The sequence below is a fragment of the Colossoma macropomum genome, unplaced genomic scaffold, assembly GCF_904425465.1.
Source record: "Colossoma macropomum unplaced genomic scaffold, Colossoma_macropomum, whole genome shotgun sequence".
NCBI lineage: Eukaryota > Metazoa > Chordata > Actinopteri > Characiformes > Serrasalmidae > Colossoma > Colossoma macropomum.
Genome location: NW_023495727.1, coordinates 1 through 107,391, shown reverse-complemented (window position 1 = coordinate 107,391; position 107,391 = coordinate 1). Strand labels below are relative to the sequence as shown.

Here is a 107,391-nt window from a genome sequence, read left to right as displayed (position 1 = left end):
CACTTAGAGACACATTCATGTCCAAACGACCATTCAGTTACAACATAGTACTGCAAGACGTGTTGAGTACCTGCTTTAGGTTTAAGCTTTAATTGTTTAGCTAAACATCTTCGTGGAGTTGTATTGAAAGCATTGAGGGACAGTGCAGTAGTGATAGATGGAAAAACTACAGTACAGATGAAAATAGAATAGATTAAAATGTGGTGACAAAGAAAACACAATTTTTTACAGAGTGTTTTAAACTGTAATTTTGTATCAGAATTGTGTATCATGTGAAGATTTGTTTATGATGTTCTAACATTATGTACCTTTCTGTTATTTTAGGAAAGGGTAAGTTCAAAAATATATTCAATCCTTCTACTGATGAATGGTTGTTTTTATGTACTTGTTAAATATAAATGTATCCCTATAAAGCAACCAATTACATAAAACTGGAGTTTCTTGTAATATTCACACAATAAGCAAAGTCTCCCTTCCCACAATGCTCCTGTGCATAATCCCACTGCACTGCAGAAATGTAGAGACAGTGAAGTTCACTGATGAGAAAAAGACACAACAAATAAAAGCAGTCTGGCTCTGTTGGGAGTGATGTCACTGTTCTTATGTGATGATGGAATATTTGAGTCGTTCATCATCAGTACATCATTATCATTAGAGTGTCTCTCATTACTGTAGTTTTCCTCTCCTCCATGACTGAAAATAGCCCAGAACACACACAGCAGGAGCTTCTGACACACACTCACACACACTATCTGCCTGTTTGATGAGTCTCTATATCAGTGACTCACAACAAGCAGCAAATAATGAAGAGTCAGCAGCTCTGAAAGACTTGATTACTGAGATCCTCTCATCTCCTTCACTTCCATTTCACTTCATTTAAGAATGATCAGCTTCTCTTATTCAGTCTGCAGAGTCTCTCAGCAGAGATTTACTAGATGATCAGGAAAGAGTTAAACTGATGTCAAAGAACCTGAAGATGAGATTTGGGAGAAGTTGTTATTTTTAGTTTTTTATGCGTAACTCGTGGCTTCAAGCATGAAATCTTCAGGATGTTTTATTCACTTCTACAGTCTGTAATAAGGCAGATAAGATATGAGAGATTGAAGAGGGAGGAGTGAAAGACAGACTGATATAGAGATGACTAATATTTTTTGTAAATTGATTCTATATAAATTAATTTCATCAAAGTTATTACATGAATTTTAGACTTTCTCCCAATTTCCCTCAATCACACAGTGTACTACACGTGTTTCCCCAGCTGTGATTATTCATCTCCAGATATTCACAAAAACCTTATACAAACAGTATTTTAACCATTTAATTTTAGTAAACAGGGATGGATTCCTTAACATTTTTAGTTGGATCACAGAGACAAACTTCTGCCCTCATTACTGTTTTCTGCTCAAATTGTTTGTTTTACAAAAGCTAATTTATTTACAATATGTGCGTCAAAAATAAGCCAGTTAATCTCAGTAGGAAATAACAGAATCTCAGGTGTAAAACAGAAGGCTCTTTACAAACGACAGTGACTTCTTTTAAAGACCCCTAAAGACACATTCATATACATATCGTCAATTAATTATAATACAGCCTTGCAGGAAGCTAGGGAGAGAGAGAGAGAGGTGGACAGACAGAGAGAGAGGTAGGCAGATCACAGACAAAAATTACAGTAGCAAATGTAATACTGAAACAAAAATCAAACCATAAGTCTGCATGAGATAGTCATAAAGAAAAGAAACCCTAAACAACAGTGCAACATCATCCACATTCACTCTTCTTCCATTTTCAGTTTCTTATATTTAAATGTAATAATTCACTTATGATTCCATACATGAAATCTTCACATTATATTATTCACTTCACAGCTGCATTCAATGAGTGAAGACCTGAATGGTGAGTATAAGTCAGTGTGTAATGCTTTTATTTTGATTTTATTTTGAATCTTAACTGCTACATGTTTAGTTTCTCAGTTTCGTTTACATACAAAAGTTATAGCTGTCCTGTACTTTGGTTTTTAGAAATACCTCAGCCAGATGGCATATCATCTTTAGATGTCAACTGGCTAGCTAGCTTACTGCTAACTTCTGACTCTCCACAGCTTCGTAAATCCTCTTTTTCATGGATCTCTGGACTCGACACTTGAATATACCACCTCTTTAGACCTTTTGAAACCTCAGTGGTGCCTCATTAAAGAAGGAAGTCACAGGTTCAACCATTGTTGTTTGTTGATCTGAAGAAGGATTTTGACCTAAAAATGACTGTTACATTACACGTGGCACCATATTTAACAAGTGGATTATCAGTAATGAATAATGTGTTGTGCTTCATTACTGATGAACAAACATGAGAAGAAATTGTTTTTATTCCTGCAGCAGTTAAAATCAGATACAGTACATTTACAGAATGAACAGACAGATTAACTAATATAATAACTAAGATTAACTGATATATGAACTAAAAGATGAACTGATATAATTACTATTATTAACTAATATAGTGTCAATCAGGAACAGATCATGAAGGAACATAGTAAATAAATCATTAAGAAATGGTAAATATAAGAAAATAAGTTTTGTGTTCTGAAGCTTCATGAATGAATGAGGATCATGAGCTGAAGGAAAACTAATGAATAAACTGAATGAAAGACTAAAAGATGAATCTCTATTGTAACAGTCAGGAGGCGGAGCTTCAGGAGAGCCTAATACTCAAACACCATCAACACGTTTTCAGGTTTATGTGGAGAACTGAGAGCTGAAAACAGCCCAAATCAGAGCCGTCAAGCAGCAGGTCAGGCTTTTTTACTGTGCTGATCATTCTGGGTTCGTTTCCCAAAATCACTTCATTAACATCTTTAAGTAAGTTTGTTAAATAACAAGATATTTCTGGAAATCTTCACTAAGGAACCACGCAAACACTAACTAAACGACCAACAGACCCATCGGTTACTCACACAGAAAAAATGAAAAAAATAAAGCTTACAAGAGTAAAGATATAAGATACTAATACTTAATGGAGTTCTCCTCTTCCTCTGATGTTTTTACTTTGTACTGTAGAGCACTTTGAGCTGAATTTATGTACGTGAAGTGCTGTATAAATAAAGGTTATTGAAAGCATTGAGTGACAGTTCAGTAGTGAAGGATGAAGAACTACAGTACGGATGAGAAAAGGAGATTCTGATAAGGAGATAAAGAGTTAAAAAGACTGAAATATTTTCATTGTAAAGTGTTTCTCATGGAGATTTGACTAACTTTGTGTTTTCTTCTGTTTTTATTCCACAGTATCAGCGGTAAGTAAATAACTTTCCTTCTTTCTCTGCTGGTAGTGACTGATTTTACTCTTATCACATGAACTACATTCAATACAGACATCAAGCAGCTACATAATATTGAGTTTCAGGTAAATTTCACATGATGAACAAAGTCTCTGATCTCAGAATGAAAGCTTTTGACTTCATCTCCCTCCTTCCTTCCCACAATTCTCCTGTGCATAATCCCACTGCACTGCAGAAATGTAGAGACAGTGAAGTTCACTGATGAGAAAAAGACACAACAAATAAAAGCAGTCTGGCTCTGTTGGGAGTGATGTCACTGTTCTTATGTGATGATGGAATATTTGAGTCATTCATCATCAGTACATCATTATCATTAGAGTGTCTCATTACTGAAAAAATAGTGCTGTCTTCAAATGTGTCAGTTGTTTGCAAATGAATAAAATGATACATCAACACGTTGCTGTCCTTCAGTTTACTTCTTGAGGCAAAAATTGTGTTGATGTAAATTTATCTATTCTTGTGAAACTGATTGACACATTTAAAGTACATTCAGTGATTGTCCTTATTTGTGTATTTAAACAGCAGCACTCAAGTCAATAAATATCTGTATAATCTGGCATTAGGTGAATGTATTTACCAGATAAATACAGACTATTATAGTCTTTCATTTCCATCTGTAGGATGTCTTTATGATTTTGTCAGTGAAGTTGCTATTTTTAGTTTTCATATGTAATTCATAACTTCAAGCATGAAATCTTAAGCCTGTTTTTTCAGATTCACTGTTGTTAAATTTCCAGCCTTCCTAATATTTTAAAGTTATATTTTACTGATAATTTTATGCATGAAATCTTCACATTATATTATTCACTTCATAGGATTTTTTCTTGAGAAGTGAGCTGAGAAGTGAGTATAATTCAGTGTGTAGTGCTTTTATTGTGATGTACTGATTGTTGATGAAGAATGTTTGTGTTGTAAAGACAATGTATATCTGTACTATGTGTTGAGTGTTCAGCTGAACATCAGCAGAGAGAGTTTACAGAGCTCACTCTCTCTCTCTCTCTCTCTCTCTCTCACACACACACACACACACACACACACACACCCTGATATTGACGTTACATAGAAGTGATTCAGACTGATCATCATTAATATAAACAAATTTGTGCTCTGAACATGAACATTTTTTAAAAAGTGCTTAAATATCTTGATGGTAGTCAGTGGAGTTAGATATATTTAGAGATATTACACAGCAGATTGAGTTCTTTTCAGCTGCTATAGAACATCAGTGTCTTACTATAGAAAATACAGGTGTAACTTTGTCTCATGTACTTTCAGTGTTTTAAACGTTCTTACTTTCTCTCTAATCAGAGTCTTCTCGAGTTAATAGAGTCTTAGTTTATCAGGTGAGCACAACATTCTAAGTAGACCACATTTCATTAATAAACTGTCATTGTGTGGTTTCTTTTTTTTATGGAAAACTATGGATATAAATATTTGAATAGAAATGGTGTCGAATTTAGTCATTGTAGTGCTGATACAGATCAGTGTTCTGTATTCAGAGTTGAGTTATGAGAGTGTAGAGAGAAGATAATACTGATGATAATTTTGTGTGTGCAGGGTGGAGTTAATAAGAGGAATCAGTTCTGTCAGGCTGTTTCTCTTGCACGATGTCCGCTCCTACCAGGAATTTATTAAGTTCAGCATCCCTGTTGGACCATTTGGTGTTACCACAATATTTGAAACTGAAATGTTATTTAGTGATGTAAAACACAACAAAAAACTCAAAGCCAATTTTAATCGTAAATATCATAGGGCAAATATAATGACATTAAGATATTCTTGTTACTTGAAGTAAAACATTGAATATAATATAATAATAGCAATGGAAATAATAATAATAATGTGATGATAATTATATTATTATTATTATGCAGCATTTTTCTTTTAGTTTGGCTCATTTTATGTACTTTACTGGCCCTACAAATGGAAATTTGTCATTTTGCTGCCTAACTATGCCCAATCTGGGAGCAGGACAGTGTCGCCAGCAGTGCAGCACAGTAGTGGGGTAAAGTGCCTTGCTTAAGGGCACAACCAGGTATACCTAGTAAGTCGTGGGATTTGGACCTGCAACCTTCCAGTTGATAGCTCACTTGTCCTGCCACTAGCCCTAATACAATTAGCCGATTAAAACACATAAGGAAATTAAGAGATAAAATATATAAACAGATAACTAAAGTAAAAAGCCCATTTTGAAAATGTAGTGTGTGTAAAGTACAGATTTCTCTTTTAAAATGTAGTGAGTAAAAGCAAAGTGTTCAGTGACAGAAATACTCTTCAGATGCTTAAAAATATTACTGAAGTACCGTAACAAAGTACCTGTATTTCATTACTTAACACAGAAAAATAGTTATTGATCATATACAGTATGACATCATGCATGAAATCTTCACAGTTTTATTCACAACTATAGAGAGACAGAAAATGGACAAAAGAAGAAAGACTGAAAATGAAGGAATCTGTTCTGCTGATTGGTGAGTAATCAGAAAGTCAGAAAATAACACTTTTCTGCACATTTATCTCAGTAATCTTAGATGTGACTGAAGTTTTTAGTCATGTTTGTGATGCTGTGTGTGGGTGAGTGAGAGTGTGAAACTGTGTTCTCTCCTTCTTCTTTTGTGAGCTTTGTGTTCTCTGACTTCTGTCACTTTCCTGCTTGGACTACATTGCGAAACGTCCACATGTGACTTCTGAACTGTTACCAGAGAGTCACGGTCATGCAGTCTCCTGTCTTGTGCTGCACACTTCCATTGGATGCAGCTGAAAATGTTCCTTTGTTTAAGCCATTTATATTCCAGTCTTTTCTGAGGGTTTCCATTGTTATATTGTTGTCACTGTTTGCATCTAGTAACATATTCAGAATTATATGTGAGCTATGTGTACTTCCTTGCTATGTAATTGGCTATGAAATAGTTATTAGAACTGATGAGCATATTGGATACATTTGAAGGTTTGAAGTAGCTGCTTAGCAAAGTGTATACGAACAGAAAAAAAAATGCTAAAAATGAAGAACAGACTTTGATGAAAAAGACAGAGTCCTTGGACACTGACAGAAAATTACTACACATGTAATCATTTATTTCTCAGCACTAACAGTATGCTATACTGGAACCCTATACATCATATAATAAATACTTTTGTTGTTGTTGTTTAACAGAGAAGTCACTTTCTGTGAGTTCTTGTCATTCCCTGGTTGAAGGTTCTAGCTCAGCATCTGTACAGACCTCTTATGATGAACATGTGAGTGAACTGGTGCCAATTCCATAGTCCAGAGGGGTCAGTTGGCAAATGGCAATATAAAATGTATTATCATGATAATTACCAAAACTTACAGTTTATATCACAATATTGTAGTTAAAAAACATGATGTGTATAGGATGAAGATACATGTTGAGTTATGAACATTATACATTTTGGGGACCTGGTTAAACCATGGTTTCACTTTGTACAAAGCTTTTTTTTTTCTGCATTTAACACGTCTTTTTTCTCGATTATAATCATGAACATGTATCACACATGCATATTGTTATAACTGTAGATAATTTGTTTTAGTAGCCTCTGCTTAGCTAAATAGCACCACTATGTTAATGCTAATTTCCATTGTTAGCCCTATGAGATTTGCAGTGTTTGTGGCAGTGGTGGTGTACATTCACCTTCAGTGAACAGTGGTGTACATTCAATTTAATACTGCTTTTTGTGGCTCTACCTGAAACCCAGATGTTTAAACGTTAGACAATTATGTAACATATTTGTTTACTTTACATACAGTTTTACGGAAAATCCTTCAGAAAATATTTTCAGTGAAAGGCTAACTCTGAGTGTTAATGGATTAGCCTGTTAGCCTGTTAGCCAAGCTGTTTGTAACACAAAAAACATTTTTAACACATGGTATGTTTAATATGATGAATCCTGCATGTAAAATGTTATCAGAACATCACTATTTAACTAAGTTAAACTGGAGCTCCTCAGCATTTCTAAAAATCTTGAAAAACTTCCTCAGTTTTGCTAAGTAAAATACATGCTTAATTGGATTGAGGTCAGATGATTATAAATCCAAAAAGTTGGGACAGTAGGTGAAATGCAAATAACAGAAAGCAGAGATTTATACATTTTTGACCTGTGTTTCAACAAAAAAACATTACAAAGACAAGATATGTAATGCTGCAACTTATCAACTTCATTGCTTTAGGTAAATATACATTTATTCTGAAACTGATGCCTGAAGCATAAAAAGAATTATTAAAGAAAAAAAAAAAAGAAAAAAAAACAAAAAACATCTTAAACAGATGATGCAATTATGCTAAGTTGTAAAGGAAGCAGGACATGTTATTCTTTCTCAGAAAATCAAACAAAGAAGATGCCAAAAATGGCATAACACAAAGGATAAATCCAAGAAACCGAATAAGTGACCAAACCAGAACACCTCTCAAAGGAAAGATGGGGAGCTGACTATATTTCATATAGTTATTTCTATATTTATATTTCTTTTCTATTCTTTCTCTTGTTTTAAATCAACACAATGTTTTTTTTCTCCTTTCATTTTTCTCTTTTGTTCTCTGTCAACTGGCCTAGAACAGTGCTCTGTTTTCTCCTCTTTGTTTGTTTGTTTGTTTTCTCTTTTTTACACTTTTCTTCTCTTTCTTTTTGTTGCAATACCCACCTGGGCTAAGTACCATACCGGTTACCCCTTTACAAAGGTGTGACAAGGATGTGCTCTCTGCCACAGCCTTAAATGCCGGCACCAACAGGTGCGCCTGGTTGGGACTGATTACCCTTTGGTATTCTGGGATTTTGAGTCTTCTGTAGTGACTCACCTCTGTTGCCCTCTGCTGGCACCCGGCAAAAAATTCATTAAAATTGTATAAACCTTGTGGTTAAAATATTAAAAATTAAAAATTCTGTTCTCATTTCTTGAAAGCAGACACTTCAGTGCAGCTTTATCAGTCCTACAGGAAACAAAGTTTGGTTTATGAAGCTGAGCACTAGAGTGTCACCAATAGCACGACTAGATAGTTTGCTCCCCTCCCCACTGTGTTTGTTAAACAACAGCATGCTGGCTAGCAAGAAAGACACTTTTTAGAACTACACTGGCTGATAAAGCTGAGTGTGTTCTTTTAAAGTGTTTTTTGAAACCTGGACATACAGAATCTGAAACATGGTCACTTGTTTGTTCTGACAGGAGTTAACTAAAAAGCTGTTTTCAGTTTTCAAGACAACATGGTTAAATTAGGTGCTGTTTTCCAGATTAGGCAAGACCCCCTTTGGAATGACATTTTAATAATTGTTTAGCTGTTATGTTTTCCCTTTCTAGTGGGTATTATAATAAAATATGAATGTAATTTGTTTGTAGGAACTAAGCGATTTACCCATTTACAGTTTGATGATTGACGTGTAGATTTAATTTTAAATAGTCAGTGCTTTATCATTAATGACGAGCAGAGACACTGATTAATAGTTAAACAAAGAGATCTGAAGAATGATGAATACACAGTGCTACATTATATTACATATAATTACATTTGTTTCCTGTTCTTTTATCATTTGCAGTGGCTAAACATGAGCAAACAGATCCTCATGGCTTCACTATAAAACCAAGGAAGCAAACTTGGAAAGATGTCTTGGCTGTTCTACAACGTTTTGGGTAAAGGGGGAAATAGTGTAAACCTGATTTTTCTGTGAACCATTTCTTTAAGAGAGACACTAAAAAAAAGAGCTTTAACCACATTTCCATAATATCAGTGCTGAATTCCACATAATACAAACATTATCTTCTTTCATTGGTGCCGCATTGTTTTGTAAATTTTGATTTTTGGTGAATAATTTTTTGATGGGTTAAATTAATTACAAATGGATGATCAGACCTAACATGTTCAGTATTTCTTGTTTGTTGTCTATGATGTTGTCTTCATTCACGTGAAGTAGGTCTAGTTTATGAACACATTTATTTAGCGAACTCAAGTCATTTAATTTGATTTATGTAGTATTTTTTCTGGCTTTTCAAACAGTCCCCTATGTAATGCTCTGGAATTATTTCAAATGTACCATTACAGCAGAAAATGATCCACGGTATTAATTTAGGATACTGAAAGGCTGATCTATACACCAGTGTCACTTGTGTAAGAAGCACAAATAGGAGAATTGAAAACATACATGTAACCAAACTGCACTATTCCATATGACTGTATTAAGCCATATCATGTTTGGGATAAAATGTCTACCAAATGCTGTAAACGTAAACAATTTCTGTCAAATTATAGCATGAGAGATCAGCTCCTACTTGCCGTTCACATGACCTGAAAGGAGCTCAGCTTGATTCAACCCTGAAAATGACACACTTTGTGTCACACATTACGGAGACAATGCCAAAATGTCAGGCAGATATCATATCACGAGTTATCCTGACAGTGTCCACTAATACAACAGTGTCATGACATTTACAGGTAATGGTAACATAACAGATGATGTCATGACTGCTAATTAGGATGCACTTAGCAAAAATGATCATGTGATATAAACTGGTATACAAATAAAACAGAATTTAAAAATCATTCCAGATCTGCAATCACAGGAGGCTCAAAGATGCCCACAAGTGAACATAAGAACTACTCAGGTGAGTTATCACGAGATAACATTCACTCTTACAGTTACTTTAATTAATAGCATTGTTTTGCAAAACTATCCTGCTCGCCTGGACAGGCATGGTTATGCATATGATGGTACTGAATTAAGTAATGTCACAATCTGTAACAAATTACCTTTATTTACAGTGGATCAGTTTGACTACAAATATAGAAAGTAGGTTTGGTGTAAAACATCATTATTCAGTGGCATATTCTAGAGAAATCAGTGTTTTTCGCAATGGTGTGAGGGAACCAGATGTCCAAAGCATTAAGGCCTCTAAAAGCTACAGCCCCTGCAACAGTCAAAGGCCACTTTTCAATTATTTAATTTTTAATCAAAGCCATTGTGTTATTCATGGTTTTGTTGTAGTGTTGTATATTTGTGTTGTAGAGACATTGCGAACCCTGTGAAAGAAATCAGAGTCAGTCAGTAAGTTTATCTGCAATGCACCTTTTTACATCAAAACACTTTGAATGGCTTTCCTTACAGTTGTCAGTGGAAATTTAGCTAATACATTAGGGGCTCATAAAGCAGCAACATCCACGTTTATTAAGTCAAGGGGGGCCCTGCTGGAATTATGGTAGACAGGACTGGAGCAGATTACTTTGCAATGTACTCAGTTAATGAAAAGAAAGTACATGACATTGAATCAACACAGTAAGCAATGTTAATAAAAACTGTTAGATTATTTTAGTTTTATTTATTTATCTAGTGATTCTATAATATTCAACTTCAGTGTCGAAGTGATCACCCTGGATTTCATGGATTTTACCGATCATACTAACAATGATGTAATCACTGTAAGATTACTAGACTTTTGCTGCAAACTACAGTTAGGCACCACAGGTTTAAAGATATGGTTATCAGAAAGCTCAACAAACTGTCAGGTGCTCCTTCAAATTATGTCAAGTTTCTTTATGTGCTTCTTTGAATTTGATTCTCCATCCTTGGACACTGACAACAAATTACTATACATGTAATTAATTGTTTTTCAGCTCTGACAGTACACTGTACTCTAACCCTATGTCATACAAAAAATACACTTATTTGTGCTTATGCTTGTTTGTTTTTACAGAAAAGGCACTTTCTGGTGTCGGTGTGATCTCCTCTGATTCCCTAGTAGAAGATTCTAGCTCAGCATCTGCACAGCACCCTTACGATGAAGATGTAAGTGCACAGGTGCCAATTCCATATGAAATATGCAAATATTTATAAATATGCAAATATAATTCAATTAGTGTTATGAATTTTATACATTTTAGGAACTTTGTGTGTTTGTTGTTGAAAGAAACTTCAGTGGTGCCACTTGTTCAGTGGTGTACATGTCACTGTACAAATCCAAAGCAATCTTTATTTATAACTGAAGTTTTTTTCTCTCTTAATGTGCATCGTGTCTTTGTTTTCTCTTACATTATAATCATGACTGTGCTTCAGCCACACACATTGTTATATAACCATAGGAAGTTTTATTTATAAGTATTTTTATCCTAATACCAAAACTATGCTCTTTTGGTGGCCCTATAGGATTTGCAATGTTTGTGCCAGTGGTGGTGTATATTCACTTTCAGTGAACAGTTTTGTACATTAAATTTAATAGCCTGTTATCTGTCTGTCAAACTGTTTGTTAAACAAAACTTCATAAACATTGTATGTGATCCTGCATGTAAAACGTGATCTGAATGTGACCACTTAGTGGAAAAATATTTTGGCATCCCACTTTAGGCTTGTTCAGACATGGGCTCACAGAGTAGTGCTGCAGATGGAGTAAGAGAGACTTTATTTATAAATAGTTGTACTGTATGCATGTTATAGTGCATGCCCATGTTTATTTGTGCTATGTTGTGCTGTTCTGTTCTGGGCTGGGGAGCAGTGGTGCAGTGCATTGTGTGGTTGAAAGGGACTTGCTTGCTCTTCTTCTTCGCTGATACCACTATATACATATATCATTGCTGTCCAAAGAAAAATCTCCAAGTATCTCCAAAATAGCAACTTTACAGTAAAGGCCAAAAACATTCTTTGCTTTCAATGTAAGTTAATGGAAAGAGTTTTTATTCTAAGCAATTGAGAAGCATTTCTATTGGTGCATTCATCATGAGGTCAAAAGAATGGTTTATTTTCTCAAGATTTTGACTGATTATGTAGAAAAAATTGATTTTGTCTGATTATGTCAACATGTCTTTTTCTTGAAATGTTGACCAATTATGTAAAAAATTGGTTTGTTTTCTTTAGTTTTTGACTGATTATGTTGAAATGTCTTCTTGAGATTTTGACACTTGTTATAAACACACAATCTTATAAACAATAAATGTAGCACTGGTCTTATTACAGCCTTTACACCCCTATATCATTAAACACACAAATGTACAAGTGATTATAGCTGACTAATGTTTGATAACCCATAGTGTCCCCCCATACCTCAATAAAAAAACAAAACACCCAATCCCCCGCTTTCACTCAATCAGTATAATACACTATATGGCCAATAGTATGTGGATACCTGACCTCTGTGCCTATATGATGACCTATAAATCATATAGCTTGTTGAACATCTCATTCCAAACCAGGCTCTGTGCATGCCGCTCGAGGTCCTTGACAACAGCTTTGTCAAACCATGTCTTTATGGACCTTGCTTGTGCACCAGGGCACAGTCATGCTGGAACAGTAAAAGGATATACCCCAGACTGTTGCCATAAAATTGGATGTATATAATTGTCCAAAATGTCTTTACATGCTGTAGCATTCACATTTTCAGCAGGGCATGTAGTCTGATAGGTAGGGGTCCCATGGCAATCCAGATTCTATCACACTGCCATTTAGTGAAGTATGATTCCTGACTCCAGATAACTCATTTCTGCTGCTCCAGGGTCCAGTGGTGGCACACTTTCTACCATTCTTGCTGATGCTTGGCATTGTGCATAATGATCTTAGACTTGTCTGCAGCTGTTTGACCATTGAAGAAAATCGCTTCTTAAAGCTCCAGATGCACAGTTCTTGTGCTGATGTTGCTTCCAGAGCCAGTTTGGAACTCTGTAGTGATTGATGCAACAGAGTATAGATGATTTTTACATGCTTCAGCACTCGGCAGCTTTGCTCTGTGACTTTGCGTGGTCTACTGCTTTGTCGCTGAGCTGTTGTTGCTACTAGACCCTTCCATTTCACAGTAATAGCACTTACAGTTGGTCAGTGCAGATCTAGCAGAGCAGAAACTTCACAAAAGTGACATCCTATGAAAGTGTCATGTTTAAAGTCACTGAGTTCTTCAGTACAATCCATTTTACTGTCAGTCTTTGTCTATGGATATTAATAGGAGTTTGTATGTACTAGAATGACCTAACAATTACTGTCTTTCAAGATATGTTGGTGTGGTTTCCAATGAGTTCTGAACTGTTCTGTCTTGTTCTGCACTTCCACAGTTGTTCAAGACTGCTGAAGGATTCGTTCCTGAAATGGCTGAATACAGTTCAGAGACTGAGAATAGTAACATGTACAGGTACCATGCATTTTCAATTTATGACATTATTCAAACAAAAAACGCACAGTCAGGTTGAGAAAGATGCATTTGTATGTTTTTTGTCTCAATATGTCCCCTCTTGATTTTAGGTTTCTGTGCCCTCATTCTGGTCAGTTTCAGTGCAGCGAGACCAACCTTGTGTTTGAGATGGAGTGGAAAGGGGAGGTGCTGTATAAAATAGAGTCCTGGGACCCCCGTTTCTTGGATGGTCTAGGTCAGATGCAGCCTGCTGGACCCCTATACAGTGTAGACTGCTTTGAAGGTTCACTGAGTCATCTGCACCTCCCACACTGTGAGATACAATATGGTAAATTTCACTTTGACCAATGCTGATTTTTACAGACATTGTAGTTAAACACAGTTACAATTATTACATCAGTGATTATCAATTATTGCTTATCGCTACTGTCGGAACAAAACTTTGTATCTCTGAATGAATAACTTTACAAGAGACAGAAAAAATGCTTTACTTTTAATGTAAGCCAATGGAACCAGACTTTTTCCTGAGTAATTTTGGGCCGTTTCTTTTGGTCCATTCATCCTGAAATTTACACACGATATAAAGGACAACAGGCGTTTTCAAATAATGAAAAAGTTTTTGTTCTGACAGCTGCGTTATGTTGCTCCAGTGCTTTAATAATTTCTATGTCGTTTCCCATTTGTCTATGTATGTGATGTAATTCTGCCTCCCGATGAAAGCAGCCTGATTCTTTAGATCAAGATTAAGAAAAACTTCATCATCTCAACCATATACAATTGAACCATGTACAGTGGAACAAAATAACGTTCCTCCGAGGCATTAGTGCAACATATACAAAAGGCCTTTGTTTACAGAACCACATAGAAAAACGTAGACTACATATGGTGCGATTAGACAAGACATTGTGGTACAATACTGGTAACTTGGCTTAAGGCCCTGTAAAAAATACAACACTATAATCCATTTGTAGAACAAGAAAGTATGATGCAGACCGTAAACTATATAGAAGGTTATTGGTGCACAGATTGCAGTCATTTAATACTTCGTCAGTAATTCAACTGCATAAATTGTATGTAACTGAAGGTTTGACACTCTTGGTCAAATGACACATTTTACAAGTAAAAAAGAAGTGAACACCACCTCTGATGGAACAAACTTAAATAATTTCTGGAAATTCTTAATTGCGCCCTGCGGTGGACTGGCGACCTGTCCAGGGTATTTCCTGCCTTCTGCCCAGTGAACGCTGGGATAGGCTCCAGCACCCTCCACAATCAAGAAGGATAAGCGGCTTAGAAGATGGATGGATGGATTACTCAATTGCCAAATTTAAGTTATTGGAAAAAAAGCATAAAGTATAGTGTATGCCTAATTTTGAGTGTATTTAATCTAATGGTCTCATGAATTATTTGACTTATTAGGCTTTAATCCAAGTCTGGCGTGAACATTTCCAAAAGAGTGTTCAGAGTGTTGTGCTTACACTCAACAGGCAAGAGCTCACTGATCAGCTGACTGATCTAAAACTAAAGATAATTCATTCTTACAAACCTAGAGAAGACCATAAAAAATATCTAAACACTTCCTGCTTACAGTTTCCACTGTTTGAAATGTCATTAAGAAATTGAAATTAAGGAGAACTGTTGAAGTCAAGACAAGATCTGGAAGACAAAGAAAATTATCTGACAGAACTGCTGTAGGTTGGTTAGGTATGCAAAGCAAAACCCCCACATCACTGCCAATGACCTACAGGATGATTTGGGTTGCATTGGAATAGTGATACACCTGTCACTTCATCATCTGTACTAAATAGTCATCAGAAGGAAATCCTAACTGTAATCTTATCACAAACGTCAATGTCTGAAGTAATCAAAACAACATGCGTATATGCCAAGATATTTAGAATCAAATTATGTGCAATGATGAAACAAAAATCAAACTCTGGCTACAATAACCAATAATATGTTTGAAGAAAAAGAAGAAGCTAATCAAGACACCTTACCAACTGCTAAGCATGAGGGGGATCTATTGTGCTTCGTGATTGTGTGGCAACCAGTGACACAAGAAATGTTGTGGAGAAAGAGGGAAGAGCAAATCCTTTAAGTTAATATCTTACAAACAGTGAAGAAACTGAAGATGAAAAGAACTCGGATAAGACAGTGATCCAAAGCACTCATCAAAATCAGCCTTGAACTACTTTAATAAACGTTTGGAATGGCCTTTAATAAAGGTTTGGAATGGCCTTTACCAATTCCTGACTTGATATTTTTGAAATTCTGTGGTTAGGTTTAAAAAATAATGTGTATGCAAGATGACTGAAATTCAGCAAAACATTGTCCATTAGAGTCTGTAGAAATACATTGGCATACAAAGGTATGGGCTCCCCGGTCAAAATTTCTGTTACTGTGAATAGTTAAGTGAGTAGAAGATACACTGATCTCCGAAAGGTACAAATTAAAGAAGCAGCATTCCTTTCCAACATTTTAAGCAAGATTAGTGTATTATTCTCATTTTTATACAATTTTAGAGTGAAAAAAGGAGCAACATGCAACTTTTGCCAAGATTTCAGACATTAATTAGCTGTGTAGAGCTATGGTTTGTTTACAGTCATTGTTAGGAAAGATGAGGTGATGCAAATTTCAAAACTTTATAAATACTCTGACTCCTCAAACCTCGTCCCAACAATCAGCAGTCATGGGCTCCTCAAAGCAGCTCCCTAGCACTCTGAAAATGAAACAACTGATGACCACAAAACATAAGAAGGCTTTAAGAAGATAGCAAAGTGTTTTCAGGTCGCTGTTTCCTCAGTTCGTAATGTCATTAAGCAATGGCACTTAACAGGAACGGTAGACGTCATGTTGCCCCCCTCCACTTTTCATTGAATATAAAAAGAGGATGGCTTTTACAAAAGGATGATGATCCTAAATACACCTCAAAATTCACAGTTGACTACCTCCAGAGGTGCAAGCTGAAGGTTTTGCTATAGGCTTTGCAGTCCCCTGACATAAACATCATTGAATATCTGTGGATAGACCTCAAAGGGCAGTGCATGCAATATGGCCCAAGAATGTCACAAAGCTAGAAGCCTTTTAAAAGAAAGACTGGGCAAAAATCCCCTAAATAAGAAAGACTCTTAGCTGGCTACAAAAGCATTTACAAGCTATGATACGTGCCATAGGGGTTGTTACTAAGTACTGACCATGCAGGATGCCCAAACTTTTGCTTTGAGTCTTTTTCCTTTTTCATTTTGAAACAGTAAACAATGGAAATAAAAAAAGTAATCTTGCTTAAAATATTATATAAATGTGTCATCTTTGTCTTTTGGAGATCAGGTCATCTTTTACTTGCTTAGCTATTCAAATTTACAAGAAGTTTCACCAGAGATGCTGAAATTTTGCATGCCACTGTATGTCAAATTTAGTTTGTTCAGAGTTGGTGTTAAGTTCTTTTCACCTGAAAAACTGTTGAAATGTAAACCAGACCATCATTTGTATTTGTACCATGTACATTTCTCCAAGCACAAATTTTAGTGAGGTGCTAAGAGAACTATATGAGGCCCCTAGTACACTATAAACCATGCAAACCTTAAATCAGTTCTCCATTAATTTTATGAGCACGCTAGACTGTTTGTTGTTTGTGAATGAACTATAATATATTTTTCTTTTTTTTACAGAGGAAAACCAGCTTGTGGTGGCACATTTTACTGGTGAAAATACAGAGATCATACAGCCACTAAACGTGACGAAAACACATGTTATTATTAACATCCAAGACCTTTCCCTCTTCGGCCTTCTAAAGAAAATGATTTTATATCCCAGTCCCATAAACGCCCAAGTCCTGCTCTTCTATAAAGAAACGATGGACGAGCAAAAGAGGAAAAAACTACACATTCATTTACTGCCAGAGAATGTTCCGGTTAAAGAGGTAAGGTGTTAGTGTCACTTTGTTCTAACGTTGTCTTCATGAAGACCACAGCATTACCCAGCAGCCCTCTTTAAAACTAGGAGCAGATTTACTAAAACAGTCTTTAATTACCAATAATTGCTAGTGGTCTACAGACCAGTTTGCACTCGCGAGAGAGGTCAACTTAGTGGGTGACCAACTCAGCATTTGCAAGCAAATGAACAAGAGCAACCTCATAACATATTCATAACCAGTGTAATATAAGCCCATTTTGCTCATATAATTTTTGAATGGAAGCTCCTTTATGCTGGGTAGGAGAAAAAAAAAGTGTGTTTGTTTGACCATATTTTGACTTGTTATATTAAAACCTTCACTTTTAGTTTCAAAATAATGATTTTTTTTTACGAAAGTTTGATTTAGTTTATGTCGCAAGACCAGTTATTGCTCTTCAAGAAAGTATATTTCTAGTGGACAAGTTCAAATATTGTGTGCTTTGAGAGGAAAAGTCTCATAAATGCATTTGCAATGAGGCAAAAGTGCAAAATAGCAATGGCTGCGCTTTGATCTTTTTATTGATGAGTTTCATAACTGGCTCATATAATCACACATCTCTTACTTTTCTTTCCTGTGACCAAAGGTGGAGGGAAAGCATATGGGTAGCAGATACTTTGAGACCAGCTCCACATGTGAACTCCTCCCTGGAAGAAGATACAGACCACTCTGTGACCCCTATGTTTCTGAACCAAAGGTAAAGTACAGCCTGTGTGATCACCCTGAAAGTAGAAAAATCTATAATGTTTACATTTTACGGACATTTTATCTTGCTGTTTTTCTAGGTTGCCAAATTTAAGTGTGACTGTGGCCCAAACTATCACCCCACGTTTGTGGTGTTCCTTCAGGCTGAGGAGGTTACAGTGAGTCTTTTAGATGAAGATGACATGGAGGTGTGGGAACCTCATCAGATCCTTCTAACAACTAAAAAACCTGGTGAGCTAAAGCAGAGCAACCATGACCAGCTACACAGACGGGCGTCAAGCATATATTTATAGTGTTTAGTAAAGCAACAAGCTTTTAATGCTTAATAAATGTCTTATTGACAATTTCTGGCTATTTTCTGTCTGGTATTTGAAAGAAGGGAGGATTTCTCACTCTATGGCTATGTTTCATGCAGTCAAAGTTGGAGGGACCTTCCTTGCACTGGTATTGGAAGGCACCTCCTCTGTGTTTACTCACACACATTTGAGACAATCTGAACAGGCTGAAACCTCACAGCTTACTAACGTAAACGATGCAACAAATTTAAATCCTTTGTTAAAAACATTAAATTAAAATTTAAACTTCATTACATTTCATTACAAACTTCTGTGCTGCAGCATCTCGTCACTTGCTATGCGTAAAGGACTGTAGGACACTGAAGATCTTCAAGGATACACCATCCTTCAATTTCCAGCCAGGAGGGTGACTCTGCCTCATTCTAGGGTGGTACTGGCCCCCTCTGGCCACCCCTTGGCAATGCCTTTAGTACTCGGTCTCTTGCTGCATGTACAACAGATAAAACAGCGTTTGGAGGTGTTCATGTACAGTTCTTTGAAGTCATAGTATCTCAGGTGTTCACCAGGGGTTTGTTTCTGTCTTGATATTTCAGGTAATACTACAAAGACAAGCCCTCTTACAACGGAAGCAGGTATGATGTTCCTATTTAATGCACGACTGTGAAGTTGCCCATCTGAATCAAGACTTAAACTTGTAATAAATAAGGACGGCTCATGGGGTGGTTGCTTGTGCAATGACAGGTTTTTGTTGTGCTAATCTAAAAAAATTCAAACTGTTGTGGTTATGAATCCCTGCTTTGAGTCACTCAGTCTATGATTAAATCTTAAAATTACAAAATGAAAGTCATGTCGCCATGTAATTCTAATGGCTAAAATTTTGCGTATAACAGTCCAATCAGTAAGACTGGGGCTCATGTTTTCTCAGTTAGGAATATTCAGTGCAACTTTTCATTAACAGTTCTAAGTTAAATATCCTTCGTATATTGTTTTAACATATTTGAATAGCAGAATACACTGTATTTGTTCTTTTGCAGGACAGTGTTATGGTGATATAATTGTTTTTATGCTAAAGCTCTGTGGTAGACACTTTAAATTGAACACTGGTTTCCTTTAAAAATAACGCTTTAGTGATAATTTTAATATTACTTTAATCTTTATTACAGGAGCTGCATTTGTGGATGAACACAGAATAGAGCTCATTCAGAGAGTTTCCTCAGTGATGGAGATCGTGGACTATTTGCACAGTAAAAACATGATCACTGCTGAAATGTACAGCAACATACAAACTGCAACACCATCTCAGAAACAAATGAGGATCTTGTACAGAGTTCTTGACTCAGGAGGAAAAGCTGTAAAAGAAGAATTCTATGAAGTTCTTAAAAAGAAACAGTGTTTCTTAGTGGACGAACTGGAGGCTGGACCCAGCAGGGCTTAGTGGACCTTCAGATGACCAAAGACAAAGTGAGAAATCACAACACAGACACACTAAAGAGTAATGTAGAAAGTAAGAGAGTCAGTAAATCATTTCAGTGTCTCATTACAAATTTAAGTACGGTGTTTGCACAAATGTGCCTCAACCGTATATGTTTGAACCTGAATATACACAGAATATTACAGCAGCACCATTTAAGGTAGAACGGAAACTTTGAATAAGAAGCTGGGATGGTTGTAAAAATACTAACATCACGTATTAATAGATGATTTTATGGCAAAGATGTTTAACTGATTTCTTGTGTTTAATGAGAAACTGCTACCACCCTGAAGAATAGGAAGCCAACTTCAGCCAACTTTAGATACAAATGGCATGACAATGAGCACAAAGAAGATGGAAAAAAAGAACAGTACTTACCTTGCACTGCAAATCTTTATTTTTCTTTTTAGTCAATTCAAATGATCTCTGTTGGCATATAATTCTTGTAAGAAATTTTGTAAGAAAAACATTTGAAACACGCAACATTATCTGTCAATATAGTGAAATAACTTGACTTAATAAAATCACTAAAACTAGTTAAAAATATCTAGAAATAAGTTAAATAATCTTACATTAAGTTTACAACAATCCCATAATGAGAAATTATCTATATTGACTAGCTTCAAGATAAATACACCTGCTAAGATATTTTTTGCAGTGTGGATTCACTTCTTTGAGTTATCATCCATAAAATGTTGCTGGTGCTGTTGTAGATTTTTGAATATCCCACTGGAGACTTTACCACCCCCACACACTGAGATATTACACAGTGACTTTACTGAACATCTCTCTTGCTAGTTTGTGGATCCGTTTGTTTGTGTCTACATAAGTAAGACAATTGGTGGTAATGTCCCAGACCACCAGCCTAGATTTCTTTGTTCTGTTTTGGCAAAATGGAACTTCTAATTTTGGTAGTTTTTTTTTGTTATTCGATATGCAACTTCTAGCTCTTTGGCTGTAAGCAACGCTTAGATATTCCCGTGCTATCATTTTACAGCACGGCCCTGCACTCTAACCTCTCCGAGCTTGAAGGTGCAGTAGTATGGAAAGCAGGACGCTATGCAGATGATGGTTGGTGTAGTGTAGTGAGTAACACCTCAGTGGGGTTCAATCGCCTGCCGACCCAACAGCTCACTCTATAGCAATAAGAGTCGTTGGTAAAGACATCTAACATGCCTTCCTCTGTGAAATGATCAAAAAGTCGCTCTGACTAAGACGCTACTGAATGCTATAAGTGTAGCTCCGCTTTTAGCTTAAATGTGTAAATAAGGTGTGTTGATGACACTTTACCGTTTTTTTTTTCCCTAAATGGATTTAGGATCTTATTGATGTGATTTGAAGCGAGTGTATGAAGATTTTTGCTTGTATTTGTGGAAACAGATTATTACGGTGATTATACAGTATACTTTCAGTGTTAGCACTGTTAGCCTAGCAGCTGAAATTCTAAACTAAAGCAAAACTTGGCAACCAAATGTCACTTGGCTGAGTGACTGCATTTGGGGTTTGTAGAAAATCGTAGAAATTTGATTTTTTGCCAAACTTTTCCTTGAGCCACAGATGCATAACATATTTACCTGTTACTCAAAACGATCAGCGAACACACAAACACTGCTGAAGCCAGTAACTCTTTTTACCTCTAGATCTACTAACTAGTAAGAGTTGCTGTGTTGTATTGAACATTACAGCCTCAAGGATAAAAATAAAAATGCAGTTAGCACAGCTAGTACATTCGTATAATGTGATCAGAGCTAAAATGTTCTGTTTTGTGTTCAGTTGTCATGATCATGAACATTGTTTACATGTCTTCAGTGTATAGCAGTAAGACAGAAACCAACTGCAGTCATGGGAATTTTATGCAGTTTGTTTATTATGAAGTTTGTTCTTACAGAAATGCTCAGTTGTAGCTGTGGGCTGTGAGACAGGGTGTCTGGAATTGTATTTCAGTGAAATGTAAGTTAATGTAAATGCAAGAAATATATGTCTGACAGTAACTGTCACAAAAGCAGTGAACTTTTTGTATGATCATTTTCCAACCTCTTGTTATCTCTTAGAAGTTTTTATGTTACTGATATATGTAAGTGTTTTGATTGGCTGCCCTGTAGTGTGTCTTATTCAGAAAGCAATCTGGGCTGGAATGTTGACGAATCTGTTAAATTTGGACTGAAATCCACAGGCAGTCTGGGAAAAATCTTCATCCACTCCTTTAAGATGTGTGGACCCTTTTGAAGGCTAATATAATCCACAGTGAGGAACAGCACAATGTTGAACTGTTTTAACTCTAATAAGTTGCTACAGACTCTGCAGTAACAACACTACACATCACTTCAGTGTAAATGAACAGGAATGAATGGAGGCTCAGTGGGTGCTGGGGGTGGTGCTAAACTGATAAAGGCTGAATGGGTGATTTTTTTGTAAATGTTAAATAAACTATTATAAATTTTCAAAATTAGTTTTTTGGAGCTTCTTCATGGACTGTATAAACTGTGGAGTGGACACTACATTTTGAAACTATTGAAAGAGTGTTTGACCCCCTGAATGTCTCAAAATTAAAATTATTATGACATTAAGCTGTCATCGTTTAGCCTGCTTCACCCACAGGGTGTAGAATCAGCAGGGTGTAGTAGAAGTTAGTATTTCTTACAGTGTGGTAGAAGTCAGTAGAGTGTGGTAGTAACTGGTAGAGTGTGGTAGTAGTCAACAAAGTGTAGTAGAGGTTAGTAGGGTGTGGTAATAGTCACCCAGCTAGAATTTTTTTGTTCTAAAAATGTTCTGAGGATATTACACACATGATCTTTTCATGTTTTCAGCAGGAAGTTTTTGTTTTTGTTCCCAGAATGATGTTCTGGGAAAATTATTTAAAATACATCTTCATAAGATAAGTTAAAATAAGATAATCCTTCATTAGTCCCACAACAGGGAAATTCACCATGCTACAGCAGCAAAGGGATAGCAAGGCACCCAAGAAAAGAAGGAACAAGAAGAGAGTAAACAAGCAAGTAATTAACCTTGTTAATTACTTAACAAGGTTTACAGTTTGTGACTCGATACTATATAGACAATATATAATACTTAAGGTAAAAAAGTAAGATAAAAAATATAAACTATCCTTCACAAAAATAACAATATAAACAATTATAAATAAAAAAAAACAAAAAAATCTTGTAAGAATATTTTACCCCAATTTCACATGGAGTATTGCACATGAGGTACTGATTCATATTATACATGGGAATGGTGAGGAATTAACAATATGAACATATTGTCACGGTCTCCTCTGTCCCTGTCTCCCTGTTTTCTTGTATTGTGGCCATGTGCTCTTTAGCCATGTGCTTGTGTTTTTGTTTTGGTTCTTGTGGGTTGGGTAAAGTGTGGTAGCAGGCAGTATAGTGTGGTAGTACTCAGTAGAGTGTAGTAGTAGTCAGTATAGTGTGGTAGTAGTGAGTAGAGTGCAGTGGAAGTCAGTACAGTGAGGTAGCAGTCAGTAGAATATCACTATCTAAGCCACTTATTCTCCTGGGCCACGGGGGATGCTGGACCCTATCCCAGCGGTCACTGGGCAGAAGGCAGGAAAAACCCTAGACAGGTTGCTAGTCCATCGCAGGACACATCTGTGTACCCTTGATGCTCAAAATGTATTAATTTAAGGTGATACTGGTTTTATGTAAGAAAATACTCTGTGGGAAAAATGACTGAAAAATGCTGTTTTCATAAGTATTCATCCCCTGTGCTGTGGAAGTTTACAGAGATGAAAGATACTGATCTCATGAAGACAGTTGGTCTTTACCTGTGAATTATTACAAGATTTCACCTTTTCTGGATAAAAGACCCCCTTAATTCAAGAATGACTATGAATCTGAAGGACAATGGTACAAATGAGGACCAAAGCACACTGTAAGAAAATTAGAGACAAAGTTATAGTCATGCATGAAAAAAAAATCAGAAAAAAAATGACAACATAGTATCCAGCTGATTGGAAAGTGCATTTCACAAACATTCCTTCGACATGAGAAGTGATGAGATTATTGAAAATGTTTGAGTGTGTTGCTCTCAGTAGAGTGAGATATTCTATAATGTTTAGCAGCCGATGATGAATCTCTGAACTGAGACTCTTCAGTGCAGTCTTTAAGGTGGTCACTGCAGTCCAGCAGCAGAAATGCAGAAGGAGACTCAGAGCTCAGTCTGTTGTTGGTATGTTAGTTTAATTCTCACTGAATCAGCACTTCTCTTTCACTGCTGCATCCAGATTGACACTATTCTGTTTTATACAAATCAATAACAGTGTATACAGTATTCTGCTTTGTGCACATCAGTCTGTTATTGTGTCTGTCTGCATTTCTCTACAGCACAAAGTACTAAAGGTGTTCTGTTTGTAATTGAGGTTTGTACTAAAGAGAAAAAGTGAACAGAAATGAAAAAGAAGAAAAAACATCCATTAAAGCCATAAAAGCTCTCAGTTTAAGAGGAGTAAAGGAATGAAAGCAGGTTCATTCCAATGAGATGCGGCTGCCCTCTTGTGGTCAGAGAACAGATTGAGGGGAAACTGAAAGTATTTGTGGTTTCCGCTCTGGACGCTGAAGTGGAGAGTCGTGTGTGAGATTAGTGGAGAGTTTAAACTTGGTCTTATTATTCTGCTGTTATAGACAAAAACCTGATATGAACTGATTTAAAATGTGGACATATTTCACCACCAGCAGCGATATGACTGTATGAAGAACAGCGAAGGTGAGAGCAGTTATTCATCTCTCTCTCTCTATCTCTGAATGAAGCTGTGTTAATTTTCTTGAATGAAGAGCAGTCAGTGAAGCGCCTGAGTGAGAGTGGAGTTTTGAGTTTGTGTAAGTGAAGTTTCTCTCTCTGTATCTCTGCTGATGCTCCGATAACAAAAGTGAGGATTTCTAAAGTGCTGCTGTTTAATCCTGATGTAGATGTTGAACGCAGCTTTCCAGGTTTGGGAAGTTTGCTATCAGGATTACAGTAACTTCACTGACAAACAACACACTGCATTTACTGGATTTGTATTTATTTGTATTTGTGTCACATAGCAAACCAATTACATTAAATGATAGGGGGTGGAGTGATGTGCCTTAAGCATTAAACTCATTTGAGACATAACAATATCAAACAAAAATGCAAATTACACTGTCATTTTTATTAACTGAAAGTAATTTTGTATGGTGGGGTCTAAACAACTGTTTTGGCACTGGGGCCCTGAGAACCTGCACAAGCCTCTGTTACCATGCAGTGTTCCATTAAGGACCTGCCAGGGTGTTTCCTGCCTTCCACCCAATGACTGCTGGTATAGGCTCCACTTTCAGACCTGCCTTAGATGGTGCGGACCTGTCAAACTTTTTCTTTAGATCGGTTTTGACATGAAAACACTCCGCACGTAATTGATAACTACATTAAAAGCTAGTGCAGGGGTTGTAACCCAAATGTTAATTAGAGTCATTTTGTCCTTTCAACAAAAATCATCACCTTGGAGCCACATTTTGTGCACATTTTGAGCCCATTTTACCATCTTGGCTGTATATGTGTCTCAGTACGTGCTAATGTACTAGTGTAGGCTAAAAATATAATACAAACAAAAACACAGATTTACTTTGCTCTGCTTTACGCTTTAGCTCAGCTATAGCTGCTTTTCTTGCATCACCAGCAGGAAACTTTTCCACAAAAGTAGAACAGTTTCTTGTAAAATGTCTGTGTTTGACTTTTTATGAGGGAAGTCAATTTCTCATTCTCCAGTTTCTTGTTCGAATTTCCCTGTTCCAGGTTAAATGGTGCCTGCGGCACGAGAACGTAACTGCTGCACCATTTAAGGTGGAACAGGAAAATTCAAACAAGAAGCTGGAGGACGAGAAACTGACTTCAGTTTTTAGTGTTTGACGTTGCCGAATAAACATATCAGGAATCCAGCTGGGGTGCTTATAAATGCAAATAAGTCTATTTGTCTCAAAATTAGCGATGTTCGTCTTAAATCTCTCTCTTAGCCTTTTCCTTAGCTAGGTGAACTAGCAGTTATAGGCTACAATAATTCCAGTGTTTAAGATAATTTATTGTTAAAACTGTGTTTGAACTATCAGCAGAGCTTTATTTTACTGCAAAGGAGGATTATTTTATTTTTACCTAGAAATCTAATTCTGATGTGGAGCCGCAACAGGCCAGTAAAAGAGCCGCAGGTTGCCGACCCTTGAGATAGCGTATGGAAGCACTTTGGCTTCTATGGAGTTGAGGGGGAAACCATATTACATGTTTCCACCCATTTTCCGCCCGGTTGTAGTTGCTGCCAACCAGAGGACCAAGATGTCAAAGCTTCCACCAAACTCAGAAAGGACAAAGCGAACTACAAATTCTATCGCAACTTTTATTGCCAAGGATTTGCGTCCGTACTCAGTCATTGAGAACCAGGGCTTTTGCGCTATGTTGCCCACTTTGGAGCTGAGATACAGCATCTCAAAGTTATTTTACTGACACGGCGACCACTCTCTACAACGAGACCAAAACCTAAGTTACAGAATCACTAAAGAAAACGGGTATGATAGCTGATCAAAATACTTACAAATACTTTGCTTCAAAGTTTAAAGTTGTCACACAATGAGAAAAGAAGTCCTGTATAAAAAAAGATGCATCAAGATGAGGAGACAAGGGCTGAGGAAGTTAAAGGAGCTGAAGAAACCATACCTGAGTCAGAGTTTCCAGGAAGGCTAGTGAAGAGGGGACAGGATTAGAATTAGAGAAAGAGGAGGTGGAAGTGTGTGCAGGGAGACAGACAGAGCGAGACCCCAATGGAAGCAGCCGAGCTAGTTAGAGAGGGAATGTGGGCATTTCTGCTTTAGAGAGAGAGAGAGAGAGAGAGAGAGAGAGAGAGAGAAAGAGAGAGAGAGAGAGAGCAGATTTATATTCTTTCTCTCTTTCATCAATGAGACATTTGGTAAGACGGTAGAGGTGAAGGATTTTTCCCTGACAGAAAAGTTTGTGATGTCAGCAGTGAAATCACAACATACAGTTGGATTTGATGATTTGAGTGAGGAGAAAAGCTTTAGACTGAAAAAAAAATCTAACTAGATAACTTAAAGGCTCAGCATCACAGAAAAAATAAAGGTGAATAAGATATCTTCAGTTCTTCTTTTCACAGATCACTGTGTGGAGGGAAGAACAAAGAGATCAGAGATCAGACTGCTTCACTTACTGCCTTTAATCACTGATTCAGGATCAGCTCTTAGGATGCTGAGCTTGTTCAGTTTGATCAAAGTGCAGCGTGGAAAGCAGAATGAGATAATTAGACATCAACTGTTCAGGGAGAATCACACAGAGAAGAGGAGAGAGAGCCTGGAGTGACAGAGAGGAGAGCAGGAGTGCTGAACGATTATTAAAGATTTATAATCTACACTGTAGATAAACTATGTAGCCAAAAGTTTTTAGATAACCAGAGTTGTGTACTCAACTTACTTTAATAGCGTCTGCAGGTAAAACAAGCACAATATTCACCAAGAGGCTAAAGTTGACTTTTTTTTCGCCAGCTTCATATATGAATTTGTCATTCCACCTTAAATGGTGCAGCAGTGAGGCACCAAAATGTGACTGCTGCACACCATTTAAGGTAGAACAACAAATTTGAATATGAAGCTGCTGGCAAAAAAAGTCAACTTTGGCTTCATACATTCACCATAATTTTCTGTCTTTCTGTAAACTTTGTTTCTGTTCTCATCTCAATTTAATTTCAGCTAGTGGTTGCTTTTAGTTGGCTGAGTTAGTTTAATTTTTTTTCCAGACATACACTGCTGGCTTGCTGTCATTTAAAGGATATAGAACTGTTGCCATTATTTCAGTGTTATGACCTTAAATTAGCTGAAGAATGCAGACTGGTTAGGACTATTGACTTGCCACTCAACTAGAGACCTGCCTGTACTGACTCAGGACTTGAATCAAGACTTGACTATCTTGGCTTGGGACTTGACTCAGGACTTGAGTGTGAAGACTTGAGATTTACTTGTTACTTGCAACTTAGTGACTTGTTCCCACCTCTGGTGGACACCCCTCCTTACTATTGAGTTCAGGTGTTTCAGCCGCACTCATTGCTAACAGGTGGATAAAAATAAGCTTGCAGCCACACAATCTCCACAGAAACCATGTTTAACCTGTATTAAAGTGCAAAACACAATACTGATGTTTTACATTTTGAACTTTATTGTTTATTGTAAATATATGCTCATTCCAAAGTTTATACCTGCAATACATTGCAACAAACTTAGACTGAAGATACAAACTGATCCAGAAAGTGGAATTTTTTTTGCCATTCGTCTGTTATACAAGTCTTCAGCTATGCAACAGTGTGAGCTTAGTAAGACACATTTTCAATGGAAGACAGTTCTGGACTGCAGGCAGCCGCAGTCTGTTATTACACAGCCATGCTGTTGTGATGTGCAGAATGTGGCTTGATATGTTATGTTGAAATAAGCATGGACTTCTCTGAAAAAAGACATCATCTAGAAGGCAGCATGTGCTGCTCCAAAATGTGTTCAGCATTAATTGTGCCTTCACAGATGTGCAGTTTACCCACTAATATCCCCCTGTACCATGACAGACACTGAATTTCAAACTTTATACTGATAACAATCTGGATGGTCCTTTACCTCTTTGGCCCAGAGAACACATCATCCATCATTCCGTAAATAATCTGTAAGGTTGACTCATCAGTCCACAATGCCTGTTTTCACTGTGTATCAGTCCATTTCAGGTGAGCTTGAGCCCAGAGAAGTTGGTAACATTTATAGATGTTGTTGATACATGACTTACTCTGTGCACGTTACAGCTTTAAATTGCATTTGTGGATGAAGCAATGAACAATGGTTTTTCAAAGTATAAGTATAAAGCACAATTGTATTACCTGATTAAGGTGTTTTTTGAACCTTCCACAATGTTCCTAGTCTTAAACTGCACCTGTCCCGACTTTTTTGGAAGGTGTTGCAGGTATCAATTTTAGAATGAGCATAAATTTACAAAAAACTAAATTGATAAGATAAAACATTAAATATCCTGTCTTTGTACTATTTTTGTTGAAACAGAAGTAAATGTAGGTTTATAAATCATTGCTTTATATTCTTATTTGCGTTTTACCTACTGTGCCAACTTCTTTGGGTTCAGAGTTATATTTCATTTCAGTTTTATTTTCTCATAAAAACTCAGCCTGTAGCGAGTGACAGCAGATGGTACTGTGTGTGCTGATTTCTTTCATTATTCCAGTTATGCTGGATCCTTATATCTGCAAACAGGGTTGGGATGCAGCAGAAAACTATTCAGAATACAGAAATTAAGCATCTGTATTCAGTCCATGCTTCATTTTGGGAAGGCAGTGTTCAGAATACAGTTACTTTTATATTTTAGGACACTTTAGAAAACTTACCCAGTAAATTAAAATGAAAACACACAGCCTTTAAACTATAAATGCTTGTTTATTAACTATATTAAATATTAAAATCAGTGCATGGTGTATATCAGACATGCTGATTAGACAGAGTCTAAAGAGGAACTCAGCAAACAGCTTCTTTACAAACCCTAAAGTTCCTACTAAAGCCTGAGTAGACAGATAAATAAGATCATCACGTTGATTTATCAAAGTGTTTCTGAGCTCTTTTGTGGGAAGATTGAACTGAACAGTCTCCTTAGTTGTGGACATGAGTGATAAGCTGAGCATCAGTGTTGTACTGGACTTGTTGATGTTACTTGATGATGAAAATCACAGCTACTCACTCTATAGTCAAATGTGAAAGATATGCTGAATTGTTTATAGTATTAATTTAATTGTGATGTTCTAATACAGTGAGTTCAGCAAAAGTGTTTGTGGATTTTTTTGTTTTACTGTTGCAGAATATACTGGGTAAAGTGGGCTCAGGGGAGTGTGTGTATGAGCAGCAGTGAACTGAAGTAGGAAAATAATTTTTAAGAACTTAAAATAATCTAAATTAAATTATAAAAATAAGTGAAGAAAACTGACAACCAGTAACAGCAAAAAGAATGTCCGTCATAAACCTCACATTCAGTTTACAACCAGCTCACTTCCACACCTTCACTGTATCCCATCATTTCAATGATGTCTAGATAGAAGAGAGATCTTTTACATCATCAGTATGTCCACTGCAGTGTCCACTCAACATCAGTAATGAGAACAGATTTCTGCCTCTTATTGTTATTCAGCTTAGAAAGTCAATAAATGGCCTCGTTCAGATGGACTGAGTTGAGAAAGAGCTGCCAGATATTTACAGATATTCCCACATTGAACTCTGTAATTAAAGTCTAAATGGATTATTTCCTTTAGTTCATCACTAAATGTTTTCTATGCAGTTAAAGCAGAAGAGAAAGAAGTGCTAACCTGCCCTGCCTGCATTGATAAATCACATTATTTTCAACACGGATTTCTGTATAATGATCATTTGTTGACTTTCCATAACAGTTAATAGTCCTTTCTCTTTCTGTTTAATCATCATCACTTTATTATTGCTGAGATATTTTACTGAGATATTTTAAAAGAAAGAAAAAACTGTCCCTGTAATGAAAAATAAAACTGAACTTCTTCAGTACTACAAGGCGCTCCCACTACGAGACCCGCCTACGGGACAATTTGTTGTCCTCTTTGCTGCCATCTAGTGTACTGCAGCACAGCTCTTCATTTCTGGGGCTTTATCATTTATACACTGAAGAGGGGAAGTCTTAGGAACTTCTTGCATTTTATTCTGTTATCAGTTTACGATCATGTTCTGTACATCGTCTAGTTTAGACTTTTACAGTTATAATTTCCCGTATAGTAAATGTCTGTCTGTATTAACATTAGTGTTCTGTGGGCTCAGGATTTGCTTATGCTGTAGATACTGTGTTAGTTAATTACACAATTAAGTTTAGTTTTGTGATATTTTAAATAAAGACATTGATAAAGCGAGTTGTTTTAAAAGTAGCCTATTTTCAAATTTGCCACATTTAGAATTTAATTATGTAACTAAGTCATTTACCGCTTTATAAAATTAACATATAAAGTATTACGTTGTGATTACTTATATAAACTGCGTTTTTGTCCAGAAAACAATGCATTAGTCTCTGAAAACCAATGCTATTTAAAAGTAATTTTGTTTATATGTGTTTAACAGTGACTGGTCAGTTTGTGAATAAGAAGAAAAAAAGTTATAAAATAGCTACCATTAACCAGTTAAGCAAAAACTTAGAAATTAGTACTTAATAATACGTCAAGCAGGGCTCAGGGCTTCAGAGAAGGCTTAATTGTTTCTAGGACTGAAAAAACATTGATATATTAATTAATTATTATTTAGTATAAACATGTTTGTATGTTTTAAGCCAAAATATTTTCACTGCCATTATCTTAGCACAAATATGCTGCAATCTCATATTAGTGGTTAATATAGTAGTGTGTGTGTGTGTGTGTGTGTGTGTGTGTGTGTGTGTGTGTGTGTGTGTGTTTCAAACCAAATTTTGACATTTTAGAAAAACAATTGGAAAAGAAATAGAAACGTTTAAAAAAGTTATCCAGAATTTATCATCCCTAGGAAAAAAATAGACTTATAAGGAAAGGTGATAAAAAGTCAACTTGTTGAAAGAACCTCGGAGAGTAGAGTGTGTAAATGGAGTGCAGGTGCACCAGTGAACGTGCAGTAACGTTTTCCAAACTGCTCTGACTTTCAGCTTTGCTATAAAACAGAGCTGTTCAGTCTTATCCACAATGTCCTGATGTGGCTGCAGGTTTTCATTCCAAACAAACTGTAGCACTCCTGGTTCTCCGAGTAAAATCAGTTGGTCTCAGTCGTTACACAGTTCAATATTTGAGCTCCTGCTGTGCTGGAATGAAACATATAGCTGCAAAAATGTGTTTACAGGACTCAGTTTCAGGAACATGCTTTACTGAAATTATATTACATGATTAAAAATATTATTTATATAATGTTATTTTAAAAATCAACTATTAAATACCTTAATAGGTATTTAGTAGCAGGACAGCAGAGGACAATCACAGCATCTCTGTCTTTTGGCTCTTTAAAAGATGCAAAAATTGTGTATTTCCTCTAAACTAATTTGTCTAAAAACCTGTTAAAGTCAGACTGCAAACTAAAAGTAAACTTAAAAGGCTCTCACAGTGACAGTCTTACGTCACTGAATCCTGTATGTTCCCTTACCTCTCACACAGTGCTGTGCTGGAGGTCTGTATATGTGCCACCTGAGCAGGTGAATCTCTGATCCTGCTGACAGTTTGTCACTTGTACATGTTCAGACTCACACAAACTCACTTCCTTTCAGCACAAACAGTAACGTGTAACTGGAAGAAACAGATAAAACATTTAAGTGTTTATATATTTACACATGATCACATCAATACTTCACCAAAACACACTTTCCAGCTAAAGCTTTAGTTAATTCAGTAAATGTCACTTCATAAAAAAGTTAGACTTTTCTCACACAGTGTTGCAGGATTTCATTTTACAAAGCAGGAGCCAGCCTTTTAAAGCTAATCAGGTGTGTAACAACTGAGACAAGCTGGATAAACAGTAGAATCAGGTGTGCTTCTGCTTGATTACAAACAATGTTGTTCAAAACTAACGCTAAAAACAGTTTCACCATCAAGCAGATTTTAACACAGTTTTATTTTTTCTGAGAACCCCACACATTACAATATGATCTGTGTATTTTGGTAAAAACATGTTAAACTGAGGGATGAAATGTGCTTTGTAAATAAATTAATCATAAGTAGTAACCACACAGTTATCTCAAAACCAACAAAAAAAAACTTCCCAGTATGCTGCACTATCAGAGCCGGTTTATGAGGAGCCTGTTCTCTTCCTTTTTCCCTCGTTATATCAAAAATCATAAATGACTTGCCCAGAACTTTCCTTTAATTTTAGAAAGTAGAAGAATGTATTTCACTAAAAAAGCAACAACAAAAAAAAAACCCTACATATTTCCTTTTTTCTACAGCAAACAGGTTTTGGGCAGCAGAACTGCATTACTGCTAGTGAGTGCTGATTGATTTAAAAGCTCTTAAAATATAACAGCTGTGTTAGAATGTTTATGCTATTCAGTGTTCAGGAAATTAATGTATTGTTTTATGTAAAAAAAGCTTAAGTATTTATAAACTATGATTTTGCTCAAATGCTCCTTATTAACGCATTTTGGCGCCCTCTAGTGTTTGAGAAACCCAGAAGACATTACAGAGTGGTAATTCTCCTCTCTACAGGTTCTCTGGCACTATTTTGAAAAAGCAGTTGAATCAGAGACACGTTTGCTGTAGAAAAACGAAAATATATAGGTAGGTTTTCTTTACTTTGTATTGTAATACGTTCCTCTTTCTAAACTTAAAGGGAAGTTCTGGGCAAGTGGATAAAAACTATTTTAACTTTTCGTTTTTAGCCGTTGAGCTCCATTTACTCCCATTCATTGAGGACTCGCTCGCGGGCGCCCTCTGCTGTTTAAAAAAAGTGTCGCTCTCCTGTCGAAGGGATCACATGAGGCACATGAAGTAAACAAGGGAGAGGGGGAGGGGGGCGCTGCGGGGAGAGCAGAGGTGGCGCAGCAGAAGATTTCTCTAAGTGTTGGAGCTTACAAGGTAAACAAAGACTGCACTGACTGTTTAGTCGATAATCATCGCTGAAACTGTTGCTTTGCTGAGAAAGTGTTTGTGCTTAAGCTTTAAAAGGGTTTCTAAACAGACACTGTTATGCTGCGTAACTTAGCCAGTGCAGCAGCTGCACTGCCATTAACGGCCGGGGGAGTTTTGGAAGTTTTGCCGTTAAGAAACCAACGGAAAAAGGTATCTGTTTTCAGTTTGCTCATTTGAGTGAAGCGGCCGATTAGTTTAGGGTCTCTGTGTTCCTGAGCGTTGAACCAGACATGTTTTTTCTGTTGTTTTTTCTTCTCCTTTTCGTGTCCTTTGAGTGTTTGAGTGAGTGAAGTGCAGGTAACGTTACTGTGTGATGCAGGTCACTTTCAGCAAAACGGACCTCACTAAAAATGTGACCCTAGTTATGACCCTGCACTCATGGGTGTGAGTGAATGTATTTAGTGTGTTTACTGCTGTTTGTAAAGTCTCTCTGCCTCACAGTGAGGAGCGTTAGTGAACCTGCTCCTGACCTTTAGTGCAGCAGAGACTTGCTTATATCATTATACTCATTTATTTGGCTTTTTTCTGCAAATATATATCGTCATGGTTTGTGACCGACCATCATTATCAGGGGAATATTTTTGATCCTGTGACCAGTCAACCACTTAAATTAAACAGAAAGTAGCGTACAGTTCAGAATCATTTCAATAATATACAGGACGCTGCAAGCTGCAGCTCACGAAATGTTTAGACATGGTTGCTCAGTTTTAGCACTGCTGTTCAGCTCCATACATACAGAGATCTGGTCTAGTTTATATTCAGCATGTTCAGCATGTCATTTGTGAAAATGGTTCACTTTTCCAGGGCAAACTGTATTTGTGTGTCTGTCAAGTGATACACTAATTAATAAACATCATTTTCTTATGAAAAAAGATATGAGTGGATAAAATCTCATTTTGCTTAATATCAGTGTTATGTTGCTGATCACTGTACTCCCCCTCTTATTACCATATTTTACCAGAACTGTTAATTTGTTGTCAGTTTTACTCCTGTTATAAAATCCTGCTCTAACTTGCTCGCAAACTAAAGCAGTGCGCACTGAGTTTTTGCTTAGAATGCACTGGGGAAGAACTTGAAGGGCACTAAGGGCTTAAAAATGCAAATATTGTAAATATGTTTAATGAGATGATAGATACTTTAGAGGCAGTTAAAATAATCTGAATTATTTAGGATGCGATGTGTCTAATTGCTGTTTGATATTAAAATGAAGAATACTATAAGAGAGAAGAATAACTGTACATAGCTTTAACTAAAACATATTCTACTGTTGTCAGCTTTGCTCACATCAGAGTTAATGATAGTTAATGAAGTTATAAAGAAAGAAAAAACATGAAAGCACAAATGTTAAAAAAATCTGTTTTTCAAAAATAAATCTCCTTCAGACTTACAGACACACAATTTATCAAGTCAGATATATTCTTCACCACATTAGCTGCAATTAACACATTAATTAATTGATGTGTTTCTTACAGAGTAATCAGAACTGAAACTGAAACCTCTTAAAGAGAGAGAGTTTCTTCTAATGGGGAGAGATGCAGAAATGATGGAAGAAGACAAGCAAGTACATGAGAAAGAAAAACTTCTGACAAAAAATGCAGAGACTCTTCAGATGAAAGACTAGACGCCGGAAGAGAAGACCGACTTCTTAGTGAGTTAGAAGAAAAATGAACATTTAGAGACTGTTGACCAACAGGAGATGATGATCCTACTGGAACAACAGAAAACTGAAAGTGAGTGAAAAAGACAAACAGCTTGAAGAGAAGGAGAGACTTCTAAGTGAGAGAAACACACAGCTAATGGAAAGAGACAAGCAGGTTGAGGAGAAAGACAGACTTCTAGAGGAGAGAAACAAGCAGCTGCAGGAGAGAACAGATCCAGACTCAGCAGCTCCAGCCAGGAGGAGAAACAGCAAAGAGATTTTACCTCCATCCTGTAAGTAAATACTAAAGTTACATAAAGTTACAACTAGAGATGAAACGGTTACCGGTTTCACGGTGAACAGCGGTAAAATTAATGACGGTTAGTAGTACCGTTTGAACTTTAAAGTATCGTTAAAACCGCGGTCGATTACCGCGGTGTGAAAAACTCGCTTTACAGAGTCAAACAAAGGCAGAATCATCTCTCAGACGCAGCTCTCTCTCTCTGTGTGTGTGTGTGTGTGTGTGTGTGTGTGTGTGTGTGTGTGTGTGTGTGTGTGTGTGTGTAGGGGGGGGTGAGAGGGAGAGAAGAGAGAACATGGCGGAATGTAGTGACAGAGATTCGGAGATATTTCAGCCTTCTATGAAGACCAAGTCTGACGTTTGGTCATGTTTTGGGTTTTATAAGGATGCAGAAGGAAAGTTAATTGAAGATGACCACCCTGTCTGCAGATGACCACCCTGTCTGCAGAACAGGCCGAAAGAAAATAGCGGCGAAAGGGGGCAACACATCAAACCTTAGGAGTCATCTTCGTGACCACCACCTGCTACTTTTTAGAGAATGCAAGGTTAACGGTTTGTGTGGTTTAACTTATGCTTATGGTTCGTTAATAATATAAAATGAAGCTTTTAGCGTCATCGGTGAATCAACTGTGAATCGAAACTAAAGCTTTTAACACACATTTCTGTGGAGCAGAGTCTCCAAAATGAGCTCTGAGTTAACAGTCACACAAGTTCTGGAACGAGACGCTGCAGAGGTTCAATCTGCACAGCTCCCCTTTCTCGCGTGCAGTGTTTACTTTCTGAGAAGAGAAACTGTCTCAAATCACTCAATGTCCCCTACGTAGTGCGCTACTTTTCAAACAAGCACGATCATCATTAACACGCAGTGTAATTATTGTAATTAATAATAATAATAATAATAATAATAATTACAGCAGTAATAATGATAATAATTTACAACAGTAATAATAATAATAATAGTAATGGTGAAATGAATTTCAGTTTGTGTATCAGTATTTATTTATTTATTTATTTTACTTTTCAACGCTTTTGAACAGTATCGCGATAATATCGATAATCGTGATAATTCTGGTCATGATAATCGTGATATGAAATTTTAATATCGTTTCATCTCTAGTTACAACATACATTGCTATGAAACACTCACACTAGCTGTTACGTTACAATGCATTTGTGCTTTAAAAAGTATGAATTTAAACGTAAAAATGGAAATTTAAATGTAATTTGCAGCTTTGTAAGAATTTGGCGATAACAGCAACAGTATAATCTGTATATGAATTTCATAATATGTACTGTCTACAATATATATATATTCTGCATACAGTAAGAAATTAAATCCCTTGTTCTTGTTGATTCACAGTGAGTGGAGAATCCTCTAGTTCAGCCTCTCCAGAGTCAGTTCCTGTAGCAGAGCTCAGGCTGGTGCTGCTGGGGAGGACTGGATGTGGGAAGAGAACAGCAGGAAACACCATCCTGGACAGAGAGTAGAGGAGCCAGGCTGGAGCGTCTACAGTGAGGCAGCAGAGTGAGAGCAGACAGGGGGAGGTGGCTGGGAGGCAGGTGACTGTGGTGGACACTCCTGACTAGTTCTGTCCTGGACTCTCTCTGGAGGAGCTGAGACAGGACGTGGGACTCTGTGTCCGTCTATCTGCCCCAGAACCCCACGCCTTCCTCCTAGTCATACCAGTGAAGCAGTCTACAGGAGAGGAGAGAGGCATGCTGGAGAAAATGGAGGAGATTTTTGGAGAGAGATGTTGGAGGAACACCATGATCCTTTTCACTGTTACTGATGAAGTCCAACAGAAGAACATTGAAGAGTTTATCCAGTCAGGAAACCAGGAGGTCCAGAGACTTGTAGAGAAATGTGGGAACAGGTTTCACTGTCTCAGCATTAAGGAGAGTGGAGATGGTTCTCAAATCTCAGAGCTGCTGGAGAAGATAGAGAAGATGGTGGAAGGAAACAAAGAGATAATCACTCGGTTAGATCAGTAAGAGCTCCTGACCGACTTTGTCATAGCAGATGCACTAATTTGATTAAAAGTAGCAGCCGATGGAAAAGTGAGGTCAGAATGACTGAATTTTCTTTCAGCAGGGAGAGACTCTAAACACATTTCAAATTTATATTGAAACATTTCATTTGTTTAAATCTTTTTTTAATTAAAATATTTCAATTAAGAAATTTAAATTGTTATATTTAGCTTTTAATGGCAGTGCAGCAGTGCAGCAACCACATTTGAACATATTATTGCATTAACCCTCATAGCAGTAAAAACAGATGAAATAATTAAAATTTTAACACCCATTTGGGCACATGTTTAAAAAAAAAATCCATACAGTGCAGACCCCAAGACACCTTTGCATCCATATTTAGAATAAGCTTTTTAGAGTTTTTATCCCTATTTTTTTATCACTAAACAGGTTCTCTGTGAAATTATCAAAATTGAAAACTTCTAATTCATTGTTGATTATCATTTTATCATACATATTTTACAGCATCATATATACATTAACATATATACATTATCAAATTAGTCTGTCAAAAATATTGTACATTTTAAAACGTCTGTTTATAAAAATATCTAAACCTACCTCAAAGGCAGTGACATTAAGGCTGTGTGCCACAACAGTTGTATTTGATGAAGTGTTGATGTCAAGTCACACTGAAAACTGCTGGTTTCTTAATATTGGTCTGCTCAGCCTTCATTTCTTATTTTTTAATCTGTATTTGATTATTAGTACAGTTTACAAACTTATTTAGCTTTAGTTACTTTCAGATGTAGTTCTGCTCAGTTTCTGGCAGCCTGATCACGTGATTATTAGTCAGCCATCAGAGTGAAGAGTAGAGTGTAGTGTGGTAGAGAGGAGAGCAAGTGCTGAATGTGTTTTAAATATGCTTTGCAATGTCCACTGTAGATATAATGTTTTTACCTTTTTTTGTGAATGTTAAGAAATTACCTTGTGTGTACAAATTACTTTTCCTAATAAGCATTTATTATTATTATTATTATTATAAGAAAATAATAATGAAACAATACAAATAAAATCATCACAGATGACTAAAAATGCACCAAAGTGGTGGAGCGTCGAGTCTTCTCTGCAAAGGGCTGGTGTGGCTGCAGGTTTTCATTCCTGACTGAGATCAGGAGCTTCTGCTTGTTTGTAATGAAGAGCTGCAGCCACATTGGCCCTTAACAGTGAAGACTGGACACTACTAGACTAATGATGTGCTGTGCTGTGGTGTGTGTGTGTATGTGTGTGTTTGAACTCTGTGTGTACTGTTATTCATCATTATAACTAAAAATCATGAATCTCCATCCTCATCATGATGTGTTTATTTCATATTTCAGTCACTGAACTCATAAAAACCCGCTCAGCCTGTAGAGTGACAGCAGATTGTACTGTGTGTGCTGATCTTTTTCATTTATCAAGTTATGCTGGATCCTTATATCTGCAGACAGGTTGGGATGTAGTGGAAAACTATTCAGAATATAGAAATTAAGCATCTGAATTATTTATAGTATTAATTAAATTGTAATGCTTTTGTACAAAGAATTTAGCAAAAGTGAGACACTAAGTGTTTGACATTATGTAGCTGTTGTCAAAATTAAATTTTGATAGTTTATTTTTAGTACTGTCCCACTTTTTCTGAATATACTGAATAAAGAATAAGAGAGTGGATTGAAGTTGGAGAGAAATGTTGAGATTTAAGTTAATTCAAGTTATAAATGATTATGAAACACATTAAGAGTAAAAAAAGCAACGAAGAAAACTGCCAAACAGTAACAGCAAGAAAGAATGTAAAATAAGTAAAAATGACAAAAGCAGTTTTTCCATGTGCCTTATCAAGATGTTTTCTAACTGTGTTCTGAATATGTATTCAAAATACTCTTATAAAATCTTATTCCAGTTCAGCTCATCCATCTGTTACTGCAGCTACAGCCTGCAGCTCTATCAGTTTCCCTCAGCTGCTCCAACACACCCCACACTGAGAGTCCATCACACACCTCACATTCAGTTTACAACCAGCTCACTTCCACACCTTCACTGTGTCCCATCATTTCAATGATGTCTAGATAGAAGAGAGTTCTTTTACATCATCAGTATGTCCACTGCAGTGTCCACTCGACATCAGTAACTAAAGAGCTGAGAGTGTAAATCATGTAAGGAGGTTGAAATCCTGTTGAAAACTGTTGAAGGAGCTTTTTGTTCTGTTCTATGTATTTGGTATTTGCACTGAGGAGCTGTTTATCTTGAAGCTCTGTTTAATGCTGTTCTGTCACTGTAAGAAGTTTTACTCCATCATTGTTGTGAGACTCTCAGTCTATGTGATGGAAAGAGCAGCTATGCAGCTCTTAGAGACTGTAATGAAAAGTCTATTCCAGTAAAAACAGTTTAATATTCTGCTTTATGCACGTAAGTAAATTATTATCTGTTTGCATTTCTCTACAGCATCTACTGAAATTATAAGACATTTTGTTTGTAAAAGAAGTTAATAATTATAATTTATTTGCATCTAAATGTTTGAGGTGACAGTTGCTTTTAGACTTTTAAAATGTGTTAAATAGTTATTATTATGATTTTATAAGTGCGAAAATCTAAATAAAGTGACAAATAGGTCTCTGAGGCAGCATCTATAGCTGACAGTTATTGTATATGATTAAGTTTCTCTGTGGTTTGTAGCGGCAGAGAGACTTTATTGCTCCATTTAACAAAACATGACTAAATAACATGGAAACTACTGAGCTGATTGATTGTGGTGAACAAACAGAAAAGAAAATGGAGGAAAAACAGCCATTAAAACCATAAAAGCTCTCAGTTTAAGAGGAGTAAAGAAATGAAAGCAGGTTCATTGCATTTAGATGCTGCTGCCCTCTTGTGGTCCGAGAACAGATGTAGTTTAATACAAAACCTCATTCATAAAGAGCTTTTTCTTCAGTCTTACAGTGTAGAACAACTCTCAGTTTAATAGAAGTGTAAAGATTTTATATCACAAGAAATAGACAGTGTTCTGAAGGCCTGTAGACGTTACTGGAAAAGTGAATGAAAATGTTCCTACATTAGTGTCAGCAGTGCTCTGCATTAGAAACAAACACTGATAAGACACTGAAAGAGCTTTTATAATGTTATCAGTAACTACAGTGTAATATTCACTGATGCTCTGCTTTTGATTCCACATTTACTTCTATCACTTTGCTGAACATCAACAAAATATTTCAGAGCTTTATTGTGAGTCTGAAAGTGTTGATAAGAGTGATAACAGTAGTGATGTTAGCTGAGCTGTGTTTAACACTCATTAATGCTCTTCTCCCCAAAAGACTGTGTGAAGAACACGGCTGCCTGATGAAGAACCTCCTTCATGATGATGATGAAGGTGTGAGTGAGTCTCTCTCTCTGAATATTCCTGCTGAAAGTGTCTGTATCAAAATCAGATATTAAATCCATTTAAAATGTGTGTTTGGTGAAGATGAAGGACTGCAGAGCTGTAATAATGATGAAGCTTTAGATTATACACCATCTGAACAAGTGGAGGATCATTTCACTGCTGTACATGTATACTGTATACTCTCTCTCTCTCTGTCTCTCTGTCCCTGTAGGAGGAAGTTATGCTATCATATTATTAATATAATTGACACATGGACAGAATATGAATTATTAATGTTTACAGACATTTGTATACACGAGGTGACTCTGGGAGGATCCTCTGAACTGAACTTCCAGAAGGAGTAAATTCATTTTAATGTGGACCATCAGCTGCATGTGGATTTTAGAGTAATTCTAGCACTGAAGAAGAGCCTGATAGACAATGGTGCACCTTTTAAAGCTGCAGTCACACGAGTGCTCAGTCATGACGCTTTTGGTGTTCCCATGATCATCTCAGACTGAATAAACACAGAGCTGCTTTAGGAGGGCCTTCAATGAGTTTATGCTTTTAATTCATTCTTAGGTTCATTCTTATGTGATTTTCTGAAACTCGTGATTTCAACTGACTGTTTTTATTAATATTATTTTGAGAGGATTTGGAAAAGTTGTTTAGCTGGAAATCCTTGAACCAATCTGGAAACCCAGAGTGGCACTCAAATGCAGCGACTGAATGAAGATGAAAGTGTAAGTAGTCGCTGTTTCTTCCGCTCTGGACGCTGAAGTGGAGAGTCGTGTGTGAGATTAGTGGAGAGTTTAAACTCGGTCTTATTATTATGGATCTGCTGTTATAGACAAAAACCTGATATGAACTGATATAAAATGTGGACATATTTCACCACCAGCAGCGATATGACTGTATGAAGAACAGAGAGGGTGAGAGCAGTTAGCATCATGATAATCATAACTCAATGCAAACATATTTAACATGTTTAAACCATAATTAACATCATACACTGTAGAATTTACATAGTGTTTCTTGTGAATTGATTTCTGTATGTTTTTGCACATGTAGCTGTAGACGTTTTGGAACAGTATGAGTCTCTCTCTCTCTCTCTCTCTCTCTCTCTGTAGAGATAAAAATGGCGGCTGCAAGAAACAGTAAGTTAAACTTGCTTAAAAATAATCATTAATACTTTATTCTAACCTACAATTTGTTTTGTTGTGTTCCATCAGAGAGCTAATCTTTATTCAGCAGATACAGGAGGTAAACCTAGTGTATCTATTCTTTTCCTACACAGTTGAGTTAAACTCAATGGACCCGGTGATGATGAAAAATATCACTCTGACTCTGCGGTCACTCTCTCCTGTCACCTGTGTCCTGAAATCAGTGCTGTTGCCATGGAGATCAGGTGGTTTAAGGGGATGGACTGTGTTTGTCTCTATAAGAACAGGCAGGTGACAGAGGGGAGGGGCTACGAGGGCAGAGTGAGTCTGTTCTCTCAGGAGCTGCAGAGAGGAAACGTCTCCTTACAGATCAGAGACTGTACAGAGTCAGATGAAGGAGATTATCTGTGTCAGGTCACCAATGGAGACACAACAGAGGGGATTACAGTGGGAATGTGGGGTAAGTATTCCAGAAGTTCACTCTACATAAACTCATTATCATCAGCGTCTCAGACTGAAAGATGAAGAGACAGAAATAAGAAACACAGATGTTCAGAATGGTGTTGTGTTCAGATAAAGGAGGTAAAACATACAGAGGATAAATTATGTTAATGTGGAGTGAAGGACAGATGGAGCATTTCAGTAGAAAAAATAGCAACTCGAGAAACAGATTGAAACGTCATTCACTTACCACATACAGTACACAATCTGCTTAAATACTATGATGCTATAGTGATGCTATAGGCTGCCAACTCACTGTCACAACAAATTATAGGCTTAACCACATAAACCTACATAAACACAAGATAAATGTGATCAATAACCTTTAGTTGTGCTCTTGTAAACATTCTACATCTATCTACAGTCTATTAGAGCTGCATGGGTGCTGATGTAGATCAGACTGAACTACTGTGACCAACATCTGTGTACATCTGTAAACACTCACCTAAACCCCACACATTTAGTTCATACAGGTGAAGACATTTCTACACAATAGAAGCCCAAGAGCTGTTTATTCACACACTTTCACATCTCTCAAGTGACTGTGGGGGTTTTGTATCTTTGTGTTTCTGTAACTGGCTTTTCCTCCAGAACAAGAATAAATCACACATATGAGCTGCTGTTGTTGATGGAGGATCACAGGACCGACTGTTAAGAGAGAACAAACACTCAGTGAAGTATTTAATGTTTCTTAAATAGAATCGTTTCTATAAGGGTTGAGTTTCTGCTGTAGGTTTACACTTTAACTGTTTAGCTGAACATCTTCATGGAGTTGTACTGAAAGCATTGAGTGACAGTTCAGTAGTGAAGGATGAAGAACTACAGTACAGATGAGAAAAGGAGATTCTGATCAGGAGATAAAGAGTTAAAAAGACTGTTGCCTAAATTTTCAAATTGTAAATGATTTTTTTTTTCTTATAGAGTAACATTGAGCCCTGTTCTTGTGTTTTACACAGGTCCTTTGTCAGCAGTAAGTAAATAACTCATTTCAACTTATTTCAACTACTGATTTATATTGACCTAGACAGAAACAAAGCACAGCAATGCTGGGCTAAGTTAGGCTATGTTATGCTAATGGCTAATGGTCATATGGAGTGAAAAGGAGAAGATCAGTGGGAAAAGCAAGGCAAAGGAATAAAGTTAAGACAGTGCTAACACTTACGCTGAATGCTAACCTGAAGGCTAAGCTATGGCTAGACAGGAAGAAAAACATTAGAAGCTATGCTAATGCTAGGGCAATACAAGGATTCTAAGCTAATGCTAATGTTAAGTTTAAGGAAGCAGGGGAAGCAGAGCGCTGGGTGTGCACTGTCAGACACGAGTCTGTGACACACTTTTCACGTTTTAAATGTTCAACTTTAAGTCAGTCACTCAAAATCAAGTTTTATATTGTAATGTTCATGTGATGAACAAAGTCTCTGATCACAAGAGGCAGTGTTTTTGACTTCCATCAATCTCCTTCCTTCCCACAATGCTCCTGTGCATAATAGGGCTGCAATAAACGACTATTTTGATAGTGAAATCCTGCAGCGATGTTGACGTGTCTGGCTGAATCCAATGCGGCATCTATGTATGTTTATCTATGAGCAACACTCACTCCAGCCATAAACATGAGGTGTGTTCAGATTCGGCAAGCAGTGGCGAACGGCGAACTTTGAACGGTTAAATTTGAGCGATTTTGTGTAAACATTGCATTTCAACAGTAACCCTTCGTCCAGCTGCCCTGTATGTTCATGGAGAACTACCTCCTGAAACTGTTTGCGAGCGGTTGAAAACGTTAGCGGAGAACTCAAGGTAAACAGAAAGTCAGTTAATCGTTGCACCCCTAGTACATAATTCCACTGCACTGAAAAAATAGATGAGACCAGCACATCCAGGTACTTTGCCCTGGTGTAATGCCCCGCCCCTTTTGGGTAAAAGCAGCCTCTCTTATTTGACTGATGGTAAATACAAATTCTGTGGTCTTTTGACAGTTTAATCGTATAAAATAAGAATAAAATAAAATAACCCTACAGATCTATAGCTACTAAGAGCCCAAATCCTACAGCCAGTCAGGCAATAATTATGCAAACAATTATGTCATGTCGCTGCCAATAAACAATTAGCATTGTAATACAGAAAAAAACAAATGAAAGAAATAGGGGTTGATGAGTGATTATACCAGTCTCTTAAGGTAGTTTCTGTCCATTCTTGCCAACTTTTCCACAAACTGGGTGCACATTTCAGAGTTTTTGAGCCTATTGCAGTATTTCACCCACTGTTCCCAATTGGGAGCTTACGATCTGATGATTTTGCTGGTCAGTCAGACAGTGTTCCTTCATGTCTGTTGAACCAGCCACATACAGACACAGTACAGTCTTATCCTGGAATGTGGGAATATCAATGTTGTGTTCTGCTTGTACATGAAGCACAAAGGTAGAGGAAGAGTGGACTAAAATGGACAGGAAGGATCTCAAGAGACATTTTGCAGTTCTTCTCTGACTGAACTGGCACTGTCGTTAAAGGAAGGGGATGCATAACTAAGTAGTACAGAAGAAATGATGCATCCAACTAATGTTCTGTCCTTATCATATCAGTAAATATGGATAAATGGCTTTTCCTGCTTCATATTATTTAGATAACATGACTCATCAGTGTTTGGATCATGATGCATTGATCCTACAAGAAAGACCAAGTCATTTCAGCAAGTAAATTGTGTTTTTACTTTTTCTACAAAAATGCCAGAGTTGGGAATTATGAAAACAGAAATGTCATCTTATTAGTATTCCTTAAACCTGAAATTTGTTCACTAACCTGTTTCTCCTCTACAGGGTTTTTTCTTCGTCCAGAAGGTGAGTACACTAATAAATAAACGCAATTACATTGTAAACAAGAGATTTTTAAAATGTACAATCAATGGATATTAAGGTGCTTTTTCTTAAAGGCAGTATAATGTTGCTGATGATCTTGACCCCCTTTTATTGCTGTGTGTTGCCTAGCAACTTTTTATCTGGTATTAAGTGAGCAACAAGGTACAATAACGTGCCAAAGTCAAAGACCATCAAAAAAATGATTTACATATATAGAAAAAATGAGACCCCTAACAGCCACGCAAGACCTGACACATCAACAAGGATAGATTGATGTTCATATGACATACAGTATGACATCATACATGAAACCTTCACGCTGTTTAATTCGCTTCTGCAGAGTAACAGAGAATGGACAGAAGAAGAGAAAGCAAAAATGGAGGAATCTGTTTTGCTGACCGGTGAGTAAATAATAAGGTATATTAGACCCAAACAAACCCAGTGACAGTTTACATTTTAATGTGAGCATGTTTCTCAAAAACCTCTGTATTGTTATAGTAATGAAAAGCTTTAATCATAAAGAGCAGAATTATCAAACTATCACATCTCATATTTTCTGTAATTCCCTGGTTTTGATATAAATGACTCTACTACAGTTTTAGAGACTGGCTGTCATCATTCTGTTCTGGTAAACACAGATTGTAAAGGATGTGATGGGTTTGGACTTTGTGGATCTCCTTTCAGTCTTTTTGTGTCATTTATGTCTCGGGTCTGCTTTAAAGCATCTGATTGGCTCAAATTTAAAACATAATTATTCAAAGTTGCTAAAAATACAAACAAAGTATTACAAACAAAGAATCCTGGAAAATATACTCATGAATAGTGACGCACTGAAATGAACATTCTTGGACAAAACTGAAACGGAAATTCAGGACAGGACTGGACGAAAACCGAAAGCTGAAAAAAGTTAGCAATAAATAAACAGTTTGCTATCTAAAATTATTAAAATTATTACAGTAAACCATAAAACATTTTCACACTGCTGCTCTTCTGGCTTTCTGAATATGTTTGCACTGAAAGGTACAAACAGCATTTTTAATCACTGTTACTCATTTTCATTAGCATTTCACTTATTTGTGATCTTTCCGGCAATACCGAAAGCCATCTTTGTCCATTTTTAACTGAAGATTTTCAGTGGCCAAAGTTTCAGTGAATCCATACATATAAACCTAACTTTAATTCAACAAATTGGAACACAAAAAAAATACTCTTGAGCTAATTAAACTACCCAAACTCTTCCCACCGGCATGAGCACTCGATCATGATTGGACAAAGATAGTCACATGACGCACACAATTGCAAGACGATAAAATAGGTATAATGTGTAATATTTACAGAAAGTACAGCTGTAACCTCTTATCCAGCACACATTTGGAAGCTCCAAAATAATCATTGATATTAGGCTGATAACAGTACAGAGATTATTGATAGTATTAATTAATACAATGGCCCACATAATAATTCCAAAAAAAGATTGTTATATTTTGTAAATAATGATAAATTATAGAACGTTATGTAATATATTATCATAGTTCATTTCTGTTTCTTATAATAGAGGCCTACTTCTTATAATAGAGGCCTATTTCTTTAAATAAAACCACTGTTTTTAAATCCCCTGCAAGTCACATTCTCATTGGCTGGCAGGGCGGAACCATGACGTTTGTATAGCGGGTTCGGTGTAAGTTTCTGAGCCGTTGGACCCCTAATGTTTACACATTTGATTACTATGAAGTCGTCAATGAGGACATATGATTAACACATATGTGAATGAATGTGCTGCTCTGATGGATCTCGAATGTTAATGTTTCTTAGTGAGTTATCAGAAGAAGCCAAAATTTTAAAGTCAAAGGGAGAATTATAATGCATAAAATTGCACAGCTGATAGAGAAGGACAAACAAATTCAAGAGAAAGAAAAATACCTTACAAAAATCACAGAGACACTTCAGATGAAGGACAAGATGCTGGAAGAGAAAGAAACACTTCTCACAGAGACAAAAGAAAAACTGGAACAAATGACCAAAGAGACTCAAATACAGCTTAAAGATAAAGACTCACAACTGGAGAATCAGATCAAACTGCTGAGAGAGAAAGAGACTCTACTGGAGATCACAGTGAAAGAGGAGGAAAGCAGTAAAAAGCAGCTGGAGACTCTGAGAAAGGAACTGCAGGACAAGAGCAGCAAACTACAGGAGATGATGATCCTACTGGAACAACAGAAAACTGAAGTGAGTGAAAAAGACAAACAGCTTGAAGAGAAGGAGAGACTTCTAAGTGAGAGAAACACACAGCTAATGGAAAGAGACAAGCAGGTTGAGGAGAAAGACAGACTTCTAGAGGAGAGAAACAAGCAGCTGCAGGAGAGAACAGATCCAGACTCAGCAGCTCCAGCCAGGAGGAGAAACAGCAAAGACTGGAATTCTCCAACGAGTGAGTGATTTGTGATCCAAATAATTCAGTAGCAAAAAATGAAGAGTTGAAGAAAATGCTGATAAGTTTCTGATACAAATTTGATGCTGATTGTTAAAATGTAAAATATTTGCTCTGGAATTCCATAAAATATTTTTCAAGGATTAGAAATGTTTATATACACATGTTTTGAAAGGAAACTGCTCCTGTATTTTATATACTGAGCGGAGAGATTCATTAACCAAGTGATTGATTAAGGTGTCATGAAGAATCATCAGTATTTGTCAGATACCACAATGACAAGAATGCAATGATAAAATTGGATATTGTTGATTTTTTTCCTCACTGTTGTTGATTCACAGTGGGTGGAGAATCCTCTAGTTCAGCCTCTCCAGAGTCAGTTCCTATAGCAGAGCTCAGGCTGGTGCTGCTGGGGAGGACTGGATGTGGGAAGGGAGCAGCAGGAAACACCATCCTGGGCAGAGAGGAGAGGAGCCAGGCTGGAGCATCTACAGTGAGGCAGCAGAGTGTGACTAGACAGGGGGAGGTGGCTGGGAGGCAGGTGACTGTGGTGGACACTCCTGACTGGTTCTGTCCTGGACTCTCTCTGGACGAGCTGAGACAGGACATGGGACTCTGTGTCCGTCTGTCTTCCCCAGGACCCCACGCCTTCCTCCTAGTCATACCAGTGAAGCAGTCTACAGGAGAGGAGAGAAGCATGCTGGAGAAAATGGAGGAGATTTTTGGAGAGAGATGTTGGAGGAACACCATGATCCTTTTCACTGTTACTGATGAAGTCCAAGAGAAGAACATTGAAGAGTTTATCCAGTCAGGAAACCAGGAGGTCCAGAGACTTGTAGAGAAATGTGGGAACAGGTTTCACTGTCTCAGCATTAAGGAGAGTGGAGATGGTTCTCAAATCTCAGAGCTGCTGGAGAACATAGAGAAGATGGTGGAAGGAAACAGAGAGAAATTCTACAGCAGTGAGATCTACCTGGAGACAGAATCTCAGATCAGAGAGATAGAGAAAAGAATTGTGAGAGAAAGAGAGGAGATGAGAGAGAGACAAGAAAGAGAAACTAGAGAGAAACTGGAGAGATGTGTACAGGAGATTACAATGAAGTTTGAAGAATTTAAAGCTAAATGTGATGAACAAATAACTCAGCATGAAGAGCGAATAACTAAACTAGAGAGAGAGTTAAAAGAGGAAAGAGATGAGGAGAGAAAGTTAGAGCTGAAGAGACAGCTAGAAAGAGAGATTCAGCGAAGGAATGATGTTCAGTTGGAGCTGGAGAGACTGAAAGAAGAGACTGAAAAGGAAAGGAGAGAGATGGAGGAGAGACACAGACAGGAGATGGAGGAGATCAGGGAGACGTATGAAAGAGAGGCCAAGATGGAGGCAGAGAGGAACCTCATGAAGATCATCCTGCCTGAACTCCAGCAGAAAATGTGGGAAGTCATGACAAAGAAACAGAACGAATTTAATCATCAAATGGAGGAGAAGGAGCGAGAGTTAGAAACACTGAGACAGAAATCGAGACAGAAACGGAAACGAAGACAGAGAGGGAAACACAGTAGGAGGAGATGATCATCAGGAGGACGCCAGAGGACTATTTAGCAGATTAACGCAGCAGATCCTTTGAGGTACACTCAGTGTTCCAGTTACTGACTGACTTTAAGTAGAGCTGGATCAAATAATTCGAGTATTTGAGTACTAGTTCATTACTAATTATTCAGAAGCTTCGTCTTCTTTAACCCACTTTGTAGCCTCACCTGTATTCTAGGACATTCTTTTGAATTCCTAGGTCAGAGTTAGAGGTTTATTTGTCACAAAACATTTTATAATAAAATAAAAATGTTTTTATGGCCCATTTTACTCATGTTTACCAGGGGTGTGTGTATTTGTCGAGGGCACTGGAACTCTTTGAGCCCTCAAACTTGAACAACATTCATTGTTCTAGTGATGGAACTGTTAGCATTGCAACATAATCTACCTATGCATTCAGTAAACTAAGATTTTAAAAGATTTACATATTGAACTTCTGTATCATCTGTAATCTAGTTAAGCAAAAATCCAGTCACATTTATTGGTCTCCTTATTGGGACTGACATAACATTAAAGAACATCTGGCTCATGGTATCTTATTAGACGTCCATCATAAGGAGTGATAGTTACTGTGATCATACAGAATGTAACTGTATTATTGCAGTTTTATTGTATCTCATTTTAGTGTAATTATACAGTATATTACTGTGTCACTGCAATATCAGTGTATATTGTTTTACTGTGATTATACAGTGTGTTATTGTATTAGTGTATTAATGAGCGAGTTTGTCCTCCTTACCTTCAGATAACGGGATATGGGACAGTGTGAGACTGTATACATATTTCCAGGTTTTCTTTATGTACAGTTAGGTCCATAAGTATTTGGACTTTTTTTTGTCATTTAACAAAAAGGTTTTTGTTATTTAAGCTGTCTGGCACAGCATGTTGGAGTTTAAATAAAAAAAAATGAATATAATCTCAAAGTGCAGACTTTCATCTTTAATTTGAGGGTATTTACATCCAAATCAGGTGAACAGTGTAGGAATTACAACCATTTTCATTCATCATCCTCTCCCCCCAAACTCTTCACACAGCTCAGCTTGTGTTCACAGAGTGGCTGATATGAGTGACTTTTAATGTGATTGAGTCTCACACGGCAGAATAAAACATCACACAATCAAGTTAAGATAGTAAACGTGTGTGATAAACAGAAAAATAAACACATAAAATGTTCCTATATGACGAGTGAAGCATTTCAGCAGTGTGAAAATGTTGATGTGCTCTTTATGAGAGACATTGATACTACACTGCAAGAACTTCCAGTGGAGTATCTTCATGCAGGAACAATCAGGATCATCTCGCTGATTCAGATTTTTCTGTGAGATCAAATCTGTTCATGTCAGCAATGCTGCTGTTCTAGTGGAGATCTGTTAGGTAATTTATAACAGCAGGACTAAGAGAAAAATGCATAGTATGCGATATACCGCAAAATCAAAAAAGAGAAGACCACACATTGAATTTCAAAAGTAGAATAGATTCTAAAATTCCAGAAATATAAAAAAGGAAACATCTTTAAAATTATGGATGAAAATAATCTCAACAGGTTAACACAGTCATACAAACACACATATCTGCACTCACAAAGGCTTAACTAAGACAAAAGCTTTAAGAATCAAATCGGCAGGTTAAAACTCTAAAAGTCAAGAGAAAGAGAGAGAGAGAGAGAGAGAGAGATTGTGGTGAGAGCACCTGCAGGTGTCTTCCCATCTAACACAGAGCTCATCAAAGTGTAAGCGTTTTGGAAACTGAGCATTTACACTTGCATTTTTATGTGGCTTGGCCTTATCCCGTAGAATGGGTGCATGAAGAGAGAGAGAGAGAAGGGGAGAGAGATGCAAGTAAACATTAACTCGTTGGGAAATACAAACAGCAACAAAAGAGAAACGTAAAAGGAGGTTTAATGTTGGTGCACCGACATATAGCAGTAACTACAAGGCATATTTCTTTTCTTATATGTTTACTTCAATGGTTTTTATATAGTATTGAAAACCTCGTATCTCTATTATTTATTTTTTGACCCAAAATGACTTGGAAAAAAGTGTGGTTCCATTGACTTACATTAAAAGTAAAGTAGATTTTTCCTTCTCCTGTAAAGTTATTATTTTGTGTATATATATATATACTGCATTCCCTTAGTGGCCTTAGCTTACAATAGTGGCCAATCTCACAATGTTTGCCTTTTTTTGTTGCAGACAAAATCGAGGTTCTCAAAATACCCATGTTTTTCCACAAAGAACACAATGAACAACAAAGTAACCATGTTGCCAGAAAGATGCCAGAAAATCTAAAGAATAAATTATGAACCACAAGCGCATTGTTTCTGTTAACATATCAAGCTCCTGAACTTAATTATTTTACAGTTTTTTTGCTAGAATATTAGTAATAGTATATGGTGGCCAAGTCCAGCATGACATTAAATCAGCGCAGTGCAGGGCTGCAGTAAATGCAACCAGTGTTTTTTAATCCTGCTCCTACAGTCTAGCATGGTTTCAACTGTTCCTTACTTTAAAACACCTCATCCACTGATGAGTTGATAAGGTGTATTGGGGCAGAAAATCATTGGTAGAGGGAAATAAGATAGTAGCACTGACATAAACACAGTAAAGAGTAGAAAACACCACTGATTACTAAATTACTGCTGCCATGACATAGTTGATAGACAGTAATGTTTGATCACTACTAAGGGAATAAAGCTGACCTGGGGGGTCATAAAGGCTGTTACGTCAGTCTTTTGGTGTTTGTACTCACAGAATGCCTCTGTGTCAGTCACTGAAACCAGCTTTCTATTTCAGCACGCCCATTTACAGAATGCTGCTGCTCAAAATCATTGTCTTCGTAATAATACAGTGAACTAACTTCAGTTCTACCAGAAATAATCCAGAGACTAACGTGAAGGAAGAAAAATAATAATCTCAATAATATTTAACAATTCGATAAACAACAGTTTTTTTAAAGTCCCTGTCTTCGGCTCAAGTCTTCAAATATGTAGAGGCTGCAGATCCTGGCATAGGGATGGCAGGAGGCGGAGCCTACCCCCTGGGCAACTGGGCAGGGACCAACTGGTGGCGGTGGGACGAAACGAAACGGTGGGAAGCTTGTGATTGGTCAGAGTAATGAGTGACGTAGCATTGGAGTCTCCCTGGCAGAACTCGCGCTAAAGCTTTCACATATTTAAGCAGCATAGTTCCATTACCAGCATGGCTAGCCTAGTTAGTCCTAGAGGACACTGATAGGCTAGCTAGTGCTAGCATCTGCAAACTGGAAATGTGGTACACCTCTATTCATTCATAAACAACTAATTTTTGTTCCTGAGTGCCCAACATAACAATTATCACTTTACACGGGTCGACACAGGACCCATAAACATGTGTTACTTTAATCATTTAAAAGAAAAATGACAGACGTTGCTCTTAATGTGGGATATTCTAGTACAACGCTGCACTCATAGAAGCACGCAGTATGACGTGCTCTGCCATGTTGGGACGGTTCATGCTGAGTGGCTATGCGTTCAGAAGACCTTTCACTCCAAATCAGTTGACCAATAGAAAGTGCAGGAGAACGTCCTCTTCTAAGATGAAGAGGAAAAAGTGAAAAAGTGCTGAAAGTCAGAAGCAAAATAAACTATACCCAGTCATGTTACTGACCTGTTATCAATTGACCTCCAGGTGTTTTCTTTAGCATTACACAACTTTAATAGCCTTTTGCTGCCCCTGTCCCAAATTTTTTGGAACGTGTTGATGGCATCAAATTCAAAATGTGCGTATATTTTTCAAAAAACAATAAAATTACTCAGTTTCAACATGTGACATGTTGTCTTTGTACTATGTTCAATTAAATATAGGGTTTAAATGATTTGCACATCTTTGCTCATCATTGCAAAGACTCTGTTTATGTGCCACCACTTCCAACAACACTGGATGATCTCCGAAATCGCATTGAAAGAGCCGTGAGTACAGGGACACCCGACATGCTTAATCGAGTATGGGATGAATTTGACTACCGTGTTGATGTTGTCCGTACAGCTGGAGGAGGTTCATATTGAGCACTTGTAAAATTACATAATAAACTTTATGCTCACTTAAACCATTTATAAGTAACTGCATGATTAACAAGTGAAATAAATCGTTCGGATGATCAGATAAATCGGATGAATCTTTTTGAATCACTCTGTAAATTAGTAAAATCAGCAGGCAGAAGAAAATAAAGCAAAATCAGCAAAAAGAGTAGTAATGTTACTGTAAAAATAAATTTGATTTAACTGTTATTTTCATTTGCAACATATTTGGGGCATTTTGATACATAATATTTTGTTTGTGGATTTTATTATTATATTTGAAACTTTTGGCACAAAATTATCTCCATAGTTTTTGCCAATTATTAATATATTGGTTAAAAAATGCAGTTGGATTAACACAGCTTTTATTCCTGACTTCTCACTGCCCTTCAGTCATCACACAGATTTGTTCAATTCCATAAGCCGCACACCTGATTGAATTTAATGAAGGATTAGAAAATGTAGAGATCTCAGGTGACTCCTTAATCCTTATATAGCATTATGTGAACTATGAAATATTAGCTTCTTCACACAAATAGTGCAGTATATGTTCAGCAGGGAATTGTGTGCATGTGGGCCAAATTCCTCTTTTTTAGACATAATATACACTGTTTAGGAGCAAAAGCTGTTGAAGCTATTGGTTTAAGGCCTATGTTGTGCATTATATAGAGAAGAGAGACATTTGCGATTCAGTCTAGGTACTGGATGGGAACTTTTAATGGTAGACGAATTGTTTATTTGTGAAATTGTATTTATTATACTTTTTGAACAAATAAACCCAGATAAACAGATTTACGTATCATTTTCTCAGAGTGCCTCAGAATTTTTCACACTATTGTATATATATGCAATTTACAGACTTTGCAATTGAATACGTCTAATTTTGAACCTGTTTCAGCTTCTAGTGGGCGGAGTTTAGGCTCACTTTGGGCTGAAGGTTTTTATGGGACCTGGCAACTCTGCCAGCGAATATGACGCTGCAAATAAGGAGCCAAGCAAATCAGTAGCTGCGTATAAGTAGCTAACTTCAGCCTTGTAGCTAAGTCTCAGTGGTTGCTGTTACTAATGGTAACTAGCTGGGCCAACGGAGTCACTATGTAACAACCAACAGCCAGATATGGAATTACTGAATAAATGAATAAATTAATCAAAAATATTACCGACTTCCTCTGTGCTTTCTTCATCCTCACTCAGCCATCATCCTCTTGCGCTGACTTCTGCTATGTCATTCTATAAAGGATCAAGGTTGGTGGGGATGTGCTAACACTTTTGTAAACCCACCAAAAGAAGAAACGGGAACATTAAATCATTGTTATTATGCCAGAGGGATTGTTCAAGTTTTTTTTGTTGAAAAAATAATATAATAATAGAAAATAATAATATTTTCAAATCACGCTGTTTTTTTTAAACTGCCAGTCTTTTAAATAATTTTCAGTCTTGATATTTTTCAATATTTGTGTTTTAATACAAAATACAGCCCTAAAATATTATGTTTTAAAGTTAATATAAAATTGTATTAATTCATTTGTAAATTATTCCACTTCATTTTACAACCCCATTTCCAAAAAAGTTGGGACACTGTCCAAAATATAAATAAAAACAAAATGCAATGATGTGCAAATCATTTAAACCCTATATTTAATTAAAAATAGTACAAAGCGAACATATCAAATGTTGAAACTGAGAAATTTTATTGTTTTTTGAAAAATATATGCCCATTTTGAATTTGATGCCAACAACATGTTCCAAAAAATTTGGCGCGATAGAAGGCTGGTAAAGTTGTGTAATGCTAAAAAAAAACACCTGGTGGTTAATTGGCAACAGGTCAGTAACATGATTGGGTATAAAAAAGCATCTCAGAGAGTCTTTCAGAAGTAAAGATGAGGAGGGGTTCACCACTCTGTGAAAGACTGCATGATCAAATAGTGCAACAATTCAAGAATAATGTTTCTCAATGTAAAACAGCAAAGAACTTTTGCTTTTCATCATCTACAGTACAGAATATCATTAAAAGATTCAGAGAACTGGAGAAATCTCTGTATGCAATGGACAAAGCCAAAAAACTATTTTCTGGCCATGATCTTTGGGCCCTCAGGCAGCACTGCATTAAGAACAGACATGATTCTGTAGTAGAAATCACTGCATAGGCACAGATATACTTCTGTCACTGCATCCATAAATGCAAGTTAAAACTCTAAATGCAAAGAGGAAAGCATATACGAACAGGATCCAGGAATGCTGCCACCTTCTCTGGGCCCAAGCTCATTTAAAATGGACTAAGGGGAAGTGGAAAAGTGTGGTCTGACGAATCAACAAATGAAATTCTTTTTGGAACTCATGAACACTGTGTCCTCCGGGCTAAAGACCACTTAGCTTGTTATCAGCATAAAGTTCAAAAGCCAGTATTCATGATGGTATAGTGGTGCATTAGTGCACATGGCATGGGTGACGTGCACATCTGTGAAGGCACCATTAATGCTGAACAATACACACGTTTTGCCAACAAATGCTGCCATCCTTTTTCAGGGAAGGCCTTGATTATTTCGTCAAGACAATGACAAACCACATTCTGCATGCATTACAACAGCATTGATCTGTATTAAAGAAGTCTGGGTGCTAAACTGACCTGCCTGCAGATCAGACCTGTCACCCACTGATAACATTTGATGCCTTATGAATTGAAAAATACGACAAAGGAGAACTGTTGAGCAGCTGAAATCCCTATCAAACAAGAATGTGAAAACATTTCACTGTCAAAACTACAGCTATTGGTCTCCTCAGGTCCCAAATGCTTACAGAGTATTGTTAAAAGAAGCCATCATTCAGGTGTCAAAATTCAAAATGGTCATATATTTTGCAAAAAAGAAAAAAAAATTCTCAGTTTCAACATTTGATATGTTGTCTTTGTAGTATTTTCCTTTAAAAATATGGTTTACATGATTTGCACATCATTGCATCCTATTTTTTTTACGTTGTACTCAGTTATAATAATGGGGTTATAATAATTTATGAAGAATGCCAACAAAATGATGAAATACTATGTCAAGATTTTTTTTATTATGCTCACTGTGATTAATTGTAAAATTTTATGACTTAGTTTGATTTAAAGTGTATTATTGTTGTTGTAAATAAATGAATAAATAAAAGTAGATCAATAAAAGAAAAATATTCTTTTTCCATGCTGTAGTTCACTAAAAGAAGGTATAGTTATAAAAATGTCATTTTTTTATAAACTGCATTAATGTAAGGCCATACAGTCTTACACAAAAGTACACATCCTGGTCAAATTACTCAAATTACTTTTTAAAATACTAATTTTGTTGATTTTATGTGATTTTAAGTGAAAATAACTTTTTTGTGTTTTGGTGCACAATTTCTAATGGTATTAGTTTAACATATTGGAAAATGTGTAAAATGTGCAGTAACGTTTGCAGAAGTGTGTTCTCTGTAGAGAATATATTAACTTAAAAAACTTTAAGTATAATATTTTTACTTTGAAAATCATGTAATTTCACCTGGGGTGCTGAGATATATGCACAAAGGCCTTGAATTTAAGTCAGCCAATCAGATTATAGTTTTATTAGATAATCTAACTGATTATTAGAACACCATATAATTAATAACTAGATGATGTTCCATGCTGATGTTAGTCTGTTGTTTTTGGGTTCAGTTTGGGTTTTACTGCCTACTTATTGTGAATGGGTGTAAAAATTGTTCACACATACAAAACCACAATGAAAAATTGGACATGTTTCAGCACTTGTGCTTGGAGTCAAGAACATACTATTTTGAGCTTGCATTCAAGCTTAGAGTGGGCCGACAGGAGGGGAGGCAGCCACACCATGAATTGTTGTAGGATATATTGTTCTATAAAAAGGCTTGTCTGGTGGAAGTTCTGACTGATTCGAAACTTTGAAAAGCTATATTCTTCATAGAATGAAGCAATTTTACATCATAGAGAAGAACCATTTAACCAGGCAAAGAACAATTTAAACCCTCAAATGGCTCTATATACACCGATCAGGCATAACATTATGACCACCTCCTTGTTTCTATGCTCACTGTCCATTTTATCAGCTCCACTTACTATATAGGTGCACTTTGTAGTTCTACAATTACAGACCGTTGTCCATCTGTTTTTCTGCATACTTTGTTAGCCCCCTTTTACCCTGTTCTTTAGTGGTCAGGACCATGGATCCTCACAGAGCAGGTACTATTGGGGTGGTGGATCATTCTCAGCACTGCAGTAACACTGACGTCGTGGTGGTAGTGTGTTAGTGTGTGTTGCGCCGATCTGAGTGGATCAGACACAGCAGTGCTGCTGGAGTTTTTAAACACCTCAGTGTCACTGCTGGACTGAGAATAGTCCACCAACCAAAAATATCCAGCGCATCCTGTGGTCAGCGTGCTGTGACCACTGATGAAGCACTAGAGGATGACCAACACAAACTGCAGCAGCAGATGAGCTATCATGTCTGACTTTACATCTACAAGGTGGACTGATGAGGTAGGAGTGTCTAATAGAGTGGACACAGTGTTTACAAACTCCAGCAGCACTGCTGTGTCTGATCCACTTGTACCAGTGCAACACACACTACCACCACCAAGTCTGCTCAGGAATCACTCTTTATTTCAATACTATTAATGGTCCCAGCAAACCTCTAGCTACTCTTGCATAAATAGAGTAGCCAGTAACTCTAGCTTAAATATTTAAAGTTAGCATCGTCAAAGTGCTTTCTAAAGGTTTTCTAAAGAGTAGGAGCATGTTTTCTTAGTAACATTATAACATTCTAAGATCTTGTTAAAAGTTGTCACAATGCTAGTAGTAATATTATCTAAATGTCGAAAAATATAGCATTGCTGTGTCATTCATACCAGCACAACACACGCTAACACACCACCACCACGTCCCCCACTGAGCTGGATCATGACAAAGGTGCCCATGTAGCCAGTGTAGGCCTTCGTGGTGGTACTGGATCAGCACATATAATTGAGTTACATTAAGTCAGCAGCCAATGAACCACATGGCAGACTGCAAGATAACACCTTATTCCCACAATAACCAGCCAGATCTAGGACAGCAATATTAAGTGATGAGTGGAGAGAATACAGGAGGACTCTGTCAACACTTGCCTACAGTCACTTCACAGTTAACCACAGGACGTTTGTGGACCCAATACATGGAGGCCACATGAAGAATATTGAAAGGGCTTGGGCAAAACGCAAAAGTCAAATTTGGCAATTGAGAGCCAATAAGACAGAGAAGCTCTTGAAAGAACAATTGTCTAGAACTGAGTGGACCTAATGGCTAGGCCAGAAGCACAAAAATGGTCCTCTTGGACGTTTGCTGCATGATATCAGAAAACACTACCTCCTGTAATTAAGCTTAATGTATGTTTAATTAATTTAACCCCTTAAAAGGTCAAGTCTTGCAGGCAAGGCCCAAAATTTTATTACACGCTTCTATAACCTAAGAATAATTCAACCAGTTTGCATTGGAGTCCCTGTAGTTACTGAATAATACGCCTTAGTATGTAATAAGCCTAGGATTTGTAGGTGAGAAAAAATGTTTATGTTAATAAAGAATATACTGTTCCAGGTTCCACATTGATGACCCAACATAGTGTAAAATACTAATTGCTATTGTTGTAAACATACATCTATTCCATCCAAAGTTTTCAGTTTTAGCCAAACTTCATCTAGAATGTTCTGAAGCCAGAGGTGGCTTTTAATACAGTCTGAGCTGTAACCTTAACTTTCTCCTACAGTGTGTGAGGGACGTAATACAGCAACCTATCACTGAGGTTGAAAAGACTGAGTTTTACCCATGATGCATTACTAAATACTAATGTATGTACACTGTAAGTGCTTTTACAGACAGCTGTAGACATGCCTAGTTAAGGAGCTAGCTAGCCGAAGAGGTGCTTAGCTGACTCTATGCTAACCTGTTGACTCAATTTGGAAATCAAGCAGAAATGTAAATATTCTTTCCTAAGAGAGTTATTTGAGGGTAATTTGCACAAAATGCCAATATGACCTTAAAGTTTGGTGTGAATTGCTTTTTTTAATTAACTTACTTTCACCCACCTGGACAATAAAGACACCTATGTCAGAATGCTGTTCATAGACTTCAGACTCAGCATTCAACACCATCATCCCTCAGCAACTGATTGGAAAAGTGAGCCTGCTGGGCCTGAACGCCTCCCTTTGTAACTGGGTCCTGGATTTCCTGACTGAAAGACCTCAGTCAGTCAGGACAGGGAATAACATCTCCAGCACCACCATACTGAGCACCGGTGCCCCTCAGGGCTGTGTGCTCAGTCCGCTGCTGTTCACCCTGCTGACTCATGACTGTGCTGCAAAGCACAGCTCAAATCACATCATCAAGTTTGCCGATGACACAACTGTGGTGAGTCTAATCAACAAGAATGATGAGTCAGCGTACAGAGAGGAGGTGCAGCGGCTAACGGACTGGTGAGGAACCAACAACCTGTCTCTGAATGTAGGCAAAACTAAGGAGATGGTTGTTGACTTCCGAAGAGTGCAAGGTGGCCACCCCCCCCCCACTTAATATCACTTAACCACCCCCCCACCCCCAACACACACACACACACACACACACCCACCCCTCTTTTGATGCTCTACTTGCATCTGAACAATTGCTGCTAATACTGTGCTTACACTGTTTTACTACCTCAGTAACTGCTGTGTTTATGTATGTTATCTGACTGCGTAACTCACAGATCACAACATGTTAAAAATTATTCCACTACCTCATGTCCAGAATGTGTGCTGTGTCGGTGCTGTACTGTCCGGTCTGTTTACTGTGTCTAATGTCTGTTTAATTTATCATATTTATTGTATTGTTTCTACAATGTCTGCACATTCGCACTTTGTACTTTTGTTCCTTGTTGAACCTTGTTGTTCCTGGAGGAACGTAATTTCACTCCACTGTGTACTTGTACATAGATGGAATGACAATAAAAGCCTCTTGACTTGACTCTACGAGTGACTACTTCTGACTATTAAGCTCACAAATTCTAGTTTTCTCATTGACATTATCACATTCGTGTGTGTGTGTGTGTGTGTGTGTGTGTGTGTGTGTGTGTGTGTCTGTTCCCTCTATGTTTTCACTCGGAGGTGTTTGTGAAATAAAAAGTAAGGTTTATAAGGTTCTCTCTGTGTAATCTGGATCACCTAACATGTGACATAATGTTAATCTTAATCAGGGATGAAGATTATTTAGTCAGACATGATGCATCACACCTTTTTGCACGCTGATGAGGGCCCATGTGGTGCAGTAGATGCTGTTTTTATTTATTTTATTTTTTTTTGCCTCTGCCCCTCAAACAGCCCCAGTTCAGCATCTTCATATGCGTTGATCTGTCTTTTTCTTTATGAGAGGAAATGTTTCACACATTACTACATGTCAGTCTGCAGGATGACGTGTAAAGTAAAGGAGGCTGCACATTACCTGGTTATCTGTTGAAGTGAAGTCTGTCACCAGTGTTTCTGCGAGAACTTGAGAACTTTTATTTTGAAAATGTTCTTGGCTTTTGGATGTATCGTATTTCGCAGCCATCCAGCTGTAGGGAGGGTCCGCTGGAAGCTGTGGGGACCGTTATGTCCGTATTCAGTCTTCTTTTTCTGATTTCTTCCTTCTTTATTGTTTTTGTTCTGTTCTCGTTGTTGTCTGTGTTTCTGTTCTCTGCTGTGTTTAGTCGCAGCGCTGTTTCTCTGTGTTTGTTAACAGCTGTTCGGCCGCTGGTTATTTTGTTGGTAACGGAGTGAAAACTTTACTGGTGCGTTTTCTGCTGTTGCTCCTCGTAGCTCGAGGGAATCTGTAGGAGGAGATAAAGAGATAAAAATGGCGGCTGCACGAAACAGTAAGTTAAACTTCCAGAACCTACAAAAGGTTTTACTGTGAACATCATTAAATAATATTCAATCAGAGAGTTTATTTTTATTGTGGAGACACACAAGACACAACTATTAATGTGTGTGTGTGTGTGTGTGTGTATATGTGTGTGTGTGTGTGTTTGTGTTTCTACACAGATGAGTTTAAACTCTTTGGACCCCGTTATACAGATACACAGTTTGGCTCTGCGGTCACTCTCTCCTGTCACCTGACTCCTGAAATCAGTGCTGTTGCCATGGAGATCAGGTGGTTTAAGGGGACGGACTGTGTTTGTCTCTATAAGAACAGACAGGTGACAGAGGGGAGGGGCTACGAGGGCAGAGTGAGTCTGTTCACCCAGGAGCTGCAGAGAGGAAACGTCTCCTTACAGATCAGAGACTGTAGAGAGTCAGATGAAGGAGATTATCTGTGTCAGGTCACCAATGGAGACACAACAGAGGAGGGTACAGTAGGAGTGGGTAAGTATTCCAGAAGTTCACTCTACATAAACTCATCATCATCATCAGCGTCTCAGAATGAAAGATGAAAAGACAGAAATGAGAAACAGTGTGTGTTTAAGACACAAGGCCTGTTCCCCAGTTTGACAAGGTTGTTTTAACATATGATCATAATCTTAATCTTATCTTCATCTTGGAGTCTTCTAAAGAGTTTAAGGTGAAGAATGTGAGTGAATGTGATCTCCAGCCTGTAGATCTGGTGATGATGGTGAAGATTCTCTACATCTGTAAAATCACAGCAACTACAGATTACAGAGTTATTTCATCATGGATTTCCATCAACAAACATTCAAGATAAAAGCTTCATTTATTTAATGAAGTCAAGAAAGTTTTAGTTTAGACTCTAAATCAGTTTAGTTCAGTTCTAAATCATCTTAAATATTGAGTTCTTCTTACAGAATCACTGAACTGAGCTGAAATATGAACTATATACACTGTAAAAGTCAAACAGGGCAGAAGTTGATTTGAAGTGTTTTTATGGTTTGAATTATAAATATTGATTTTGTTAATCTGACATACTTTCTTTACTTTGCACTGTTTCATTCAGAGTATTCATTAGAGTTGAATAAAAGCAGTTCAAATTTCTTGTTACCTCTTGAAGTAATTTTTACAGTGTATAAATACAAAACTGAGGATATTATTTCACTTTCATTCTGCTAGTTTCATATTAGTACATTCTCACAGATTCAAATATTTTTTGTCATAGCATTTCAGTCATATTTCAAAGTGAATTTGTAAAATGTATGTTTTATGTATAATTCCTACATTTCTATCAGAGCTATAAATTATGCAGTATTTGAAGCTACAGGCCTAACGTGGATCAAAATTTCTTCATGGCTAAAAATCCATTTCTGGATCTTTCTGAGTCTTTATTTTCTCTAAAGGGACGAATCATTTATCCTCCAAACTTTTTCCTCAATAAGGACAGTTCTGTCTGATTAATACATAAAAATGACAGATGTGCTGTGACTCCTTCAGAGTTTGATAGCATTTGAACATGAGCTTTTTAACTATACACACTAGGGGTGGGAATCTCTAGGCACCTCATGATTTGATTCAATTACGATTCAGAGGCTGCAATGCGATTATAAAACGATTATCGATGCATCTTGATGCATCTTTTTTTCTATACAGGATTTCTTTTTTCTCACTGTGTGAGGACTTGGTAGTTTTAAAGCAAGTATCTGTAATGATCCATAATGCATTTACCTCCAATATCTATTATTAATAAAATGGAAGTGATGTGGCAAGTCAACCGGAAGACTCTCATTCGCTGCTCTTGTTTGGAGCACATGAGACGCTGCTGCCACTCATCTGAGATAAAATGCGCTGTTAGGGTGACATAAGATCCAGTGACAGTGGAGGTCCATGCAACAGATTACAGCTGTTCTACCAGTTTTTCTTCTGTGATTTCATAACTTCGGTTTTGGTCACGTTGTAGAGAGTGGGGGGAGGGGTCGCTGTATCTCGGCTCCAAAGTGTGCAATATAGCGCGAAAGCCCTGTTTCTCAATGACTGAGTACGGATGTAAATCCTTGTCAATAAAAGTTGTGATAGAGTTTGTAGTTCGCTTCATCCTTTCCAAGTTGGGTGAAAGCTTTGACATCGCTTGATCGATGGTTCTGTGGTTGGCAGCAACTACAACTGAGCAGAAAATGGGTGGAAACATGTAATATGCTCCACAGAAGCCAAAGTGCTTCCATACGCTTGCTCAGGGGTCGGCAACCTGCGGCTCTTTTACTGGCCTGGTGTGGCTCCACATCAGAGATAGATTTCTAGGTAAAAATAAAATAATCCTCATTTGCAGTAAAATAAATGCTGATTGTTTAAACACAGTTTTAACAATAAATGATCTTAAAAGCTGGAATTAATGCAGCCTATAACTGCTAGTTCACCTAGCTAGTAGCTAACGAAAAGGCAAAGAGAAAGATTTAAGACGAACATTGATTATTTGGAGACGAATAGACTTATTTGCATTTATAAATCACTCCAGTTTCTGAACTCAGTTTCTTGTTCTCCAGCTTCTCGTTTGAATTGTCCCATTCCACCTTCAATGGTGCCTGAGGTGCTAGAATGTAACTGCTGCACCATTTAAGGAGGAACAGGAAAATTCGAATGAGAAGCTGGCGAATGAGAAGGAACTTCAGCTTCGTAAAAGTAGAACATTGAGAGACATTTTACAAGAAACTGTTCTACTTTTGTGGAAATGTTTCCAGCTGGTGATGCAAGAAAAGCAGCTACAGCTTTTAGCTACGGCTAAAGCTTAAAGTAGAGCAAAGTAAGTCTGCATTTTTGTTTGTATTATATTTTTAGCCTACACTAGGACATTAGCACATACTGAGACACATGTACAGCCAAGATGTTAAAATGGACTCAAAATGTTGTGGCTCCCAAGGTGGTTTGATTTTTATTGAAAGGACAAAATGACTCTCATTAACATTTGGGTTATGACCCCTGCACTAGCTTTTAATGTAGTGTGCCACCACAGACTGTCCAGGCACTGCACTTCCGCACTTTGCAAAGTTCTGCCTTTTGTGTCCCGTCAACATTATGTTATCAATTAAAATTTATAAAATCAATTTTTAATATTTGTGAATCGATTCAGAATCATCCTCGTCCACATCGCGATGCATCTAAGAATCGATTTTTCCCCCAGCTCTAATACACACAATATAAAAACAGTAAAACAGTAAATAAAAAAACACTAGCTGTACAGATTCATCTTTATAAAGCTCCAGAAAGTCTGTGGTCGTTTTGAGGGCTGATATATTTGAAGTCTCATTGTTATGGATCTGTTATGTTCAGAATTTCTTACTGTGGTATAAACAGTCAGGATGTTAATGATAGAGGAAGGTGAGCCAAATCAGAGAGAAACTCATTTAAATCTCACTTAAATCATTTAAATCTCACTTTTTCTATCTTTTGTGTGAAATATTTAATTCATTCTATCTATTATGATTTGTATTTTATTGTTTAAAATCCAGTTTTAATATCTTTTTTTAATCTCTTCAGTTTCTTTTTTCTGATAGATATATTGTATTTAACTCAAAATATTTAACTCAAAATATTTACACAGAACTCAAATCTTTAAAACAGTACAATGATTGAAATTAAAACCGTAATCTTATTATGATTTTTTTTTCTCAAATCCTTGTGTGCCACAATAATCGGCACCCCTATGTTTAATACTTTGTGCAGCCTCCCTTTGCAAAGATAACAGCTCTGAGTCTTCTCCTAGAATGCATAATGAGACTGGAGAACACACAGCAAAGGATCTGAGACCATTCCTCTATACAGAACCTCTCCAGATCCTTCAGATTCTGAGGTCCACAATGTGGACTCTCCTCTTCATCCCACAGGTTTTCTTTTCAGTTTAGGTCAGGAGACTGGCATGATCATGGCAAAACCTTGATTATGTGGTCAGTGAACTGTTTTTGTGTTGATTTTGAGGTGTGCCTTGGACCATCATGCTAGAAGATTCAAACTATAGCCCAGTTTAAGCTTCCTGGCTGAGGCAGTCAGGTTTTGAATTTATTTCTGCTGTTACTTGATGGAGTCTGCGATACCATGTATCTGACCAAAATGTTCACGGGCCTTTGGAAGAAAAACAGCCCCACAACATCAAAGATCCACAACCATACTTCACAGTGGGGAGGAGTTATTTTTGTGCATGGCTGTGTTTGTGTCTATACCAAACCTAAGTGTTTCTTGCCAAAAAAACTCTGGTCACAAAGTTCAGAACCATCTTTCAGACTGTAGGAGCTTGAGTTTTTTGGTTCCTGACAACAGAGGCTTTCTTCTAGCAACCCAACTCACATGACTTTTGGTGGTGTCTTATTGTATGGGAGATGTTCTAATTGCAGACCTAACTAATGTCTGCTATTCTCCATCTGTGATCCTTGAAGATTTGCTTGCCATTCGTTTGCAAGCACTGTAATTACACTTTAAGTTTTACCTGTGCGAGAATTCCAAAGTTGCTGCTAGTTCTGCTGGATAACTGATGTTGAGGCTGCAGTGTGTTGCAAACATCAGTACAAGGGCATCGACAAAATTTGGAACACTACCAGTCACAATGGTCCGGTTCACTGCAGTTATGAAGTATTCAGCTGTCAGACAGAAGCAGAACAGAGGCAGAACTCCCTATGGTACACAGCAGAGGGAAAAAGTCACAGACTGTTCTTTTAACTTTAAATTTGTAATGTAATGTAATGTAGAAAATATTTTGCCCTTACTTGGCTTTCATGCTAGCACAATAAGAAGACATTCATATCTTAGGTTTTACCTTAATGTTTACTCAATATGTTAGAGATCTACTTTATAAATAATGTTTCAAAATTTGGTGCATATTGTTCATTTAATTATTTACTTTTTTTAGTGGTGGTCACATGGCCAATTAGGCAATCAGTTGTATTTGAGGAACGGTAAAACACTTGCATGTAATCCTAACCCTTTGAGAATGTATACTTAAAAGTTTAACAGGATGCCCAGTGAGCCCCTTATCTAGTATGCCAGTATCAACCTGTTAAAGACAAAAAAATGCTATTTCCTTAAACGTGGAGGGGTAAAAAATCATACCACACACAACGATGCATGCTATGGTTGGAAGTTGAACAACTTCAGATGGCAGACACGGTTCATCAACTGTCAAAGCATCTTCTCCTGATCTTCATTGAAATGGTTCAAAAGCAGCATCAGTCATAACCGCAACCTACAACTTGATCTTCAGTAACATCTCTGAATGACACATGACAAATTCAAATAATCTTCCTTGAAGTTTCACTAAGATGTTTCTTCACTGGTGTAGGGCTGATGGTTAGGATCGCCCCTACCAACAGGCAAATCTTTCATGTCCTATTGGTTGCTCCTTGTTTTCAAGCTTTCTAGTAAACTCTGAAGATATTTTATTCCAGGGGATTATTGCCAGTTGTTGTCCACTGGAGTGTGTCTATGAGGATTTGAGAGACCACCTGAGCTTGCATAGTATTCACTTGGTGAGGACACACAGAAGTATTCACAGATAGTGACTGGAAACATTTTTGCATTCACCACTGGCATTAAACATAATTAAAACTTAATATTTCTATAAGACACACAACATTATTGATAGACGGGCTCGTTGTTATTATAATTTTTTTGAATAAGTATCGGATATTCAAGCTGTAGTTCTTATGTAACTCAAGCCTTTATTGTTTACAAAAACCCTATTAAACCTGGTCACAGAGCTCAGTTCAGTGGTTTATCATGTGGCTGGTTTGATGAATAGACCTGGCTTAAAGGCAGAATGACAATATTACCAAGATTTTTTTTTAATAGGTGGGGAAGTAGTCTACTGTCTTAGTGACGTGCGTTAGTACAAGGACTCGAGACTAAGGGTTTTCCTTTTGTCCTGGGGATGGAAAAATGTGTTTGGGACAGAAGACACACCTCCTGCATAATGTTTATGAGACAAAAGGGGATATCTGGGATTTTATCATTTTTATTATTTGCCCATCACTTTGAAAATGACAACTTGGATCAACTGTGCACTGATAGCACTAATCATTTTTTCCATTACAGGGGCTGACTACTACTGAGCATCTCTTGCTGTTACTGTTAGTAATCACTGGCTGTTTCCTAGTTGACCAAGGTGCAGTACCCATGAAAAATATGATTTGAAAATGTTCCTGCAGTAGTGATCATTGTCCTGGTCATGCCAGCAATAATACCTGTTGTACTTTTTAAGGGAAAGTACAGAGGGACCGTCACAGATGACACACAAACCAACCACCAAGACAAGAGAACAGAATCTCACCTAAGTCGACCTACATGTCAGGACAGAACAGGGATGAGGATCATACCGGCTCAGAGTTGAAACAGGGTCACAATTTCCCAAGACCTGAGTCTCACTGAGCTGCTGTCAGCACCTCTTTACTGTTAGGTTGCATTGAGTTACACTGTATGTGTTGAAGCTCTGTTCAGTAAAAATTAGTATTGGGCAAAGGTAAATTATAATGTTATCATGATGCATTCAAATGTAATCTTGTAAATTTTAGGTTTTATAAAAAACCTGAATAAATACAGTTGTTTGAAAGAAAAATTTGTTGTTTTCAGAGCAATATAAAATATTCGTTAGAGGGGATAATATGACCTGTTTAACTTCCTAACACTAGTTGTAAGAAACTTATAATACATAATTAAAACTACTAATGCCAAGATTTTTTTTTATGATCAAAGCAAATCTTTAAATCAAAAAACAATAATTTATTTCCTAATTATTTGAACTGTGCGTCTTTATACAAATAACCACTATAGATGAAAATAATGTTAAAGGATAACATTTAGAATTTTAGATGGTTTGCACTGACTTTGGGACATTTTAATTTATTTTTTCTGGAGTGTTCTGGAGTGTTCTGGGTTGGTGGTAAAAAATAAATAAATATTGTGGAGTCCCATGTTGAACAAGAACTGCTGTGACTTGCATTTAAAGCTAAAAAAGTTAAGATTATGATGGAGTGGATGAGTGGTGTAACAAAAAACGTATTATTATTGTTTCTGCAACAGTTATCCAATCTACCAGGTTTATTTTTTTCAATGATTTTCAATCATAAAGCCTTTCAATTTTAATACTCGCACATCATACAAAATTTCCTGTATAATACAAGATCTTAATAAATATAAACAGTGGGGTTTTGGGGAAAAAAGAAGTAATAATTAGAAAATATGCAGATTTGATAAATTCCTCCAAGACGTTTTCTCACACACACTTGAGGATGAATAGTCTCTGCATGGCATTATACTTCTCGTCATTCGTCTGGGTGTGGCTGTAGGGCTCATCATTCCTCTGTGTGTAGTCATAGGTCTCATCATTCCTCTGGATGTGGCTATAGGGCTTATCATTCCTCTGGGTATGGCTATAGGGCTTATTGTTCCTCGGGGTGTGGCTATAGGGCTCATCGTTCCTCTGGGTGTGGCTATAGGGCTCATCATTCCTCTGGGTGTGGCTATAAGGCTCATCATTCCTCTGGGTGTGGCTATAGGGCTCATGATTCCTCTGTGTATAACTATAGGACTCATCATTCCTCTGGGTGTGGCTATAGGGCTCATCATTCCTCTGTGTATAACTATAGGGCACATCATTCCTCTGGGTGTGGTTGTAGGGCTCATCATTCCTCTGGGTGTGGCTATAGGGCTCATAATTCCTTTGGGTGTGGCTAAAGGGCTCATCATTCCTCTGGGTGTGGCCGTAGGGCTCATCATTCCTCGAGGTGTGGTTGTAGGGCTCATCATTCTTCTGGGTGTGGCTATAGGGCTCATCATTCCTCTATGTATAACTATAGGGCTCATCATTCCTATGTATACTAAGGGCTCATCATTCCTCTGTGTATAACTATAGGGCTCATCCTTCCTCTGGGTGTGGCTATAGGGCTCATCATTCCTCGAGGTGTGGTTGTAGGGCTCATCATTTTTCTGGGTGTGGCTATAGGGCTCATCATTCCTCTGGGTGTGGCTATAGGCTCATCATTCCTCTATGTATAACTATAGGGCTCATCATTCCTCTGTGTATAACTATAGGGCTCATCCTTCCTCTGGGTGTGGCTATAGGGTTCATCATTCCTCTATGTATAACTATAGGGCTCATCCTTCCTCTGGGTGTGGCTATAGGGCTCTTCATTCCTCTGGGTGTGGTTGTAGGGCTCATCCTTCCTCTGGGTGTGGCTATAGGGTTCATCATTCCTCTGTGTATAACTATAGGGCTCATCATTCCTCTGGGTGTGGCTATAGGGCTCATCATTCCTCTGGGTGTGGTTGTAGGTCTCTTCATTCCTCTGGGTGTGGTTGTAGGGCTCATCCTTCCTCTGGGTGTGGCTATAGGGTTCATCATTCCTCTGTGTATAACAATAGGGCTCATCATTCCTCTGGGTGTGGCTATAGGGTTCATCATTCCTCTATGTATAACTATAGGGCTCATCCTTCCTCTGGGTGTGGCTATAGGTCTCTTCATTCCTCTGGGTGTGGTTGTAGGGCTCATCCTTCCTCTGGGTGTGGCTATAGGGTTCATCATTCCTCTGTGTATAACAATAGGGCTCATCATTCCTCTGGGTGTGGCTATATGGTTCATCATTCCTCTGTGTATAACTATAGGGCTCATCCTTCCTCTGGGTGTGGTTGTAGGGCTTATCCTTCCTCTGGGTGTGGTTGTAGGGCTCATCATTCCTCTGGGTGTGGTTGTAGGGCTCATCATTCCTCTGGGTGTGGCTGTAGGGCTCATCATTCCTCTGGGTGTGGCTGTAGGGCTCATCATTCCTCTGGGTGTGGCTATAGGGCACATCATTCCTCTGGGTGTGGCTGTAGGGCTCATCATTCCTCTGGGTGTGGTTGTAGGGCTCATCATTCCTCTGGGTGTGGCTATAGGGCTCATCATTCCTCTGGGTATGGCTATAGGCTCATCATTCCTCTGTGTATAACTATAGGGCTCATCATTCCACTGGGTGTGGCTATATGGCTCATCATTCCTCTGGGTGTGGCTATAGGGCTCATCATTCCTCTGGGTGTGGCTATAGGGCTCATCATTCCTCTGGGTGTGGTTGTAGGGCTCATCATTCCTCTGGGTGTGGCTATAGGGCTCATCATTCCTCTGGGTATGGCTATAGGCTCATCATTCCTCTGTGTATAACTATAGGGCTCATCATTCCTCTGGGTGTGGCTATAGGGTTCATCATTCCTCTATGTATAACTATAGGGCTCATCATTCCTCTGTGTATAACTATAGGGCTCATCATTCCTCTGGGTGTGGCTATAGGCTCATCATTTCTCTGTGTATAACTATAGGGCTCATCATTCTTCTGGGTGTGGCTATAGGGCTCATCATTCCTCTGGGTGTGGTTGTAGGGCTAATCATTCCTCTGGGTGTGGCTATAGGGCACATAATTCCTCTGGGTGTGGCTATAGGGCTCATCATTCCTCTGGGTGTGGTTGTAGGGCTCATCCTTCCTCTGGGTGTGGCTATAGGGCACATCATTCCTCTGGGTGTGGTTGTAGGGCTAATCATTCCTCTGGGTGTGGCTATAGGGCACATCATTCCTCTGGGTGTGGCTATATGGTTCATCATTCCTCTGTGTATAACTATAGGGCTCATCATTCCTCTGGGTGTGGTTGTAGGGCTTATCCTTCCTCTGTGTATAACTATAGGGCTCATCATTCCACTGGGTGTGGCTATATGGCTCATCATTCCACTGGGTGTGGCTATATGGCTCATCATTCCTCTGGGTGTGGCTATAGGGCTCATCATTCCTCTGGGTGTGGTTGTAGGGCTCATCATTCCTCTGTGTATAACTATAGGGCTCATCATTCCACTGGGTGTGGCTATATGGCTCATCATTCCACTGGGTGTGGCTATATGGCTCATCATTCCTCTGGGTGTGGCTATAGGGCTCATCATTCCTCTGGGTGTGGCTATAGGCTCATCATTCCTCTGTGTATAACTGTAGGGCTCATCATTCCTCTGGGTGTGGTTGTAGGGCTCATCCTTCCTCTAGGTACGGCTATAGGGCTCATCATTCCTCTGGGTGTGGCTATAGGGCTCATCATTCCTCTGTGTGTGGCTATAGGCTCATCATTTCTCTGTGTATAACTATAGGGCTCATCATTCTTCTGGGTGTGGTTGTAGGGCTCATCCTTCCTCTGGGTGTGGCTATAGGGCACATAAGTCCTCTGGGTGTGGCTATAGGGCTCATCATTCCTCTGGGTGTGGCTATAGGGCTCATCCTTCCTCTGGGTGTGGCTATAGGGCACATAATTCCTCTGGGTGTGGCTATAGGGCTCATCATTCCTCTGGGTGTGGTTGTAGGGCTCATCCTTCCTCTGGGTGTGGCTATAGGGCACATAATTCCTCTGGGTGTGGCTATAGGGCACATCATTCCTCTGGGTGTGGTTGTAGGGCTGATAATTCCTCTGGGTGTGGCTATAGGGCTCATCATTCCTCTGGGTGTGGCTATAGGGTTCATCATTCCTCTGTGTATAACTATAGGGCTCATCATTCCTCTGGGTGTGGTTGTAGGGCTCATCCTTTCTCTGGGTGTGGCTATAGGGCACATAATTCCTCTGGGTGTGGCTGTAGGGCTCATCATTCCTCTGGGTGTGGTTGTAGGGCTCATCCTTCCTCTGGGTGTGGCTATAGGGCTCATCCTTCCTCTGGGTGTGGCTATAGGGCTCATCATTCCTCTGTGTGTGGCTATAGGCTCATCATTCCTCTGTGTATAACTATAGGGCTCATCATTCCTCTGTGTATAACTATAGGGCTCATCATTCCTCTGGGTGTGGTTGTAGGGCTCATCATTCTTCTGGGTGTGGCTATAGGGCTCATCGTTCCTCTGGGTGTGGCTATAGGGCTCATCATTCCTCTGGGTGTAGTTGTAGGGTGCATCGTTCCTCTGGGTGTGGCTATAGGGCTCATCATTCCTCTGGGTGTGGCTATAGGGCTCATCATTCCTCTGGGTGTGGCTATAGGGCTCATCATTCCTCTGGGTGTCTATAGGGCTCATCATTCCTCTGTGTGTGGCTATAGGCTCATCATTCCTCTGTGTATAACTATAGGGCTCATCATTCCTCTGGGTGTGGTTGTAGGGCTCATCATTCCTCTGGGTGTGGCTATAGGGCTCATCATTCTTCTGGGTGTGGCTATAGGGCTCATCGTTCCTCTGGGTGTGGCTATAGGGTTCATCATTCCTCTGTGTATAACTATAGGGCTCATCATTCCTCTGGGTGTGGCTATAGGACTCATCACTCCCCTGGGTGTGGCTATAGGGCTCATCATTCCTCTGGGTGTAGTTGTAGGGCGCATCGTTCCTCTGGGTGTGGCTATAGGGCTCATCATTCCTCTGGGTGTGGCTATCCACGCCTACTGCCTAGGCATCGGTGGGGAGACAAAACAGAAGGAGAGTGAGAACAGATTCTGTTGGCCCAACCTGCCTCCTCCTTCTGTCTCCAAGCTCTGTTTTTAAAGGGTAGTTGAATGTGTGTGGATGAGGTGTAGCTCTAATTAGTAGCTTCCAGCCGAGCTGAATAAGGATGGGTCGTTGTCCCATGTGTACCTCACTGTCTACAACATTAGTGCTGAAGCACTCCAGGCGGGTCTTCAGCACTCTTGAACCCGCCGTGGCACTAGCTTTTTCTCTAGAACAAGCATACACCGATCAGGCATAACATTATGACCACTTCCTTGTTTCTACGCTCATTGTCCATTTTATCAGCTCCACTTACTACATAGGTGCACTTTGCAGTTCTACAGTTACAGACTATAGTCCATCTGTTTCTCTGCATACTTTGTTAGCCCCCTTTTAAGCTGTTCTTCAGTGGTCAGGACCCCCATGGACCCTCACAGAGCAGGTACTATTTGGGTGGTGGATCATTCTCAGCACTGCAGTAACACTGATGTGGTGGTGGCATGTTAGTGTGTGTTGCGCTGGTCTGGGTGGATCAGACACAGCAGTGCTGCTGGAGTTTTTAAACACCTCAGTGTCACTGCTGGACTGAGAATAGTCCACCAACCAAAAATATCCAGCCAACAGCGTCCTGTGGGCAGTGTCCTGTGACCACTGAAGGACTAGAGGATGACCAACACAAACTGTGCAGCAGCAGATGAGCTATCGTCTCTGACCTTACATGTACATGGTGGACTGACCAGGTAGGAGTGTCTAATAGAGTGGACAGTGAGTGGACACGTGTTGAAGTTACACTTTAACTGTTTAGCTGAAAATCTTCATGGAGTTGTACTGAAAGCATTGAGTGACAGTTCAGTAGTGAAGGATGAAAAACTACAATACAGATGAGAAAAAGGAGATTCTGATAAGATAATTATTCATAAGTATTCTACCTGTAAATGTTATCAATGTTTTATCTAACATTATGTTTCCTTCTGTTGTTTTACACAGTATATGATGAGTCGGTAAGTGAAGTATATTTACTCCTGACAGCTTGTACCCAAATGTATTGCATTTTTAAAAAACTGTTTAATGTTCATGTGATGAGCAAAGTCTCTGAAGACAAAATGAAAGCTTTGTCTTCCATCTCCATCCTTTCTTCCCACAATGCTCCTGTGCATAATCCCACTGCACTGCGGAGAAAAAATCACCACAAATAAAAGCAATCTGGCTCTGTTGGGAGTGATGTCACTGTTCTTATGCGATGATTGTCAGCAATTCACTATTTGGCCACCAGAGGTCTCACTCTCCCGAGTACTAGCCCTGTTCCCAAATCAAACCACCTGTACCTTATCTCCTTAATCAGTCACACCTTAAATACTCCTCCCATTCAGCCAGTCAGTGCAAAGTATCGCCAGCTCCTTTGTGTCTGACTAAAGATTGTTTGTTTTTTTTTGGTCTTGCTGCTGTTTTTAACCTCTGCCTGATCTGTTGGAATCTGCTTTTGCCTTTTGTCCCTTTTTGCTCTGCGTGCCTGGCTTTTTGGACTGATTTCTCTCTTGCGACCTTTTTTGCTTTGCCTTTTGACATTGAGTTTTGGACTGCCCTGTTTGTCTATACATCTGCACATGGATCCTTCTCGAGTTCCTGAGTCTGCTTCGTCACAATGATGGAATATTTGAGTCGTTCCATCATCAGTACATCATTATCATTAGAGTGTCTCTCAGTACTGTAGTTTTCCTCACCTCTGTGAAGCTGGCCCCTCGTGGTCAGAAATTGAATAAAAATGCTACTATGCGTTTGTGCGATTTGGACGTTGAAGGGGTGGAGTAATGTCACTTATTTAACGATAATTTTCGTGCCTATAACTTGATAAATACAACAGCACAAACATTTCTTTTGATGGCACAAACGCAGCGCAAACGAATGAGCCTGTTTGGTGCGATTTAGCTGCTTAAGGGAGGCTCAGTAAAGTCACACATCAAATCTTACTGCTTCAGTCTGCAGAGTCTCTCAGCAGAGATTTACTAGATGATCAGGAAAGAGTTAAAACTAATAAAGTGGCTGAAGCGTTTTTTAAGAGGAAGGATCACTTTTGCTCAGTTTTTATTGCTGTTCAGTATTTGCTCAGTATTATTACTCAGTTACATAATCACATTTATGTAACTTTTGTCATGATTGTTAAATTTCCAGTCTTTCTAATATTTAAATGGAATAATTCACTTAGGATTTGATGCAATGAAAACCTCACATATATTATTCACTTCACAGGAGGCTTTAAAGAGAGGAGTACTCATCAGTGAGTATAATTCAGTGTGTAATGCTTTTATTGTGATGAGCTGATTGTTGATGAAGAATGTTTGTGTTGTAAAGACTGAATGTATTTATCTGTACTGTGTGTTCAGAGTGTTCAGCTGAACATCATCAGCAGAGAGAGTTACTAACACACACTTCAGCTCTGTATGTATCACTGTAGTGTAGAGCTCACAGCAGCCTGAGATGACTGAACATTACTAACACTGTTACCTCATTCACATAGTGTCTCTCTCTCTCTCTCTCTCACTCACTCACTCACTCACTCACTCACACACACACACACACACACACACACACACACATTTGATCTACACACTGATATTGACAGATTACAAAGTGAAGTTCACAGTTTTTCACACTGATTATCATTAATACAAATTTCTGATTATATTAATCATTTCCTCACATGAACTTTAACAGCAGAGTCATGTTTATATCAGCATTTATATTTAATACTGTTCTATGAAGACGATAATGGAGCTAATAATAAAATATTAGTAAATGTTCAGCAGGAATGTGTTTATTACTGAGTTGATTGGATTATTAGAGTAGATTAAAATGTTGCAGATAATCAGCAAAAAGTGTAACCTGATAGCTTGACTATCAATAATCTGTGATCCAGAAACTGAGCACTTTTCTTAACAACACCTTCTTGTCCTTCTATATGGTTTGTGTTATTGCATATTTTCAGTATTTTAAAAGTTGTTTCTTTCTCTCTGATCTGATTCTCCTCCACTTGATGATAGCCTCCATTTTTCAGGTGGGCACATTATTTTAAATAGACCACATTTCCTTAATAATCTACTTAAATATGATTTCAAATTGTATTAATGTCCATTAATAAAAACATTATCCTGTGTAAAAGGTGTGCAGCGTTCATTGTTCATAAAGTTCACATTAATGTGTTTTGCTTCTTTTCTTGAATTTCTTTCATGGTGTTGAGTTGAATGTTATTATAGTCTTAATGCGGATCAGTGGGTCTGTTACTTCTAATGAGCTCATGATCGATGAATGATTCACTATAAAAATTGAAAGTATACAATAACGCTCTCATTCAGTTATTAATAAAATATTGCTGTGATGATCACAGCTCAATCTCTGTAGTGTATCAAATACAGTGAATTACAACAAAGTTTATACATTAAGTTAAAATGATAAGTGTTTGCTTTTATGATGTATTTGTGTCATGAGACTCTCTACTGTTATTAATATCAGCTCTCAGTGTTTCGTACTGACACACCAACAGTGATTTAAACAGAGAAACAGTTATTGATCATATAACATACAGAATGACATCATGCATGAAATCTTCACACTGTTTTCTTCTCATCTGCAGTGGGACATTGAATGGACAGAAGAGCAGAGAATGAAAATGGAGGAATCTGTTCTGTTGACAGGTGAGGATGAACATACATGTTTGTTTTTGTAAGTGTGTGTTTTTAAGGTTATTTTAGTATAATGTATAGTTGACACTATAGGTTTTGTTGAGGTTTTACAGCATTTACTGAGCTTTTACATCAATATATCATATATATCATTATATTGAGAAGTTTACATTAAAGACATTTGGTACTGAACCATCTTTGTGATTCATTTTGAGGATGTTTGTTCTGCTTTTATTATTATTTTTTATTTATTTATTTATTTTTTTACCTATACATTTAGAGGCTTCTCTGTTTCTTTTTCTTATTATGGAATGTTGGATGGATGGATGTTCATATTTGTTCATTTGTAAAAGCTTTTTTCTGTAATATTTCCTTGTCATCATGCGCGTAGACAGCTGGATGCAGAGTCAGTGACTGGTGTTCTTTAAAAGGTCATTCAGATTGACTAGTGCTGTGTGGTCAGTTGTTGGAAAAGATGCAGTGTCCTCATTCACACTAGAGGAGGTGTTTACAGTCTTTACCTTTTCCAGGCTGCTGCTACTCTTTTATATTGGTTTAAATATTAGGACAACAGCAGAGACTGTTAAATTATAACCAGAGATACACTGATATGGGAATTGTGGTTCGATGCAGATATACAATATTTTACATCTGTCTATCTGCTGATACTGATACATAAACACTCATATGCTGTAGAAATTGATACTAGATCTACATTGATTAGCATTACAGAGAAATGTAATATTTATTTCTGTAGGGTTAAAAATGCATTAACATGAATATAATACAGATGTTTTAGCACATTAGCCCTGCGTCTCTTAAACATTCTCCTCTTCCAGAGTAAAATAAATACATCAGTTATCAGTTTGTTTTATCAGTCAAATCTAAACATCTGTCTGATGCCGATATTATTAATAATTTAATAAATTAAATAATAAATTAATAATTTAAGCAAATATCTGCTGATACTGATGTGATTCTGATACCACTGGACATCCAAAATTTTTACAATTTAGTCGAATTTAGTCGATTTGGATATGAAAAAAAATGAAAGAAAATGCAGAGCTAGCTGTGCAGGTGTTTAACAGTGTTAGTGCTTGTTTATAAACAAAACAAACAAAATCCACCTCATTATTCATAAACACTGAATAACATCACAGGGACATTTGATAAACACCCAAATGCTAAGACAACTGAATAGTTCAGGGAAACTATCATAAATGATTTTTTACTTATTTTGTAAATTATAACACACTTCAAACAGGATACAGTTATACTTGATGATTTATTTTATCTTTTGTTATTGTTTGTTTTTTTCTGTTTGGTTTGCACACTGTTTACTGAAGATATGACATTAATCTATTAAATCTGAATCATCATTTCAGAATTAAAAGAGGAGAGACTTTCTCTACTGAAGAACTTAATGAGCTTAATTGAAGAAAAGAAAGCGGAGGAGGAAAAGCTGAAGAGAGCTGAGACTGAACTGGAGAACACAGCCAAACAAACACACAGTAAAGAAGAAGAACTAAAAGAGAGAGACACCATCAGAGAGATCAATCTGGAGATCAGAGAGATGCAGGAAAGAAGAGTGAGAGAAAGAGTGGAGATGAGACAAAGAGAAGAAGAGGAGATCAGAGGAAAGATGAGAGCTGTTGTGGATGATTTGAGGAGCTCAGAGGAGGCAGTTAAAAATATAAAGGAGAGAATAAAACAGCATGAAAAACAAAAACATAAATGGAAGCAAAAGTTATCAGAGGAGAGAAATGAGGAGAAGAGGAGAGAGCTGGAGAGAGAAGTGAAGAGAGAAGATGAGCAGATGAAGGAGGCTGAAGAGGAGCTGAAGAGGATGCAGGAGGAGAGGAGGATGATGGTGAAGAAGCTCAGACTGGAGATGGAGATCAGAGAGAAGAGTGCAGTAAAAGCAGATACACACTTCATCAGGAAGCTGCCTGAACTCATTACTCAGACTGTTATAACAAACAGACAGAAAGAGTTTGATAGAGAGATGAAAGAAATAGATGAGAAGCATGAACTGCTGAGAGAGAAAGAGACTCTACTGGAGATCACAGTGAAGGAGGTGGAAAGCAGTAAAAAGCAGCTGGAGACTCTGAGAAAGGAACTGCAGGAGAAAGACAGACTTCTAGAGGAGAGAAACAAGCAGCTGCAGGAGAGAACAGATCCAGACTCAGCAGCTCCAGCCAGGAGGAGAAACAGCAAAGAGATTGATCCTCCAGACTGTAAGTAACTACTAAGGTTGCTTGAAAACGCTTAAAATAAATTCTTTAAAATATAAATGTATAAAGTGTGCACATTGCTATTAAGAACTGATCACACAGTGTAGTTGTCTAGAAAATTAGAATACAGGCATATATTCCAGGAAAATTTATGATTTAAAATGAAATAAATCATTTGTCATTTATTTTATAATATGTAGCCGTTTAAGACTTTGGTATTTGGTGAGAACAGTAAAACATTAAACAGCAAAATGTTAAACTCTTATGAATTTGTCCCGTTCCAACTTTTTTGGAACGTGTTGCAGGCGCCATATTAGGAACAAGCATGTATTTACAAATAACAATCAAATCCATGTGGTAAAACATTGTGTTTTCATTTTGTTTTCAATTTAATACAAGTAAAAAGACTAATCACAGCTTTGTTTTATAAGCATTTCACATACTTCCTCAACGTTTTTGGAATTGTTTTTTACAGCCCCCTTTCCAAAAACGTTGTGCAAAAATTAAATAAAAACAGAATGCAATGGTGTGCAAATCATTTAAACCCTGGATTTAGTTACAAATAGTATAAATACAACATATCAAATGTGGAAATTAAGAAATTGTATTGAAAAATATATGCCCCTTTTTGAATTTGATGCCAGCAACGTGTTTCAAAAAAGTTGTGAGGGGGTTATGTTTACCACCGTGTTTCATCACCTCTTCTTTTATCAACACTCTGTAAGTATTTGGGAACTGAGGAGACACTGCTGTAGTTTTGAAAGTGAAATGTTTTCAGATTTTTGCTTGATTCAAGATTTTAGCTATTCAACAGTTCGGGGTCTCCTTTGTCATATTTTTCGTTTCATAATGCGCCTGATTTTTTTCAGTGGGTGACAGTTCTGGGCTGCAGGCAGGCCATTTTAGCACCTGGACCCTTTTACTACAGAGCAGAATGTGGTTTGGCAATGTCTTGCAAAGCCTTCCATAAGAAACATGATGGCAGCTCCATATGTTGCTACACAACTTATATATACATGTATTATTCAGCCTTAATGGTGCCATCACTGATCTGCAAGTCTCCAATACAATGTGCGTTAATGCATACTTTGAACTGTGCACTGATAACAAGCCAGAGGGTCCCTCTCCTCTTTAGCCGGATTTAGTGGTGTCCATGATTTCCAAAAAAGGAAAGAGGAGTCTGGGTTTATTTATGTTTTCTTCTTTGCATGATAGAGTTTTACTTGCATTTATGGATGAAGCGATGAACTGTGTTTCAGAAGTGTTCCTGAGCCCATGCAGTGATTTCCACTACAGAATCATGTCTGTTTTAATACAGTGCTACCTGAGGGTCCAAAGATCATGGCCAGCCAATATTATTTTTGGCTTTGTCCCTTGCATACAATGTTCCTCTGGATTTCTGAAACTTTCAATGGTATTATGTACCATAGATGATGATAATCCCCAAGTTCTTTGCTGTTATATGATGAGAAACATTATTCTTGAATATTTGCATTATATGCCCATGCAGTCTTTCACAGAGTGGTGAACCCCTCCTCATCTCTACTTCTGAAAATCCCAGCTTCTCTGGGATGCTCTTTTTTTACCTATTCATGTTACTGACCTGATAGAAATTAACCTATGTTCCACAAGGTTTTTTTTAATACACGACTTTACCAGTCGTTTATTGCCCTTGTCCCAGCTATTTTGAAATGTGTTCCTGGCATCAATTCAAAATGGGCATATATATATATATATATATATATATATATATATATATATATATATATATATATATATATATTTAAAAACTATCATTTTTTTTATCTTCAGCATTTGAAATATTGTCTCAATGAAATATAGGGTTTAATGATATGCATGTCATTGCATTGTGTTTTTATTTAGATTTTTTTAAAATGGGGTTGTACAATACAAATGATTAAGTTGCGTCTGATGTGACTGCTTATACACAAAAGTGTTGTTTTATAGTTTTAACACATACAGAGTTCATCATTTCACTAATATAATCACTTCATCAGCTACAACAATGGCAGCATTTTTGCTTGAATGTTCATGAGCCAGCAGTGGGTAAAAAAACTGTGACTAAAAGCCTGTTTTGAGTACATTTATAGAACTGCAAGGTATGGAACAAAACTGAATAAAAGTAGGATAAATATAGCAGGTGCTGCTGCAGCCATCACTGCAGTAACTCTTTACCTAAAGGAGGAGCAGCTGAGCCTCCATGCTGATCCAGAGGAGATCCAGACTGGGGAGAAAGAGACGCTACTCACTATAATAACTCTTATATTCAGCTGTGGCTTACTGTGATATCCATTGCTATGCTAGATATGAGCCAATATGTCCTTTAACAAACAGACAGAATGCAGTGACCTTCTCCAGATAGTGAATGATTCCAGTTTCAAATGGTATCTTAAAGATTTCTATGAATATAATAATCACCATCACACAGTACGAAATGAAATACCTAATTCTTGTTGATTCACAGTGAGTGGAGAATCCTCTAGTTCAGCCTCTCCAGAGTCAGTTCCTGTATCAGAGCTCAGGCTGGTGCTGCTGGGGAGGACTGGATGTGAGAAGAGAGCAGCAGGAAACACCATCCTGGGCAGAGAGGAGAGGAGCCAGGCTGGAGCGTCTACAGTGAGGCAGCAGAGTGAGAGCAGACAGGGGGAGGTGGCTGGGAGGCAGGTGACTGTGGTGGACACTCCTGACTGGTTCTGTCCTGGACTCTCTCTGGACGAGCTGAGACAGGATGTGGGACTCTGTGTCCGTCTGTCTGCCCCAGGACCCCACGCCTTCCTCCTAGTCATACCAGTGAAGCAGTCTACAGGAGAGGAGAGAGGCATGCTGGAGAAAATGCAGGAGATTTTTGGAGAGAGATGTTGGAGGAACACGATGATCCTTTTCACTGTTACTGATGAAGTCCAAGAGAAGAACATTGAAGAGTTTATCCAGTCAGGAAACCAGGAGGTCCAGAGACTTGTAGAGAAATGTGGGAACAGGTTTCACTGTCTCAGCATTAAGGAGAGTGGAGATGGTTCTCAAATCTCAGAGCTGCTGGAGAAGATAGAGAAGATGGTGGAAGGAAACAGAGAGAAATTCTACAGCAGTGAGATCTACCTGGAGACACAATCTCAGATCAGAGAGATAGAGAGAAGAATTGTGAGAGAAAGAAAGGAGATGAGAGAGAGACAAGAAAGAGAAACTAGAGAGAAACTGGAGAGATGTGTACAGGAGACTTTCATAAAGTTTACAAAATCAACTGCTGACTTTCATACAAAAATAACTCAGCATGAAGAGCGAATAACTAAACTAGAGGGAATACTGAAAGAGGAAAGAGATGAGAGGAGAAAGGTAGAGCTGGAGAGAGAGGTGGAGAGAGAGATTCAGCAGAGGAATGAGGTTCAGTTGGAGCTGGAGAGACTGAAAGAAGAGACTGAAAAGGAGAGGAGAGAGATGGAGGAGAGACACAGACAGGAGATGGAGGAGATCAGAGAGACGTATGAAGGAGAAGCCAAGATGGAGGCAGAGAGGAACCTCATGAAGATCATCCTGCCTGAACTCCAGCAGAGAATCTGGGAAGTCATGACAAAGAAACAGAAAGAGTTTGATTGTAGGATGGATGAAAAGGAGAGAGAGATAGAAACACTGAGATGGAGACTCAGAGAGGGAGTCAGAGAGAGAATCACAGCAGGAGGAGATGATCATCAGGAGGACACTAGAGGACTGTTTAGCAGATTAACACAGCGGCTCCTTTGTATGAGCGCTCGATCAGATCAGTGAGAGTGACTGACTTTCACTCATAGTAAATGCACTGATTTGATAGATTGTATCGCCTGATGGAAAAATGAGCTCAGAATGGATAAATTTGTCCTCTCAGCAATGAGAAACTCAAAACACATTTTAAAATGAGATCAAAACATTTTATTTTAAATCAGTAATTAAGAAAAATAAAACTTATTGTATTTAGGAATTTTATATGTCAGCAATGCAGCAAACACCTTTGAATTTTATTATCATATTAACTCTTAAATTTATTTTTAATTTTACTGTTTGTATCTCCCAGGATGAGAGACCTGATTTGGGTACATATTTTAAAAAATAAAAAATCTCTATATGGTACAGATCTCAAGACACATTTGCATCTTTATTTAGAACAGTATTTTTAGGGAAATGTTTTAACCCTTATTTTTATTCCCCACAGGAATACAGATATTATTCTATTACACTACTCTAAATGTACAGAAAAATATCTACACTTACCTCAAAGTCAGTAGCCTTGAGGCTGTATGCCATCATATTTGTTTTTGTTAAAGATGAGTTTGAAGTGTTGGTGTCAAATCACATGACGTGCTGGTATCTTAATGTATGTTGTCCTTGATGTAAATCTTCAATCTTGCCACAGACAGAGAGTCAGGGGACCTGGGTTCGCAGAAACTATGGTTTTATATGAAGATCTTTGTCCAGTCTGCCACCAACCCCAGGTTGGACCCAGGGCTTTTAACTCTGAATCTCCCCACCCCCAAGAGCATCATACAGAGCAGAGTGGGAGATTTGAATCCTGTTGTAAAAACCTTACTGCCGTAAAACGACCAGTGTTGATGTCGTAAACTGAGTGCTCCGCTCCTCTCCTTAGGACATGTCATAAGCCTGAGCTTGTTCAGTTTGATCAAAGTGCAGTGTGGAAAGCAGCTGAGTGAGATAATCAGATATCAGCTGTTCAGAGAGAATCACACAGAGAAGAGGAGAGAGAGCCTGGAGTGATAGAGAGGAGAGCAGGAGAGCTGAATGATTAGTAAGATGATTTGTAACGTATACTAAAGATATAATGTATATTCAGGGTTGGGTAGTACATGTAAAGATGTTACATTATCAGGATAAAAAAAAAACGTAACTATTCTTTTACAGTTACAGTAAAAAAGACAGTAATCAGATTACAGGCACGTTCTACAAATGAGGTGATTACCAGTAGGATTACATTCAAACCACATACATGTAGACTCGTCACCTTTTGTTTACTGTTTTAATGATAAATATGACCCTTGAATTGTGTAGATTTTAAAAGATTTTTTAACTTGGGGAAGAGGAGAGGAGGAGGCCGATGCCACCAGAAGAGATTTCTGAAGAATCCCCCTCCCCAGTAGCAGTTCACGGCCTTTTCTCTGCCAGTCAATAGAACTTTTAGTAAGCATTTTATTTTTGTCGTCAGAATGTGCAGCAATTTTCTGAAGATATTTGAGTCTTTTAACTCTGCCAGTTACCATATACCAGAGTTCCCTAGTCGAGCAGTACCATGCAGTGGAAAAGCAGCTTTAGTTTATTTGTTTATTTATTTATTTTTAGGATCCCCATTAGCTGCTATTGTGGTAGCCGCTATTCTTCCTGGGGTCTAGTAGACATAATATACATAACAAAAAACAGTGCGGTAACAATGAACAATATATGCCATCCAAACATGAGTAAAAAAGTAAGAAAAACAAAAAAAAAGACTGAGAGAGAAGAGTAAGACAATAGCTTTAGTGAACGTTAACTTGCCAGATTTTACTGCTGGAGTGAGCAAACATTAACGAACAGCTCTGAATCACAAAAAGAGAGTGAAGTCTCATGAGCAGCGAAGTTCGTTTCGTTTTCACAATGATTATTTCTTCCTTCAAAAGTTTTTGAATGATGGGTACAATGTGTTAATTTATGTAAATGTTCATTATTTGTAACTAGGACGATCACCTTCTTCTTACTTTTCGTGTGAAAATACTACCTTTTCAAACTCATAGTGCCTTTGAACTGAAACCATGGAGAGCTGATGTCTGTAAATCCCCATCATCAAAATCCAAGCACAACACACCATCATAAAAACCTTATGAGCCAAAACAGTCTTCAGTGGAGAGAACACAAATGATGGCCAGTTAGTTTTAGAATGGCATCTGTTTGTAATTATATTTAATGAGGGGTCTCAAATGAGATTTCTGCCTGATTGATCTTTTGACTTCAATATGATAAGCAACAGATTTATAACATATTAGGCAAAATCACAGGAGAGCACTATAGTTTTAAACTATATTGCATTTGTATGTTGAACTTGATGACCTGGATCATTCTTCAGCAATTACTTGTTTCCCTGTATTCCCTTTCAGTCTTCTTTCATTTTCCTGTCACACAGTTTTTTTTCCTTGGGAGTTGCCTTGATTTTTGAACTTTGCACTTTTTCCATGATCACAAGTGCACATGTACAAATTTGTCATCTTTATGTTTGAAATGTTTCCGGTATATTTGGTATTTCTCCACTTAGATTTGGCTAAACGTGAGATGAGTGACCGTTTGTGTGAGTCACAATATTTAAGTCACCTATAATCTATTATTCTGCTTCATGAAATACTGCAGTTTTTGGGTTTGCTTTGTGTTAAGTGAAATTCTCAGTGAAATCTCGAAAATGTTGTTGAAATTATTTTTAATGATTTTTATATTTTAACTGTACATGTTAAAAAAGACAAGTGATCCAAAAGTAACCAAAATAATCAGATTACATTACTTGAATATAGTAATAGTATAGTAAACATAAAACATTCAGTTTTAAACCGTAATTCTTGTTTATTAACTATATTAAAATCAGAGCATGACATTTAGCTTTCATTCTTGTTAGATGGAGTTTAAAGATTAGCTCAACAAACAGCTTCTTTACAAACACTGAAGTTCCTACTAAAGCCTGAGTAGACTGATAAATCAATGTGATGATCTAGTTATTTATCTCAGTGTTTCTGAGCTTTTTGTGGGAAGATTGAACTGAACAGTCTCCTCAGTTGAGGACATGAAAGACACAAATGATAAGCTGAGCATCAGTGTTGTACTGGACTTGTGTGTGTTGTGTGGAATGATGTTACATACATGACATTTACTGAAAATCACAGCTACCCTATTTATGGTTAAATGTGCAAGATATGGTGAATTGTTTATAGTATTAATTTAATTGTAATTTTCTAGTACAGTAATTTTGGCAAAAGTGGGACAGTGTTTGACAATATGTAGCTACTGTCAAAATTATATTGAATTTTTGACAAAGTGGATTTTTAGTACTGTCCCACTTTTGATGAATATGCCGGATAAAGTGGGCTCGGGGGACTGTGGAAGCAGCTAAACATTCTAAATGTTTGTGTATGGAAATGTTTTTAGGCTTTTAAAAAGATGTTAATTAGTTAATTAATGATAGATTGTGGTGAAGAAACAGAAAAGAAAAAGGAGTAAAAACAGCCATTAAAGCCATAAAAGCTCTCGGTTTAAGAGGAGTAAAGGAATGAAAGCAGGTTCAGTCCATTTAGATGCTGCTGCCCTCTTGTGGTCAGAGAACAGATTGAATGTTTTAAATGTTCCAAATGTCTCCAGATGTAGTTTAATACAAAACCTCATTCATAAAGAGCTTTTTCTTCAGTCTTTAACATTACAGTGTAGAACAACTCTCAGTTTAATAGAAGTGTAAAGATTCTATATAACAAGAAATATACAGTGTTCTGAAGGCCTGTAGACGTTACTGGAAAAGTGAATAAAGATGTTCCTACATTAGTGTGAGCAGTGCTCTGCATTAGAAACAAACACTGATAAGACACTGAAAGAGCTTTTATAATGTTATCAGTAACTACAGTGTAATATTCACTGATGCTCTGCTTTTGATTCCACATTTACTTCTATCACTTTGCTGAACATCAACAAAATATTTCAGAGCTTTATTGTGAGTCTGAAAGTGTTGATAAGAGTGATAACAGTAGTGATGTTAGCTGAGCTGAGTTTAACACTCATTAATGCTCTTCTCCCCAAAAGACTGTGTGAAGAACATGGCTGCCTGATGAAGAACCTCCTTCATGATGATGATGAAGGTGTGAGTGAGTCTCTCTCTGAATATTCCTGCTGTAACACTGAGTTTAGTCTAAAAGAGGCTCCATCAGTGAACTTCACTCCTTTTATTAGTATGAATATGATGGATTATTGTCTAGCGAGCACATATGGAGCGTTAGCTTGTGAGAAAAACAGTCTGTCATCTGAAGCAGATCATTCAGTTTCCTCATATGAGAACAGATTTCTGCCTGTTATTGTTATTCAGCTTAGAAAGTCAATAAATGGCCTCGTTCAGATGGACTGAGTTGAGAAAGAGCTGCCAGATATTTACAGATATTCCCACATTGAACTCTGTAATTAAAGTCTAAATGGATTATTTCCTTTAGTTCTACGAAGTTCATCACTAAATGTTTTCTCTGCAGTTAAAGCAGAAGAGAAAGAAGTGCTAACCTGCCCTGCCTGCATTAATAAATCACATCATTTTCAACACGGATTTCTGTATAATGATCATTTGTTGACTTTCCATAACGGTTAATAGTCCTTTCTCTTTCTGTTTAATCATCATCACTTTATTATTACTGAGATATTTTACTGAGATTTTACTCCCTTTTTGGAAAAGTTGTTTAGCTGGAAATCCTCGAATCAATCTGGCAACCCAGACTGGCGACTGAATGAAGGTGAAAGTGAAAGTAGTTGCTGCTTCTTTCGCTCTGGACGCTGAAGTGGAGAGTCGTGTGTGAGATTAGTGGAGAGTTTAAACTCGGTCTTATTATTATGGATCTGCTGTTATAGACAACAACCTGATATGAACTGATTTAAAATGTGGACATATTTCACCACCAGCAGCGATATGACTGTATGAAGAACAGCACAGGTGAGAGCAGTTAGCATCATGCTAATCAGGATAAAGATCACTGTGAACATCGAACCTGAGTGGAAAATAAGTATAAATCACTCTCTCTCTCTCTCTCTCTCTCTCTCTGTCTGTCTGTCTGTCTGTCTCTCTCTCTCTCTCTCTCTCTCTCTCTGTCTCTCTGTCTCTCTCTCTCTCTGTCTCTCTCTCTCTCTCTCTCTCTCTGTAGGATTGTATTAGTGTGAATCTGTAGGAGGAGATAAAGAGATAAAAATGGCGGCTGCAAGAAACAGTAAGTTAAACTTCCAGAACCTACAAAAGGTTTTACTGTGAACATCATTAAATAATATTCAATCAGAGAGTTTATTTTTATTGTGGAGACACACGAGACACAACTATTAACGTGTGTGTGTGTGTGTTTGTGTATGTGTGTGTGTGTGTGTGTGTGTGTTTGTGTTTCTACACAGATGAGTTTAAACTCTTTGGACCCCGTGATGGAAAGTTTCAGTCTGGCTCTGCTCTCACTCTCTCCTGTCACCTGTCTCCTGAAATCAGTGCTGTTGCCATGGAGATCAGGTGGTTTAAGGAGACAGACTGTGTTTGTCTCTATAAGAACAGGCAGGTGACAGAGGGGAGGGGCTACGAGGGCAGAGTGAGTCTGTTCACTCAGGAGCTGCAGAGAGGAAACGTCTCCTTACAGATCAGAGACTGTAGATGGTCAGATAGAGGAGTTTATCTGTGTCAGGTCATCATTGGAGACACAACAGAGGAGTGTACAGAAAGAGTGTGGGACGGTAAGTATTCATGAAGGTCACTCTACATAAACTCATCATCATCATCATCATCATCAGCGTCTCAGAAAGAAAGATGAAGAGACAGAAATGAGAAACAGATGTTCAGAATGGTGTTGTGTTCAGATAAAGGAGGTAAAACATACAGAGGATAAATGATGTTAATGTGGAGTGAAGGACAGATGGAGCATTTCAGTAGAAAAAACAGTGACTCTGTTTCTCACTCTGACACTAAACCTCCACATCATGACTGCAGAGTGGAAAACTTACAACTGCAACTCAACTAAAAACTTCTATGAGAACAAAATAAATATTTTAGGTGAAAAAAAAATATATAATTAAAATATCACATGTAATGTGTGACGTCACTACAGAAAAAATCCTGTTCTTAACTAATTAAAGCTGCAGATCCACAAACTACAGACACTAAAAGGGGCGTGTTCAGAGTTGAGCTGCGCGTAGTGAGGAGATAAAACCGAAACTGCGCATCTTTATTCTCACTTCAGTCGTATCTGTGGACTCGCGCGCTGTTCAGACTGGTTGCGCGCGGGGCGGAGTTGACCAATAAAGAGGCGAGTCTCAGTTCTCCGATTCAGACCCTGAACTTCAGCTCATTTCTCTTGAGCGATGTCCACTCCCGCCAGGAGCTGTATTAAGACCAGCGCCCCCGTCTGACCATTTGATGAAACCACAGTATTTCAAACTGAAATTCGTGTCTATAAAATGTATACAAACTAGTCGAGACCAAGTTTTAATATAAATATCATGTAAATGAATGCAAACATTCTTCAAAACAATTAAATATAGATCGTATCTTAATCTTATAATCTCAAAGAGTTTAAGGTGAAGAATGTGAGTGAATGTGATCCCCAGCCTGTAGATCTGGTGATGATGGTGAAGATTATCTAAATGTCTGACCATTTGATGAAACTACAATATTTTAAATTGAAATTCAAGTATTTGAGTGTAAAATACAAACTGTCTGAGACTAAATTTAAATATAAATATCATATATAACTAAAGCTAACATTTATCAAAACAATAAAATAAAAAGTTTATATATATAAATATATATATATATATATATATATATATATATATATATATATATATATATATATATAGATAGATAGATAGATAGATAGATAAGATTAAATCTTATCTTAATCTTCTAATCTTCTAAAGAGTTTAAGATGAAGAATGTGATCTCCAGCCTTTTCTTTAAAGGTACGAATCCTTTACCCTCCAAAAGAATATATTACAATCTCTCTCTCTCTCTCTCTCTCTCTCTACATATATATAGTTTTCATATATTATACTATATTTTCAAGAAAATATTTTCACAGTACCAAATAGTGTTTATTTTCTATTATTCCCATATTGATCATGAATAAATAATAATAATAATAATTATCATGTAAAGGGCATAAAAATTAGTGTTAGAATCTTATATTTATACTCTTTTAGGCTTTTTTTTTCTTCATTCAAAGTTGCTCCCTCTGTCTTTTTCAGAGCTGCAGGTAAAACTAATAAAGAAGCTCCATGTGAGGAACTGATGGGTCTGTTAGTCGTTCATTTAGAGAAAGACTCCATCTTCATGGAGTTGTACTGAAAGCATTGAGTGACAGTTCAGTAGTGAAGGATGAAGAACTACAGTACAGATGAGAAAAGGAGATTCTGATAAGGAGATAAAGAGTTAAAAAGACTCAAATATTATAACTGTAAAAGTGTTTCTCATGGAGATTTGACTAACTTTGTGTTTCCTTCTGTTTTTATTCCACAGCACTGTTGGTAAGTAAATAACTGTGTTTCCTTCTTTCTCTGCTGGTAGTGACTGATTTTATACTCTTATCACATGAACTACATTCAATACAGACATCAAGCAGCTACATAATATTGAGTTTCAGGTAAATTTCACGTGATGAACAAAGTCTCTGATCTCAGAATGAAAGCTTTTGACTTCATCTCCCTCCTTCCTTCCCACAATGCTCCTGTGCATAATCCCACTGCACTGCAGAAATGTAGAGACAGTGAAGTTCACTGATGAGAAAAAACACAACAAATAAAAGCAGTCTGGCTCTGTTGGGAGTGATGTCACTGTTCTTATGTGATGATGGAATATTTGAGTCGTTCATCATCAGTACATCATTATCATTAGAGTGTCTCTCATTACTGTAGTTTTCCTCTCCTCCATTACTGAAAACAGCCCAGAACACACACAGCAGGAGCTTCTGACACACACTCACACACACTATCTGCCTGTTTGATGAGTCTCTATATCAGTGACTCACAACAAGCAGCAAATAATGAAGAGTCAGCAGCTCTGAAAGACTTGATTACTGAGATCCTCTCATCTCCTTCACTTCCATTCACTTCATTTAAGAATGATCAGCTTCTCCTATTCAGTTTGCAGAGTCTCTCAACACAGATTTACTAGATGAACACGAAAGAGTTAAACTAATGTTAAAGAAGCTGAAGTTTGTCTCTCATGACTGCACACATTAAATCTTTAGGCTGTTTTATTCACTTCTACAGTCCGTAATAAGACCGATAAGAGAGGAGAGAATGAAGAAGGAGGAGTGAAAGACACACTGAAACAGACAAGACTAAAACTTTTTTTTTGTACATTGATTCTATAGAAATGAAATTTCTCTTCACAGCTCAGTCCATGAACACAATAACAACTGACTGTGAGAGCAGATTTCCCTCCATCACTGAGTGGAATATTCGGGTTTCATCAGCTGTGTTTGTGTAGTTCCTTAAATAGAGACCTATTTTAATGACCAGTACAGACACTTTCACATAATATCATCAATTAATTATGGCACAGCAGGAAACTAAAGAGAGAGAGAGACAGGCAAAAATTATGATAACAAATATAAAACAGAAACAAAAAAATTCTAAAATGTAACACTGTCAGTCTGTATCAGATCCTCATAAAGAAAAAAAAAACCCAAACAACAGAGCAGCATCGTCCACATTCACTGTGTTGTTAAATGTCCAGTTTTCCTAATATTTAAATATAATAATTCACTTAAGGTTTCATGCATGAAATCATCACATTATATTATTTATTTCACAGTGCGGTTCAGGGACAGAAGCACAGAGAGGTGAGTATAATTCAGTGTGTAAAGCTTTTATTGTGATGAGCTGATTGTTGATGAAGAATGTTTGTGTTGTAAAGACTGAATGTATTTATCTGTACTGTGTGTTCAGAGTGTTCAGCTGAACATCATCAGCAGAGAGAGTTACTAACACACACTTCAGCTCTGTATGTATCACTATAGTGTAGAGCTCCCAGCAGCATCTGATCTACACACTGATACTGACAGATTACAAAGTGAAGTTTTTCACACTGATTGTCATTAATATAATCAGAAATTTGTGTTAGAATAATTTCCTTTTATGAACTTTAACAACAGTGTCACGTTTATATCAGCGTTAATATTTAATACTGTTCTATAAAGGCAATAATGTAGCTATTAATGAAATATGATAACTGGTCAGCTGGATTTTAATGCAGAGTTTTCTGGACAGAACAAACAGGTTGCAAACAGTCAGAGAAGCAGCAGAGAGTCAGACTTATTGAGGAGAGAATCAGACTAACTTCTCAGAAGCTACTGAGCAGCAGATCTCAGACTTTAAACTAGCTTCACTTTTTTGATCTTTTTAATTTGCAGTTTCAGTTTTAGAACTCATTCATTTTTCCTCTCAGACTGAGAATATCAGACATGAAAATGATCTGAAAGAGGAGAAAATTATTACTGTAAAGTGTTTAAAACTCTAACTGTAAATACAGCAGCAGCTAGAGATCTTTAAAGGGCTCATATCCCACGTTGTCTAGTATTTTTTTCCCCCCAAAGTCCACTTATAACATTTGTCTGGTTTTATATATAAAAAAACAGTCAAAATTAATTTTACTTGATCATTTTCCATCCTCTCTTTATCAATTAATGTGCCTCATTAAAAAGCAGTTCAGGCTGAAACAATCAGTGTTAATGGGCGGGGCTAAACTGCTGTTGGCTAAATAGACAGATATATGTAAATGTGTTTTTGTGACGTCACAACCACAGTGAACTCAAAACAGGCTGTATAATAGTTTCTATATATGGACTGTATGAACTGGAGAGTGAACAGCACATTCTGAAACTTTAAATCTGTTGAAAATGATATTTTCTCTGATGTGGGTCTTTAAAACTACACCACAGCTTCATGTCTTACTAAACAAAATACTGATCTAATGTTTTGTCTTATATGTTTTCAGTATTTTAAAAGTTCTTATTTTGTCTCTGATCAGAGTCTCGAGTTGGGGACGTCTTTGTTCGTCAGGTGAGCATATTATTCTACATAGATCACACTTTTAAAAAAGATGGTTCTTCAAAGGTTCTTTAGTAAAGAATATGGTTCTGTATAGAACCATTAACAGCCGACAAACATTTTGCAGGATTAAAGGTTTCTATGCATCATCAATGGTTCTTCAGATTGATGGAGAATGTGTTGTTTATGGCTCTGTATAGAACCTTTTTAAAAAGTTTTCCTCATAGCACCTATAAGGGTTCCTCTATTGTATACAAGCTTGACATAACAGCTGGATGTAACAGTAAAAGAACCGTTTTGTTGCTGTATAGAACGCTTTTCAAAAAGGTCCTAAATAGAACGAAGAACAGCACGTTCTCCATCAATCTGAAGAACTTTTGATGGTGCAGAGAAAGCTTTAATCCTGCAAAGGGCTCTTTGAATGTTCATGGTTCTATATAGAACCCCTTGAAGAACCATCTTTTTAAAATGTTTCCTTAATAATCTGCTTTAATATGATTTTGAAATCTATGAATATAGACATCATTATTGTGTGTAAAAGCTGTTCAGGGCTGATTGTTGATAAAGTCTACATTAGTTTATTTTCTTCTTTTCTGTTGATTCTCTTTCATGGTGTTGAGTTGAGTGTTATTACAGTGTTATTACAGTGTTGATGCTGATCAGTGTTCTGTAAGTGATCATGATCCTCAGAAGCTGCAGAGGTGAACTACTTAAATTCCTCTTTTCTGATGCTGCGCTTCTGTGGATCTGTTACTCATTTCCCATGCGCTCAAATATTAATTAAAATAAAATTATATTTATTCTTATTTATTATTTATTTTGGTCAATTTCAATCAATACATTTTCTGTATTTACTGTTATTAATATCAGCTCTCAGTGATTAATACTGACACATCAACAGTGATTTAAACAGAGAAACAGTTATTGATCATATAACATACAGAATGACATCATGACTGAATCTTCACACTGTTTTATTCTCTTTTAAAGATGAACAGAAAATGGACAGAAGAGGAGAGACTGAAAATGGAGGAATCTGCTCTGCTGACCGGTGAGGATGGACATGTTTATTTTTGCAAGCGTGTGTGTTTTTGAGGTTATGTTGGTATGATGTGTAGATCAGACTGCTGGTGAGTTTTATAGATTTATGAGGTTTTACAGCTTTTACTGAGGTTTTACATCAATACATCATTATATTGAGCAGTTTATATTAAAGAGAAATGATACTGAACCGTCTGTGTGATTCATTTTAAAGAGAGATTAACTGTTTCTCCTCTATATGAATCATTATACTGAATCGGTTCAAAGTCAGAGTTAAAACGCATTTCAGACTTTTTACTGACTTGGAATTTAGACTAAACTCCTTTTGCTTTGAATGACACTATTTATTTATTTATTTATTTATTTATTTATTTATTATTTATTTATTTATTTAGAGAATAGTTCAAAATCACTAGCCAGTACATGACTAGCAAGCACAGCTTTGAACACTTCACACACAAAATTATAATATTATAATAATCCAATTGATATTATAATAATACAAAATATATTATGAAAATACAAAAAACCTTTACTTAATTGCAGAAAATATGCGTTTCACTAATGACCTTTCTAAATGTTAATTATCAGATTTTGGGATGCATTTATTTCAAAACAGTGGGGGCTAACTCCTCACAGTGTGGGTGTGAAGGGTGGAGTCTCACTTCCTGCTGTAAAATGCAGGGGTGTGGCTAAAATACGGCTCCACATATGGACTAAAAACTTTGTGTTCCAGTAGTGACATAAATAATTTTATAAATAATGATTTTTTACTGAAAAATTAAACTGATGATAAATCTAAATCTTTTAAATATTTAAAGCTAATAACAATAAAAACATTAGTGTTATTGTCACAAGTGTAAATTTAGGGTTTAGTGTTTGGGACAGACATGTCTCAGTAGAAAGTACACAGTAAATAATGATTCTTTAAGTTTAAATAGATCATAACATCATCCTCGTAAACTCTGACTACTTTAAAATGCTACTGTTTTTTTTTTTTTTTTTTTTTTTTTTTAATGTGGGACTGCAGTTTAAATTAATTTGGTAGGATGGTCCATATACACTATATTGCCAAAAGTATTCGGACATCTGCCTTCACACACATATGAACTTGAGTGACATCCCATTCTTAATCCATAGGGTTTAATATGATGTCAGCCCACCCTTTGCACCTATAACAGCTTCAACTCTTCTGGGAAGGCTTTCCACAAGGGTTAGGAGTGTGTTTAAGGGATTTTTTTGACCATTCTTCCAGAAGCGCATTTCTGAGGTCAGACACTGATGTTGAACAAGAAGGCCTGGCTCACAATTTCCGCTCTAATTCATCCCAAAGGTGTTCTATCGGGTTGAGGTCAGGACTCGGTGCAGGCCAGTCAAGTTCTTCCACACCAAACTCGCTCATCCATGTCTTCATGGACCTTGCTTTGTGCACTGGTGTGCAGTCATGTTGGAACAGGAAGGGGCCGTCCCCAAACTGTTCCCACAAAGTTGGGAGCACGAAATTGTCCAAAATTTCTTGGTCTGCTGAAGTGAAAGGAACTCTTAATGCTGAAGGACACCTTAAGTTTGGAGGTCTGTAGCGATTGACTCTGCAGAAAGATGGCGACCTCTGCGCACTACGCACCTCAGCATCCGCTGACCCCGCTCTGTCATTTTACTTGGCCTTTCGTTCTCAGTCGCTTCCACTTTGTTATAATACCACTCACAGTTGACTGTGGAATATTAAGCAGGAGGAAATTTCACGACTGGACTTGTTGCACAGGTGGCATCCTATCACGGTACCACGCTGGAATTCACTGAGCCCCTGAGAGCGACCTGTTCTTTCACTAATGTTTGTAGAAGCAGTCTGTATGCCTAGGTGCTTGGTTTATACACCAGTGGCCATGGAAGTGATTGGAACACCTGAATTCAATAATTTGGATGGGTGAGTGAATACTCTTGGAAATATAGTGTATTTATATCAGTCTCAGATGTATAGTCATGGGCAAAACTTTGGGACCCCCTGGTCAAATTCCATGTTTAGTTGATTTTGTAAGTGAAAATAGGTTAATACATCCACTGCAGAGAACACTTTTCTGCAGTTCTTCTGCACATTGTAATAAACAATTAGTGTGTATTTACTAAATTTAACACTGAATTGATTTGGATTTTCCGCCAATATATTAAACTCAGCAAATAAATAGAAATTATGCACTAAAATGTGCAAATAATGCCACGTTTAAGTGTGTTCACTGAGCTTATTTCCACTTAGAAAATCAACAAAACACACAATTTAGCAAGGGGTCCTCAAATGTTTGCATATGACTGTAAATTAGTAAATCTAAAAATGTTCTCTGTAATGATGTTTTGTTGTTTGTGGAGTCCTTTCAGATATGAAGAGCTGAATGGTGTCTGTCTGTGATGTGTGTTATTTGATTGAACAGAGCTGTGAGTTCAGAGTTTGATACAGTGTGTTTGACATGGTCATTTGTGTTTATCTGGACATTCAGTAAATCTTCAGTGAGTTGGGTCTAAAGGCTGATGTAGATGCAGATGTGAGTTTAGATCCTCAGAGGTTTCTCTGTTTTTTTTCTCTTATTATGGAGGGAATGTTGGCTGGATGGATGTTCATATTTGTTCATTTGTAAAAGCTTTTTTCTTTAATATTTCCGCATCATCATGCGCATAGACAGCTGGATGCAGAATCGGTGACTGGTGTTCTTTAAAAGGTCATTCAGATTGACTAGTGCTGTGTGGTCAGTTGTTGGAGAAGATGCAGTGTCCTCATTCACGCTAGAGGAGGTGTTTACAGCCTTTTCCTTTTCCAGGCTGCTGCTACTCTTTTGTATTGGTTTCAACATTAGGACAACAGCAGGGACTGTTAAATTATTACTACAGATACACCGATATGGGAGGTTTTTTGTTATGGGTCGATGCTGATATTCGATGTACTTTTCACATGTATATCTTCCTAAAATGATACATAAACATTTATAAAACGTAGAAATTGGGACTAGATCTTCATTGATTAGCATTACAGAGAAATGTAGTATTTATTTATGTATAGTTAAGTGCAGTTAAAATGAATAAAATATAGATGTTTTAGCCCTGCATCTCCTAAACATTCTGCTCTTCCAGAGTAAAATAAATACATCAGCTGTGGGTTTTATCAAAATGATAAACTTGAAAGAAAGTGCAGAGCTAATTATGCTGTGTACCAGTGTTAATGCTTGTTTATAAACAAAAAGTGTTACCAGTTTTAATGCTTGTATATGAACAAAACAAGCAAAATCTTCATCGTTCATAAACACTGAATAACATCACACAGATATTTGATAAACATCCAAATACAAATACAATTTGAATAGCAAATCATAATCATGAATTAATTTTCTTTATTTTGTAAATTAATATTCCCTTTAAAAATATACAGTATAAAGTGATTTTCACACTGTAACAAGTGTTATTTCTGATATGTTTGTCTTTATTTTGGTTTACACTCTGTAAATGTGACAAAACACAAATTAATCTTTTAAATCTGAATCATCATTTCAGAATTAAAAGAGGAGAGTCTTTCTGTACTGAAGAACTTAATGAGCTTAACTGAAGAAAAAAAAGCAGAGGAGGAAAAGCTGAAGAGAGCCGAGACTGAACTGGAGAACACAGCCAAACAAACACACAGTAAAGAAGAAGAACTAAGAGAGAGAGAGACCATCAGAGATATCAGTCTGGAGATCAGAGAGATGCAGGAAAGAAGATTGAGAGAAAGAGTGGAGATGAGACAAAGAGAGGAAGAGGAGATCAGAGGAAAGATGAGAGCTGTTGTGGATGATTTGAGGAGCTCAGAGGAAGCAGTTAAAAAGATAAAGGAGAGAATAAAACAGCATGAAAAACAAAAACATAAATTTGAGGAAAAGTTATCAGAGGAGAGAAATGAGGAGAAGAGGAGAGAGCTGGAGAGAGAAGTGAAGAGAGAGGATGAGCAGATGAAGGAGGCTGAAGAGGAGCTGAACAGGATGCAGAAGGAGAGCATGATGATGGTGGTGAAGAAGCTCAGACTGGAGATGGAGATCAGAGAGAAGAATGCAGTAAAAGCAGATACACACTTCATAAAGTCCATCCTGCCTGAGTTCCAGCAGAGTGTTCAGACTCTTATGAGCAAGAAGCAGAAAGAGTTTGATAAAGAGGTGAATGAAAAAGATAGAGAGATAGAAAGACTGAAACTAAACCTCTCAGAGATGGAGAAAGAAAAAGAAAAGCAACTAGAAGAGAGAAAAAAGACTTTAGAAGAGAAAAACAAACAACTTGAACAAAAAGACACTGAATTAGAAAAACATACAAAAACAATAGAGAACAAAAATAAAACAATAGATGAGAAAAATGAATGGCTGAGAGAGAAGGAGACTCTACTGGAGATCACAGTGAAAGAGGTGGAAAGCAGTAAAAAGCAGCTGGAGACTCTGAGAAAGGAGCTGCAGGACAAGAGCAGCAAACTACAGGAGATGATGATCCTACTGGAACAACAGAAAACTGAACTCACCCGTCAGCAGAAAGAGTTAGAAGAGAAAGAACAACAACTTAAACACACAGGTAAGAATTTAAGACACAGACTGATTGTAAAATATCTGACTGATAAATTAATATTCTGTCTTTATCATTTCAGCACAACAGAATTCTGACCTACAGACTGAAACTGAAACACTGATAGCTGGTGAGTTTACATGTTATATATATATATATATATTATATATATATATATATATATATATATATATATATATATATATATATATAAACTGTGTCTTAATTAAATAATGTATTAACAGTTGAAAGTTGGACACACCTATACAAATAAGAATATTCTGCCATTTTTATCTAAGTGCTTCTGGCCAATGACTGCTGGAATAGGCTCGAGCAACCCCGGCGACCCAGAAGGATAAGCGGTTTAGATAATTTGTGTGTGTATCTAAAGGCTGTTGCTCGAATATGAATCAAGTTGCATCTAAGACAAATACATTTAGTCACGTTAATGCAAATGTATGAAATGAATGTCTTTTCAGCACTAAATGTACGGCCTTTAATTCTGCTGGAAAAGTGTCTCTGGTTGTTGAGAGTGAATGTGTGTGAAGCTGAAGACTGAGGGGCTAATTTCAAAAAGAATCTAAAATATGTGATATTTTTATACGCTGTACACTGTTTTCGCTCTCTGCATGATTATATGTATTGATTTACATTTTTGATGTTTTAACTATAATTCTAAAATTTGGAAAATGGTAAAAAAAACAAAAAAACAAACAAAAAAAAAAATCATCTATGAGAATGAGGGTGTGTCTAAATGTGTCCAAATATTTGACTTGTAATAGTTTTTATCTGTCATTAATTAATCTCTACTATTAATTGTCTTATTATTGTTTTCACCTCTTATTATTCCAGTTGATTTTTTTCTTGGCTTTCCTAACAGAGACATAAAATCTATTCCACTTTCATGTTTCCTTACCAGCTAATTAACTCACTCACTCTGCTGTTCAGTCTCAGTTCTGTGTATCTGTCAGATTGGCAAACTGTAAATTCAGAAAGTCTCAATTCATTTTTTCTTATAGATTTAACAGAAAAGACCAAACAGCTTGAAGAAACAAAAAACATTTTAACTGAGAGAAACAAACAACTGATGGAGAGAGTAAAAAAAGTTGAGGAGAAAGACAGACTTCTGACAGAAAATACAACAACACTTCAGATGAAGGAGAAGATTTTAGAAGAGAAAGACAAACTTCTCACAGAGACACAAGATGAACTGAGACAAACAACAAAGACATTAGAGAATCATAGAAAACAAGTGGAAGGAATGGAGAAAAGACTTGTGGAGAAAGAAGAAGAGTTAAAAGAGACAAAACAAGAACTGAAAGATAAAAACATGATTATAAAAGAACATTTAGAGACTGTTGATAAGAGAGATTCATTATTAAAGGAAACTAATGAAAGATTAGAAAGTGTTAATAAACAGCTTAAAGATAAAGACTCACAACTGGAGAATCAGATCAAACTGCTGAGAGAGAAAGAGACTCTACTGGAGATCACAGTGAAACAGCTTGAAGAGAAGGAGAGACTTCTAAGTGAGAGAAACACACAGCTAATGGAAAGAGACAAGCAGGTTGAGGAGAAAGACAGACTTCTAGAGGAGAGAAACAAGCAGCTGCAGGAGAGAACAGATCCAGACTCAGCAGCTCCAGCCAGGAGGAGACACAGCAAAGATTGGAATCCTCCACTCTGTAAGTAACTACTAAGGTTGCATGAAGATGCTTAAAATGAAATTCTTTATGTACATTGTTATAAAACACTGTAGGTTTCTAACTAATTAAAATACAGATGTATATTCCAAGAAAAATATTATTTAATATGGATTAAACCAAATATAACAACTGTCAAGTGGTAATGTTTAGATTTAAATGTTTAGATTTAAATTTCCTAATATAAACTACTAAAACTATTTATCTTATTCAGCTCCGCCCATTTAAAGGAAGCAGCTCTTCACACTCTTCAAAGACTTGTGTTCTTGGGAAGAACGTCCCCTGAAAGCATGACCTTTCTAGAATATGAGAACAGAGATTGTGTGTATAACAGTTTGAGATGTGTTGTGTTCTCACTATTTATACTGTGCCGTTCTCTGAGCTCAGCTGCCTCACCAGCTCTAACAGTAATTAGTCTACAAGCTCATAATGTTATACAAGAAATTAAATCCAGTCTGATGTGGCGGCTCATATACAAAAATGTTTTTATTGCCAGACTGAGTAAGTTCATTTTGCCACTGGCCTGTTTTGAGTAAATTCATAGATCTGCAAAGTGTGGAACAAAACTGAGTAAAAGTATTATAATGCAGCCTCACTGCAGGAGCTCTTTACCTAAAGGAGGAGCAGCTGAGCTGCTGTGCTGATCCAGAGGAGATCCAGGCTGAGGAGAAAGAGACGCTACTCACTATAATAACACTTATCTTCACCTGTGGCTTACTGCAATGCCCTTTGCTATGTTAGAAACAAGCTAATATGTTCTAAAAATAGCCATTTAATCACTTTTAATAATAAACATAGTTAGCAAATTCTTTCCTTCATTATTGATTTAAAAACTATATCATAGAACACTTTTAAAATATATAATTAAACAGCTCTTTATTGATCAATAGCCACTAAACAAGAAGATAAAAGACAAAATTAAAAGGATGGAGGCCCTCATGTTTCTTCTGTGCAAGTGAAAATGTAGTCAATAACATAATCTCCTCTGTGCTGGTTGTTCTGTTTCATAGTCAGTGAAGAGACTCCAGAATCTACAGCACCACTCAGGAGAAGAAACAGTAAAGAAGGACTTCCCCCATATAGTAAATGATTCCATTAATTTCCTATACTGTCTTAAATATTTCTTTATTTATATTTTTAGTATAATTACATCACACAGTAAGAGATTAAATACCTCATTGTTGTTGATTCACAGTGAGTGGAGAATCCTGTAGTTCAGCCTCTCCAGAGTCAGTTCCTGTGTCAGCGCTCAGGCTGGTGCTGCTGGGGAGGACTGGATGTGGGAAGAGAACAGCAGGAAACACCATCCTGGGCAGAGAGGAGAGGAGCCAGGCTGGAGCATCTACAGTGAGGCAGCAGAGTGAGAGCAGACAGGGGGAGGTGGCTGGGAGGCAGGTGACTGTGGTGGACACTCCTGACTGGTTCTGTCCTGGACTCTCTCTGGAGGAGCTGAGACAGGACGTGGGACTCTGTGTCCATCTGTCTGCCCCAGGACCCCACGCCTTCCTCCTAGTCATACCAGTGAAGCAGTCTACAGGAGAGGAGAGAGGCATGCTGGAGAAAATGGAGGAGATTTTTGGAGAGAGATGTTGGAGGAACACCATGATCCTTTTCACTGTTACTGATGAAGTCCAAGAGAAGAACATTGAAGAGTTTATCCAGTCAGGAAACCAGGAGGTGCAGAGACTTGTAGAGAAATGTGGGAACAGGTTTCACTGTCTCAGCATTAAGGAGAGTGGAGATGGTTCTCAAACCTCAGAGCTGCTGGAGAAGATAGAGAAGATGGTGGAAGGAAACAGAGAGAAATTCTACAGCAGTGAGATCTACCTGGAGACAGAATCTCAGATCAGAGAAATAGAGAGAAGAATTATGAGAGAAAGAAAGGAGATAAGAGAGAGACAAGAAAGAGAAACTAGAGAGAAATTGGAGAGATGTGTACAAGAGATTACAATGAAGTTTGAGGAATTTAAATCTAAATGTGATGAACAAATAAATCAGCATGAAGAGCGAATAACTAAACTAGAGAGGGAGTTAAAAGAGGAAAGAGACGAGAAGAGAAAGGTAGAGCTGAAGAGAGAGCTGGAGAAAGAGATTCAGCGAAGAAATGAAGTTCAGTTGGAGCTGGAGAGACTGAAAGAAGAGACTGAAAAGGAGAGGAGAGAGATGGAGGAGAGACACAGACAGGAGATGGAGGAGATCAGGGAGACGTATGAAAGAGAGGCTAAGATGGAGACAGAGAGGAACCTCATGAAGATCATCCTGCCTGAACTCCAGCAGAGAATCTGGGAACTCATGACAAAGAAACAGAAAGAATTTGATCATCAAATGGAGGAGAAGGAGCGAGAGTTAGAAACACTGAGAGAGAAATCGAAACAGAAACGGAAACGAAGACGGAGAGGGAAACACAGTAGGAGGAGATGATCATCAGGAGGACGCCAGAGGACAATTTAGCAAGTTAACACAGCAACTCTTTTGCGGTACACTCAGTGTTCCATTTACTGACTGACTTTAAGTAGAGCTGGATCAAATAATTAGAGTGTATGAGTACTAGTTCATTACTAATTATTCAGAAGCTTCGTCTTCTTTAACCCACTTTGTAGCCTCATTTGTATTCTAGGACATTCTTTTGAATTCCTAGGTCAGAGTTAGAGGTTTATTTGTCACAAAACATTTTATAATAAAACCAGGAAAAAAATGGCAAACACTTAATGATGATCATGACATTGAAATCATGTCATAATGTCAGCTAAAAGTAAAAATGTTTTACAGCCCATTTTACACGTTTACCAGGGGTGTGTATTTGTATTTGTTGAGGGCACTGGAACTTGTTGAGCCCTCAGTCCTGAACAACATTCATTGTTCTAGTGAAGGAACTGTTAGCATTGCAATATGAATCTAGCTATTTACTCAGTAAACTAAGATTTTAAAAGATTTACATATTGAACTTCTGTATCATCTGTAATCTAGTTAAGCAAAAATCTAGTCACATTTATTGGTCTCCTTATTGGGACTGACATAACATTAAAGAACATCTGGCTCATGGTATCTTATTAGACGTCCATCATAAGGAGTGATAGTTACTGTGATCATACAGAATGTAACTGTATTATTGCAGTTTTACTGTATTTCATTTTAGTGTAATTATACAGTATATTACTGTGTCACTGCAATATCCCTTTTTTTTTACTGTGGTTATACAGTATTTTATTGTATTAGTGTATTAATGAGTGAGTTTGCCCTCCCTTACCACTAGATAACGGGATATGGGACAGTGTGAAATTGCATACATATTTCCAGGTTTTCTTTATGTACAGTTTGGTCAATAAGTAGTAGGACATTTTTTTTTGTCATTTAACAAAAAGGTTTTTGTTATTTAAGCTGTCTGGCACAGCATGTTGGAGTTGAAATAAAAAAAAATGAATATAAACTCAAACTCTTTAATTTGAATTACAACCATTTTCATTCATCATCCTCTCCCCCTCAAACTGTTCACACAGCTGAGTTTGTGTTCACAGAGCTGAGAAGCCTCTCAATGTGCTGATATGAGTGACTGTTTTACTGTGATTGAGTTTCACAAACATTACACAATTAAATTAAAATAGTAAACGTATAAATAAGTGTGATAAACAGAAAAATAAACAAACATAAAATTCTGCTTGAATGAAGAGCAGGTCTGATGAAGGAGTCTACAGTGGAGGACTGTGATGTCATTCTGCTTTCTGTCCTGTTGCTTGATGAGCTGGAACTGACATTGATGCTGCACTGCAAGATCTTTATTGGAGTAACTTCATGTAGGAACATTCAGGATCATCTCGCTGATTCATTCTTTTCTGTCAGATCAAATCTGTTTATGTCGCAGATCCTGCTGTTCTAGTGTAGATCTGTTAGGTCATTTTTCACAGCAGGACTAAGAGAAAAATTTAGAAATGCATGACATGTGATATAGTCATAAAGGCAAAAAAAAAAAGAGAACACCACACATTGAATTTCAAAAGTTGAACAGATTCTAAAACTTAATTTAAAAAAATATTTTACCAGGATAATTTTTTTTAAAAACAGGTTAACACGGTCATACAAACACACTTAACCACACTCACACACACTAGATTTAGATTCAGTCAGGCAGATGCACATGTGAAAAAAAAACAAACAAGATAAGATTATTCGCATGCAGCATGAGTTGACAAATGGAAGAATGGTTGTATGAAGAGAGAGATAGGAAAGGAGAGAGATACAAGTAAAAGCTAGCTAGTTAGTAAATACAAACAGCAGCAGAAGAGAAATTTAGAAGGAGATTTAATGGTTGGTGTAATGACATCTAGCAGCAGTATTTGGACAAGTCGTAATAGAGCCATGCACAAAAAAGCTGTGTTACTTTGGTGAAATAATGACTGCAGTGAAATAAACATACTGTTAACAAAAACATGAATAGTAACTATGAGGCTTATTCCTTTTCTCATATGTTTACTTCAATGATTTTGTATAGTGTTGTACAAAGGTTTTAGGCAGCAATGAAAATCATTTAAAACATTTATTTTGACAATAATAGTGTCTTTTATGGAGTTAAATTTGCACCAAATGTTTCAAATAAAATCATACAATCCAATATCAATTATTAAAATGTCCAAAATACATTGCAAATAATCAAACTTAATTTTTATATCAAACAATCTTGTAAAAAATATTACTACTCATTTTATCATTACTCATTTTGCAAGTTTTTGCTTTCATTTTATATAATATAGTATCTCACAAAAGTGAGTACACCCCTCACATTTCTGCAAATATTTTATTATATCTTTTCATGGGACAACTCTATAGAAATGAAACTTGGATATAACTTAAAGTAGTCAGTGTACAGCTTGAATAGCAGTATAGATTTACTGTCCTCTGAAAATAATTCAACACACAACCATTAATGTCTAAATAGCTGGCAACACAAGTGAATACAATTCACAGTGAACATGTCCAAATTGTGCTCAAAGTGTCAATATTTTGTGTGACCACCATTATTTTCTAGCACTGCTTTAACCCTCATGGGCATGGAATTCACCAGAGCTGCACAGTTGCTACTAGAATCCTCTTCCACTCCTCCATGATGACATCATGGAGCTGGTGGATGTTAGACACCTTGCGCTGCTCCTTCTTCTGCTTGAGGATGCCCCACAGGCCCAGACCATGATGCTACCACCACCATGCTTGACTGTAGGCAAGAGACAGTTGTCTTGGTACTCCTCACCAGGGTGCAGCCACACATGCTGGACACCATCTGAGCCAAAGTTGTTTATCTTGGTCTCGTCAGACCACCGGACATGGTTCCAGTATTCCAAGTTCTTGGACTGCTTGTCTTCAGTAAACTGTTTGCGGGCTTTCTTGTGTGTCAGCTTCAGAAGAGGCTTCCTTCTGGGACGACAGCCATGCAGACTGAGTTGATGCATTGTGCGGCGTTTGGTCTGAGCACTGACAGGCTGACCTCCCACTTCTTCAACCTCTGCAGCAATGCTGGCAGCACTCATGTGTCTATTTTTTGAAGCTAATCTCTGGATATGATGCTGAACACGTGGACTCAACTTCTTTGGTTGACCCTGGCGAGGCCTGTTCGGAGTGGAACCTGTCCTGGAAAACCACTGTATGACCTTGGCCACCGTGCTATAGCTCAGTTTCAGGGTGTTAGCAATCTTCTTATAGCCTAGGCCATCTTTGTGGAGAGCAACAATTCTATTTCTCACATCGTCAGAGAGTTCTTTGCCATGAGGTGCCATGTTGAATATCCAGTGGCCAGTATGAGAGAATTGTACCCAAAACACCAAATTTAACAGCCCTGCTCCCCATTCACACCTGGAACCTTGTCACTCTAACGAGTCACATGACACCAGGGAGGGACAACGACACAATTGGGCACAATTTGGACATGTTCACTGTGAGGTGTACTCACTTGTGTTGCCAACTATTTAGACATTAATGGCTGTGTTGAGTTATTTTCAGAGGACAGTAAATCTATACTGCTATACAAGCTGTACACTGACTATCTCAAGTTATATCCAAGTTTCATTTCTATAGTGTTGTCCCATGAAAAGATATAATAAAATATTTGCAGAAATGTGCAAATACAGAAATGTGATCACTCAGCCATCATCCTTTTGCGCTGACTTCTGCTCGCCAGCTCATCTTGCTTTCCCCATCAAAACTATCTGAAAAAGTGACAAATCTACAGCGGCATAACAACAGTCTCTGTCAATTAATCCGCCAATGGCCGTGATTTTCTCTCGTGTGTAATTCCAATATGATATTTAATTGATTTTAGAGTGTATACCACTGGTTTCACACTCTTCTGGAAGTTTAATGATGTTCTTTGCCTTACGTTAGTCTAGGTTGATGTAAGGAAGTCCATCTGCAGGCCAGTCATTTTCCCATCATGCATGCATCCTAATTTTTTGTGGTGATTGGCAAATTTCTATGACAATCATCATATTAAAAACTGGCTCTTAGATCACTGTGAAAATCAGTGCTCTGTGTGAGCACCAGAACACAAAGGGAGGCAGAACATTAATAGAAAGCTAATTAAATGCTTATAAAAACAAATGCTAAAGTCAAAAGACAAATGCTGAGTGTGCAAAACAAAGATAAGACTCCATCATGTGATGGATACAAATGGTAAGTCTGACTGTTATGTATACAACCCCAATTCCAAAAAAGTTGGGATGCAGTGTAAAGTGTAAATAAATGTATATAAAAACAGAATGCAATTATTTACAAATCTCATAGACCCATATTTTATTCACAGTAGAACATAAAACACATATCAGATGATGAAAATGAGACACTTTACCATTTCATGAAAAATGTTGAACTGGCCTGCCTGCAGTCCAGACCTTTCACCAATAGAAAAAACATTTGACACATCATGAAATGGAAAATCCAACAAAGAAGACCCAGGACTGTTGAGCAGCTAGAATCTTACATCAGGCAAGAATGGGACAACATTCCTCTCCAAAACTCCAGCAATAGGACTTCTCACTTCCCAGATGTTTACAGACTGTTGTGAAAAGAAGAGGGGATGCTACACAGTGGTAGACGTGGCCTGATTTTTTTGAGATGTGTTGCTGCCATCAAGTTCTAAATGAGTTAATGTTTTTCAAGAAATGGTAAAATGATATGTGTTCTATGTTCTATTGTGAATAAAAATGGCTCTGTGAGATTTGCAAATAATTCCATTCTGTTTTTATTTACACTTATTTGCATTTTACAGAGCCTCCCAACTTTTTTGGAATTGGGCTTGTCTGATGTTAGTTATTTGGGCAGAGAGTTTATTTGTTCCAGAAACACTAACATCAGAATAAATACAATGAATGAAAAAAATCCATTGTGATTTGATGTGTGAGCTGAACCATTTTCTAAATCCAGCATTTACAGTCAATATCTAGTTTATCTAATCAGTCCTTCATTAATTAAATCAGGTGCTCCTGATGGAATTTAACAAATCTATGTGATGGCCGGAGAGCAGCAAGAAGACAGGAACAAACCTGTGTTCTAACAGTGTTCTAACTGTGTTCTAACCTACATAATAAACTTCACTGACAAATAACACATTATTTTTACTGTATTTGTATTTATTTGTTTTAACACATTACATGCTAATGAGTGGAGTGGTGTGCCTTGAGAGCATC

At 37.4% G+C, this 107,391-nt stretch overlaps 2 protein-coding genes across 7 annotated transcripts; both read left to right on the top strand.

Annotated features, from left to right (window-relative positions):
- The first annotated feature begins 480 nt into the window (after positions 1 to 480).
- Positions 481 to 19,824, top strand: LOC118802886 (NACHT, LRR and PYD domains-containing protein 1b allele 2-like). The gene is made up of 16 exons (XM_036563309.1): positions 481 to 1,893; positions 3,279 to 3,286; positions 4,147 to 4,174; positions 4,640 to 4,674; positions 5,742 to 5,802; positions 8,876 to 8,969; positions 9,883 to 9,938; positions 11,025 to 11,116; positions 11,672 to 11,713; positions 13,363 to 13,439; positions 13,550 to 13,767; positions 17,108 to 17,358; positions 17,975 to 18,085; positions 18,174 to 18,324; positions 18,983 to 19,021; positions 19,553 to 19,824. Exons 1-16 carry the CDS (start codon positions 1,875 to 1,877, stop codon positions 19,822 to 19,824), a joined length of 1,554 nt encoding a protein of 517 aa, XP_036419202.1. The 5' UTR covers positions 481 to 1,874.
- A 4,669-nt stretch (positions 19,825 to 24,493) lies between these two features.
- LOC118802885 (trichohyalin-like) lies at positions 24,494 to 102,211 on the top strand. Of its 6 annotated transcripts, XM_036563307.1 has the most exons (13): positions 60,953 to 61,018; positions 61,147 to 61,279; positions 61,449 to 61,769; positions 73,718 to 73,731; positions 74,978 to 75,005; positions 75,769 to 75,782; positions 76,359 to 76,419; positions 77,793 to 78,340; positions 97,547 to 98,030; positions 98,104 to 98,151; positions 99,041 to 99,706; positions 100,735 to 100,806; positions 100,920 to 102,211. In XM_036563307.1, exons 2-13 carry the CDS (start codon positions 61,261 to 61,263, stop codon positions 102,143 to 102,145), a joined length of 3,501 nt encoding a protein of 1,166 aa, XP_036419200.1. In that variant the 5' UTR covers positions 60,953 to 61,018; positions 61,147 to 61,260; the 3' UTR covers positions 102,146 to 102,211. The 6 variants fall into 6 exon arrangements, with proteins under 6 accessions (XP_036419196.1, XP_036419197.1, XP_036419200.1 ...); XM_036563303.1 differs by lacking the exons at positions 60,953 to 61,018; positions 61,147 to 61,279; positions 61,449 to 61,769; ... (3 more) ...; positions 76,359 to 76,419; positions 77,793 to 78,340 and adding exons at positions 24,494 to 24,582; positions 87,542 to 87,604; positions 87,780 to 88,106; ... (2 more) ...; positions 92,401 to 92,432; positions 93,411 to 93,471 and having other exon boundaries at positions 96,996 to 98,030; XM_036563304.1 differs by lacking the exons at positions 60,953 to 61,018; positions 61,147 to 61,279; positions 61,449 to 61,769; ... (3 more) ...; positions 76,359 to 76,419; positions 77,793 to 78,340 and adding exons at positions 41,589 to 41,745; positions 87,542 to 87,604; positions 87,780 to 88,106; ... (2 more) ...; positions 92,401 to 92,432; positions 93,411 to 93,471 and having other exon boundaries at positions 96,996 to 98,030.
- The last annotated feature ends 5,180 nt before the right edge of the window (positions 102,212 to 107,391 follow it).

What these genes read in the sequence shown, in the direction of transcription:
- LOC118802886 (XM_036563309.1), top strand. An exon ending in GGAATCTGTTCTGCTGATTG is followed by an intron (nt 5,803 to 8,875) that starts GTGAGTAATCAG and finishes TATCATTTGCAG; the next exon opens with TGGCTAAACATGAGCAAACA. An exon ending in AGAGTAGTGCTGCAGATGGA is followed by an intron (nt 11,714 to 13,362) that starts GTAAGAGAGACT and finishes GCACTTCCACAG; the next exon opens with TTGTTCAAGACTGCTGAAGG.
- LOC118802885 (XM_036563303.1), top strand. An exon ending in GGAATCTGCTCTGCTGACCG is followed by an intron (nt 93,472 to 96,995) that starts GTGAGGATGGAC and finishes TCATCATTTCAG; the next exon opens with AATTAAAAGAGGAGAGTCTT. An exon ending in ACAACAACTTAAACACACAG is followed by an intron (nt 98,031 to 98,103) that starts GTAAGAATTTAA and finishes TTATCATTTCAG; the next exon opens with CACAACAGAATTCTGACCTA.